General features: G+C 36.6%; 5 protein-coding genes and 1 non-coding gene across 13 annotated transcripts; 2 read left to right on the forward strand and 4 right to left on the reverse strand.

The window, feature by feature from the left end:
• Positions 1 to 10,388: 10,388 nt before the first annotated feature.
• On the reverse strand, positions 10,389 to 18,544 carry LOC150038218 (uncharacterized). Its single transcript, XM_090312475.1, has 3 exons — positions 14,294 to 18,544; positions 11,790 to 11,858; positions 10,389 to 10,460 (listed from the first exon to the last, which is right to left on the reverse strand). The coding sequence occupies exons 1-3, from the start codon at positions 17,993 to 17,995 to the stop codon at positions 10,389 to 10,391; spliced, it is 3,843 nt and encodes a 1,280-aa protein (XP_090168601.1). The 5' UTR covers positions 17,996 to 18,544.
• Positions 18,545 to 21,476: 2,932 nt separating this feature from the next.
• Positions 21,477 to 24,802, reverse strand: LOC120075748 (uncharacterized). The gene is made up of 2 exons (XM_039029396.2): positions 22,454 to 24,802; positions 21,477 to 22,075 (listed from the first exon to the last, which is right to left on the reverse strand). Exons 1-2 carry the CDS (start codon positions 24,345 to 24,347, stop codon positions 21,930 to 21,932), a joined length of 2,040 nt encoding a protein of 679 aa, XP_038885324.2. The 5' UTR covers positions 24,348 to 24,802; the 3' UTR covers positions 21,477 to 21,929.
• Positions 24,803 to 26,818: 2,016 nt separating this feature from the next.
• Positions 26,819 to 32,673, forward strand: LOC120067909 (tubulin gamma-2 chain). Of its 8 annotated transcripts, none has more exons than XR_016528554.1 (14): positions 26,819 to 27,189; positions 27,952 to 28,152; positions 28,326 to 28,437; positions 28,973 to 29,373; positions 29,664 to 29,717; positions 29,810 to 29,914; positions 30,013 to 30,087; positions 30,186 to 30,230; positions 30,367 to 30,495; positions 30,818 to 30,922; positions 31,003 to 31,084; positions 31,800 to 31,960; positions 32,068 to 32,120; positions 32,369 to 32,483. XR_016528554.1 is itself a non-coding variant. In XM_090312128.1 (13 exons), exons 1-11 carry the CDS (start codon positions 27,061 to 27,063, stop codon positions 31,069 to 31,071), a joined length of 1,425 nt encoding a protein of 474 aa, XP_090168254.1. In that variant the 5' UTR covers positions 26,819 to 27,060; the 3' UTR covers positions 31,072 to 31,084; positions 31,653 to 31,667; positions 31,800 to 31,933. The 8 variants fall into 8 exon arrangements, 5 of the variants coding, with proteins under 5 accessions (XP_090168254.1, XP_038875472.2, XP_090168255.1 ...); XR_005479051.2 differs by having other exon boundaries at positions 31,800 to 31,929; XR_005479052.2 differs by lacking the exon at positions 31,800 to 31,960 and having other exon boundaries at positions 32,369 to 32,673.
• Positions 32,674 to 34,608: 1,935 nt separating this feature from the next.
• Positions 34,609 to 35,330, forward strand: LOC120091602 (arabinogalactan protein 41-like). Its single transcript, XM_039049708.2, has 2 exons — positions 34,609 to 34,848; positions 35,006 to 35,330. Exons 1-2 carry the CDS (start codon positions 34,725 to 34,727, stop codon positions 35,113 to 35,115), a joined length of 234 nt encoding a protein of 77 aa, XP_038905636.2. The 5' UTR covers positions 34,609 to 34,724; the 3' UTR covers positions 35,116 to 35,330.
• Positions 35,331 to 35,992: 662 nt separating this feature from the next.
• Positions 35,993 to 40,299, reverse strand: LOC120091594 (mitochondrial carrier protein MTM1-like). Its single transcript, XM_039049696.2, has 11 exons — positions 39,994 to 40,299; positions 39,651 to 39,903; positions 39,374 to 39,448; positions 39,031 to 39,159; positions 38,641 to 38,700; positions 38,331 to 38,501; positions 38,123 to 38,219; positions 37,902 to 37,993; positions 37,639 to 37,788; positions 37,052 to 37,110; positions 35,993 to 36,463 (listed from the first exon to the last, which is right to left on the reverse strand). The coding sequence occupies exons 1-11, from the start codon at positions 40,125 to 40,127 to the stop codon at positions 36,319 to 36,321; spliced, it is 1,365 nt and encodes a 454-aa protein (XP_038905624.1). The 5' UTR covers positions 40,128 to 40,299; the 3' UTR covers positions 35,993 to 36,318.
• Positions 40,300 to 62,707: 22,408 nt separating this feature from the next.
• On the reverse strand, positions 62,708 to 62,814 carry LOC120070409 (small nucleolar RNA R71). Its single transcript, XR_005479901.1, has one exon. It is a non-coding gene; the product is annotated as a small nucleolar RNA R71 (small nucleolar RNA).
• Positions 62,815 to 120,367: the final 57,553 nt, after the last annotated feature.

Below are 120,367 nucleotides of genomic sequence, written 5' to 3' on the forward strand. Positions count from 1 at the left end.
TTGTGCTTTGAATGAAGTTGAGTATAATAGAGTGTCTATTTGCAAAACCACTAAAGAGATATGGGATAAATTAGAAATTATTCATGAAGGAACTAGTCAAGTAAAAGAAACAAAGATTGACATGTTAGTTCATCAATATGAAATGTTTAAATTTGATGAAAATGAAGCTATTTCCTATATGTTTATTAGATTTACTAACATTGTCAATGCTTTAGAAGAACTTGGGAAAAAGTACTCAAATCTTGATAAGATAAAGAAGCTATTGTGGTCTTTGCCTAAACAATGGGAGCCTAAAGTCACCGTCATTCAAGAGGCAAAGGATCTCAAATCTCTCTCCATTGATGAACTCATGGGCTCGTTGTTGACGCACGAGATAAAGATCAAGAAAAACATGGAGGATGAGAAGAAAAAGAAAGAAAAGAGTATAGCTTTAAAGACCATCTCTTTAGAAGTTGACTCCCAAGATGAAGATGACCTTGATGAAGATGATGTTGCCTATCTTTCACGTAAGTATAAGAACTTCATCAAGAGAAAGAAGCAATTCAATAAGCATCTCTCCAACCAAAAAGAGTCAAAAGGTGAAAAGAGCAAAAAGGATGAGGTGATATGCTATGAATGCAAGAAGCCGGGTCATATTAGAACCGATTGTCCTTTTCTCAAATCATCCAAGAAATCCAAGAAGAAAGCAATGAAAGCTACTTGGGATGATAGCGATGAAAGCGAAAGTGGGAGTGATAATGAAGAAGTGGCCAATTTTTGCTTCATGGCTCATAGTGACAAAGAGGATGAACAAAATGATAAGGTAACTCTAGAACCTCTTTCTTATAATGAATTGTTCGAAGCTTTTGAAAATATGCAAAATGATTTAGAAAAACTTAGTTCTAAGTATGTTGTGCTTAAAAAGAAATACAATGTTTTATCTAGTAAAAATAAGTCTTTACTTGAAGAAATTGCTTGCTTAAAAGAGAATAGCATGATGCTATGCATATTGATGAAATGAATATCTCTTGTGACAAGCATGCTTTTGATTGTGATGAGAAAAATTGTCTTGCTTGACAAAATTAAATTTCTTGAGCTTGATAGTTGTGAAAAAGATAATTTGATTAAATTACTCAAAGAAAAAGAATTTAGTGCTTTGCAAGAACTTGATAAGGCTAAAGAATCTATTAAAAAGTTGACAATAGGTGCTCAAAGATTAGACAAGATAATTGAAGTAGGCAAGCCTTTTGGTGATAAAAGAGGTTTAAGCTATATTGATGAATGTTCTACTCCTTCAAGTTCTAAAACTATCTTTGTTAAAGCATCTCATAATATGCCTAAGTTTAATATGCCTAAGGTTGTGTCTAAGCATGTTAAATCTAACTTTGTGCCTATATGTCATTATTGTGGTGTTGAAGGTCATATTAGACCTAAGTGTTTTAAATTGAAATATGCTCATACTACTTCTCCAAGAAGAAATTTTTCTCAAAGGGCAAAGTTTCACAATGCTCCAAGGAATAATTTCTCTAAGAAAAGTAGAGTGCATAAATTTGTTGTAAGAGATAAATCTTTGCATAATGTTGTTTATTTCTCATGTGGCAAGTTTGGACATACAACTTATTCTTGTTACTTGTCTAAATCCAATGCCTTAAATGTCTATGCAAAAATGAAATGGATTCCCAAGTTTGTCAATGCTAACCATCTAGGACCCAAACAAGTGTGGTACCAAAGAATCAAACTTGAACATTTGTGTTTGTAGGTTTGTTTGAAAGCATCTAAGAAAAACAAGTGGTATTTGGATAGTGGTTGCTCGAGGCACATGACAGGAGACCCATCCAAGTTTGTCTATCTCTCCTAAAGGTAGTATAGGTAATGAATCTTCTATTTTAATTGAAAATATACTTTTGGTTGATGGTTTGAAGCATGATTTACTTAGTATTAGTCAATTGTGTGATAAAGGCTTTAGAGTTGTGTTTGATAAAAAGAATTGCATCATTGAAAATGCTAGTGATAGAAATTTATATTTGTTGGAAATAGAGATGAAAATGTTTATACTATTGATTTGAATGATTGTCCTATTAATGATAAATGTTTATCGGCTTTGCATAATGATTCTTCGTTATGGCATAGAAAACTAGGACATGCTAGCATGCACTTAATTTCAAATATTTCCAAGAATTCTTTGGTTAGAGGTCTTTCCAAATTTAAATTTGAAAAAGACAAAGTTTGTGATGCTTGTCAAATGGGTAAGCAAACTAAGTCCTCTTTCAAATCTAAAAATGTAATCTCTACAACTAGACCCCTTCAACTATTACACATGGACTTATTTGGCCCTTCTAGAATTGCTAGTTTTGGAGGGAACTATTATGCCTTTGTGATAGTTAATGATTTTTCAAGATTTACTTGGGTTTTGATGCTAAAACATAAGGATGATGCTTTGAAAAACTTTTCTAGTTTTGCAAAAAGAGTTCAAAATGAAAAAGGTTTTTTGATTTCTAAAATTAGGAGTGATCATGGAGAAGAATTTGATAGCAATGCTTTTGAAATTTTTTGTGAAGAAAATGGTTTTTCTCATAATTTCTCCTCTCCAAGAACTCCTCAACAAAACGGTATAGTTGAAAGGAAAAATCGTACTTTGCAAGAATTTGCTAGATCAATGTTGCATGAGTGTGGTTTACTTACATACTTTTGGGCGGAAGCCGTTAACACTGCTTGTTATGTTTTAATAGAGTTTTAATTAGACCTTTTTTTGGATAAAACTCCTTATGAACTTTGGCATAACAAAATTTCAAATATTGGGTATTTCAAAGTTTTTGGTTGCAAATGTTTTATTTTGAATAACAAAGAAAAACTTGGAAATTTTGATTCTAAGACGGATGTTGGTATTTTCCTTGGCTATTCCTCTACTAGTAAAGCTTATAGAGTTTTCAATAAAAGAACTTTAGTAATTGAGGAATCTATGCATGTAGTATTTGATGAATCTTGCAATGTTATTTCTAATGAGCCTATTTATAGTGATGTTTTAGAAGGAAATTTTGGAGATTTACTTGTTAGTGACAAAGGCAAGGAAATTATTTCAAGTAAGCAAGAGGTGAGCTTAATCTAAAAGAACGAAGTTGGTTCTTCATCCATGCCTAAAGAATGGAGGTATGCTCCTTCCCATCCCAAAGAATTAATTCTTGGTGATCCCGAACAAGGTGTGAAAACTCGTTCCTCTCTTAATATGTTTAATAATCTTGCTTTTGTTTCTCAAATTGAACCAAAAAGTTTTAAAGATGCCGAAAATGATGAATTTTGGATTTTAGCTATGCAAGAATAATTAAATCAATTTGAAAGGAATAAAGTTTTGGAGTTAGTCCCTAGGCCCTCTCATGCTTCTATAATTGGAATTAAATGAGTCTTTAAAAATAAAATGGATGAAAATGGAAATATCATTAGAAATAAAGCTAGACTTGTAGCTCAAGGTTATTGTCAAAAGGAAGGAATAGATTATGAAGAAACTTTTGCACCCATTGCTATATTAGAAGCTATTAGAATGTTGCTTGCTTTTGCTTCATATAAGAATTTCATTTTGTATCAAATGGATGTGAAAAGCGCATTTTTAAATGGCTATATCATGGAGGAAGTTTATGTAGAACAACCTCTGGGGTTTGAAAGTTTTGATTTTCCTAATCATATCTATAAGTTGAAAAAGGCTCTTTATGACTTAAAACAAGCTCCAAGAGCTTGATATGATAGACTTAGTAATTTCTTGCTTGAGAATGGATTTAAAATGGGTAAAATTGATACTACTCTTTTTATTAAGACTAAAGAAAATGATATGCTTTTAGTACAAATATATGTGAATGATATTATTTTTTGTTCTACTAATCCATCTTTGTGTGAAGAATTTTCTAAGTGTATGCATAGTGAATTTGAGATGAGTATGATGGGAGAACTTAGCTTCTTCCTTGGACTCCAAATCAAACAACTCAAGGATGATATTTTCATAAGTCAAGAAAAATACACAAGGGATTTGCTCAAAAGGTTCAAATTCAATGAAGGTAAAATTGCAAAAACTCCTATGAGCACATCCACTAAGCTTGACAAGGATGAAAAAGGTAAGTGTGTGGATATAAAAACTTATAGAGATATGATTGAATCTTTACTTTATTTAACTGCTAGTAGACCCAATATTATGTTTAGGGTATTTCTTTGTGCTAGATTTCAATCTTGTCCTAAGAAATCACATTTACATGCCATTAAAAGAATTTTTAAATATTTGCTTGGTACTATTGATTTAGGCTTATGGTATCCTAGAAATATTGAATTTAATTTGGTAGGATATTCCGATGCGGATTTTGCGGGTAGTTTACTTGACCATAAGAGTACTAGTGGGACTTGTCAATTTCTTGATAGTTCCTTAGTTTCTTGGTTTAGTAAAAAAGCAAAATTTGGTTGCCTTATCCACTACCGAAGCAGAATATATTGCAGTTGCTAGATGTTGTGCTCAAATTCTTTGGATTAAACAAACTCTTTGTGATTTTGGATTAAAGTTTGATAATGTGCCTATATTTTGTGATAATACTAATGCTATTAATTTGACTAAAAATCCTATACATCATTCTAGGACTAAGCATATTGATATTAGGCATCACTTTATTAGAGAGCATGAGCAAAATGATAATATTACTCTTGAATTTGTAGGCTCTAATAATCAATTAGCGGATATTTTTACCAAGCTTTTGAATGAAGAAAAATTTTGCAAAAATAAGCTTGAGCTTGGTATTATTCGTTGTGATGCCTCTTGATTTTATAATTTTACTTGTTAAATCTTTTAGAAGGCATTTTGATAAGGGGAGATATGGAAAGCATGTGTTAATATTCTTAGGGGGAGTTGTGCTAAATTTATGTTCATGTTTTTAAGGGAAACATTTATGTAATTCTAAATTTTTCTTTATTATTCTTTTTTATGATTCCAAAGGGGCAAAAGTTTAAGAAAAATATGCTATAAATTTGTTATGATTTTGATTGTATTAATTAGAGGAAAATTTTGTTTTTTTGAGTGAATTTCAAGAATGATCTTTATGGTGATATGTTGAATTTTATTATGTGCTACATATGGTTTACATGTATTTCAAGCTATTTTTCTGGAATGGTTTGTCATCATAAAAAAAGGGAAAATTGTTGGCTTTTTGGTCCTTAATCTCAAATTAATTAATTTTAATTAATTAATTAATCAATGTTTTGATGATAACAAACTCAATTTTTAATTACTGAAAATCTTAGTCTAATTACTGAAATCTTAGTGTTTTAATATGTCCATAGCGTAGAGCTCGGAACAACGATTCCAACACCTCTTGAATTACTCAAATCAGAGCTAAAACGAAGACGATATGACCGAAACAAGCCTATAGAGAAAATACCGTGGTGGATGACGTGGCATAACCAGACCATTTGCATGTAGACATGTGGGGTTGAATGGTGGATCATTAAGAGATTAACGTATGAAGAACTTTTGATTTTTGGATTGATTTAAAATAAAAAATTTGAAATTAAAAAGAAATTTAAAAGGAAAATAAATTTAATATTATTTTATGTTTGTATCTAACGGCTAGTTTTTTACACATGGTATGTTTTTTATTTTTGGATTGACTTTAAAAAGAATGAATTTAAAAAGAAAATAAATTAAAAGAAAAATAAATTTAATATTATTTTATGTTTGTGTCTAACGGCTAGTTTTTTACACATTGTATGTTTTTTTATTTTTTGGATTAATTTTAAAAGAAAATGAATTTCAAAAGAAAATGAATTTAATATTATATTTTGTTTGTATCTAACAACTAGTTTAGTTTAAAATCTCCACCATTGATTTTTCTTTTCCAAAATCCAATGGTCCAAATTAATTGTGGTTTCTAAAATTTTTTCCATCCCTATATAAACCATCTTCCTCTCCAAATTTTAAACTAACAAATTTTACATTTCATAATCATCCAAAACTCAAAAGTTCCAACATTTGTAACGATTTGATCCTAAACCGTGGAAAGGATCAGGTTTGCTCTTGAACCCGTAAAAGGAGCAGTGGTGTAATGGTTGGGCTCTAATCTATGGAAAGAGTCGGAAAGATTTTATTCAAATTCCCAAGAGGCGCTTAGGGAGTGGAGTAGGTCAAGTTTGACCGAACCACTATAAAAATTACGGTGTCTTCTTCTCTAACTCTTTTCTTTTTATTTTTGCAATTAATTTAAACAATTTATTGTATGTTTTAGTTTGTTCTTATTTATTTGCTAAAATTTGATAGAATTAAATTGTCACATTTTTTGTCATCTTATTTGTTGCATAATTTGAATTTTTCTTATTATTTATAAAAAGTGTATTAATTAGTTTAATTGGGTTAATTTAGAAAAAAAAGTTTAATTAAACCCTATTCACCCCCCCTCTAGGGTTGCCATATCGATCCAACAATTTGATCCTAAACTGTGGAAAGAATTGGGTTTGTTCTTGCACCCAAAAAAAGAACGTTGTAGCGGTTCGACTCTAAGTTGTGGAAAGAGTCAAGTTCGTAGTGACATACCCAAGAGGAGCTTGGGAAGTGGATGTAGGCCGGTTGTGTCAAATTGTTAATTTCTCTATCCCTCTCCTACTTTGATTTTGCAATTAATTTTTTGTTATATTTTTTTTGCAATGTTTATTTAGGTTACTTGAATTGATCTTTACAAATCTCATACCAATCTTTTTATTAAAATCAAATTGGGTACCTAAAAGTGTTAATTTTAATTACTTGGCTATTTTGAGTTGAATTTATTTGCATGAATTTATTGTTTAAATTATTTGTTAGTGAAATGTTTGTTGGTTTGTTTAATTGGGCCCACATTATTAAAAAGTTTTAATTAGTTTGATTAAACCATATTCATCCCTTCTAGGTTGTAATACCGATCCTACACTCGCATGATCTTTCTTTGTTCCATATGTGGACACCTTCTACTTGCATGAAAATCTTAAGTGTCCCCACCATACAAGCCCAATGCATGGCTCTACCTGAGGTACCAACACTTTGCATGTTCTACTTTGCTCCTTAGGCATCCACCTTCTACATGGACTTAACCAAAACTTCACTCGATTAAGCCACGTACTGCACCTTATTGCCAGCTCAACCTTGTTCTCCAAGAAATGCTAATCCCAACACATGGTCTTCATCTAGACGCATGGTTCTCTCTATGTCACCAACTTAATTCCCCACTTGGCCACTTTGGACACATGGTTTCCATTCCATGCGTTCAACTTCCTCAAATTTCCTTATTTCTTTATTTTTGTCTCCTTCTCGTAGCATGATTTTTATACTTATTCCTCATAGCATGGTCCTCTTCTCATTCTCATAGCATAGCTTCTCATTCTCGTAGCATAGTTTCTAAGATGTCTTCTTCCCCTTCGCATGCGTTCATTTGTTCAATTAGGGTTGCTTGGAGGTCTTCTATGCGTCCAAAATACCCTCTACGCATCCAACACTTAGCAAAAACTTCCACTATGCGTCCAAGATTGTCTCTCTTGCCCTAGCATGCGTCTACAAGGTGCATCTAGTGTTTTTACTCAACTATGCTATAAACTGAACTTCTTTAACTATGCTATGAGTTTATGCTATAAAATTAACTTTCTCAAATATTGCTATGAGTTGAATCTCTCTTCTAACACTTAACCAAAATTCTCCATTCTTTACTATACTATAGCATAATTTACATACTTAGCCAAAATTATGACTTCAACCTACAATACTTCTAACTTTTGCCTTCTCACCTTTTCCTCCCAATACTTAACCAATATTCGTCTCCTTTTTCTCTTCTAGTCCAATGCATACTCAATTCCTAAGTTCAACCACATGCTCTTGACACTTAGAAATTCCTAAGTACTTACTTCTTTTAAATCATAGTTCGGACACTTAGCCAATTTTTATGAAAGCTTCAGGTTGTTACATGATAACTATTTTGAAGAGCAATCTCAAGCCTTAAAAGCAAACTTTTGTTAAGTTGGTTCAGAGTCTCATTCAAATAGGTAAATTAGATGATTCTTTATTAGTCATAGGCTTAATGTGTATAGTAGGATATAAACTAGAAGAAGACACTCTCAGTTATCTGTTGAATAAACTTTGTGATAACAAGTATCAGTTTGCTAAATCACAATTAGAGGAATCATAAATTTCAATTAGTAGGAGAATATCTATATATTTTAAGGAGGCCAGTGTAATATGTTATTTGAAATAGTAGTTGGTTATTTTATATATGCAATTATTCATTAAAGAAAGATCCAAGGTTATTTTATGGAACTCGAACTGTATGTGGTAGACATACAAGTAGATCATGTTCAAGTAATAACCTAAATGGTTTGTAGTATATGGATAAGGTTGGGTGCCTTATCCTATCTACAGATACGACCCACGTTGTAATTGTTATAAGAGTTGAAAGTGTTACCAACGGTTTGTTCCTAATCGTTCATATGGAGACATGTGAGTGGAGATATCCTATATAAAGAGTTTGTATAAGACCAGACTGCAGAATGATTAATCACTCTGTATAATATCATTAATTAAAGAGATTAATATTTCATAAGATGACCATAGCTGACTCGATTATAATCCTTAGTGAGTTATAAATTTCTGTCTATGAGGGCAATCTTTTGATCTGCATGGATGAGAATGGTCAGATTCACCGACTCAATGAGTTTACCATTTTGGGGATTTGTCTAAGTAAGGAGTTGAGAACATAACTTCACAAGATGGAATTCACTCTCCAGTCTTTAGGATAAGTAGATGAATTGCTCCTTTAAGAGCTTATTCCAGGTCTTGAACATTGAGGCCTCACTCTCTCACTGGCTCGATAGGGATTAGTTTATAACTGAACTATAAACTGTTTGTTCATTAAAGGGATCAGTGGTACTTAAGAAGTTAGATACTACGGGGATAAAATGGTAATTTGACCCAGTTGTAGCTACGAGTGATTTGTGAAGGGTCGACTTTGATTGGTTATATCCATGGACACATAAATATATCTACAATGTGAAGAATGCAGCTATGGGTCTTTAATGGAATGACCTACAATTAATGAACCAGTAATTAATGAATGTCAATTAATTTAATTAAAGAGGTTAATTGATTAATCTCGTATCATTAGAGCTTCAAATCTATAGATCCATAAGGTCAATTTGCTAGCTCACTAAGGATAAACACAAGAATCAATTAATTTTGGATTAATTTGAATTGTTCAAACTAAATAAGGGAATTAATTGTATAAGATAAAATTAGTATAATGTATATAGATACATTATAACATAAAGTTAATTTTGAATAAGATTCAAAATTATATTTTATAGTATGTGAGAGATAAGTATTTGAATAAGATTCAAATATTAATTATATGAATAAGATTCATATTAAAACTACATGTTATGAATGAGATTCATATTAAAACTATAGGTTAACTGAGAGGATATTATTTGAGTATGATTCAAATTAAATTAAATATATGATGTTTAATTTATTGATTAATTAGTTGCTAATTAATTATTATTTATTTATTTATATATTAAATTTTGATTTAATGTATATTATTTAAAATTAAAATAATAACTCCCATTGGGAGTTATTGTGAGTTGGTGGAGGGGAGTTTTAATTCCCTTTTCAAGCAACTCACTTTCACATAAAAGAAAAGGGGAAGATTTATTTTTTATTAATATTTTTTTTTTCCAACGCATAGGTCACAAACAAGCAATGAGAAGGTTTTCTCTGTGTTTTTTCATCTTCTTCCTCAAACCTCTCTCACACAAATCTCTCCCTACCAAATTAAGAAGTCCACATATTCTTAGTTTTATCTTGAGAATAGCAAGGAAACCAAGTGATAGTGTCCCCTGTTCGTAACTTGTTTGTTCCTGAGAGACGTTCTCCAGTTCGAGGGAGATCTTGCATTCGTGTTGTTCTGTTTCGAGGAGAGAAATTACAAGAAGAAAAATCTTCAAGGGTTAGTTATTCTCATCTTTTTTTCCTTAAAAGCATGTTGTAATTTATATTTATCTTGTTCCTATAATTTCTCTATTTTTTCGAGTTTTTCAAATTGAATTACATTGGTACGTGTGTTCACATGCTTCCACTCAACTTGTCACACCCTCTCCCAGATTACTCTCTTAACCTGGAAGAAGTTGTAACGGCAGTAGTTACTAACTTTAGTTAACATTTACTGCCTACTCTTAACCTAACTTCTGTGTTATGCACCTAATAACAATATATAAAATTTAAGCATACTGCAACCAACAGGTAAGGCCAAGACTTAATTCATAACCCATATACAAAATATACAACACCAAATCTTATGAGTCCCAACTCACATCATAGTCTCTAAATGCAGGAAAACATATCCACAAATATTTACAACCAAACACCTAATTGATTAGTTTCTAAAGTCCTTGACTTTAAGTGGCAGAGCAGCAGTAGAGTTACTTTCTAGGGAGATGACTGCTACCTGGGGATAGAAAAACAATTAAAATGGGGTGAGCTACTAGCCCAATGAGTGACTTAATAAAATAAGTTCTCATGCTTTAAACTTTATGTAAAATTTCATACTGAAATATAAAACTTTCCAAGCAACTTTCAAGTAAAGTTTTCGAACATAGCATATCTGCAAACATAGCTAATCTGATCCTTAGTTAAGAGCGAACCTTTGGCTCTGACCCTCAACGTCAAACCTTAGTCGAGAGAGAACCCTTTTGCTCGATCCCTCAACGTCATACTACCTACGTGCACATGGTTATAACTGAGTATCGTCATACCTTAGGTACTTTCACTAGGTTACCTTCTCTAAGTCCTTCAGTATCCCTCTTATAACAAATCAAGCCTAAACCTCTTACTGAAGCATATTTACTTAAATCATAAAGCATTTAGTTCCAACACCAAGGCTTTAAGCATAACATCATCGCATGCTTTAATCATTTGAAATCAAGTTAACTAAAACATGATGGGAAACTATCTTTAAAAGGAATAACATGCGTTATTCATCAAACTTTGCATGGAAAATACGCTTCACTTTAATATGGTTAATCATGCTTTCATAAAAGATAGGTTGCTTGAAACAACTTGTAAATGCTTAGCATGAGAATAAACTTAAAGGAAACATGGTTTCTAAAAACATTGTAAGTCAAACATCGTCACTCACAGCCTTAGGCTACTCCTTAAAGGTTGATATACTTCCTTCAATGATATCAATCTTGTGGACACAACAACATACGTTTAGCTACTAGCAATGGTCTCCCTTTGAGACTAATCCTTTAAATTAAGCTTGCTTTTAGCCTTCCCTAAAACATTACCAAACCAACGCATACCTTGCTATGTGTCCAACACTTAGTAATTTCTTTGAGGTTTTAGGTTTTTGTTATGTGGCCAACCCACTTGATCAACACATCCCACTATGCACCATCGCACGCTCTAAATGTTTCTTCCAGTCGCATATGATCGCATACCATCACCTATGCATCCAAGTCCTCAATGCAGGTCTTCTCAGCTGACATATAAGGTTTAACGCATAGTGGCACTCAGCCTTGCCTCTGCCCGCGCGCCTAGTTTGAGCTGCTTGCTTATTCAACCCAAACAACTGCCTACTTGTTCAAAGAATTTCATATTCGAATTTCTTTATCAATAACTCAAATTATAGAGCTTATCTCAAGAAACTTCCTTCTACAAACTTGTTCAAAAATGTCTCAGGAAGCTTACCTTAAAATTTTGACTTAAAATTCTTTGTGATTCATCCTGAAGTTTTAATCTTTCATCGATGGCCCGGATTCACCTGATAACTAACCTTTCGCCACTTTCCTCCCTCTCCGACCTTCTTCCGGCGAGACTTTCTTCTAGAAGCCAGACTCTGAAACTAGACTCACAGAGCTTTACAAAAACACCAAGATCACCCCATTTGCATGGAGGCAATCATTCAAAAGGGTCTCTTGAAGTTCCTTTTCCCTTTTATATTGCCAGCCAAACACTTGCATGAAATCCTATCATGCCACTTCCACCTTAAGTGTGCTTAACTCATAGGATTAGGACAGTTGGCCTCCATAATCAGTGATTAGTGCTAATTAGCTTCCCTTGCTCTTAACGCAAGTCTTGCCTTTATCTATCTTCCACGCTCCTCAACCCTCACGCATGCCAACTTCAATGCATGGCTTAGAGCAACACTTGGGCCTTGGCCTCTTGGCTTCAATCATCATCGCAACTCCAGCCCTTTCAACTTTGCAAGGCCTGACTAATGCAAGCCCTACTCATTGCATGCTAAGCTTGATCATCGCACACCCATCCATCGCCCAAGCCACTGCTTGCTTTAACGCTCGAGGCTTGTCTTGTCGCAGCCCCCATCGTTAACCTCTAAGGACTTGTCAATGCGCACTACACCTGAACGTACAGCCACTGTCTACACTTCCCTCGCCCGCGTGCGCTAAGTTCAGCGCCTAGCCTTGCGCCAACACCAAAGCCACCAACTTACCTTGTGTCTTTTGACAACATCCAGCACTTACTTGCCGCATGCCTACTAACCTCGCAAGCCACTTAGTTGTCACATGGCTTGTCTTGTCGCAGCCCCCATCGCATGTTAACCTCTAAGGCCTTGTCAACGCGCACTACACCTCAACATACAGCCACTGTCAATGCTTCCCTTGCCCACGTGCACTAAGTTCAGTGCCTAGCCTTGCGCCAACGCCAAAGCCACCAACTTACCATGTGTCTTCTTTTGACAACGCCCAGTGTCACAATCGCTCTTTCGTAAGCTTCTCTTAGCGATTGTGCGGCACTTGTTCCCGCTCACGAACAAGCCAGCCAACTCGAATACGGACTGCCGATGGCACACCGAGTGCCTCTTGCAACCTCCAATCCCGTTCGAGGGAAAATGGTTTTAGAAAACGGGTTTAGAGAAAAGGTTTTCGTAAGAAGATTTGAGAGTGTGTATAAAGAAAGAAAGATTGTAGTAGACTAGAAAGCAATAAGCAACAACAACGGCTTTATAGAGTACTACTCCGGGTATGAGGAAATGATGGTTAGTCTTATCCCCATATAGTGCATTCTGAACAAAAAGCCAACTGGCACCCTTGCATATGCAAAAGGGCGAGTGGTCACTTACAATGAAAATGCAAAGAAAGCAAGCTAACTAAACTAATACAATATAGGATACGAAAGTAAGCTAGAAGGGGGTTGGATTGGGCATGCGGCCATGGGCAACAGGCCCTGGACAAGCATGACCGTTACATTCTCCCCCACTTAATTGGTTGACGACCCCGTCAACCGACCTTGTTCAAAATCTGCGATGGCTGGAGCTGCACTCTTCAAGTCTTCGGCCCGCTCCCAACTGATCTCTTCGTCGGGGAGATCCTTCCATTTCACTAAGAACTCTGTCAATTCTCGTCTGGGTCTTCCGATACGGCGCGTACGTTTATCCAGGATTCGTGCAACTTCTTTCTCAGCAGAACTCTTCATTGTGACCGGTGGGCGCCTTAGCACGTTTCGCTGTTCGTCCTCGGGATCGGGATAATAGGGCTTCAGGATACTCACATGGATGACAGGATGAATCTTCATCCATGAGGGTAACTGAACCCTATATGAGGTTCTCCCGACCTTCTCAATTACCTCCACTGGACCTTCATATTTCCTTACTAGCCGTTGGTCTCTCTGGCCTCGGAAACGAAACTGTTCCGGTCGTAGCTTGATCAGGACCTTGTCCCCAGCTTGAAACTCAAGGGCCCTCCGCTTCTTATCAGCCCACTTCTTCATCCTCTTCGATGCTCTTTCTAGGTAGGCGCGAGCAATCTCAGAGGTTTTGCTCCACTCTTTAGTGAAGTTATGTGCCTGAGGACTTTTGCCTGCATAAGGGTGGTCCACCAAGTGTGGCATGAGTGGCTGTCTGCCGCACACCACTTCGAAGGGCGTTTTTCCGGTCGCAGAACTCTGTTGGCTATTGAAGCTGAACTGAGCCACATCTAACAATTGGACCCAGTTCTTCTGTCTAGCGTCGATAAAGTGACGCAAATATTCCTCGAGCATACTGTTGAAGCGTTCCGTCTGACCGTCAGTTTGGGGATGATAGCTAGAAGAGATATTCAGTGATGATCCCAATATTCTGAACAATTCTGTCCAGAATGTCCCAGTGAATCTTCCGTCCCGGTCGCTAACAATGCTCATGGGGACACCCCATAATTTCACAATGTGTTTGAAGAACAGCTGAGCAGTCATCACGGCTGTGCACATTTTCGGCGTTGGAACGAACGTGGCATATTTCGAGAACCGGTCGATGATAACAAGGATCGATTCAAACTCTCTTACCTTGGGCAAATGGGTGATGAAGTCGAGAGACACACTCTCCCACGGTCTAGAGGGCACAGGTAGGGGTTCTAGTAGACCCGCTAATTTTGCCCTTTCAACCTTATCTTGTTGGCAGACAAGGCAAGTCTTGGTAAATTGCATGACATCGTCTCGAAGACTTGGCCAATAGTAGCCTTGCTTCAGAAGGGCATAAGTCCTCTGCCAACCATTGTGTCCTGCCCACGGTGTGTCGTGACATTCCTTCATCAGCGACCTTCGTAACTCCCCGGATCTGGGGATGTAGAGGCGGTTGCCTTTGGTGTATAGTAGATCATCTTCCACCCAGAACTGGCGTGTCTTTCCTTCTCTGGCCAACTGTAAGATGGCCTGTGCTGCTGTGTCACTTGTCAAGTGAGTTTTGACAGTTTCTCGTACCGTTGCACTCAACGTACTTGCTTGTAGGTGGGCGAACATGCACAGGGCCGCATGTTCACTCTTTCGGCTAAGAGCATCAGCCGCTTGGTTGCTTTTCCCGGATCTATGTTCGAACTGGAAGTCGAACTCCGCTAGACACTCCTGCCACCGTGCCTGTTTCGACGACAACTTCGGTTGGTTGAAGAAGTGACAAATGGAGTTGTTGTCGGTCTTGACCACGAACTTGGCCCCCAAGAGATACTGTCTCCAGGCCCTCAAGCAGTGAACTACTGCTAACATCTCTTTCTCGGAGGCGGCATACCTCCGTTCGGCATCATTTAATTTTCTACTCTCATACGCGATGGGGTGTCCGTCTTGGAGGAGAACACCGCCCAACGCGAAGTCAGAAGCATCAGTCTCTACTTCAAATGGCTTGGTCACGTCGGCAATTCCGAGGACCGGCCCCTCAATCATCACTTTCTTCAGGCCCTCAAAAGCGGCCTGACATTCGGGAGTCCAGCTCCATTGGCTATCCTTCTTCAACAGTTCGGTTAACGGCCCTGTTCTTCTCGAGAATCCTTCTACGAACCGCCTATAGTAGTTGGCTAGTCCGAGGAAGGATCGTAATTCGGTCACGGATGATGGTACCCTCCAATCTCTAATTGCAGCCACCTTGCCCTCTTCCATACCAATCCGACCACACTCAATCACGTGGCCGAGGAAATTTATGCGCTCTTGGGCAAAGGAGCACTTCTCTCTCTTTACATACAACTGATTTCTCCTCAACTTTTCAAAGACTAGTTGGAGGTGATGTCGATGGTCCTCCAGCGAGGCACTATAGACCACAATGTCATCAAGATACACTACGACGAATTTGTCGAGGTATTCGTGAAACACTTGGTTCATTAGGGTACAGAACGTTGCTGGAGCATTAGTGAGGCCAAAGGGCATCACGAGGAATTCGAAGGCTCCGTATCTCGTGACACAAGTCGTCTTAGGTTCGTCTCCTTCAGCAATTCGAACCTGATAATATCCAGACCGTAGGTCCAGCTTCGAGAAATACTTAGCACCATGAAGCTGATCAAATAAGTCAGTGATGATAGGAAGGGGATATTTGTTGCGAACTGTGAGCTTATTCAAGGCCCGATAGTCGATGCACAACCGTAGGCTACCATCCTTCTTTTTCTGGAACAGTACTGGGGCTCCATAAGGAGCCTTCGCCGGTCTGATAAATCCTGCCTCTAACAACTCGTCTAACTGTTTCCGAAGCTCAGCCAATTCTGGCGGGGCCATCCGATATGCATTCTTGGCAGGCGGCTTTGCCCCTGGCAACAACTCAATCTCATGGTCAATCCCCCTTCGTGGGGGTAAGGACTTGGGCAAGCTTTTCGGCATGACGTCCCGATACTTTTCCAAGACAAATAGAACGTCTTGGGGGATCTCCTCTTCAGTGGACTCAACCGACTCTATCGGGATGGCCATGAACGTGGGTTCGTCGTGGGCCAGGCCCCTCTTCAACTGGAGGGCTGAGATCATTCTCACCCCATTTGGCTGCTTGATACTGGCTTGGACTACGGTGGGTGAAGATCCGGTAATGACCAAGCATTTGGCGAGGGGCATTGGTATGACTTTATGTTCAAGCAGAAATTCCATCCCCAGTACCACGTCGAAATCATCCATCTTGACAATTACGAAGTCAACGAAGCCCTTCCAGTCTCCTAACTTCACCGGAGTTCTCTTCGCTATCCCCGTAATTGGTAGGGCTGCGGAATTCACAGCTTTCATCTTCCCTGCATCTCTTTCCCAATTCAAGTTCAGGCGGCGAGCTTCCGTTTCAGCCATGAAGTTATGGGTAGCTCCAGAGTCAACCATAGTGGTTTTGGCCGATCTTTGGTTGACCCAAGCGTCTACATACATGAGACCTTTCTCTAGTGGCTCCGTCGCCTTTCCCATATTCTTCTGGAGTGCAGATAGGAATTTCAATGCCCCCATCCTGGGATTCTCAATTTCAACCGCTGGCTCGGTTACCGTCTCCTCCAGTACAGCCTGGTCTTCGGAGGTAGAGGCTAATGTGGCTTGAAAAGCATTGAACGCAGTTCGATTTGGACATTCGCCCGCCCTGTGTGGCCCTCTACATATGAAACAAGACAGGGGCCGATTGTAATTGTTATGCTGTTGTGGTGGCCCCCGCCAATTGTTTCCTGATCTCGATTGGGACGATTTACGGTCCCCCCCTGTGTTCTTGTCTCCTCCCCCAGGTCTGGGAGGACTGGAACGACTATTTCTGTTTCCCCCATTGGAGGAAGTTGATTGTTTCCTCACATCTTGTGAGTCAGTGCTAAGGTCGTATAGCCGTTCAGCTGCCGCGTAGGCAGAGGGGAGATCCTGTACTCTCTGTTCGTATAGTTTTGATTTCGCCCACGGTTTCAGCCCTTCCACAAAGCAAAAGACCTTGTCCTTTTCAGACATATCTCGTATGTCCAACATGAGTCCTGCAAACTGTTTTACATAGTCCCTGATGTTACCTGTTTGCTTTAGCTCTCGGAGTTTTCGTCGAGCCAAGATTTCGACGTTTTCAGGGAAGAACTGCGAACGAAGTTCTTGTTTCAATCTATCCCAAGTATCAATAGTGCAACGTCCTTCCTGTATGTCTGTAAACCGTGATCTCCACCACAGTTTCGCATCTTCAACTAGATGCATCGTTGCTATTGTGACTTTCGACTCTTCAGTCACTGTGTTCGTCGCCTTGAAGTATTGCTCAAGGTCGAAGATAAAATTTTCCAGGGCTTTCGCTTCTCGCACCCCACAGAAGGGTTTCGGTTCTGGGATTTTTATTCGGCTCACTGCCATTGCTCCCCCAGGTGGGGCTTGGTTCCCTACCGCTCGGATGGTGAGATTCACCCTAGCACTCACATCCGCTATCTCGGCTCTGACGACATCCAGGGCCGATCGAAAGTCTTCAGATAAATTGGTTACCATCTGAAGTATTGCTTTTTGGGAGCTGTCCAGCTCTTCCACACGCTCCTCTATGTGGGCAACAGAGCCCGAGGAGCTATCGCCTCGTTCAAAGCTGCCGGACCGTACTGTTTTGGCCTCGAGGGTCTCTACCCTCATCATCAATTCTCTGACGGGTAATCCGTCTAGGCGGCCTACCACCGCATCAATTCCATCGGCTTTCTCGGCAACTTCTTGTAGCCGAGTCTCAAGGAAACGAACATTATCTGGGACCTCTCTCAGGTAGAGCATTTGTTCTTCCATCTCTACCAATCTGTCCACATGGGACTTGTTCAGGTTCTTCGTCGCCGACATGATCACTGATCTTCCCTCTATAAGCCAACTTGGCTCTGATACCAACTGTCACAATCGCTCTTTCGTAAGCTTCTCTTAGCGATTGTGCGGCACTTGTTCCCGCTCACGAACAAGCCAGCCAACTCGAATACGGACTGCCGATGGCACACCGAGTGCCTCTTGCAACCTCCAATCCCGTTCGAGGGAAAATGGTTTTAGAAAACGGGTTTAGAGAAAAGGTTTTCGTAAGAAGATTTGAGAGTGTGTATAAAGAAAGAAAGATTGTAGTAGACTAGAAAGCAATAAGCAACAACAACGGCTTTATAGAGTACTACTCCGGGTATGAGGAAATGATGGTTAGTCTTATCCCCATATAGTGCATTCTGAACAAAAAGCCAACTGGCACCCTTGCATATGCAAAAGGGCGAGTGGTCACTTACAATGAAAATGCAAAGAAAGCAAGCTAACTAAACTAATACAATATAGGATACGAAAGTAAGCTAGAAGGGGGTTGGATTGGGCATGCGGCCATGGGCAACAGGCCCTGGACAAGCATGACCGTTACACCCAGCACTTACTTGTTGCATGCCTACTAACCTCGCAAGCCACTTGGTTGTCGCATGCCTTGTCCACGCATAGGGTTTCTTATGCTCAACATAACTCCCTTGGTGTGCACAACTCTAGCGCCTAGCTCCCCCTCACTCGGCCACACTTGGCTTCCTCAAGAGCTCACCTAACCTCAAAAGGTAAGGCCAACGCATACGAGCTCACCTCCATCGCCCATCACAAAGATAACGCATAGGTTACACTTTACCAACACTTAGCCAAAATTTTCTTTGCTAAAATCACTCTTCATCACCTGAGAGTCAAACTTGTAACTTAAACATTTTCCCCCTTTTTTTCTCCTTATTCTTCACCCATTTCCCTACAATTAAACATTAATCCAACTTATCATACAAATCTCATTAGTTCAAAGATCAATGACGATCACGGAGTATGAATGGAAATTTACAGAGTTATCCCAGTATGCTCTACCGATCATTGCAGAAAAGAATGAGAGATGTAGAAGATATGAGAACGATTTGAGGGAGGTAAAATGTAAACTCTGAACCCTAATTTCCCTACTTATATATGTTCATTAATGAGATTTGTATGATAAGTTGGATTAATATTTAATTTTAGGGAAATGGGTGAAGAATAAGGAGAAAAAAAGGAGGAAAATGTTTAAGTTACAAGTTTGACTCTCGGGTGATGAAGAGTGATTTTAGCAAAGAAAATTTTGGCTAAGTGTTGGTAAAGTGTAGCCTGTGCGTTAGCCTTATAATGGGCGATGGAGGTGAGCTCGTATGCGTTGGCCTTACCTTTTGAGGTTAGGTGAGCTCTTGAGGGAGCCAAGTATGGTCAAGTGAGGGGGAGCTAGGCATTGGAGTTGTGCACGCTAAGGGAGTTATGTTGAGCGCAAGCAACTCTATGTGTAGACAAGGCATGCGGCAACCAAGAGGCTTGCGAGGTTAATAGGTATGTGGCAAGTAAGTGTTGGGCGTTGTCAAAAGAAGACGCACGGTAGGTTGGTGGATTTGGTGTTGGCGCAAGGCTAGGCGCTAAACTTAGCGCACACGAGCGAGGGAAACGTTGACAGTGGTTATGCATTGAGGTGTAGCACGCGTTGACAAGGCCTTAGAGGTTAACATGCGATGAGGATTGCAACAAGACAAGCCTCGAGCGTTAAAGCAAGCAGTGGCTTGGGCAATGGCTATGTGTGCGATGATCAAGCTTGGCATGCGATGAGTAGGGCTTGCATTGGTCAAGCCTTGCAAAGATGGAAGGGTTGGGGTTGCGATGACGATTGAAGCCAAGAGGCCAAGGCACAAGTGTTGCTCTAAGCCATGCGTTGAAGTTGGCATGCGTGAGGATTGAGATGCATGGAAGCTAGCTAAAGGCAAGACTTGCGTTAAGAGCAAGGAAAGCTGATTAGCACTAATCACCGATTATGGAGGCCAACTGTCTTAATCCTGTGAGTTAAACACACTTAATGTGAAGGTGGCATGATAGGATTTCATGCAAGTGTTTGGCCAGCAATATAAAAGGAAAAAGGAAATTCAAGAGACCGCTTTGAACGATTTCCTCCATGAAAATGGGGTGATCTTGGTGTCATTAGAAACCTATGTGAGTCTAGTTTCAAAGGCCAGGCTGCTGGAAGAAATCTCGCCAGAAGAAGGCTGGAGAGGGAAAAAAGTGGTGAAAGGTTAGTTCTCAGGTGAATTCGGGCCATCGATGAAGGGTTAAAGATCCAGGATGAACGAAAAGTAATTTTAAGCCGAAATTTTAAGGTAACCTTCCTGAGACATTTTTGAACAAGTTTGTAGAAGAAAGTTTCTTGAGATAAGCTCTAGAATTTGAGTTATTGATAAAGTAAGCCGAATTTGGAATTCTTTGAACAAGCAGGCAGCTACTTGGGTTGAATAAGCAAGCAGCTCAACTGTCATCGATGTTTTTTAAGCCAGATCCGTCAAATGCTTTTTTGGACTGTAAATTTGCTCAATTTGTTGTTTGGGTTGGAAGGGACGTCCATCGGCAAATTGATGAATTATATTACTCATCTTTAAACTTTTGTTGTGGGTTGTGTTTCTCATTTACTTTCGAGGAACTCATTGTAGATGCAAGCGTGTTAGAGGGATCTTTTCTACTTGTAAAGTTGTTCTTGGATCAACCAAATAACCTCTCCGGTTCATCTTGTCAGCTGGGAAAAATGAACTTACAACTTGGAAGAAGATTGTGTTGGGTGGGAATGTGATCAAAGTCTCACATCGGTTAAATAAACAGATGGTCATAGGTTCATAAGGGAGTATAACTATCTCCAATGGTATGAGGCCTTTTAGGGTGGTTCCTCAGAGTCTATCAGTAAAAATCCTCAGTGGTCGAACAAAATATAGTCATATCTAGAGTATTCATTCGTGGTTGAGCCTTCAAACGGGTAGTGTGCTCGAGAGTAATACAAATAGATGACTAATCCGTGCTAGAGAATTTTTCAGTTACATTCTCTCTAATAAAAATTGTTCTCCTCTGCCCCGTGGCCATAGTGTTTAAAATCATGTGTTTTGTCAAAGCTATGTTATGTTGTTGGTGGAGAATTCTGCAGCTGAGTTATGCAGTGGTTCTTAGGTCCACGAGTCAATATTTCATACATGAAAAGTTGACATGAAAATAATTTTGCAGCTTATTTTTTAGATTTGCTCCATTTCATGGTCATGAGTAAGTTTGGGATATAGAATCTCCTTGTGATGTAACTGAGCTCCTACTCCGTTATAGCAAAATCGTGTTACATTTCATGCTGAGTTTAATTCTCATTCCAAATGTTAAAATCAGTATCAAAGCAATACACATCTGATATGAAGTCTGGTTCTAATAAAATTTTATAAGTTTCATACATTGTTTGTTTCCTGTTTCATGCATCCTTGACCCCTCCCCCTCCCCCTTCCAATTTCCAAAACCGTTTCTGTGGGCGAAAACAGCAGTTCATCATCTTCTATTGTGTTTTGCAGAACTCTCGCTTTTGGCAGGGCAAGCTGGGAATCTCTTCACAACTTACAGTGTTTTCTTTGCTTTCATTCAGGTATCCATTAGTTGCAGTTAGAATTTAAGATAGATAGCAAAACTTTGAAAGAAGTATATACCATTTGGCAGTGACTAAATCCTCTAGCAATCCCCCCCACTTTTTCTGATTGATTAACTGTTCTTTGCTAAAAACCGATTATCCCTAGTTACAAAATATGTTGGATCATTCTCATCTTCGAAACATAGCTCTATGTTTCCTTTTCCACCCACCCATCAAGGAAGAAACGGAACTTGTCTGTGAAGCCCATAGTTCATACAGGCCATCATCAGGGAACATTTATGAGCTATGCCTTTTTAATCACTGAGGTCGTCAGCTACATCGATACTTCTTCCTTGTTTTTTAGGGTAGCTCAGAATCTGAGGCATGGCCAGACAATCTTCTAACCTTTGGACTCATTGCCATAAGCTGGCTTTCGGAATTCATACGCATACTACGCCCACGAGGACTAATTTGCGGAGGCCTTGAAAATCGTCCTTTTGGTGTACCTTTGTAATGGAGTCACGATGAAGTTAGATTTAGAACATAAGAGCATTTTAACCATCTGTCACTACCAATTTCAGTTTTTATATATTCATATATACTAAAGTGATATTCTTCACAAATTACAAAACAGTTTGAGATAAAGGTACATGTTCATTGCCAGCCTAAATATTTGGTGCAGGTGAATTGAGAATATCAATTGAAGATTAAGAGGGTGTTACTTTCTCCATTCTTAAACAACTGCTTGTTGTTTGGTTGTATTTGTATGTTAATTCTAAGTGCAGTGTTCAATTAGTTCTAGCTTCAGTGTTCATAACTTTTGAACCCGAAATTACAACTGGCATTTCAAGAACATAGTAAACATGACCATTAACGAGAATTACCTGGTAGCTTGTTCAGTTTAATATCAGAATTGTTCTTAGTCAATGAAAGCCTCCTGGTCGTTCCTTCCCGCGAAACTGGTAGTTTTTTTTCAACCAGCGTTGGGAAAGGATCATCTACTGATGATGTTGTTTCATCCCCACATGCCGAGGCATCACTTCCTGATTCTGAGGTGTCTTTAATGTTGGCACCAGCTTTCTCTTTTTCAACGATCCTGTAAGCAAACATCTGAAATGGGATATCTGTAATTGCTGATGAGGCCTCATTTATTCCACAAGATGGCAACCTCCTCAACAAACCTGACTCAATGTCACAGTAATCTACCGTTGGCATAGCAGGATCGGTCTGGCTGTTGTAGTCAGGATTCATTGCAACAAATCGCTTTGTATATCGAAGAATCCTACAAATGGATGGAAAGCTCGGCCTTTGATTTGGGTCAGTATGCCAACATCTCTTTGTCAAGTTCGTTACGTATTTTGGCATACTATGAGGAAAAAGTGGCCTTTCTCCTGCTCTAATGTTTCGACTCATTTTGTCCCCTTGAAGATGGCTATCCTCAAAAGGGACTTTCCCAGTTAGAACTTCAAAACAAACCATGCCAAAACTATACACATCCGATTTCTCTGTATACTTGGAACTCTCAGCACTTCCTGATTGATCCTGTTCTTCTAAAACTTCTGGAGCATACCATATGAATGGGAGGGATTCATTCTGATTGGAAGAGTTCTTAAACTTGACGACAGGCAGGCCAAACCCTGAGACCTGGGCATGGACATAGCCGTCTGTAGAATAAGCTCTTGGCTTAACCAGAATGTTACAAGGATTTAGGTCCCCATGATAGATTTTCTTTGAGTGGAGATATTCCATTCCTCTTGCAATCTGAAGCATCAAATCTAGAGCTACAGGAAGGGGAAATGGCATTCTCTTACGAGGGCCACAAATCTCCTTTACATAGCTTGATAAATCTCTACTCATAAGTTCCATAATCAAGAAACACTCTTTCTTTTCCTCATCAGTAAACCCACAAAGAAATCTTGTGATGTTTGGATGAGAAAGACATAAGAGCATCGATATCTCTGGAGTTAAGGATTCAATTTCCCCAAAAAAGTGTCTCATAGCAAAACTTTCCCCTAACCAGAGAATCTCTTTGTATTGACTCCCACCCCCTAATCTTCTCCTTACCTGGTAATCCCTTGATCCTACTAGCATTGAACTTGGCAATAGCTTTCCATTCAAAGATTCTGGCCCATCTAAGTTTTTCAGAAGAAGATCCGTTAATCTTTGCTCATACTTGGATGAAGCTGTGAATTTCTTCTCCCGGATCTTATTGAGTAGAACCCATCTATCTTCATTCCAAACCGCGTCCATCCGATTACAGAAATCTTGAGTAATAAGGTATTGTTTCCCAAATTTCCACTTGAAAATCTTCAAATCCTTGTGCTCTCTCCTGTATTTGATGGAGTTGATTAATCTTTTCTTCAGCATATCATCGTGATCACTACCAGAATTCTCCCCAGCTGTTTCGATGGCTTCGACGACAACCGTAATGCTGTACAACAGATTATGAATATGGAGTTCAATACAATCTGTGTTCTGATATAGCATAATGGCTTTTGCCCACCAATCTTTTGTTTCCAAACACTGCCTGATATACCATTCTGCTTCTTTGAATACCCTGTTTAAGTCTCTTAATGGCTGATCCAAAACCTTCCATCTAGTATGCTTCTCTTCGAATCGAAGATTCTGTTTCATCTCCTCAGCTACTGAATCATACGCAAAGCTCAAAAAATCGAGCAACAAACAGCATTGCCTCTGATTCAAATGAACGCTATCTTTGAATAGCATGAGGGCTTTTACACTTCCCAATGCCTCTCCAAGCTGCCGAAATTGCTCCATTTCAGAACCCAAAATTTCATATACCGATTGAGATTTTTTCAGGAGTAATCGATCGTCTCGATCAATCTCAGATCAAGAGAGTGAGGGAATTGAACGATCAACATGACAGCAACGCGATCGATTAAAAACCAGGATTCTTCCGTAGGGCCTCAGAATTAGAACGGAATGAAGCAGAAAAAAAAAAACCACCTTGAAGTTTTAGCGGCGACCCATGAATCCAGTGAAGGAGGGGAAAGGATTTTCACGTGAGAGAAGGAAAATGGTGGGAAATTTTGTTGAAACGGAGTTGAGAAAGGAACAGAAATGGGTTATTGGAGGAGTGGCGGAAAATGAAGAAAGAAGAAATGGAGGAAAGTGGAAGATTGAGGTTGGAAAATGGGTTTAAGAAGTGAGAACCAAACACTTGTCCAGAAATGGTAATGTTGAAGAATGGTGGAGGATGGTCTGCAACGAAGAGTTTTCCCGCGAATTTCGATGGCCATAGTTTGGAATTTGCAGCAGCTCTTATAATAGTGCTTCTTAACTGTTTTCTTTCTTATTTAAGCTCCCTTTCTTCTTCCTTTCTCCTTTAATCATCCCCATAACTGGATTTCAAATTTTATGTGCATATATTGAAAACTAAAAAGGGTAAAAAAAAAATTGACGAATACTTACACATGAAGTTCAAAGTTGTACAACTTCTAAAATTTGGAAACTATTGATTGGAATCTTGAATGTTTAGGTATTGGTGGATAATTATCGAACCTCCCTATTTTATTTTTTATTTTTTATTTTTGAAATTCAAACCTATTTTCCATTTGTTTTTCCAAAATAATTTATATCTTTATTGAATTCTCAGTCAAATTTCAAAACTAAAAACGCATTTTTAAAAGCTTTTTTTTCCTTTAAAATTTGGTTTGGTTTTTTAAACCTACAAAATAATAAATTTGGATGTTGAAACTATGTCTATAGATTTAATTTTTAAAATCGAAAAATCCAAATCTAAATGGTTATCAAATGGGACCTTGATTTTTTATTTTTTAAAATTAAATTTATAAACACTATTTTCACCCATTATTTTTTAAAAAAGAAAACGTTATCTATTGTTTAGGAATGTTTTCAAAATTCAAGGAAATATCGAAAGATTTCTAAGACTACGCAAAGTAATTCATAAAAAAACTTGTTTGTGTTTTGAAATTTGAATAATAACTTAAATGTTTTCTTAGTTAGGATTCAACCAAGGTAAAAAATATGTGAGAAAATAAGTACAATTAAAAAAAAACAATAAAAAACTAACCGGGTTATCAATGGGCTTTTAGAATTAAACTTATGATTTAATCTATTTTAAAAAATAACTAAAATGTTAATTTTTGTAAGCAAGCTATGAATCATTGATATTTGACGTTGTGGACTAATTAGGTAATACAACTAAAGTCTCATTTAGTTTTTTGTTTCTAAAATTGTGTCTATAAATACTTCTCCTACCTCTAGTAACCATTTAAATCTTATTTGGTAACTATTTGATTGTTAGCTTTTTTGCTTTTAAAAATTAAGCCTATAGATGCTACTTACATCTCCAAATTTATTCATTTCTTATTTACTTTTTACCAATAATTTAAGAAACTAAGTCAAATTTTGAAAACTAAAAAAAAGTAGTTTTATTTTTTTTTTTTTTAATTTGGCTAAGAATTCAACTATTGTACTCAAGAAATGTACAATTTATTATAAGAAATACGGAGGAAACATACTTAATTTTCAAAAACCAAAAACAAAAAACGAAATGGTTATCAAACGAGCTTTAGTTTTTTCTTTTTTTTATTTTTGATACTTAAGCCTATAAACACTCATTCCATCTCTAAATTTCTTGATTTGTTATCTAACTCTTATTAATATATTTAAAAATCACACCAAATTTTGAAAACTATAAAAAAAAATAGTTTTTAAAAATTTGTTTTTTGTGTTAGATTTGGCTAATAATTCAATTTCATACTAAAGAAATATGAATATCATTGTAAAATTTGAGAGGAAATAAGCTTAAACCAAACCGAATCAAAATAAAATATTATACTTTTAAATGTCAATCATTCAATCTGATTACAAAACAAATATAAAGATGATTGAATTACAATTTTAGTCCTTAACCTAAGAAGAATGTTTGAATTAGTTTCTATTCTCATGGTTTAAATGCTAGAATTTAGTCCTATAGTATGAAAACCGAATCTTCATAAATAATATTTTTTTAAGAACTATTTATAAAAACTTTATAAAATAAAATTCTAAGTATAAACCATAGAACATTCTAACTTTGTCCGAATCATCACAGTAGTTAAATATTGGGTCATATTTCAGGCTTTCATGTAGGGCAGCCCAATACAGCTCAGGCTTTCATCAGGCCCAATTCACAGTTCAATTGGAAAAATAGGCCCAATTACTTGTACTAAGCCCAAGTTTACGTTGGCGTAAGTTAGCATCGGTCGCTCGCTGTCGGAGTCGGCGCGCGGTCAGAACACAAAGCCATAGCTTAGCTTCCTTCCACTCTCATTTTTACTTCAAATAGAAAACCAAAATTTCCATCAAATTCCATCATCAGTCCTTTCCTTTCCCTCTCTTTCTTCTTTCTATTCAAAAAGGGTTCCGCGCCATACCCAGATTCTTGTTTACAACATTCTCTCTTCCACCTACCTTCATTTCTCTCCTTTCCGTTCTTCTGGTTGGCCCTAATTTCCTAAGGAATATGCCGAGGGAGATCATCACTCTGCAAGTTGGACAATGTGGGAATCAGATCGGAATGGAGTTCTGGAAGCAGCTCTGCCTCGAGCATGGAATCAGCAAAGAGGGTATTCTTGAAGATTTTGCTACTCAGGTCCTTGCTTTGCTTCTCTTCTTCATACACTGTTGTATTTTCTTTTAATTTATTTATACGTGTAATGTATTATGCACGTACGAGCGTCAGTGTGTTCGGTTGCTTGGAAAATTGGAGGAGAGTTGAGGAAATGGACTGTGTAGGCTGTATGATGATATATAAACATATAACCGCATTTTTGGATTGTGTTCGTTGTAGTATTTTAGATGTTAAGTGAGGAATTGCCTTATAAGGGTTTTAACCAACAAGAATTGACGGTGATTGGGGAATTCGCTTGCAATTTTCTCCGGTTTCGACTGCGCTGACTTCTTTTGAGTGATCTTGTGGAAATGAGCTTACGCGAAGGGGTTATTGACAGCACTTGGTCAATGGGGCGTTAGTGGGAGAGATGTGCTTAGTCTTTGGCGCAATCCACTATTGTAACGTTATCATAAGTTCATAACTTTGGATCAGATTCTCTAGTCTTCATTTTAACTCCACCATTCAACATGAATGATTTTGCTCCATTTCTATCTGCACCTCAGTTTCTTCTCAGCAATGCTTTACTGTGCTCTACATTTATACAGTTTCCAGCTCTTATCATACGGCAGAGGTTTTATTAAGAGCCAAGAGATTATGGGTTACGTATATTAGTAGTAACTGGGCGAAAAATGAATCGAGCCACTCCTTTGATCTTAGACATGTATAGTATGTTGTATAGATAAGCTACAAATACATTTCACTGGAACTTGGAAGGACGTAAACATATTGTATATTATGCAGGGAGGTGACCGGAAAGATGTATTCTTCTATCAAGCTGATGATCAGCACTACATACCAAGAGCTTTGCTTATTGACCTGGAGCCCAGGGTCATCAATGGTATCCAGAACAGTGAATACCGAAATCTCTACAACCACGAGAACATCTTTGTTTCAGACCATGGAGGTGGTGCTGGAAATAACTGGGCCAGTGGATATCATCAGGTTTTCTTTTTTCCGATATCTTTTCCTTTTTAGTTTTGAAATTCTCAATAGTGAAACATGCTGATATTCCCTCTATGATCTAAAATATGTACACAACAAAGTTACATGCTATGCTTAGAATTCTATGCTGTCCATGTGGTATCTTTTTGACATTGATTTGAAGACACAATCAGGGAAAGGGTGTTGAAGAGGATATCATGGATATGATTGACAGAGAAGCAGATGGAAGTGACAGCCTTGAAGGTTTTGTTCTATGCCACTCAATTGCTGGAGGGACAGGATCAGGTATCTTCTGCACTTCCCTCTAACCTTTCCTGATTTCTTTATTATTAGTTTTATTTCTGTATTGGGAAAATGATAATGGGAAGGCATTGCAGTAAGGTAAGATTGAGACAGATTTTTATGTTCATTTTTCTTTCTAAATTTATCCAGATTTTCAATCTTCTATTAACATTTGATCCAGACAGTTTTGTGTACCGTGTGCAAATGTATTTTTAAGTTAAGAAACTGGCCAAGTTAATTCAGGATTTGCAGCAATGAAGAATCCTAATTTTGGTTTATGATAGTTCTTGATTCTTCAGAAATTGGATGATTGATAGTGATTGGTTCGCGGACAAATTTGGAGAAAAAAAGACAAGAAAAGAAAGAGGAGGCCTACTTCTCAATTTTAGGGATCTAATCATTTTATCTCTAGTGACAAAGTTGTGCAAATATGCATTCTGTCATAGTCAAAAGAGAATATATTAGAATAAGTAAAGATTAGCAGGAGTTCTGAGGACTAGAAATATGTAATTCAGTTTTATCACTTGATACAATGCAGGCATGGGTTCGTATCTCCTGGAGACTCTGAATGATCGCTACAGCAAAAAACTGGTTCAGACGTACAGTGTTTTTCCTAATCAGATGGAAACTAGTGATGTTGTAGTCCAGCCTTACAACTCACTTTTGACTTTAAAGCGACTAACACTCAATGCTGATTGTGTTGTTGTCCTTGATAATACTGCCTTAAATAGAATAGCTGTAGAACGCCTTCATCTATCAAATCCAACTTTTGCACAAACAAACTCCTTAGTATCTACTGTAATGTCAGCTAGCACAACCACTTTGAGATACCCGGGATATATGAACAATGACTTAGTTGGACTTCTGGCCTCCCTAATTCCAACACCAAGATGCCATTTTCTAATGACAGGATACACACCACTCACGGTTGAGCGCCAGGTATTTTTCTCAGTGCTTGCAACTTATTGATATTATACAGTTTCGTTATCCCCCAACTATACTTTTTTTAGCATCACCAGTGCAATTGTTACTTGTACAAATCCACAATTTGGTTAAAGTTGTGTCTTCTTTACGCAGATCTGTGTTTCACATCTTTTATTATCTCATTGTTGTAGATGTCAGTTTTTTTACGTAAACATTTTTATTTCTGATGATTTATCATTTGGCATGATTTGCTTGTAAGGAAGTTTCTAGCAATGGATAATCAAAGTTGTGGATCTTTTTTTCAGGCTAATGTGATCAGGAAAACAACTGTCCTTGATGTCATGAGAAGACTTCTGCAGGTAAGAGTTTTTGGTTGATTTTATTTTTAAGGGGGAAAAACCCCAATTTGTGCCTTTCATCTGACTTTATGACATTTTCTGCTCATTTACAGACAAAAAATATTATGGTCTCCTCATATGCTCGAACAAAAGAAGCTAGTCAAGCAAAATACATATCAATATTGAATATCATACAGGGAGAAGTGGACCCTACACAGGTACTGATGATTAAACCGCTTGAAATAGAAAAAGGAAAAACAATTGGTTTACTGCAAGTTTGCTATGGATGTATGTTGATGTTTTCATTATGCTACAGGTTCATGAAAGTTTACAGAGGATACGTGAAAGAAAGCTTGTGAATTTTATTGAGTGGGGCCCTGCCAGCATTCAGGTTTCTTTCAACAGTAAAATCAGTATATTTTGATATTCCAATTTCGTAGTTACTTTTCTGTGTAGATTCATAAGAACATATATGCTGGCTCGTTTTAGGTTGCACTCTCACGGAAATCACCATATGTCCAAACTGCCCATAGAGTAAGACACTACAGATCCCTTTTTAACTTCCTCTCAGTCTGTATTAATTTAATGTCTTGGCTTTTCTTTATTTCTAAATTTCAATCTCAGTCATCTGTTTTATTTCTAAATGCTCACTAGAAGAAATGATTTTCAGGTCAGTGGTCTTATGTTAGCTAGCCATACAAGCATCCGGCACCTTTTCAGCAAGTGTTTGAGCCAGTATGAGAAGTTGAGAAAGAAGCAAGCCTTTCTTGACAACTATCGGAAGTTCCCAATGTTCGCTGTAATATTTCTGTTCCCATATTTTCTGCTCTAATTGAAAATTTATTGTTTATTCATTCTAGTTGAACATCTTGTGTCAGGAGTAAATATTGTAACAAATTTTGGTTAATCTTGTATTAGTTAAGACGATTAATTGTTTATCCATTCTAGTTGACATCTCATGTCATGTATAAATATTACAACAAATTTTGGTTAATCATGTATTAGTTAAGACAAGCCGTGTTGTGTACACTACATGATTGGTCTAGTGGATTTGTGCTGTCCTCATGAATTGTTCAATCGGTCAAAGTCTAAAATCGAAACAAACAATTACCATTGGACAGGACAATGACCTCTCCGAGTTTGATGAATCAAGGGATATAATTGAAAGTTTGGTTGATGAATATAAGGCTTGTGAGTCGCCAGATTATATCAAATGGGGAATGGAGGTCAGTATACCTGTATATCTTCAAATTGCTTCATTTCCTACGAAGAATAAAACTCAATTATATATTCTTTTATGATGCAGGATCCCGACCAGATTCTTACAGGAGAGGGAAATGCATCGGGAACAGCAGACCCAAGTTTGGCCGTCTGACAAGACAAATAAGGTGCAATGGATTTATTTTTGGTTGCAACGGAGGATGCTTTGACTTCTAATTTTGTTCCATGCGTTTTTAACCCTAGTAGTCTGATATGTTCATTGGCATCCTCCGACCTAAGTATGGCCTTGACTGCAAAATATCTTTGAAGATACGTGCAAATTTATAAGGTGACAAATTGCCAGCTGGTCTTCTAGAATTTAAATATATGGAAGAAAATATCCTTTCGGTATCAATTTCTAGTTCTTTTTGTGGAGAAATATGATCAAGCTGGAAAAACATTATTTAATCATTAGAAAGAATATGCGTATATGGCACTAGTATAAATTAATATTTCATATGGAAATCCGCCCCTTTCCAATACCTAGCCCCAAATAAACATACACCCTTGCACATATATGCACGCATGCACACATAATCACAAAAAGACAACTAATTTTAGATTTTGTATTATGCTGTCGCTTAACTGTTACTCCTACCATATTCGCCTTTAGTCAGTGACAAGTCCATACATTTGTGATGGCGCTTTCCTTTATACTACCCTAGATGATTGACTGCTTGAATTTCCTAATTGCAGGTCATGATAATGGAGGTTGTACCCGTGTGATTTTTTTTCTTTTATTTTTATTAACTATACAATCTGAAAATACAGATTCTCTCTGTATTGGTTTGTTAACGTAGGGGTCAGACTCCCACTATTCTAATCGACACGCAATCCATTTAGGTCTTCCATTTGCGTCAATGAGGTGTCTTTTGTTTGTATGTTTTGGGACCGTTTGTGTGATGAAGAGTGAGGCTTGTGGCATTGGCATCATAGTTGAGAACAGCATTGTTCATCCTACCATCCACATGTGGTAGGCCTTTCTTACTTTAACATTGCATGTGGTGAGATTGTGTGCCATATTCTACAGACCCCATGCTTGATTGAGAATCTTGAACTTTTCCTTCAAGTTGTTAACAGTGGTTGAGGATTATTCCATTCTCACTTGCAGATTACTGGCATTCTGTTCCAACCTAAAACATTCAGTTATAGAATGATTGCCAGGTATTACCTATTCCCAATCCTCCATTGACTGATAATATTGCTTCATACAGTTCGCCGGTCTGGTTGTCAATTGATTATTTTGAATTTTGAAATTTGAAATGTGTTATTTTATGGAGAATCCATAAATGACAATACCGACAGATGTTGCCTGGCTTGTGGGGTTAAAGGGATTGTTTGGCTTTGGTTGTTTTGTTGTTTTCTTCAGTGTAATAGAAGCTTTCTTTATATAAAATCTATTCGAAATGCAGGGTTGGCTGGAGGAAAGAGCAGTCTACGTCCATGATTGAAACATATACTGATTTTTATGGACCATTATTTTCAAATTGCATATTGAATGAATGGGATGGTGGGAGTAATCTCTAACTGGTTTTTGAGATTGATGATTGAGTGGGTTTGTAGAGAGTGTTTGAACCTGATCGCTGATTATTAATGGAAGAATGATTTGTTATTTTCAAAAAAATTCATCTATTAAAATAAATTAATGTAAATTTTAAGTTAGATGATAAGTTGGGATAGCTAATAAAAGTGAAATTGCTACTCAAGATTCCTTTTTTATCCTATTCAAATGGATGGAATTCCAATCTCTAGTACAATAATCAAGAAGAGATGAGATTGACATCAGATCCCAACAATATTTCTCAATTTAAAAAAAAAAAAAAAAAAAGTGTAACATTAAGTAGAAAGATCTTTATCAATGTAAAAAGATTATTGCTTATCTTCCATATGAAGTAACAAAAGAACATTTCAAAATAGGAATAAATGCTATTTTAATCTTTATACTTTTGATTGGTTTATTTTAATTCTTAAGACTTTTAAAGGATTCATTTTGATTATTGTACTTTTACTACTCGGTATGGATAAAAATAGTTGATTTTTAAAAATAAAAAAGGATCTTTTATAATTATATGAATAAACTAAAATTGAAAGTATTTAAAAATTAAACCTTTGAAGTATAGGTATAATGCAACAAGAAAGCTTTATATAGCCGTTAATATTAGTTGGCAACTTGAAATTGTAAACGTTAAGGTTCGGGATGGGACCCACTTATGCACAGTTTTGATTAACTAATGAATGGGTGCCAACTAATTGGACAGACTGTCAGTTTGGGCCCATCACATGGCCTTCTAATCAAAATAATTCCAAAAATTCAATACAATTTTATATGGTTTAACCAAATAAATTAAAAGTCTAGTGCCTTTTTTCTTCTTTCCGTCAACCATTATTGAACTTTCGATCTTTAGAGACAGAATACGTGTTAATATTACTGAGTGAAGCTCATTTTATCTAAAAATCTAGTATTCATCATTTGAAATTAAAAGTTTAATTTTTAAATTTTAATTGTTGTACTAATAAAATTAAAATTAGAAATAAAATAAAATTGAATGCTCTCCACAACAATAGTAATTTTAGTAATTTAGGTAGAACTTTGAATTTTCTTTCCATTTAAATTGCAATATTCTTAACATGAAAATAAATTGGAGATCAATTTTGAAATTCTTTATCAAATAATTTTAAAAATCAAATTTATCATATTAAATTTGAATTGTACTTATGTAGTTTTATACGACAATAAAAGAACAAATCCCACCAATCTAACCTACACATAAAATTTGTCATAATCTTCAAGATTCAATTTTTTTCTACGATTGTTTTATTTTAGTACAAATATGGACTAGAGATTTGAACATCGAATTTTAAGCAAAGTTAATTTTTAAAAGTTTTTCTTTTAATTCAACATGTAGTGTTGCAATTACTCAAACTTTGACATCTAAAATAGTTATGCTCATGTTAACCAATAGAAAATTGAAAAGAAAAAAATTCTATAATTCGTAAAAGATTTAAATTCTATTTTGGTCCCTGAACTTTGAAACTTGTTTTATTTTGATCCTTAAACTTTTAAAAAAACGTCTATTCTAGTCCATAAACTTTTAAAAAAGTGCTTACTTTTGTCCATGCTATTAAAAATCTATTAATTCTTAAATAAAATGATGAAATAACTTGTATTTTTAGATGATTAGGCTGGTAAATAAGTTAGTCAAGCTAAAAAATCTAGATTTCAAATTTGAATTAGGTGGCAAAGCGTAGGATAACTTAAAAGTCATTTTATGTTAAGAATTTGACCATTAAATATTTTGGCATGTTAGTCATTGGTATTTTATTTCACCTTCATTTTGCTCGACACATGCTAGATGCAATTTCATAAAAAAAATCGATAAAATATTAATAAGAGACCAAAATAAATATTCTTTAAAAGTTCAATGATTAAAATAGTAATTTTTAAAAATTTAGAAATCAAAATAAAATTTAAACTATCGAAAAAATAATTAATTTGAGATAGAATTTAGAAAATAAATAAAGGAAATAGAAATTGTGGAGCCCGCTGATATTGGGATTGAGGAATAGGAAGGCAATTGGCACAGTGGGTTTTGCCGGTTTCTTCTCTATTGTCTCTCTCTATTTTTTTTTTATATATAAAACGAAAACGAAATCACCACATTATCCTCCGCCCCACTACTCTCCTTCTCTCTCCTTCAACATTTTTTGATTTTGATCGGAGCTTTCACAGAAATTTGTTCCTCTGGAGAGGGAGACCACCATCCATCAATGGAGTCCAATTCTACTTCTAGGGATTTCTCCGGCCTCTTCACCTTCTTCGCTCTCATCTTCTTCATTCTTTCGCCGCTCGTTGACGCCGCCCCTGCTCCCGCTCCCGCTCCCGCTAGCGACGGTATCTACATTTACGATTTCTCGTTCTTCGCATTCTCCTTCCTCTTCTTCTCTCTTCTTTGTTGATTGAAATCGAATAATCTAGGTCTTTCTTTCGAATTAGGGCACGGAATAGAATAGGTTTCTTAATTTTGTAATTTTGTGTGAAAAAACTACAGGGACCTCCATAGACCAGGGGATTGCGTACGTTCTGATGCTGGTGGCGTTGGTTCTCACGTATCTCATTCACCCTCTCGATGCTTCTTCCTACAGCTTTTTCCTCAATTGAATCCCTAGGATTGTAGCAATAATGTAACGCTGTTTGTGGATGTTTGAGAAGGAACGAGGCCCAACTTTCTTACTCTTTTTTGTGATAAATGTAGGCTTGAAAGGAATGTGCATATTGGGTTTCGTAGATTTTGATCAATTGCTCCATTTATTCATTGTTTATTCGATTACTTTTTCTTATCATAATTTATTCAATGGATGGATCCATTTTGCAAAGCTTTTCAAGTCTGCCGATCTGTTTGATTGACATTTACAGACAGAATTCGAAGCCACCATTCTTTCTTTTTTTTTTTTTTTTTTTTTTTTTCTAGTGAGATTTTGACCTCTACGTTGTGATTGAACTCTGTAAAGTGTTTAATTCAATGGCCAATGAACCTTCTGTGATGTAATGCAAAAAAACAATCAAAATAAGGAAGCAGAAAGAAAGCACGTTGAAATTCGAATAGGAAAATGGATCATCTTTTTCATGGATTTCACTATTATACCTACACCCATTCCAAGTTGTTTCGGTATTCATCTCCAGAATCCGATCAGATGCTTCAATCCTTCGTTCATATTCAGACCTACTTGGGTCGACAAGTCCAAGTAGGAAAAAATTGCCAACTGATCTCGATGAAGGGACTAAGAATATCGACACAACTTGCCTACCAAGCGATCAGTTGGTAATAGGACAGGGAGGTCTTGTTCCTTGATAACCCGTCACAATGACACATAATTTTTTGAGGAATTTAGGACATGCTTAAAATGACTTACTTTAAAAGCTCTTTATACGAAATTTAGAACATGCACTTACTTTAAAAGCTCTTTAAACACTTAGAAGATCGTTCTAAATAGACTCTTAATAAAACTATAAAAATTGAATCAGAACATATATACTATAGGGACAAAATAATTTATTTCTATTTATTTATTTATCCAAATTCTACTGAAAATCGATTTATCTACTTAAATTACAAGTATAAAGCATCTCCTCGATGTACATCTAAAATTGTGATTGAACAAAATGTTTGGTGAAAAAAATGGACAATATAAGATTGAGATCGGGGTTGATTTACTATGAGAGGGGGAAACCAAAAAAAAAAAAAAATCCGGTTTTTATTTCCTTAGAAGTTGCTGTCTAGCCATCCAAACGTCTTCGGCCTAATGAATCTGAGGAAAGGAGATTTCTTGAGAATTACATAGGGGCATACCAAGTGATTCCCCTCTATTCAATCATCGTTTCTTTTGGGTGTCTGTGATACAAAGCATACTTCATAACTTCGTAGAAGGAGACGACTATCCCGACAGAGGGACCAGCACGACCGACACGGGGACCAATTCCTGTAAACATGCCTCGGATTCTTCCATTCCTGTCCAAAGTAAACAGTTTCGGTCGATCAAATTTTGATCTGAAAAGCATAACGAAACTCATGGCAACAGAAGCATTGTATCATGTTTGTAACAAAATGGTTTTGTTTAACAAGAGTTAGGGGTGGAAACAGTTCGGTTTGGTGGCAAACCGAATCGAATCGAATTTTCTAATATGTAAACCAAACCAAACCGGTTTGGTTTGAAATTCGGTTTTGATATTTTCAAAAAATCTATGTTATATTTCTTTAATTAAAAAACATTTTGGTTCGGTTCGGTTTTAAATTCGTTGTATTCTTTAAATTAAAAACGGTTCGGTTTTAAATTCCGTTCTACTCTTTTTTAAAATATATATATTAGTTAAAACAGTGCGGTTTGGTTTCAAAATCGGTTTTCAAAATTGAAACCGAACCGAATTAATTCGGTTTCAAAATCTCTTCAAACCAGACAGAACCGCATTTTTCAGTTTCAATGACTTTTTGGTTTGGTTCGGTTCAGTACGTTTTTAGAAACGGTTTGGTTTCTACAGTTTGAATAGCCACCCCTAACAAGAGTAACCATAACTACTTGGTACTAAAATTTCTACTTGCCTCCAAATTTCTGCCAGAGTTGTTCTTGTAGTCATATTCAATGCCCTTTCAGGGTCTCTCTGCAAAATGCCAAAAGAAACACTAGATGACAACCAAATATGCAAATGCAGCTTTAATTCATGGGGTAGGGTGGAAAACTCCCTAAATTTTGATGAGAGAAGAAAATTTTCTACGATTTCTTAAACTAAGAATTAAGACATGGTTGTAATGTGGAGTCATAGAAATCCATATAGAGAGAAAAGGGTTGTAAGATATTCGAAGTCCGAAGATACAAGATAGCGGTTGTTCTCCAGCAAAAAAGGAAGGGGTTTCACATGAAACTTCAATTAATCATTCCTAGCCATTTCAGATACCAAAGTTCCACAAATCAACCAGATGCTGTGAAGGTTTTAATTATATACGTTAGATGGGTTTGAAACCAATGGGACTGACAGTGAACTTCAGCTCAATGGCAGCTGTAAAATCAACCTCTGATAAACTCAAGTGTAAAGGGAAGGCAAACCCACAATAAAAACTGTGGGGATTAGAAGCCTTGAATTAAAAAAACATAACTGTATGCTAAATGAAGCTTTAATAGAGACAGGAACCTCGATTTGCCTTCGAGTTTTAGCGACATCAAGTGGACATGTTGCAGCAGCTGCAAGACTTCCAGCAATAAAGCCAGCAGAGAAATTTGCACCAAGCACACTTGCTGCACTGGCTTCCTCACCAACTAGGCCTAGAATTTTCCTCCTCAACTGCAAAACAAGATGAACAGCAAAACAAATGAAAATCTTCAAACATACCAAAGTAAGGTATTGTCATAGCTAAAATGTGCTTTTCTCAAACAGCTTAGCAGAAATTTTCTCACAGGCTCAAGTGTTGCCCAACAGATAGCAGAGAATGGAACATCTCGAACAAGTTGAGCGCCAAGGCCAGTCCATAAGAGACGGTAGTTCTGTACTGTTGGAAAAGGAATCAATACCTTATTGAACCATACTAAACTTTTATGAAATTTAAGTACTTCAAATATCGGAATCATAAACTCTTCATCAAAGCATCATAAACAAACAGTATTGTGAAAGTACTTACAATCTTGAAGGCGATTACCCCTAATAGGGTTGACAACCTCAACCAACGTCTTCCATACTCCTGGAGGCTTAGTGCCAGTTTGTTTTTCTCTAAATGCCTAGGAGAGGAAAGGAAGACAAATATTTAAACTATGAGCTCGAGTTATGATGTAAGCCTTGTAGCACATGGTCATAAATAAACCCAAGATCAATATTGCATAGTTCTAAACCTGCATTCGAGTCCGCGCAAGTTCAACAGGGTAACATGATATAACAGCTAACGAGCGGGCAGTTGATCCTGCAACTAACGGAACATATGGAGTCAAATTCGGAGCATTCTTGGTGGTAAAATCTTCCATCAAATTGCGGAAGATATCATAACAAGGCATGTAGATCCCAACCTGGCAGGGATAGACAGGAGGAAGCAAAAAATCATTAACATTGTAATCCCTGAACAGAGATCTCAGCTAAAAAAAGTATCTAGGAGCAAACGTCAAGATGAGAAACATAGCCATCACCAACAAAAAAAAAAAGACTCACGGTTGGCACAGCCAGAGTTAAGCTTGCATATGTGCCTCGCCACAACCTCCCAAAACCTTCCTGCAAAAAGTTCAGTTCTTAGTGCTATTGATACTATTACTAACTGATCAACCCTCAACAACAAAATAACATGTCAAATACACTAAACAAGACACGCAGGGATCAGAATAAGTACAGCTAGAAGCAACTTGATCCCCATGGCGCCCATCTATCTATGAGCCATATTCGAGAATAGACGTGTGAAAGAAATTAACCAACTCACATAGGTTAATCAGAGCTCAATCTTTTCATTAAATACTTCATTCCACTAAAACTATGAAAGCAATATTGTATCTATGAAACTTATGGATGATCTTAATTAGTATCAGTCTCTCAAGTCTCTCAACTAACCTGACGAATAACCTTGTTGAATACATCAAATGTTCCTGTGTACCGGTTGCACTCTGGAGAACAATTAGGTTCGAGGCCAACAAGAGAACGTGAGCTCGATACTGATGAACATCTCAAATTAGGAATCACCTAAGGAACAACCAACAAAAGTTTATCGACATTTCACAACAATTACTATAAGAGACTCTTTCTTGTACGCATCCACACAGACAATATGCAATGTGAGACAACCGTTACCATAATCGTAATGGACCTAGCCTCTTCCAGCCCATTGTAAAATTATCCAAAAATTGCATAATCTGTCTCATATAAAACATATTGAAACCAATGCAGAAAAACACACCGTATTCGATTCTAAGCTTGTCATCCGACATGGCCCTTGATAAGGAACTCCAGCAGCTTGTGCTTGCAACCTTGTCTGAAGAGACATAATCAAAGCAAACAATCAACTCAAATGTACTCACAAATATGCAACAGTTTGAAGTAAGTAAAGTGATTAGTGATTGAAACTACTATGTCTTCTAAAAAGAATGAAAGAAACTAAGAAATGGCATCCCCATAGAGCCTAATTCTCCGATACTGAAAATCCCCATTGCAAAATTCATAGAAATGCAACATACTTTGGCAACGTCGAGGGGATTAACGAGAATGGCAGAAACAACGGCGGCTCCAGCGGCGGAAAGGGATCTTTCTCCAAAACTCAAATTGGCATCAGAGAGACGGTGAGGCTGCTCCGAGGAGCCTTCTTTGCCGCTTCTGAAGATGGAAGCCGATACAGAAGAAACATTTCCCTCAAACTCAACCCGGGTCGATGAGCAACTCGTCCAAGAGGGTAAATCCGGCTTCAAACCCACCATATCTTCCTCTCTGCAACTGGGGTTGAAGAACACGGAAGTAATTTCCGTTCCTCGCGATGTTAAAAATTGTGGGAAACGCAAATTTTCAAAGAAGAAAGCGTCTTACATATGACTTTTTGGCTGTTGGAGTCCCCAAATTAATGGGAAAGATGGGTCGACGAATTTGAATGAATGAGAAAGAAAATTGAGGCGGTTGTTGTATGTTGAATCGTTGATCAGAATGAAATCGAAGAGAAACATGAATTGGGTTCTCTAAAACGAATATGAAAACAGAGACATAATATATGATTTCATAATTTTGTGGGAAATTGTGCGTTGCCAAAGCAATTTCCACTGGGAACGAAGAGAGTTAACGCAAGAAGGGATTCGTGGCGTGGCGTGGACAGAAGGGCGCCAAGCAATTGGGTGGAGCAGTGGCAAGTCATACAAATTATTATTTTTATATGTTATATATTTTAATTGCAATCCAATGGAGTTGGGTTACATTTTCGAGTTGGATATTAAGTTGTTAAAGTTGTTTATAACAAACAAATAATATTAGCATAAATATTTTATATCTATATTGAATAGATAAACCCTAGAATCATTCATATGTCAATAATATATACATACCGGATTCCATTGAAAGATTGATGATGATTAAGTGGCGGCTATTGCCTTTCTCAACCAAACCAAAACTTCAAATGCCTAACTGGGATCTCTCAATGGGATTAAGAAAGATGAGACCATAGCCCTCTTTATATACTAGTTCAATTAGGGTTTCCATTAAACCTTAATTAACTAGTAGGCTTCTACCCATTAAATCCATAATCTAGGACTTTAATTAATTAGATCACATAATAGGCCCAATCCAATAAAATAACCCATAAATTATTAATCCACATACATACCTCATACTTTAATTAAACATATTATTATTTAAATATGTCTAACAATCTCCCACTTGGGCTATGTCTGTGTATATAATTAGATCAGATAAACCTTAGGCGTGTATAAACAGGTTATTTCAATAATAGAAATCCCCTTTAGTTCAATCTGGTACATCTCCTGTATTAGCATGGAATCAAGGCGGCTTTCGTCACTACCCTTGTAACTAAACCTTCCTTGATCACCAATTCCAATACATTCAATGACATAGATAAAGTATGGATGGATAGCATGGAAACTACATGCAAAGTGATCTAAATCATGTCTGTTTTCAACTGGTCCAAATTCCTTAATGAGATCATTCTAAAAAACTTTATGCTAAACTGCATACATGATGAACGAGTTCAAATAATAAAACATAAACCATCAACTTTATTCTATATAGAAAATAAACAAAATAAGGTCAAAGAACATCCTTAATAACAAACTCCCACTAAACCGTGGAATCAGAAAAGTGACTAATACCCATGTGAGCAACATGCTCATGAAAAACTTTAGGTGCTAAACCTTTAGTCAATGGATCTGCCACCATAGAGTTTGTTCCTATGTGTTCTATCAAAATTTGACCATTCTGAACTTTTTCTTTAACAACCAGAAACTTACGTCTACATGCTTTGACTTTGTGTTGCTTCTGTTGTTGTTGGAATACATCACTGCCGGCTTATTGTCACAAAATAATTTTAGTGGTCTTTCTATCCCAACTACTATCCACAGCCCAGTGACAAAATTTTGCAACCATATTCCATGATTGGATGCCTCATAACATGCTATAAACTTCGCAACCATGGTAGAAGAAGCCATAAGTGTTTGTTTAATACTTTTCCAGGATGCAGCTCCTCCAGCCAACATGAAGATATAGCCTGAAGTAGATCGCAAAGTGTCTTGACATCCAGCATAATCAAAATAAGAATACCCAATGATCTCCAAAACTTCTGATCTTCGATAAGTGAGCATATAATCTTTTGTTCTCTGTAAATACCTCATAACCCGTTTGGCTGCTTTCCAATGATTCATCCTCGGGTTACTCAAATATCTGCCTAACACTCCAACTATGAACGCAATATCTGGACGCGTGCATACTTGAGCATACATTAGATTTCCAATGGCTGATGCATAGGGAACCTTTTGCATCTCCTTAGTCTCAAGTGTGGTCTTGGGGCATTGACCTAAATGAATTTTTTAACTTTTGGCGATCGGGGTATCTCCCGGCGCACAATCTTTCATGCCAAATCTACTCAAGATGTTTTCAATGTAGTTCTTTTGTGACAATCTCAAAATATCTTGAGAACGATCTCGCAGTATTTCAATTCCAATACAAAAGAAGCATCACCAAGATCCTTCATCTCAAAAAAATTTTCGAGAAATCTCTTAGTGTCATGCAATAAACCTACATCATTACTAGCTATGAGTATGTCATCGACATATAACACCAGAAAGATTGATTTACTCCCACTAAACTTGTGATATACCCAATCTTCCATAATGTTCACCTCAAAACCAAATGAGGTTATCACTTCATGGAATTTGTGATACCATTGACGAGAGGCTTGCTTGAGACTGTAGATGGAATTCTTTAATTTGCACACCATAGACTTTGAATTACCAGATACAAAGTTTTCTGGTTGCACCATATAAATCGTCTCATCAATGTTCCATTGAAAAATGCAGTTTTTACATCCATCTGGTGTAGTTCTAAATCGAAGTGAGCTACAGTGCCATGATTACCCCAAAAGAGTCTTTCGATGAAACCGAAGAGAAAGTCTCTTTGTAATCAATGTCTTCCTTTTGAGTAAAACCCTTTGCAATAAGGCGAGCCTTATATCTTTCGATATTGCCATGTAAATCCCTTTTGGTTTTAAATATCCATTTACAACCTATGGGTTTCACTCCTGATGGAAGTTCGACAAGTTCCTAAACGTCATTGTCTTTCATGGATTTTATTTCCTCTTCCATAGCACTTATCCACTTTTTAAAGTTAGAACTTTGTAAAGCTTGTTGGAAGTTGATTGGATCATCTTCCATTACGCCTACATCATCCTGATGTTCTTGAAGAAACACAATATAATCATCTGGAATTGCTTTTCTTCTCTCTAGTAGATCTTCTTAATGGCACTTCTTGAGGTTGTTGAGTTTGAACTTCAGGTTCAACAACGGGGACTTCAATGTTGTCTTGTCCTATAATTGGTTCAATAATGAAGTCGAGAATTGAAGCCTGAACATCATTTATAATCACATGAGGAAAAGAAACCAATTCCTCTTCAAAGACAACTTTCCTTATGTTATCTTCCCTCCCTTCAAACTCAACATCCTCAAGGAATCTAGTTTTCTGTCTCAAACAATGATCTAGAAGTGGGATCATAAAACTTGAAACCCCGAGAATGCTCAGAATACCCAACAAAATAGCAGTTAATAATTCTTGAGTCTAATTTTCTTTCATTAGGCCTATAAGGCCTAGCCTCAACTGGACAACCCCAAATGTGAAGATGCCTAATACTAGGCTTCTTTCCTGTCCACAGCTCATAAAGGGTTTTAACTACTGCTTTACTAGGTACCCTATTAAGGATATATGTTGTAGTCTTTAGTGCCTCACCCCAGAGGGATTCTGGTAGCGAAGAATGACTAATCATACTTCTTACCATATTCTTAAGTGTTCTATTTCGTCTCTCCGCTACACCATTCATGCTGGGTTTGCCAGGCATAGTGTATTGCGGGACGATTCCACATTCATCTAGGTATTTGGCAAAGGGCCCTGGATGTTGTTCACCTGATCCATCATATCTACCGTAATATTCACCACCACGATCAGATTTGACAACCTTAATTTTCTTTCCAAGTTGAAGTTCAAGGATTGAGACTTCAACTTTGAAAGACTTGAAAACGTCCAAGGATTGAGACTTCTCATGAATTAAATATAGGTACCCATATCTTGAATAGTCGTCTATGAACATAATAAAATATTATTGTCCATTCCAAGAGGCCATAGGGAATGGACCACAAATGTCTGTATGTATTAGTTCTAAGACATCTAAGCATTTGTTGGCACCTAATTTTCTTATGTTTGTTTGTTTTCCCTTAATACATTCTACACAAACGTTGAAGTTACTTAAATCAAGGGAATCAAGCATTCCATCTGACACAAGTCTCTGAAATCTCTGTTTAGAGATGTGACCTAAATGCTTGTGCCATAACATAGCAGAATTCTCATTTAATTTATGCTCTGTACCACATGAATTAGATAATAGGATCTTGTTAAATGAAGTAAAAGAATCAAGCATATATAGATTATCAATTAAAGAACTGATACCAATAAGCTTAGAATCTTAAAAAAGACTAACTTTATTATTTCCAAAAGAACAAGAAAAACCAAAATTTTCCAAACTGGAAATAGAAACTAAATTCCCTCTAAATGAGGGTACAAAAAAAGTCTCATTCAGATCCAAATAACAACTAGTTTTTAAAAGTAATCTAAAATTTCCAATAACTTCAACTGGAACTGCTTTGCCATCGCCCACATAGATGAATCTTTCAGCATCACTTGGCGGCCGGCTCCACAGGCAACCCTGCATTGATATACTTATGTGAGTAGTAGCACCAGAATCTACCCACCAAGTATTTGTAGGTACAGAAGCTAAATTAACTTCAGAACAAACCAAAGTAAGAAGTTTACCCTTCTTTACACGCCACTTGGCGTACTTGGGACAATCTTTCTTGAAGTGATCTTTCCTTTTGCAGAAAAAACAAGGATTTTTAGTAGCTTGTTTCTGTTTTTATTCTGCTGAGATGTCCCTTCTGCAATATCCACAAATTTTCTTTTCTTCTTATCACGAGAGCATGTTGCCAAATGAGCACTTTCTGTCCTTTCTCTCTTAATCCTATCTTCTTCTTGCACACATTGTGAGATAAGCTCATTAATACTCTATTTATCCTTTTGAGTATTATAGCTTATCTTAAACTGAGTGAATTGTGCAGGAAGAGAGATAAGTACCAGATGCACGAGTAAATTTCCATTTATCTCGATATCAAGTTCCTTTAATTTACCTGCGAGATTGGACATTTCCATAATGTACTCCCTTATGTTTCCATTGCCCTTATCCCTCATAGAAGTTAAAGAAGTCAAAAGACTACTTGCTTCCCCTTTTTTATTTTTAGCAAAATATTTCTCAATTTGAGCAAGGAACTTATTGGCATTTTCACTTTCCGTGATAGAGCCCCGAAAAGACTCTGGAATGGAGTGCCTAATGATCATCAGATACATGCGATTTGACCGCTCCCACTTCTTTATATTAGCCGTATTTGGTTGCTCCTCAATAGAAGTAGGTTTATCGGTCTTTAATGCAAGGTCCAAATCCATACACCCGAGAAGTATCTCTAGGCTTTCCTTCTAAATCGGGATTGAACCTAGATTTCCAGATATTTGAGTAAGACCAAGTGAAACAATAAATAATAAAACATATGCTCACAATTAAAATATAACAAAATAATTTCACATATGTGGTGTGCCCCTTTAACAAGATACCTAACAAACATTGATGTCCAGCCTTTGGGCAAAAACACCAACTGTAAATGGTACTTAATCAAAGTACTAACAATTAACTCTGTCAAAAAATAGCCTCTCTGGACCGACTATTTTTCACATGAGCAATCCTTATAATTGCCACATACTCATTACCACATACATATCCACAATTTGGCCAAATAATTATCTTCTTTTGGGCCGATAATTATCCGCATAAATTCATGAATATGCACATCTTATATTTTAGAATTAAATTAATCTAGATAACAGAGGCTACTTTGGTAACATATTATTTTGACCAACTCAATCTAAAATATGAGACACAATAATATGATAATATTATTGTACAAAAATGAGAGAGGAAGAACACCAAATAGTCTTTACCAATATTCACTTAATAATTGCATACACATAATACAACTAATGCACAAAACATGTGAATATCACTAAATATCATCAATCAAATTTAAACCATAGCATGATCAATGAATCTTGAATCCACAACATGATTATTCAAATCTTGACTTAAATCACTAATAAAACTTTAAATTCAAATTCAAAAACCTTATTAATTTAAAAGCTAGATTTAAATTCACTAAATTATCAATAATCAAGATCAAGAATCACCGGAAAAATCAAACAGGAAACACCGACCAAAATTTCACAAAATTATTCTCTTTCTCTACCGCAAATTTTAATCTCCAAACAGCAGTCAACACAGTATTCGTTTGCGGATTCCGTTGACATAATTAAATGATAAAGACTTATAAAAAAAAATGGTCGTTTCTGCACTATGCGTTTTTTTTTTTTTTAATTGAAACCCACTAAACCAAAGAACACATGTACTTTATTTTATTATTATTTTTTCTTTATAGCCAATGAATCTTGATTACTTTTTTGAGAAAATCTACTAAATTCATTGAATACTCCAACAATAACCCTTCGATTGCACATAAGTCACAATCTTCGGATTCCATTATCAAATTCATAAAATTGTTATGGCACAATGAGGGATTCAATTTTTTTTTCCTTTTTTTTAGAACTTTATTCTTTAATTCTTTAACCAAAATCAAAATTGAATCACAATCCCAATGGAACACAAATATAAACCAACAATGTAACATGAAAAACATGCTCTAATACCACTTGTTAGCATAAATACTTTATATCTATATTGAATAGATAAACCCTAGAATCATTCATGTCAAATTGTCAAGAATATATACATACCGGATTCCATTGAAAGATTGATGATGACTAAGTGGCGGCTATTGTCTTCCTCAACCAAAACTCCAAATGCCCTAACTGGGATCTCTCTTGGAATTAAGAAAGACTGAGTGCTTATTGCTTTGGTATATTGAAGACCATAGCCCTAAGGTTTTTAATTAGGGTCCCCATTAAACCTTAATTAACTAGGAATAGGCTTCTATCCATTAAGTCCATACTCAATTAGGAATCTAGGACCTTAATTAATTAGATCACGACCCAATCCAATAAAATAATCCAATGTGATAAATTATTAATCCACATATATAGCTCATACTTTAATTAAACATATTATTATATAAATATGTCTAACAAATAATTCTAACACAAAATCTTTTTTTTTCATCTAACCTAAGTACAATCAAATCATATCATCATAGAATAACACAAAATACAAGCTTTATTTCTAATAACAGAGAATCAAAACTATAGGTCAATAGTTCGGCACCAAAGACAAGAGTGAGTGATATACATGAATGAGATGGAAGGAGGAAGTGTCAACATAAATGAGATGAGATAGAAAGAAGAGAGCGGACGCAGTTTCAGTTTAATTGTTCAAGTGATTGTATTATTTGAACACTCATATTTATTAACAATAAATCTTTTCTTGGATGAGATATAATTTCAAAACCTAAACTTTGACATATTGCAATAATTTTTTTTAATAAAATTTTAAGTTTGTTGATTTGAACCTTATACTTGTAAATCTTGTAATTTTTACGCTTAATCAATTTTGGTCGAATTCATTCACTAATTTTAATGGAAGTCAAGTTAAACCATTCTATTTAAAACTTACTAATTCAAAAATAAAATAAAATAAAATAAAAAATCTAAAAGTTAATAAAGCTCGATCAATGTACACGATCAAACATGAAACAAATTTGGTAAAGTACACACATTTCAACAAATAACCAAATTTCAACTTTTGTGTAATTTCTCCCTAAAATTCCATCACTTTCAAGTACTATAGAGTAATTATATCCATTAATTATTCGTCTTTATCATTTTTTTAGCACAACAATTGTAATATGAGAGATTGGACCTTTGATCTCAATGACAAAAGGTCAAACCAATTATTATCGAATTAAGCTCATTTTAACATTGACGTAAAAAAAATATATATATATTAAAGATTGTGAAACTTTGTAGAATCAAACAGACATAAATAGGAAGAATATGCATTACTTTGCCAACCAATTTGAGTTTTATTATTATTATTATATTTTTTTTAGATCAAATTTGAGTGTAAAATAGAATAAAATGTAAATTCTATATTTTTGGGTGCTTGTTTTTGTGACAAATGTCAATGCAGTAACATTGGGCTGTTAGTGATAAATGGGCTCGGCCCAATCTTTCCATTTTTTAAGTCGGCCCACTAAAGCCCAAAAACTCGTGGCATTTTAGTCCAACTCGTAAAAGGAGAGATCAATCAACAAAATTTACGTATATTTGTATGATTGTAATTTTTTTAAATTTTTTTTAACCTGGGTGATTTAGTTCCAAACTTAACCTCAACTCTCACTAACCATTTTTAGTTGATAACTAATTTCTTTCATCGGTGTTAGCTAAAAAGTAGTTACTTATATATATAAAATTTGTAACATTATACGCCAACCTTTAGATGGTAAAATTTATTCTTTTATTAATAAACACAATTTTTTTAGTCTAAATTTGAATAAGGACTTCATTTTTTTAATCACAACTTAGAAAAACGTTTTTATTTTTTAACTTGAACTTAACTCACCATTTAAATCAGAAATAACTGTATTTCAAAATTACACATTTATATGTAAGCATAATTCAATTAATCAAAACATACCTCACCGATCAATGGGTCAAAAATCAAATTCTCGTCCTAAAAAAAGGAGATGGTTTGATTCTCCGATCTACATCGGTGTATGTGTATACATACATGCATGTAATTGATTTGTTGATGTATTGGGGATGGTATTATTATTATAGACCAAGAGTTCCTGAACGGGATTTGCTGTTCCACGTGGAAATTATAATGGCGTGTATGGTACTCACGAGTGTGGTATGGTCCATCTGATTACTCCCTTAGTTGTTTGTCAGACTTGAGACTTTTTTCTGTCTGTCAAATGGGCCTAATGGGCCTTGTTTTTGGTTTTTATTATTTCTTTTAAAAAAATTTAAATATCCCTATTTTTCACATCCTAACATTCACATTTATCTAATCCTACTGATAACTCACCCAGGTATATATATATATATATATATATAATCTTATAAAAATGAAAATTCAATCAAATTTGTTGGAAATAATTTAATTATTTCTAGAATCCTTGTATTTTGTTCTCCATGTCACGAGTAAATCATTTGGGCTAGACTGTAATGATTGGGACATTGAATAGTATGATAAATTTTAGGATTTGATTTTGAAAAATGACAAGACCGATAAATAATAAGATTTATGTTAATTCACATGACATGCACACGACTACGAATTTTTAAATCCTTTGTAGGTTTTATTATTGATGAAACTACAATTATATGAAAAGTGTGGAAACTAAAAATAACCACGTTGCTCAAAATAACCATCATTTATTATTTATTTAGATTCTATTTAACGAATTAATCTCACTTGAATTAAATATCTAGATTTTTCTACCAAATTTATATTTTAAATATCTATATATTGTCGAATTTCATTTATCTAATTAAATTTTAAATTATTCAAATGTTTGAATTGTTTTTCATTATTTTATACATATTCTTAATAAATTAACCAATATTTTTTCATATTTTTTAAGGTTTAAATTGTATATGTTATTAGAGTCAATTGTATATATTTCATATTTAGTCACTATTTTAGCTGATGTTTTGATAATACTTGATTTGTCCTTAGTTGATTCGTATATTTGAAATATTAAATACAATGTAAGTGTAGAGTTTTATTAATGAACAATATATAAATACAGTGTAAGTGGAGAGTTTGATTAATAGTCGGGATATAAATACAATATAATTAGAGAGCTTGATTAATAAACAAATTAATCATATTATTATCTAATCGATCCAATTTCAAAACTAAAAATGGGTGTCGTTTCGTAATTTTGCCTTCTTTTGGAATTTGAATTTATTTTTAATATTCAAATTAGATTTTGATAACTAATTCACAAATTCATTTAAAATAAACTAATTTTTTCTTTATTTTTCTCCCCTTGATTCAAATTAGTCATCTGTTTTGATTTGATTTGATTTAACAACTTTAAAAAAATATTCAGAGTTAATCAATTTTTAATTTGTTTATCACCATTTTGATTTTAATTTATAATATATCTTTAGATTTTACATTATTTTATTATTTTTTTTATTATTTTAAATTCATATTAAATTTTTTTATCCTTATTAGGATTTTACTAAATATTTTATATATATTTTCATCTAACAAATTATATATTTCATTTAAATTTGATCATTTTTTGTATTTTTTTAATCGACTTTTATTCATCATCATCTTATTATATTATCATACTATTAATCTTTATTTTTTAAAAATAAATAAGTATTTACTTTTGCAATCTTGCTATTTTTTCTATGACTTTACAATGAGTTAGACTTTGTTGTTTTTGACATTTAAATAGATAAGTATTCATTTAAAATTTATCATTTCTTGTTGTTTTTGCAGATTTTGTGGTTGATGATGTTATAAATACCATGTAATTGTTGAAGCTTAAATGAAAATAGAGTGATAAGTACACTGTAATTCTAAATAAACGAGGAAGATAATTTTTCTCTCCTAAATTATATTTGAATTTATATTTTATTATCAAATTAGATTTTATCTAACTACTTATCGAATTAATCACAATAAACAAAAACTGCATGGTTTCTCTCTCCAATTTATATTTGAATTGATCTTTTATTATCAAATTTGATTTTTTCTACTAACTTTCAATTTGTTTAAATGTCGGTTACAAATTCAATTGTATATAAATATTTTTTCATTATTTTATACAATTTGTTACCAAATTAATTTGATATTTTTCTTTCTTTTTTTTTCTTCATATTTTCAATGTTTTTAATTTTTCATATAGAATCACGTAAAAATAGTTTGTTGTACTTAAAAAGAAACTTATAAATGAGAATTAAATTTTATATATATAGTTTAGTTTATTATTAATATTAATATTAATATCTTTATTATTATTATTATCATCGTCGTCATCATCATCAAATAACAAAAAATTATAAATCTCATCTTCATTTTCTTCACTTAACTCTCTCCCAAATCTTTTTTTCTCCTTTTCAATCTCATGTTTGCAATCATTGGTTCAACAACTCTTTATTGAATTCCATCATCTTGGCTAACTTTTGACGACCACCCTCGTCAGGTCGCCAACCTTTTTTCGCTTGCACACATGTTTCTTGCTTTTGTTTCCTCTTTGAATATCGCTTTCAACAATGACATTATGAGATTGATAGTGTTTAAAGCTAGCTCTCAGGAACCTATAAGCAAAATGGTCACATAGAATGAAGATGACGAAACTCCTTACAACTGGTTTGATGTCAAATGCAATCACATTCCCGATAGTCTCGTCCTAAAGTTGTAATTCTTTCAAATACTCGCTTGTTAACAACAACTTCACTGGTCAAGCAACTTTGCTCTTTCTCACCTTGGAGAAAGTCTATCATTGTAGACATCCATAAGTTTTTATTGACGTTCACTGCTTGGTTGTCATCTTCCCTCGCATACACGTATTCTATAGGCAGCGTTAGACCATTTTGAGTAAGTTTTAATTTTTGCTTATGGAATGTTTAAATATTGTGAATTTGTGGTTCTAAAATGTTTAGGTAGGGTGTATTTGTGGAATTCGAGTTGTTTTTGAAGTAGTGTATCTTTACATTCTCGTTTGTAATTAATTTTATTGTTTTAGGGTAGTTTTGTCATTTACTAATTAGTATTTTCTATTATATAAATTCTTTTTACTATTTTTATAATTTTAAAATTCTTTTGTCATTTTTCTAAATGAAACTTTAAATTTTGGTATTTCTATTGGCAATCACTTTCAACGTATTCAGGTGTTTATGGCCCACCAATACAACGTACAAAGGAAATTATTGAAAAGATGGGCCCAGCCCATTTTAGCAGTTCAAATAGAGGCCCAAATCCCTCCTCTGTTGTTTATCCACTATCCCACGTGATCTCTCTCACAATTTTGTCACAACTGGTTCTGGTCGGTAAAATTCTGCAACGAAAAAAATAAAAAAGAATACATCGTAATATGTTTTTCTTTTTAAAATACTATTTTGGTTAATTTATCTCTTAAATATTTATTTTTGTCCTTCAATTACAAATTTATGATTACATTTTAACAAATTTAATGAATGAAGTGTGCATACCAAAATTTAATGGAAAGAAACTAGATTAAAATGAAAAATGAATGAACTAAAATAATCATTATTTTAGAAGTATAAGGACAAAAATAAACGTAAGATATAAGAATCGAAACCTTTTGTACAATTTGAAGAGAATAAGACAAGACTATTTGTGTTCTATAAGCATGTAATTTTACTTTCTTTTTTTTTTTTTAGTACAGCATATAATTCTACTATGTAGCTATTAATATAGACTATTTATTATTATTATTATCATTTAATTTGAACTATAAAAACATAATTTTATTGTGTAACTTTACATATAGTTCTTTTTTCCCATCTTTTTAAATTTTATTTTAATGGAATTTTGTACTAAAGTATTTGAATCATGAATTTTTTTTTAATCGTTGTATTGAAACGATAGATTCAGACCTATGACATTTTGGTCAGTAGTATGTGTCTAAACCAGTTGAGTTATACTTAAGTTGGCTAGTAATTTCTATTTTTTTTTTGTTTAGTTAAAAAATATGTGAAATGAGAAATTCGATCCATTGATATTTTGATCCAAACTATATATAATCAAACTAGTTAAAATATATTCAAGTTGTTTAGGATAGTAAAAAACTATACCATTATGTTTTGCTTCCTTCTCTAATCTAAAGGAGAAGAATAATCATGAAAGAATGCTTTAAACAAACATAATAATAGTTACATCATTACATGTTTCTTGGATACTCCACATTTTTTTCTCTCTCCAAGAAAATAGTCTAAGATAATGAGAAAAATAAAATAAACTAAACACAAAATGAAAAAGGAAAGGGAGAAAATTAATTGGGTTGAAACATGATGAGTTAGAGTAATCCAAATGAAGCAATTATATGTACGGAACTACATGCACAGTTTTGCATTTGAATTTTATTTTTTTTCTTAATTTGATGTATATATGAAGTAATTTTTAATTTGATGATATGGGACCAAGTTTGCATTTCAAATAACTTCCTTGAATGGGACACTTGTGATTTAGGATTTTTAACTTGTATAAGATTTTAGATCTAATTTCTATTTAGTCATTGGTTTCAAAATTGTTATTGCTGTAGTTGGTAGATAATATTTTATTTTATGTTGAATTCTTTGGGGGCGTTTGGGGCAAGGGTTATCATCAAAATATACTAACCACATCTTGCTAAAGTAAAAACTATTTCAAAACCTCCAATTAGCTACAGTCAACGCTATTTCAAAACCCTCATTTGCTACAATATTTACTATTTACTACAATTTTTTTACTATTTTACATTCATCATTTTTTTTTTATTTGCTACAGAAGGTGAGATCATTGTTGCGGTAACAGTTTTAGGGGAGCCTAATTTTGCAGACTCATTGAAGAGCGTATTGATGTTAGGGGGAGCCTAACTATCTCATTAGTAATTCAGTTATGTGTAAGCCAACTTTATGTAATTTTAGTTGATGTGCATGTTTTAGAACTAAATTACATACTAGTGAATTTCCTTTCACCTAGGCACAGGGCCTCCCAGACGTAGATGTGATTACACTGAATCGGGTTAGCAAATTTATGTGTTTTCTGTCTTTCTCTTACCTCTCCCAGTTGTCGTTATTTCTGTTTGTGACATATTTCTTGGCTTACGACATCATTATGATTCATCCTTCTTTATTTCAATTGGTATCAGAGCAAGTTGATTGTCTTTATTAAGTCCTCAATAGAGTCGATCAAAGAAGGTGGATCTACATTTTGACCGCTAGTCCTAACTACTTCTATTGGAAGACTCGTATGATTTTTTTTCTTAAATATATAGATAACAAATCATGGAAGGCGGTTCTCAATGGGTGGACACACCTAACTATGATAGATAAAAATGGTGGTGTTACTCTAAAACCTGAGAATGACTGAACTGAAGAAGATCTAGCCTCGATAGGAAACTCACGAGCAAGCTATTTTTAACGGTGTTGATCAGAATATTTTCAGGTTAATTAACACATGTGTTACTGCCAAATAAGCATGAGAGATTCTTGCCATGGCTCATGAGGGAACGTCGAAAATAAAGCTATCAAGGTTGCAACTTTTGACAACGAAATTTGAATATCTAAAAATGCGTGATGATGTGTTTGAGTTTAGTGTTTGTCTTCTTAATATTGTAAATGAATCCTTTGCTCTTGGTAAAAAAATGTCTGAAGAGAAACTAGTTTGTAAAGTTCTTCACGCTCTCCCCAAAAGGTTTGATATGAAGGTTATTGCTATCAAAGAAGCGCAAGATATCAATACAATGAAAATTGATGAGTTGTTTGGATCTCTACGAACATTTGAAATGACTTTAGGTGACAAAACATAAAATAAGTTCAAGAGAATTGTACTCAAATCCTTTACAGATGATGACAGCTCAGCATGTAAGCCCAAATATTTTGATGAGAATCTTGCAGAATCCATATCTTTTATGGCAAAGTAGTTTAATAAGGCTCTTAGATGTTGGGACAAGTATACCTCCTCTCAAGGTCATTATGCTCTCCCACATGTCAAAGACATGAGTAACACCATCATTAATAATGTTCTAAGGCCTGGTAATTAGATGAACATGCAAAATAAAAATGATAAAGGAGGTAGTAGTGGTCAAGGTTCTCGTGAAAGAAGCTTTAAATGTTTAGAGTGTGAAGGGTTTGGATACTTTCAAGCAGAATGCCCCTAATTTTCTCAGAAGACAAAAAAAAGGGATTCTCAGCTACCTTATATGATGAGGAAACCGACTCAAGCAGTGAGTCAGACTAAGAAGTTTGTGCTCTTGTAGGGAGTCTTTCCATTGATTTTCCTGAAGATTGTGTCATTACTAATTCTGATGATCCTAATTTAAGGCCTTTATTGGTCTCATCTTCCTCCACTCAAGGCAAATTGTTATATGAGGAAGTCTATCAAATGTGGATTAAAGACTCTAAAGTCTTAACTATCCAAAAGGAAAGAAATGAGAAACTTGATGATAACTGTCACCTACTTAGTACCATTTCTAATCTAAAGAAAGAGCTGCAAATCACCAAGGGAGACCTTGACAATATGACAAAGTCAGTTTGAATGCTCAACTCTGGCATAGATAATCTGAAAAAAATTCTTTCCTCTAGGAAAAATATTACTAACAAACAAGACATTGGTTTCAGAAAGATTGAAAAGTAGATCTTTAAAGGAGAATATTTGTAGGAAAAATATTACTAACAAACAAGACATTCTATTACTATCTCTTTAAAATATTTGTTCTAGCCAAGGATACTATGATGTCTGGTCCTTTGGATAAATCAACCAAGAGACCCCCGTGTGCTCACGACTAGTCTATTAAAAAATGGTGTCACCATTGTGGGAAGGAAGGCCATATCCAACCTTTTTGTTACAAATTATTGAGATGTCAGAGTTACTCACCTTAAGGCCATATCCAACCTTTTTGTTACAATAAACAAAGCTCCATGTTTATTGTATGAAAACTTAAGCATGTATATGAGATATATAAATGGATCATGTCTTAAGTGATAACCTAAAAAGGTCTATAGTATAAAGATTAAGGAGGGATACCTGATTCTGGTGACACTACAGATACAACCCACTTTGTAGAGGTTTACAAGTATTGTGAACTACTACAAATCCTGACCATTCATGTGGAGACATGCGAGTAGGGGTGTCTTATACAAAGAGTTTATATAAGATCGAACCGCGAGATGATTCATCTCTTTATATAATGCCATTGATACTTGAGACTTACATCCCACCTAAACAACCATAGGTGACATGTCTTTAATCCTGAGCGTTTTGGGAACTCATGTCTTTGAGGATGGTCCTTTGATTAGTATGGGTGAGAGTGGCCAGATTGCCAACTCAACAAGCCTACCTTTTTGGGGATTTGTCTGATTGAGGAGTTGAAAACTTTGTTACACAAGATGAAATTCACTCATTCCCCGAAGCAGGGGTAAGTAGATAGATTGCTCCCTTAATAGCTGATTCCAGGTCTTGAACATAATGGTCACAACTTCTCTTTGGAAGAGAAGACTCAGTCATAGTAGGACTATGACTTATGTTCATTAGAGGGATCGGTGGTACTTAAGGAGTTAGATGTAACTATAGGGGCATAACGGTAAATTGGTCCAACTGTATTTATGAGCGATCTGTGAAGGTTTATCGCACTGTTGATTGGTTGATATGGACAAAAAATATATCTATAGTAAGGAGAGTGCAACTGTCGGTCTTTAGTGGAGTGCTCAACAGTTAACGGATGGTGGATCTTGTGACTAAAGTGTTTAGTCAATTATTCACGTACCTTTAGAGCTTCAAGCTACAGGTCCATAAGGTCCCCTTGGTAGCTTAATGGATTCAAGTTGAGAATCAGTTCTTGGGGTTGATTTGAAATGTTCAAATTGACAAGAGAAAATTCAATTATATATGATATAATTGGTGTGATGTATGAGATACATCAAGTGGAGAATTAATGTAAATATGATTTACATTAAGTACTATAAAATAGAAAAATAACTATGGTAAGTAGTTATCATATATATTTATAATAATATTAAAACTATAGGTTATAAATATAATATGGTAAGTAGTTATCATATATATTTATAATAATATTAATTATTTGATAATTATCTATTTTTCTCTAATAACCAATTGACTGAGAGGTCATTGGTGGTTTTATAGTAACCATGAAATAAAAAGAAAACTGTTTTCCTATTTTTGGTAGTTGCTACTTTCAGAAAGAAACTCATGGAAAATGCTATCAAGTAAACTTGTTTCACTAAACGATAGCTCACAGAGAGACTAAACGATTATGGAATGTCACTATACGATAGTTTACTTAGTTAGTCATGGTTAAACGATTGCAGGGCATTGTCTATACGATAGTCTGCCATCTTCTACATGATTGAGCATTCGTCTATACGATATACTATGTTTATCTCTACTTGCTCAATCGTCTACACGATTGTTGTTCCTCTAGCCTCTTCCTCTAACAAAGTTCATACAGAGCCTACATCTCTTGGATTCTCACACCGAAAATACCAAGGTAACCAGTATGTAATTCAAAGTGTTTAAGTTTGTTGAGTCGTTTGTGATGAAGTTTTAAAGCATGGAAATGCGGTTCTCAGCGAGAAAGAAGACCGAGGGTTGGTCATATCGTGTAGCCTAAGGTAAACGATCGTGTAGAAATGGTCTGTGCGATTGTGTAGACTTTACTAAATGAGGGTAAACTGTTTGCTCTATCATGTAGTGTTGGCTACCCGATCGCGTGGACATTGGAGGTAAACGATCGAGTGGGAGCATTTGATGCTTATCGTTTAATAAAAGGCACCATACTAAACGATCGTGTAGTTAGCATGCTTCATCGCATAGTCACTGACTACACGATCACGCGGTATACAATACTTTAACGCTCCTCAGTGATCGTTTAGACGATTATGCTTCACCACATAGTTGTCATTTAGATGATTGTTTAAGGCTTATGTTGCTTGTTGTGCGCTGCATGATCGCGTGCCTCATGCTTCATCGCATAGTAAAGGTACACGATCGTTGCTAAATGATCATTTAGCTCAAGAAGCGTTAGTAAACAATTGAGTAAAACGTTTACTCTTTCGTGTAGGCGATCACAAGAAGTTTGGTACACGATCAGTGGAGACACGTTTCTTCGCCCGGACAATTCAAGACCCGATTCGCTTGTTTGAACTGGAAACTCTTTGCTATTTGTAATAGTTAGCTTTGGTTTTGAGGATTTGAGGCTAATTGTCTTGGTTCATCAACTTTTGCTTAATATACATGATGTATGTGGTTTATATGGAATAGTATATGACATATAGATTTAAAACCCATCTTAGGTTGTGCAATTATTCATGCATAATATATTATAAGTGGTATAATATGACATGATAAAATTACAAGAACGCATGTGCATACATCATGAAATATAAGAGTTATATTTATGCATGCAATAAGCATATTCATGCATCATCTTTATATTATAAGCGTTATAGTATAAGGGTGAATGAAAGCATGTTTGCTTGGTTCATTCCTTGGTTGTATAAGTGTTATATAAAAGTAGCAGTGAGTGAACAATGCATGGAGCATGACACTTAGGCTAATTTGTAAGCGTTATGAATGTCTTGTATGTGTTTGCTTTGCATTGTGCATGGTTTTGGTTGTTTATGTTATAAGCGTTATAATGGAAATTAGAACTAAAATCAATAAGAAAGAGTTGCATGCGAACTTAGGCGAACTCATGTTTTAAAATTGGATTGAAATAGACCTAAAATCAATAGGATTAAATTGATTGGCATAAAAGATTAAAATTGTATTAAATCTATCTATAAGGGACCTTTTGTCTAAGGCGAGCTCTATCTAGGCTGGGGTACTTAAGTTGACAGAATTGGAAAGGAGAATTAGATAGATTTTTTGCAAGCATGCGACAGTCGATCAAAGACTCCGTTAAAGAGTATAATGGAAGATGATCAAAAGTTGTTCAACTATCCAAGGTAAAAGTTACTCTTGGACAAACCTAAAAAGTCACTTATTTAAAATCCTTAGCCGTGTTTTTTCTAAGTAAATTAAACCCTAGGTTATAAAATACTCAGTGGGAGGAAGAGATATATATGATATGTCAATGATTCCACTCACATTTCTCCCTGAATGTTCACGCCATGAGATTCATGTTTGGCCTCGTGGTGGCCTGGGAGCATCCCCCTTCGGATGGTGTTTGCATGAGTCAATATCAAGGTGGACGGAGAGAGTGTTTATAGTAAGTGGGTGAAGGGTGTGTGTTAACACGTCCTGCGGTCTCCTTCATTGGTTCACACCGTGAGATCATTCTTGCACTCCCTCGTGGCACCCTGGGAGCGTCCCCCTTCGGATGAGTTTTGTGCAGTTGGTCAATATCAAGGTGAACTCTAGAAATGGATAGGGTCACTTTAGTTTTTGTCCCAATCGGATTTTTCCCCTTAGATTGGTTGCTTGGGGTGAAACTTGATAATTGGTAGAAATACAAGTTATTAAAGCTCAAATTATTAAAAACAATGGGAGAAAACGATGTGGAAATAGGCAATATTATGATTGAATGTGGAAAACTAAAAGAAATTGCGATCGCTAATGCTCATAGTATAAAAGCAGTTAATTTGCGTTATTTTGTGCAGGTACAATGCGATGGTGCGTCGAAAATAGCGAACCAAGGATACAATGCGATGGTGCACTTGAGTTTGCGATCGCAAGAAGTACCTTAAAAGCGATCGCATAAAGACCTTACATAAAGGCAACAACATAATAAATAAGTTGATAACGGTCAATTCCGAAATACAATTGACGATCGTTAAAGACAATACCGTTGCAAATGCATTGAACTTTCGGTGACTTTCAGATGGCGCAACAGAGTATGGAAATTAATGCTGCCCATCTTTGCAATCATTAGTGAAAAAAGCTGCTTGATAACGGGTAGAAATACACGTTATTATAGCTCAAATAAGTAAAACAATGAGAGAATGTGATGGTAAAAATAAGCAATATCATGTCCAAAAGCGCCCGAGAAAATTGCGATCGCATGCGCCCATCGCATAAGAGCAGTTAATTTACTTATTTTGTGCAGGAAATATGCATTGGCGCAAATAAAATTGCGATCCAAGGAATTGGGCGTCTGCGCGCTTGAAAGATTGTGGTCGCAAAGTCATGCGATCGTGAGAAGTTGCTAAAAAAGATGGCCGCATAAAGACTGCGCATCAAGGTGACGACACAATAAATCACGATGGGACGAAAAGCTGATGACGGTTGAATTCGAATTTAGTTTGATAAGCCGTTAGAGCCACATTGTAGCAAGTACACTCGACTTTCGGTGACCACTAATCGGCGCATCAGAGTAGGAGATTTAATGAACGCCCATCATTGTAATTGTTAGAGAGAAAGGCTGTTTGATCTTAAGCTCTATAAATACCGAAGGTCACCATTGTAACGAGGGTTAACAAGATATATCATAGAGAATAAGTTAGAGAGCCATTAGTCTGTTTACGTACATACTCATACTTAGATTTAGAGGACGGAGACGAGCTAAGAGACGAAGAAGTCGAGAGATCATTACCGGATAGATCGAGAGACTGTCGAAAAGCGCTATAAAGAAAGAGAGGGCCAACACTTGCGAGAGCAAGAATATTCATCTGGACAGTTTTGGAGTGAAAAAAACAGGGCAAAAGGCCTCGAGAAGAAAGACATTGCTTACCGGGCTTCTTATCTCTAAATTCCATTGTTATTTTGTATTCAACACTTTGTTTATAGAAAATGAAATTCTCATTTCAATCTATGTTCAATCTCTCCACATTTCACATGAGTAGCTAAATTTTTGAATGGGTCGAGAAGTACTTAGCTAGCATGATCTAAGATTTACATTTTATGCGATCATCTTGTCTTATGTATGCATCATTCACCCTTTAGATATACTTGAAAGAGTAGTCTAAAGATAAAATCTAGACTTGAGAGAGTCAGATTAGAATCTAGGCTTGAGAGAGTCAGATTAAAACCGCATAAGCAAGAAATAGAAACTTAGACATAAGTTCTATCGCTATTTACACATCGCATGCACCCTAGAAATAGGATATCATAGTATACGGTCACCTTGTATATGTGTGCATCATTCATCATCGCATAGACAAGAATAGAGGCTTAGACATAAGTTCTATTGACATTTTCGTGTACATCACATGCGTACTAGAAATAGGAATTATGGCATTTTCATTGAGAGATGACGTGCTGTTGTTTGTGTGTAGCATGATCGCATAACTTGTACGTAATTTTAGGAAGTGTTAGCTAAACCCCTTCTCAACCCATTCATCACATACTCATTATAACTCTCGATTTCATCAACTCTTCATTCGAACTTCGCCGCATAGGAAATTTTCTTAACCAAAACACCACCCAACTTATTTGTTTTCACCACTGCAAGAGAATCCAAGTAATTGTCGCATATTTACTCAGTAGTCCCTGTGTTCGACCCTGGACTAACCAGGAAACTTAGTGAGGCTTATACTTGGGTCTTATTAGGAAAACTTGCATGTTCACCGCATAATATATCACCGCAAACTCACACCATAATCACATCACAATTCACAACAGATCACTGCTTCACCTTGAAATCTATAAATACGCAATGCTACCAAACCAGAAGGAGATATAGAGTGTGAGGAGGAGAGGCGAAGCCGAGGGAAGGGAATCCTTGAAAATAAATTAATGTTTGGAGAGGTCGAGAGACTGCCGGAAAATAGCACGAAGGAGAGACACCCAACCCTTGCGAGAGCAAGATTCTACAAATTGGAACAGAGTTGAAGTGATAAAGAGTAGTGTAAAAAGCCACGGGAAGAAAGACATTGCTTACCTGGCTTAATATTTCTCACTTCATTTATTGTTTTGTACTCAACATCTTATTTACAAAAATGGAAACTTTATGTTGATTTATGTTCAGTCTCTCCACACCATGCATGAGTAACTAAATTTATGAATGGGTTGAAAAGTACTTAGCTAGCATGACTTAAGCTATGTACTTCATGCGATCATCTTGTCTTATGTATGTGTCATTCATCATTTGGAGTACTTGAGAGAGTAGTCTATAGATAGAATCTAGACTTGAGAGAGTCGGATTAGACCGCATAAACAAGAGTAGAGACTTAGAAATAAGTTCTATCTGCTACATTCCATACACATCGCATGCATTATAGAAATAGGAAATGTGGCATTATGTATTGAGAAATGTAGTGCTTAATATTTGTGTATAGCATGATTGCATGACTTGTACAAGATCTTAAGAAATGTTAGCTAAATCTCTTCTCAACCCCTTCATCGCATACTTTTACAGCACCACCCTTTCATCGCTCTGCGTTTAATTCCATCGCATTAGAAAATCTAAATTAAATCACCATCTACTTCTTTATTGCCACCGCAATAGAATCAGAGAGTCCGTCCCATATTTATTTAGTAATCCCTGTGTTTGATCCTGGACTTACCAGGACCCTAAGAAGGCTTATACTTGGGCTTTGTTAGGAAAACTTGTATGATCATCGCATCCACATATCATCACATGATAAACCAACACATCAAGTTTTTGACATTGTTGCCGGGGATTACAGTATAGATTGCGCTAACATCAAACCTCTTTGATCTTTGCAGATTTCGAACTTTGTTGTATTGCCATTCCATCTGTGAAGGAAGAAGCAAGCATCGCATGAGCGAAGGACATACTCCTAAGCTAAAAAACGACCCAGAGATTGAAAGAACCTTTCGCAAAAGACAGAGAAACAAACGTAACGACAAGGAAGAGTTCACAGAATGGTTGAACAACATAAAGAACGAGTAGCAAATGAAAACAACATGATGACAAATCCTATCCTACTGGAAAATGATCGCAATAGACCCATTTGGGACTATGCATCACCAAACTTGTATGATTTCTCCCCAGGAATCATGAGACCAACATTGAATGGATTAAGGTTTGAGATGAATCCAGTAATGTTACAAATGATACAAATGGTAAGGCAGTTCGGAGGATAGCGTGGTAAAGATCCACAAGCCCATTTACGAAACTTCATTGAAATTTGCAACACTTTTATGTTCCCTAATATTTCCCCAGAAGAGGTTTGACTCACGTTATTTCCATTTTCACTGTGTGATAAAGCAAGAAAATGGGCTTACTCTCTCGAACCAGGAGAGATAACGTCATGGAAGCAAGTTGTAGAGAAGTTTATGAAGAAGTATTTCCCTCCCACAGAGGATGCTAGAAGGAGGAAATTGATCACCAATTTTGAACAAGAAGAAGATGAATCGCTCAGTGACACATGGGCAAGATTCAAGAGACTAGTACGCGACTGCCCACACAATGGATTGTCGGATTGCCTCCAAATGGAGATTTTCTATCATGGACTTAATTCTGCATCGCAGACAGCTGCCAATGTGGCAGTAACAGGAGGTCTGCTGGAGAAAACATATGATGAAGCGAAGAACATTCTTGATCGCATCTAAAAAAACCACGAAGATTGGCAAGAAAGCAATCAAAGAACAAAACTCAGAGAAGATAATGCGAGTAATGGTGCCATCGCATCATTGCAAAATCAGATGAATGCGATGATAAATTTGTTGCAAGGCATCACAATAAACAATTCAGGAACTTGAAATGGGCAAATCAACGCGATAGAGCAAACAAGCACCAGCTGTGCTGTATGTGAAGAATCACATTCTTTTGAGGAATGTCCACAACATCCTCAATCAATCTACTTTGTCAAAAACAATCCTTTTTCAAACACTTACAACCTGGGATGGCAAAATCACCCTAATTTTTCTTGGGAGTACAACCAACAGCAAGGTAATCAGCCTATGGCTTAGAGAGAAGGACCGCCAGGATTTTTCCATAGAACTAATGGACAACAGCAGCAGCTACTAGTAGCTCTCAAACACCATCTTCATCATCCTTGGAAAACTTGTTGAAACAATACATCGAAATGAATGAAACGGTCCTTCAAAACCAAACTACATCCATTCGCAATTTGGAAATTCAAATAGGACAAATTGTGGGAGAGCTAAAGAACAGACCTCAAGGGACATTGCCTAGCTCAACTGAGCTTCCACGCAATTCGGGGAATACAAGGAGAGAACATTGCCAAGCAGTCACCCTAAGAAGTGGAAAAGTGGTGATAGAAGTCAAAGGAGCAACCTGTGATTGAATCAAAGAAACCTCTATTGCAAACTGAGTTAAAGAAGTCCGAGACTATGGAACCAGAAGATGCGTTAAAGAAGTCCGAGACTATGGAACCAGAAGATGCGATCACCTCTAAAAGCCTCCAGGCCATGAAACATTGAAAGTACAACTACTGCCACTTCCTCAAAGACTGAAAAAGAAACAAATTAATGAAAGTCAGTATCATCGCTTCTTGGAAATATTGAAACAATTGCACATCAATATTCCATTCATAGAAGCAATAGAGTAGATGCCGGTGTATGCCAAATTTTTTAAGGACATTGTCTCAAAGAAGAGAGGCACGAGAAGATTCGTAACGGTGGCATTGACATAAGAATCCAATACTAGAATCCCACTAAAGATACTGGTACGTAGAATTTGATGTTGTTGAAATAAGCATGTGGACAAATATGGATAATGATGAATGTGAATCATGCAAGCTCATGTTGCCATAAACTTGTTGACTTGGGATGAAAATGGAATGTGGATGCTGTGATATGCTTATTCATACTTTATGCGATACTACTTAATGGACTGCTTGTAGTATGCTATGCGTTGTCACAAGTTTCCTTGTGCTGAAACCAAGTATAATTCCAACGCATGTTTCTCGGAGTGATCCGAGGTCGAACATAGGGATTGCTTAGTTAATGCGTTACGTTCATGATATATGCGACCGGGGGTTTTTCAATTAATAAAAGTTGTGTTTATACAGGTATTTAAAGTTGAGGTAAAGTAAATTATGTGGTAAAGTAAAGTTGCGGTAATAAAATAAAGTGCGATAAAAGTAAACCTAAGCTATTATGATATAAGATACAGGATACTGATACATGATACTGAGTTTGAGACTGACTGTGAAGATTATACAAAGGGGTCGTGTTATGCAGTGGCAAGTCTTTATGTATGAAATAGAAATAGAAAAGATAAGTAGTATAAACATCACGAGTTATTAATTTTGTTAAAGACATAACTACGGTTCCACTTTCCCTTGGTATACACCTCTCGGTGATCAGCCGTGTTCCCATATCTCTGTAGTGAAACAGGGATGAACGTAATGAACACAAGGTTGCTTCCATCACTGGAAGTACTTCGCACTTTAGTTAACGCATTCTTCCAACCTTCTCTCGACAGGAGGAATAGCATCTTCACTTCTGCTCTCACAGGTGAAGATGCCGTCTAGCATGCTTTAGCTAAATATGTTTATTTCCTTAACACAAATTAATTTACTTGTTAGATTCATGCTAATTATCAAGGGATTAAGAAAACATCGTGGAGAAAACGAATTACGGATGAACGAAAATAGATAGAAAAATGGAGATGGAAATGATCATGACATTCAATACTAAGATTTAACATTTGATATATGGTGTGAATGATAGACTAAGAAGATGAATACAATTGATGATAAAGAGATACAAACAAATACAGAAGCATGCCAACATCTTGACAGAGATCTGGACGGTGGATTTGCTTGCCGGCATATGGAATGGATGAAGAGAAGAGCTTCCCTCTCAAGCTTGCTCGTCCGGTAGCAGTGACCTTGGTACAGAGCTTCAACGGCAGGGATTGAAAGAATTTGCCCTGAGACTCACCTCTTGGCCTTGTCTCTTAAATCTTCCTTGATCTTCTCCGATCAGGCTCTTCACACCAATCTCTCTCTCAATATACAAATATTAAAATATGCCTGTATCAAATATATTTTCCAATAGAATTTCAGATGCTATTTATAGGCTCAGCTTTGACTCTCTGCAGTGTGGACCCCACTTTATTGTTATGGCAATTCCAGAAATGGTGGAGTGAATATTCCTTCTGTTACGCGATCAATCCCGTCAGAAATGCAGAATGGTCAGCTGTACACATGTCTGGATCCTTTGCAATTGGGTTGCTCTTTTGCATCTTCGATCGTTTGCCCGCATGCGGTGTTATTTTTTATTACTGCATGTGAATGAGATTGCGTTGATCGCTTAGCTCTTGATCGATTGTTGCATGCGCTGTCATTGCATTGATTGTCTATTCATTTCTGAATGATGCGCGCAATGTGACGTAGATGCGTTTTTCAGATTATCTTGAGCCATGAATACATGCGATGCCTTAATTTTCTGCAAAACAGACTTGAAATATTCTTTTCTACCATCGCAATGGTGTCAGTGGGTGTATTGACAATAATTTATAATTCTCGCATTTCTTAGCTAATTTCTCTACAATTGACGCAACTTTCCTTTCTTTTGGCCGCAATATCTAAATAAAGCAGTATAAATAACTTGTATTTCTACAAGTTATCGTACCCCCAAATTTAGATATATACTTGTCCTCAAGCATATCTTCTACTAAGGCAATAATGCTCAATTCCTATCCTACATTTTGCGTCGATTGGATGCTCCGAATGCTCCACCTAGGCACATTACTTAACATTGTAATTTCTTTCTATCCTTAAAAATTCATAACAAAGCCCTACTTTATTCTTCTATACTACAAATTTCTGCTAAAAAATGCTTTCCTAGTTTTAAAAAGAATGTTTACCTCTTCTTGTCAAAACAACTTGATGTGTCTGGATGCGGTGGTCAAACTTTGCATCATTTATTAGAGACTGTTGATCATGGTTACACTCTTCATTTTGGTTTGTTCCCACGGGTGTCATGCGAACATCCAAATACGTTGTGTGCCAATCTCAACTTTAACTCATGGATTTTAGAGGAGTTGTCTCTTGTTTTTTTTTATTTTTCTTTCTCATTTTTCTCTTTTCATATTGCGTTATTCTTGGAAACCCACCTTCATTTTGGCTTGCTCCCATGGGTATCATGCGAACATCCAACTACGAGCAAATTTAGAGATGCGCAACATCCTCATTGCGTTGTTTGGACAAAATAGACAAACACTTAGACAAAATTTCAAAACGAAGGTTTGAGCAAAATTTTGAAGGATAAAAGGTAAAATAGTGCTATAGCCACGAATTAACTGAGTGTTGGTTAGAAAATACAAAGTGTGGGAAATGTTACTAAGTGTATGCATATTATACATCATGGTAGCGCAATGAATAACACAAAATAAAAGATCAAGAACATCGAAATAATTGACAAAGGATGATAAAGCAGAGGCTATCGCATACTTGAAAGAATTGTTACTTAGTTGTATTAAAAATTAACTAAGTATACAAGGAATTACAATTAACGCAATAAAAGAATTTTATCATGTACAAAGAATCAAAGAATCAACTTCTTTACAAAGAAAACCTAATGAATGAAGTTGTCTTTTGTATTTGATTCAGATGGGTGCACGATTAAAAATTAACACCACGCTTCCATTAACGCTAATACATTTTTGCTAAGGACGGGCAACAACGCATGTATCATCGCAACACACCCCTTAACTCAACACATTTCTGGAGGACGGGCATTGGTATTTCTACCAACGCATCACTACCTCAACATAGTGCGTTTTCGTTAAGGATGGGCTAATAATACATACGAGCGCAATACACCCTTCAACACAATGCATTTGGGTATAATGGACACAAAGTGTATCTGTTATCATGAAATGCACCCATCATCACGTCGCATACTAAATTTTATTTTTCCTTTTTTTTAATTCATCCTAACGCAAGTCAAAAAGACTTTGCGGTGCTCATTGTTTTATTCAGTCATTCACAAAAATTTTAAGAACAACGCTACTAATGCCTACAAACTAACGAAATTAAACATGACATGGAAATACAAAATTGAATTAAATCAAAGGTAAACACGTAAAGCAGTAAAGACTAATTCTAATAAGCAGTAAATAACGCAAGGCATAAAGCAATGAAGGAAAGCAATAAAGAAAGAAATTAAACATAGATTTTAGAAATGCGGATTGAAAGACAATTTTCTCATGATTACCGCAATCCACACCTCTGCAGGCGGTCAAGCTTGCCTGCGCAATGCCATCAAGGACATTGTTCACCTCATTGCCTCATCCCACCATGTGTATGAGAAGAGATACAATCTAATTCCTTCAGGAGTCTCACCAGTTATGGAGAATATGTTGCACATTTCTCAAACCTTGCATTCTCCACAACTGTAGGTCTTGAAATTCTGACGCTTAATCTGGTTCTGATGTGCTCCTACGCGAAAAATACACCTGATCTCTGGGTCAGCTTAGAATTTTTGGATCACTCCAATACTCATAAACGGTCAGACTTCTTTCCGCGATAAACAACCAGTACAAAGAGATCTGTCCTACAAAATATCACAAACATACTCAACAATAACCGTTAGCAATCCTCGGCAATGATGCCATAAACTTGGTACCCAGAATTTGATGTTGTTGAGATAAGCATGTGGACAAATATGGATAACGATGAATGTGAATCATGCAAGCTCATGTTGCCATAAACTTGTTGACTTGGGATGGAAATGGAATGTGAATGCTATGATATGCTTATTCATACTTTATGCGATATTACTTCTAGATGTATGCGTTATTAATGGACTGCTTGTAGTATGCTATGCGTTGTCACAAGTTTTCTTGCGCTGAAACCAAGTATAATTCCAACGCAAGTTTCTCGAAGTGATCCGAGGTCGAACACAGGGATTTCTTAGTTAATGCGTTACGTTCGTGGTATATGCGACCGAGGGTTTTTTAATTAATAAAAGTTGTGTTTATACAGGTATTTAAAGTTGCGGCAAAGTAAAGTTGCGGTAATAAAATAAAGTGCGATTAAAGTAAACCTAAGCTATTATGATACAAAATACAAGATACAGATACATGATACTGAGTTTGAGACTAACTGTGAAGATTATACAAAGGGTCGTGTTATGAGGTGGCAAGTCTTTATGTATGAAACAGAAATAGAAAAGATAAGTAGTATAAACATTGCAAGTTATTAATTGCATTAAAGACATAATTACGGTTCCACTTTCCCTTGGCATATACCTCTCGGTGATCGGCCGTGTTCCTACATTTCTGTGGTGAAACAGGGATAAACGTAATGAACGCAAGGTTGCTTCCATCTCTGGAAGTACTTCTCGCTTTAGTTAACGCATTCTTCCAACTTTCTCTCGATAGGAGGAATGACATCTTCACTTTTGCTCTCACAGGTGAAGATGCCGTTTAGCATGCTTTAGCTAAATATGTTTATTTCCTTAACATAGATTAATTTACTTGTTAGATTCATGCTAATTATCAAGGGATTAAGAAAACATCGTGGAGAAAGAAAATTACGGATGAACGGAAATAGATAGAAAGATAGAGATGGAAATGATCATGACATTCAATACTAAGATTTAGCGTCTAATACATAGTATGAATGATAGACTAAGAAGATGAATACAATTGATGATAAGGAGATAGAAACAAATACAGAAGCATGCCAATGTCTTGACACAGATCTAGACGGTGGATTTGCTTGCCAGTGTATGGAATTGATGAAGAGAAGAGCTTCCTTCTCAGGCTTGCTCGTCCGGTAGAAGTGACCTTAGTACATAGCTTCAACGGCGGGGATTGAAAGGATTTACCCTGAGACTCACCTCTTGGCCTTGTCTTTTAAATCTTCCCGGATCTTCTCTGATCATGCTCTTCAGACCAGTCTCTCTCTCAATATACAAATATCAAAATATGCTCGTATCAAGTATATTTTCCAATAGAATTTCAGAGGCTATTTATAGGCTCAGCTTTGACTCTCTGCAGTGTGGACCCCACTTTATTGTTATGGCAATTCCGAAAATGGTGGAGTGAATATTCCTTCTGTTACGTGGTCAATCCCATCAGAAAATGCACAACGGTTAGCTGTACACGTGTCTGGATCCTCCGCAATTGCGTTGCTCTTTTGCATCTTCGATCGTTTGCCTGCATGCAATGGTATTTTTTATTACCGCATGCGATTGAGATTGCGTTGATCGCTTAGCTCTTGATCGATTGTCGCATGCATTGTCATTGCGCTGATTGTCTATCCATTTCTGAATGATGGGCACAATGCGACGTAGATGCGTTGTTTAGATTATCTTGAGCCATGAACGCACGCGGTGTCTTGATTTTCTGCAAAATAGACTTGAAATATTCTTTTATACCATCGCAATGGTGTCAGTGGGTGTATTGACGACAATGTATAATTCTCACATTTCTTAGCTAATTTCTCTACAATTGATGCAACTTTCCTTTCTTTTGGCCACAATATCTAAATAAACCAGTATAAATAACTTGTATTTCTATAAGTTATCAGATGCACGACCCAGGCAGTTTCACAATACCCTGCTCAATAGAAGGAATCTATATTGGTCAAGCATTATGCGATCTTGGGGCAATCATAAACTTAATGCCCCTTTCAATCTTCAGATTGAATGTAGGAAAACTAACACCCACAACGGTGACTCTCCAACTCGCAGATAGGTCCTTGGTGCACCCTAAAGAAAAATTAAAGGATGTCTTGGTAACAATAGGCAAATTCATTCTACCTGCAGACTTCATTATCCTAGTTTATGAGGTGGATAAAGATGTTCCAATCATATTTGGACGACCATTCTTGTCTACTGGTCGTGCTCAAATAGATGTACACAAGGGAGAAATCGCAATGAGCATCAACGGAAAGAAGCTCAGGTTTAATATTATCAAGGCAATGAAGTTCCCAAATGAGGAAAGCTTAACAGATTCCGATGATGAACACACCTGCATTGAAGATTGGGTGTCCGAGGAAGAAAATGAAGAAAGAGAGGATGCGATAACATCCATAGAGACTTGCCATGTAATAACAGAGATATTGAATAATGAAGAAATGCTGAATTTGGATGAAGAAAGAAAAGCACAGAAGCCCTCTTTAGAGCAACCACCTATACTGGAACTAAAAACTCTACCAACCCACTTGAAGTATGTATTTCTTGGCCAGAATGAAACCTTACCAGTCATCATATCCTCCGCGTTACCTGAAGAAAAAGAAACTGCACTGCTCAGTGTTCTAAAGAAATATATTAGAGCAATCGGATGGATGCTCGCAGACATCAGAGGTATTAGCCCAACGTATTGCATGCATCGAATTTGGCTTGAAGAAAACCAGAAAGGATCGATAGAACCTCAACACAAACTAAACCCTGCGATGAAAGAGGTTGTTAAAAAAGAAATCATTAAATGGTTAAATGTCGACATTATCTACCTCATCGTAGATAGCACGTGGGTCAGCCCCGGGCAATGTGTTCCCAAAAAGGGTGGGATGATAGTAGTCCCTAACGCAAACAACGAATTGATCCCCATGAGAACCCTCACGGGTTGGCGGATTTGTATGGACTACAAGAAACTCAACACGGAAACATAAAAATATCATTTCCCCTTCCCTTTCATTGATCAAATGCTCGACCGATTAGCAGCGAATGACTATTTCTGCTTCCTTGATGGGTACATAGGCTATAACCAAATTATGATTGCACCAGAGGATCAAGAAAAGACCATGTTCACATGTCCATATGGAATGCTCACCTTTCGTCGTATGCCTTTTGGACTATGCAATGCGCCCAGTACGTTTCAAAGGTGTATGATGGCAATCTTCTCTGAGTACCTTGAAGACTCAGTTGAAATATTTATGGATGATTTCCCAGTCTATGGGCAAACATATGAAATCTGTCTGCAACACTTGGAGAGAATACTAAAAAGATGTGAAGAAACTAATCTGGTGTTGAATTGGGATAAGTGCCATTTCATGGTCAAAGAAGGAATTGTGCTTGAGCACAAGGTTTCAAAGAATGGGCTAAAGGTGGATAAAGCAAAAATTGAAGCTATAGAAAAAATTCCACCTCCAACAAATGTGAAAGGTTTGAGGAGTTTCTTAGGAACGCGGGGTTTTATAGAAGGTTTATGAAGGACTTCTCCAAAATCGCTCGACCGTTGAATGCGTTGTTGGAAGCTGATAGACCTTTTGATTTTGATCCACACTGCCTCAGCGCATTCAAAACACTAATAGATGCTTTAACTACAATGCCAATTCTGATCGCACCCGATTGGGCAAAGCCATTCGAGCTAATGTGCGATGCCAGCAGATATGTGATGGGGGTAGTCTTGGCACAAAAAGCAAAGACAATGTTACACCCCATCGCATATGCTAGCAAAACATTAAACTCTACGTAGGCGAATTACACCACCACCGAAAAGGAATTTTTAGCGGTAATTTTTGCGATTGAAAAGTTCAGACCTTACTTGTTGGAATCAAAAGTTATAGTCCACATAGACCACTTGGCGATAAGATATTTGATGACCAAAAAAGATATGAAGCCTAGATTAATCCAATGGGTTCTCTTACTCCAAGAATTTAAATGGAAATAATTGACCGAAAGGGAACAAAGAACATGGTCGCTGACCATTTATCGTGGTTAGAGAATCCTGAAGTGGATCACATCCAGTCGAAGGTGAACGCCTCATTTCCTGATCAGCAGTTGCTTAAGATTGAAGAACTACCTTGGTATGCAGATATTGTCAACTTCTTGGTCTGCAAACAATTTTCTGAAAACTACATATCCCATCAAAAGAAGAAGCTCATTCATGAATGCAAATTTTACTACTGGGACGATCCAAATCTCTACAAAAGGGGACAAGACCAGATATTGAGACTCTGTGTTCTAGAGACTGCTTTCCAGCCCATACTGTTTCAATGTCATGAATCATCCTATGGAGGGCATTTCGTTGGACAACACACAGCGGTAAAAGTTTTGCAATGTGGGTATTACTGGCCCACTCTATTTAAGGATTCACGAGAATACTCCATGAAATACGATAACTGCCAACGCACTGGAAGCATTTCAGGAAAAAAATGCGATGCCAATGAACATCATATTGGAGGTGGAGCTATTCGACGTCGGGGTATAGATTTCATGGGACCATTTCCGTCGTCAAATGGTCATAAATACATTCTATTGGCCGTCGACTATGTTTCCAAATGGATTGAAGCTGTTTCATGCGTTGCAAACAATGCAGCAACAGTCTCTAAGTTCTTACAGAGAAACATCTTCACTCGTTTTGGCACCCCACATGCCATAAAAAGTGACAGAGGGACCCATTTTGTGAATCACATTGTTAACAAACTGTTGAGCAAATATAATATCCATCATAAGATTGCCACCGCATATCACCCCCAAACAAACAGACAAGTAGAGGTTTCTAATAGGAAAATTAAGTAAATCTTAGAGAAGGTGGTGAACCCGTCACGGAAGGATTGGGCTATGAAACTGGACGATGGTTTATGGGCATATCGAACTGCTTATAAGACACCCATAGGCATTTCACTTTATGCATTGGTGTTTGGAAATACTTGTCATCTATCGTTGGAACTGGAATATAAGGCGATGTGGGAAGTTAAAAAACTTAACTTTGATCTTAAGGCTGCAGGAAAGGAGAGAAAACTTCAGCTACTAGAGCTGGACGAATGAAGATTACAGGCGTGATCCAGAAAACCTCCATTGACTTGGCTAAGCCAGAATAAAGAAGAAACACTCAGTTCCTGCGATGATAAGCGGCATACATTCATCAGGGACGAAGTATATCCTTTTTTAGTATCTTTTTTGTTTTTCTTTCAAGAATCTATTCTACTCTTTGCATGGTTACTACTCTTTATGATTGTCAACTCTTTCTTTCATACTTTTAATCTTTTTGATTTCATCATACTATTCACAATAAATGATTGCGATGGAGCAATACGATGGGCTTAAAACACGCGACTGGTTCAATCAACCATCGCAATTATAGAATCAACCCATCATAGAAAAGGATACAATCAAAATGATGTGGGCGAAAGATTAAATTTGGGGGTTGTGTCCTTCCTTGCCTCATCTTATTTCATTTTTGTACTTCTCACTTTCAATTTAATATTTCTGAATTCTACTATCACGTTCTCTTTCGTTTGACTCAATCCTGAATTTTTGATTGCTTTATTTGGTCGCCGCATCACCCCCTTGCCCATTATGACTTCAATGATTAAATTTATGCTTCTTTTCTTACCGCATGAACTAGCGTCAGATTAATTCCGACCAATTCACAAAATATTTCTAAAATTTAGTGGTCTACCAGCTTTTCTTCAAAACTATTTTTACAAAATTTTCTGGGTACATCGCATGAATTATTTTGTCTTCAGCAATGAGGACATTGCTGCGTGTTAAATTGGGGGGGGGGGGGTGGGGGGAGGGGGGGAGAGGGTGTTATTTTTAGCCTTGTTAACTTCATTTCATTTCAATTTTTTTTAAAAAAAAGAAGAATTATATAACGTTGAGATCGGATCCTACTTGTAGTTGGATGTCTGCATGACACCCATGGGGGCAAGCCAAAATGAAGGTGGGAATCGTGATCAACGCAAAAGCTAAGTGATCATAACTCCGCTGCCAAATAAAGATATGGGAATGAGTTTTGACTGAAAAGAGCACCTTGTTCGTAGTTGGATGTCCGCATGACACCCGTGGGGGCAAGCCAAAACGAAGATGGGAATCCTGATCAACGCAGAAGCTAAATGATCACAACTCCGCTACCAAATAAAGAGATGGACATAAGTTTTGATTGAAAAGAGCACCTTTCTCATAGTTGGATGTTCGTATGATGCCCGTGGGGGTAAGCCAAAATGAAGGTTGGGTACTCGGATCAGCGCAAGATCATAAAACGAATATCTGAATCATGCGAAGGCCAAAAATCACTTGAACACCATGGTTTGGTAAAGTTTGAAATAAATCACGCGATGTCTTGGGGAGAGGGTGTTATTTTCAGCCTTGTTAACTTCATTTCATTTCAATTTTTTTTAAAAAAGAAGAATTATATAACGTTGAGATCGGATCCTGCTTATAGTTGGATGTCCGCATGACACCCATGGGGGCAAGCCAAAACGAAGGTGGGAATTGTGATCAACGCAAAAGCTAAGGGATCATAACTCCGCTGCCAAATAAAGAGATGGGAATGAGTTTTGACTGAAAAGAGCACCTTGTTCGTAGTTGGATGTCCGCATGACACCCGTGGGGGCAAGCCAAAACGAAGATGGGAATCGTGATCAACACAGAAGCTAAATGATCGCAACTCCGCTACCAAATAAAGAGATGGACATGAGTTTTGATTGAAAAGAGCGCCTTTCTCATAGTTGGATGTCCGTATGACGCCGGGGGGTAAGCCAAAACGAAGGTTGGGTACTCGGATCAGCGCAAGATCATAAAACGAATATCTGAATCATGCGAAGGCCAAAAATCACTTGAACACCACGGTTTGGTAAAGTTTGAAATAAATCACGCGATGTCTTGGAAATGAGAAGATTTTTTTTGAAGATTAAGGCCGCGGTCCTTAAAGGTTAGAAATGTTTTAGGAAGAAATTAGGATAGAAATTAATAAGGTATCGGTTAAATAATTTGAATAAGGCACCATGAGAAGCCTAGGCAGGGTGAAGGCGATTAAAATTTTGAAGAAATCTTTAGTTTATGCTTGAGGATAAACATTGTTTTAAATTTGGGGGTGTGATAATTGGTAGAAATACAAGTTATTAAAGCTCAAATTATTAAAAACAATGAGAGAAAACGATGTGGAAATAGGCAATATTATGATTGAATGTGCTAAACTAAAAGAAATTGCGATCGCTAATGCTCATCGCATAAAAGCAGTTAATTTGTATTATTCTGTGCAGGTACAATGCGATGGCGCGTCAGAAATAACGATCCAAGGATACAATGCGATAGTGCACTTGAGTTTACGATCGCAAGAAGTACCTTAAAAGCGATCGCATAAAGACCTTACATAAAGGCGACAACATAATAAATCATGATGGGACGTAAAGCTAATAACGGTCAATTCTGAAATACAGTTGACGACCGTTAAAAACCATACCATTGCAAATGCATTGAACTTCTGGTGACTTTCAGATGACGCAACAGAGTATGAAAATTAATGTTGCCCATCTTTGCAATCATTAGTGAGAAGAGCTACTTCACCTTGAAATCTATAAATACCCAATGCTACCAAACCAGAAGAAGATATAGAGAGTGAGGAGGCGAGGCGAAGCCGAGGGAAGGGAATCCTTGAAAATAAATTAATTTTCGAAGAGGTTGAAAGATTGCCGGAAAACAGCACGAAAGAGAGACACCCAACCCTTGTGAGAGCAAGATTCTACAAATCGAAACAGAGTTGAAGTGATAAAGAGCAGTGTAAAAAGCCATGGAAAGCAAGACATTGCTTACCTGACATGATATTTCTCACTCCATTTATTGTTTTGTACTCAACACCTTATTTGCAAAAATGGAAACTTCATTTCGATTTATGTTCAGTCTCTCCACACCATGCATGAGTAACTAAATTTGTGAATGGGTTGAGAAGTACTTAGCTAACATGACTTAAGCTATGCACTTCATGCGATCATCTTGTCTTATGTATGCGTCATTCATCATTTGGAGTACTTGAGAGAGTAGTCTAAAGATAGAATCTAGGCTTGAGAGAGTCGAATTAGATCGCATAAGCAAGAGTAGAGACTTAGAAATAAGTTCTATCTGCTACATTCTATACACATCGCATGCATCCTAAAAATAGGAAATGTGGCATTATGCATTGAGAAATGTAGTGCTTAATATTTGTGTATAGCATGATCGCATGACTTGTACAAGATCTTAAGAAATGTTAGCTAAATCTCTTCTCAACCCCTTCATCGCATACTTGTTACACCACCACCCTTTCATCGCTCCGCATTTAATTTCATCGCATTAGAAAATCTAAATTAAATCACCATCTACTCCTTTATCATTACCGCAATAGAATCAGAGAATTCGTCGCATATCTATTTAGTAATCCCTGTGTTCGACCCTGAACTTACTAGGACCCTAAGAAGGCTTATACTTGGGCTTTGTTAGGAAAACTTGTATGATCATCGCATCCACATATCATCGCATGATAAACCAACGCATCAGTACTCTAGGGCCTAAAATGATGGGTCACACTTATGGGAAATTGTTAAGTATGTTAATGATTTCTTGACCAAATCAATGATGACTAGTCGTTATAGGAGCAAGAGTTGTTTTGGTATTAATGGATGGTTGAGAATGTCTCAATTCAAATGAGGGACAAATTGCCCACCCTTCGGCGGCTTTTGTCCTAAACCTTTGAAGCATCATTGCGAAACTAGATGTCACATGGGGTTCATGTTAGTTTTGCTAAATCATATTGGATGTTGTATATTTTTCAACGAGTATTTGCTTAAAACCCAACATAGGTCAATGTGTTTGTGTTTTCAGCAACATGTTTGATTTTCCGTTAAATGCTTCTAGTTTGACCGATTTCATACAGTAGAAAGAGTCCGTTAAAACGTATTTCGTGGTAAACAACCTCGAGTTTTCATGGTTGAGGAGTGTCCTCAAGTCCCGACCCTTGATGCACCGTGAAGTGTTTGTAATGCATATGAGGTGTGGATGAAGGTTAATTCATTGGCCCAACTTCACATATTGGCCAGTGTACCTGATGCTTTGGTCAAAAGGGTTGAGAACATGGTCATTGCACGTGAGATCATGGACTCGTTGCAAGAATTGTTTGAATGTCAGTTCTTAGAGCACAAAGGGATGGATGACAAAACCAAGTGTCAGTTCCCAAGTTAAACTCCAGGAAGAGAAAGTAATTGTTGCTGACTCTGTTAAAGTTCATCGACGAGAAGTGTTCTCTGAAATGGAACTTGGAGCTTATTTAGGTTCTGATACTGACCCCACTACTCTCCAAAAGAGGAGGAATTCTAAAGATAGTAAATATGATTTATTGGTCTTGGAGACGTGTTTGGTAGAGAATGATGATTCTGCCTAGATCCTTGATTCGGGTGCTACTAACCACGTCAGTTCTTCCTACCAAGTATTTAGTTCCTGGCAAAGTTGCCACAGGGAGAGATGACTCTTTGAGTCGATACTGGTGAGGTTGTTTCAGCTGTTGCTGTGGGCAGGTTGAAGTTATTTTTGGACAAGAAACGTTATTTGTTACTGGATAATGTTTTTGTAGTTCCTCATATCAAGAGGAACTTAATCTCAGTTTCTCGTCTCATTGAACAAGGCTATACCGTTTCCTTTTCTAAGAGTAAAATGTTTATTTTCAAAAATAGAATGGAGATTGGTTTTGGTTAAATGGAAAATAACTTATATGTAGTAAGGCCGTTAGTCATAAAAATCTTGTTTAATACTGAAATGTTCAGTACAACGACAACAGTTAAAATACCAAAGGTTTCTCCTAAAGAAAACACCCATCTTTGGCATCTAAGGTTAGGTCACATCAACCTTAACAGGATTGAACAGTTTGTGAAATATAGACTTCTAAAGAGTTTAGAAGAAAACTCCTTGCCGGTATGTGAATCATGCCTTGAAGGCAAGATGACCAAACGACCTTTTACTAGAAAAGGTTACAGAGCCAAGGAAACCTTGGAGCTTATACATTTAGACCTCTGTGGTCCGATGAGTGTTAGAGCTCGAGGTGGGTATGAATATTTCATCTCTTTCATAGATGATTATTCATGGTACGGGTATCTCTACCTAATGCAACGTAAGTCTGAAGCCCTTGACAAGTTCAAGGAGTATAAGACTGAAATTGAACACTTGTTAGGTAAGAAGATAAAAACACTACGATCTGATCGTGGTGGAGAGTATATGGACCTCAAATTACAGAACTATATGATAGAACATGGAATTACATCCCAACTCTCGGCCCAGGTACACCTCAGCAGAATGGTGTAACAGAAAGGAGAAACAGAACCTTGTTGGACATGGTTTGGTCTATGATGAGTTATGCTCATCTTCCAGGCTCGTTTTAGGGTTTTACAGTGGAGACTGCATGTTACATTTTGAACAACATTCCCTCGAAAAGTGTTTCTAAAACACATTTTAAGCTGTGGAGAGGCTGTAAAGGTAGTTTATGCCATTTCAGGATATGAGGGTGTCCGGCCCATGTGCTTGTGGCTAACCCGAAGAAGTTGGAATCGCGTTCGAAAGTCTGCCTCTTTGTAAGCTACCCCAGGGAAACGAGGGGTGAATACTTCTATGATCCGAGGGAGAACAAAGTGTTTGTTTCAACAAATGCTATCTTCTTGGAAGAAGACCACATCAGGGATTATAAACCACGAAGTAAGCTTGTTTTTCATGAGACTTCTAGTGAGACTACTGAGGGTTCAATAAGAGTTGTTGAACAGACCGATCAATCAACAAGAGTTGTTGATATCGGTTCATCTACTCAACCATCTTAAGAGTTGAGACTTCTCGACGTAGTGGGAGGGTTATGAACCCACTGGAATGCTACATGGGTTTGACTGAAGCCCAAAACATCATTTCTGATGATGGGGTCGAAGATCCATTGTCTTTTAAGCAAGTAATAGAGGATGTTGACAGGGATGAGTGGATTAAAGCCATGAACCAGGAAATAGAGTCTATGTACTTCAATAATATCTGGGAACTTGTGGATCAGCCTGATGGGGTAAAACCTATAGGGTGTAAATGGATCTACAAGCGAAAATGAGGTGTAGATGGAAAAGTGCAAACCTTTAAGGCTAGACTCGTAGCAAAGGGTTATACCCAGGTTGAGGGAGTGGGCTATGAGGAAATTTTCTCACCTGTTGTCATGCTCAAGTCTATCAGGATACTTCTGTCCATAGCCACATTTTATGATTATGAGATATAGCAAATGGATGTAAGACTGCCTTTCTTAATGGTAATCTTAAGGAGACCATCTATATGGCTCAATAGAGGGGTTCATCGTTCCAGATCAAGAGCAAAGAGTTTGCAAGCTTAATAGGTCCATTTATGGGCTGAAACAAGCGTCTAGATCGTGGAACATTAGATTTGACAGTGCAGTCAAATCGTTTGGCTTTGATTAGAACGTTGATGAGTCTTGTGTTTACAAGAAGATCATCAACAACTTAGTAGCTTTCTTGGTACTGTATGTGGATGATATCCTACTCATTGGGAATGATGTAGAGTTTCTAACAGACATTAAAAAGTGGTTAGCCACCCAATTCTACGAAAGATTTGGGTGAGGCACAGTATGTTCTAGGGATCTAGATTATTCAGGATCGTAAGAACAAGAGGTTAACCTTGTCTCAGGCATCATACATCGATCAAATGTTGATCAGGTACAGGATGCAGGATTCCAAGAAGGGTTTATTATCCTTTAGGCATGAAATCGTTTTGTTTAAGGATCAATGTCTTAAGACACTTCAAGAGGTTGAAGAGATTAGACAGATTCCCTATGTTTCAGCTATTGGAAGCTTAATGTATGCAATGTTGTGTACCAGACCTTGTCAGTTGTTATTAGTCCAATCCGGGATTAGATCACTGAACGACGGTCAAAACAATCCCCAAGTATCTTCGGAGAATGAGGGACTACATGCTCGTGTATGGAGATAAGGATTTGATCCTTACAGGAAACATAGATGTTCGCTTGCTATCGTGAGATGCTTTAGAAGTGTATAAAGTAAAACAGATTGGAAGAATAAAGTCTAAGTGCTGCGTTCTGCCTTGATGCATTTAAATGAATGCAATGCGTTAGGGCATTAGTATTATGCACAGAAGGCACACAACTCCTTATAATAACGTTCAAGTTTTCCTAGATTAAACCCAAGTATAAATCTAATCTAGGTTCTTGGCAAGTCTAAGGTCGATCACAGGGATTCAGTTTCACTAACACAGATTATGCGTTGTACTTGCAGTAGGGGGTTTTTCCTAAATTAATGTGAAATATGTATTATTTACACTAACATGCTATGCCTGTGCAAGAAAATACAAAAGAGTTAAGTGGAAAATGAAGGATCATGTGAAAATGGAATTTAAGTAGGTGGACGCACCGGTTAAAGATAATTGCACACAACTGATGTAATGTGGATGAGATGGGATGGGTTGCTTCTTTATGTTCATGCGTTAGACATCATTCAATACTTTTCAATGCGAATAACATACAAGCCTATCTCTAGGGTGCATGCGTCTAACTTAGAATGCAAGAAACACCAGCAAGTCTATCTCTAGCTGTACTAGACGTTCTACTTAATGCGACTTAGCTATTCTTTCGAACAACTAAGTAAAGAAGCTTTCACCAAGTTGTCAAGTTGGTTTAGGCATTGGAACAGAATTATGCATGAAGTACTAATGCTTTCAACAGAAGATAAACAATAGCAAAAGTGATGATCAAATATATGAATTTTATAAAGGATCAATGAGTCTTTACAAAGAACTATATTCAATCAAAATGAAATGAAAATGATATTAAGAGAGAAACTGAGTCAAGCCAAAGAATACAATCTCTTGTAGTTCTTTGGCTCAATCTTGTTGTGTACAATCACTTTAAAGAGTCAAGGATAGAGTATCTTTCTCAAGAATAACTTTCTCCATTCCTTGCCGGCGGTGGTGGTGGTACTCGGCTCCTTCGATCGTCTTACACCTCGGCACAACTTGTATAAACTAAAACTATGTCTACAAATTTACAGAGAGTATGGAGCTTTTAATTGTCTGAACTCTTAATTTTGGAGGGTCTTCAAGTATTTATAGGCATTGGTCTTGTCCACTTGGAGGATGGGCTGCATTTAAGTCCATGCCTTGGTCAGCATTAAACTTCATGTCCTGGTTGGTCGCCTGACCTTTGGAAGCTTTTCAGACGCCGCCTGCAGCTGGAAGCTTTTCAGACGCCACCTATTGCAGCTGCCCATGCTTGCAAGTGGTGATGTGACACAATCAGCCTAGAGCAATGAATCTTCTATGCGTTGAATTCCCTCTAACGCATGGCTCATGTGTTAGCGCGTTTCCTGCGACACTTGTCTAATGCGTTATTGTCAGTTCTTGCGTTGAAATCCTGCAAAGTAGTGCGTTAGCACCGCGGTTTTTAGTGATAAACTTCTTTTACATGAAATTGCTATTGTTTAAGTAAATCCATGCGTCTCTACTAAAAATGAGGAGAGTTTATCATTAAAAACCATAATTGTTCTAACTTAAGAGCAAAGTTAACTTGTATTTTTACAAGTTATCAATATACTTTGACTTTCAGATTAATAGAGATTCTCGTAAATCGACATTAGGTCAGTGTTCACTCTGAATGGAGGGGCTATAGTATGGCGAAGCATCAAGCAAGGATGCATTGTAGACTCCACTATGGAAGCCGAATACGTAATCACTTGTGAAGTAGCTAAAGAGGCTGTTTGGCTGAGGAAATTTCTTACAGATCTGGAAGTTGTTCCAAATATGACTTTGCCGATAACTCTTTATTGTTATAATGGTGGGATTGTGGAAAATTCGAAGGAACCTCAGAGTCATCGTAGAGGCAAGCATATAGAACAGAAATATCACTTGATCAGGGAGATTGTGCATCGCAGTGTTATGATAGTCACGAACATCGCGTTGGAGCACAACGTGGTTGATCCTTTACAAAGGCCTTCACGGCTAAAGTGTTCGAGGGTCATCTGGAGAGTTTGGGTCTACGGGACATGCAACATCTTGTCTAGGACAAGTTGAAGATGATACTGGGGTATAGAGTATGTCCTAGTTTATTGTATATTGTACTTGTATTTTTCATGTATTGTACATTAGTCTCCCGAGGCATTAAAACAAGTGGAAGATTGTTGGGATTGGTGTCCTAATTCTCCAAGAGTTTCGTAGTTTGTAAACATTGTACACATTATTATGAATAAAATAAGAGTTATTTTATTTGGCATTTACTCATATCCAATAAACAAAACTCCATGGTTATTTGTATGAAACTTAAGCATGTATATGAGATATACAAGTGGCTCATGCCTTAAGTGATAATCTAAAAAGGTCTGTAGTATAAGGATTAAGGAGGGATACCTGATCCTAGTGACACTACGGATACGACCCGCTTTGTAGACGTTCACAAATGTTATGAACTACTACAGATGGTAGATCTTGACCATTCATGTGGAGACATGCGAGGGGGGGTGTCCTATACAAAGAGTTTGTATAAGACCGAACCACGAGATGATTCGTCTCTTTATATAAGGCCGTTGATACTTGAGACTTGCATCTCACCTAAACGACCATAGGTGACATGACCTTAATCCTGAGTATTTTGGGAACTCCTACCTTTGAGGGTGGTCCTTTGATTAGTATGAGTGAGAATGGCTAGATTGCCAACTTAACAAGCCTACCTGTTTAGGAATTTGTCTGATTGGGGAGCTGGAAACTCAATTACACAAGATGAAATTCACTCCTTCCCCAAAGCAGGGGTAAGTAGATAGATTACTCCCTTAAGGACTGATTCTAGGTCTTGAACATAGTGGCCATAGCTTTTCTTTGGAAGAGAGAACTCAGTCATAATAGAACTATGACTTATGTTCATTAGAGAGATCAATGGTACTTAAGGAGTTAGATGTAACTACAGGGGCATAATGGTAAATTGGCCCAGCTATATTGACGAGCGATTTGTGAAGAGTTATCGCACAGTTGATTGGTTGATATGGACAAAAAATATATCTGTAGTAAGGAGAGTGCAGCTGTCGGTCTTTAGTGGAGTGCCCGACAGTTAACAGATGGTGGATCCCGTGACTAAAGAGTTTAGCCAATTATTCATGTACCATTGGAGCTTCAAGCTACAAGTCCATAAGGCCCCCTTAGTAGCTCAATGGATTCAAGTTGAGAATCAGTTCTTGGGGTTGATTTGAAATGTTCAAATTGACAAGAGGAAATTCAATTATATAAGATATAATTGGTGTGATGTATGAGATATATCAAGTGGAGTATTAATGTAAATATGATTTACATTAAGTACCATAAAATAGAAAAAGAACTATGGTTTATATCTTTCATGAGATGAATTATTAAAACTATAGGTTATTGATGATATGCAAAAATGCATGTCATCTTAGGCCTTTTATTTAGAATTATGAGGGCTGTTAAGCAGAATATGCGACAATTATGTTAGGAATTCATGAGAAAATGAGTTTGCGTCATTCAGCATGAAGAATCTCGGCTAACCCATTATTATGCGTTATTATGCATTCAATTGTCTATTTTGGTAGCTAACGCAGGAAGTGGACACAAAGGCGAATGCGTATGATCAACGTATGGGTGTTGTGGTGATTGACCACATGCGTCCATCGCATAGGGGTTGCGATCGTCAAGCGATTGCGGTCATCATGTAGAGTTGCAGTAATCAAGCGAATGCGGTCATTGCACGATTTCGACTACACGATAACGCATAATAGAGGGATCAACGCAAGGTTGGTGGAATGAACGCATCAACGCATATCTCGGGAAAATCAAAAGATGATAATGACATTTCATCTACCACACCGTTAGCAGCAGAGATTCAGAAAAGGACTAACGCATCGCGAATGTTAGAATCAGAGCAATCCATTAATGCTATCGACGATCAAGCTCTATAAATAGAAGCCGTTGAGCAGAAATTCAAATCATCCAAGTTTCGGCCTTCGAGCGGATCCTTGTGATCCAGAAAAATGCGTTAGAAGAAAGCTTGAGAGTTCTTCATCTCCTTCATCCATTCCAAGTTCGACCGGAGCCTTCACCGGAGTTAGATCTCGAGAGAGTCAGCTCCACCGCCCATCCATGGCACCACCGACAACCTTGACATACATCCGTTGGAAGCAAGACATTGCTTCCAGCAGGTCTTTTCATTTTCTCTTCTTTTTTTATATTGTATTGTATTACATTTTGGATTAAGAAATTAATACATTATGTGTTCAATGCATTTCTATGTTTCCTTCGATTCCACCTCAATCTTTCTTTTCTTAGCATACTTAACTTTCATTGCATCACTTAGTGAGATTTCTAGAGTATCGCATACTTAGTCATGTGGATTAGAGATACATGTAGCAAACCACCGGGAGGTGTGCATTGCGTGAGTGTGTGAGAAAATCTTATTTGCTTAGTGTGAAGCTGTAGTAACACCTATCTATAGGCGGACGCAACGCTTGTCTATGAGTAAAGTCAGCAACAACTAACTGCCCGGGAGGGTAAGTGGTTGGTCACATCAAGCAATGTAAGCTATTGTTCACTAAAGATAGGAATAATCTTGCATCAACCAGGCTTTTGCGGTTACCTTGTCTTATGTATGTGCCCATCACACCTTTAGAGCTACTCGAGAGAGAGTCTAAAGAAGGAACCTAAGACTTGAGAGAGCTAGGTTAGAATCGGTGCTCGAGAGAGCTAGATTAGGTTTGCATAAGCAAGAATTGAGACTTAGGAATAAGCTCCATTTTCTATTACACAACATATGCACCATACGGAGAAGACAATGGCTGCGTCCAAGAAGTAGGATACAATGGCAGTATGCGATCATCTCGACCCTTTTGCATACACATCGCATACGTCCTAGATTTAGGCTAAAATGTGTGTAGCATGATCGCATAGCTTGCATTGGCTGAGGTTGCCCTTGCGGTCACTTTTAAGGGTTGCGATGAAGACATCCTCACATTTTATCTATTTTCCATGCATTTACTTCACGTCATCAGTTGCCGTGTCTCTACCTCTCATTCATACTTCTCATTGCGTTGTCTGTTAATTAGGAGTAGGAGTAGTGTAGCTTGTGCGACCAAGTTGCAACCAATATTGAAGTGTAGGTGATGCGCCGAAAGCTAGTATTGACCCTAAGATAGAAGGGCAATCAGTCGCATGAGCTGAAGGTAATTCTAAGAACATGAAGGGCGCATGCACCCAACAATTGTCGGAAGTTCCAATGGTCAAGGCATCTTGACCTAAGCAGTTGAGAGTAATCTCCTGCATGGGAGACTCCTTGCGGTGACAACACTCCAATTCCTCCAGGGACGTCTTCTACTCTATCTTTACCTTGCTTCTTAGTTTAGTTTATTTTTATTTTTATTGTTATTTTGGGATATGCAGCTGCTTCCTTGGTTATGGTGCGTTTTGTTGGGAATGCGACCAAAGTCCTACAATGGTTAGATAAGAGGAGGATCATGGGTATATAAGTGAGGATGACTATCTCCATTGGTATGAGGTCCTTTGGGGTGAAACAAAAAACAAAGCCATGAGGGTTTATGCCCAAAGTGGACAATATCATACCATTGTGGAGATAGTTTGAGGGTTGTTGTCCCTATCAAGTGGTATCAGAGCCATGCTCCTGAATTAATCATGCTCGGTAGAATCCTCGGTGCCGAACAAAGATGTATAGTGGAGCCTTGGAATTAGTCATGGTGTGATCAGTGGTTGAACTCTATTGGATAGGTGGTATGCTCGGGTGAAAAGGAGTTAGCCTAGATATGAGTTAGACAGATGGATGACTGTTTAAGGGGAGGCTTGGTGGTCCTTTGTTCAAGGAGAGGATTGTTGGGAATGCGACCAAAGTCCCACATTTGGTTAGATAAGAGGAGAATCATGGGTATATAAGTGAAGATGGCTATCTCCATTGGTATGAGGCCTTTTGGGGTGAAACCAAAAACAAAGCCATGAGGGTTTATGCCCAAAGTGGACAATATCATACCATTGTGAAGATAGTTTGAGGGTTGTTGTCCCTATCAAGACAAGTGGTATCAGAGCTCTAGTTGATCAAAAAAGGGTGTGTGGTAGTATGCTGGCTTATTCATTCTTTGTTCAAGATTTTTGTTGGTGATTTTGGCTTATGAAGGAAAAAGATTAAGGCTATTCTGGTACAACAAAAGGTAGACAAAATCTTAGACGAAGATAACCTTCCACCAACAATTACAGAAGCTGAAAAAAGGGATATGGATGTGATGGCCTATTCGACAATAATTTTGTATCTGTCAGATGGAGTGCTTAGGCTAGTAGATGAGGCCACTACTACAATGGAGCTGTGGAAGAAACTGGAAAGTCTTTATTTTGACTAAGTCCTTGCCAAATAAATTATATCTAAAGGAGAAATTATTTGGATATAAGATGGACTCAAGTACAAGCTTAGAAGATAACCTAGATGAATTCTAGAAGATTATAGTTGATCTCAATAACATCGGTGAGAAGATGTCGGATGAAAATCAAGTAATTATTCTTCTGAATTCTTTGCCAGGATCGTATCGAGAAGTGAAGACAACTATTAAATATGGACGGGATTCATTGTCCATAGATATAGTATTGGATGCCTTGAGAACGAGAAATCTTGAGATTCAAAAGGAATGCAAGGATGAAGAGTTACTCATGGCCAGAGGCAGAAGTGAGAAAAAAATGAAAAAGGAAAAGAGTCGAGATCTAGGTTGAAATCAAAAGGGAAAAGCAAAAAGTGTTTCCTATGTCATAAAGAAAGTCATTTTAGAAAAAATTGCCCTTTGAATAAGAGCAAGGAAGCATCAGGTAGTAAGCATGTAGGGGATTCTAGTGCAGCAAATGTTACTGATGGATATGATTCAGCAGAGGTATTGATGGTGTCCAGCAGGGACATTCAGAATGCTTGGATCATGGATTCAGGGTGCACGTTTCACATGACTCCTAATCGGGATTTCTTGATTGACTTTTAGGAAAATGATGGGGGGTCAGTTTTGCTTGGTGATAATGGCGCTTGTGATGTAAAAGGAATTGGGTCAGTTCAAATTGCAACACATGATGGTATGATCAGAATTCTTACGAATGTAAGGTATGTTCCAGAACTCAAATGAAATCTAATTTCTCTGGGCGAATTAGATAGAGCAGGTTATTCCTATAAATCTGAGAATGAAGTTCTGAAGGTTATCAAGGGTTATTTGGTTAAGCTGAAGAGGACCTTGAGGAATGACCTTTATGTGTTGGAGGGTACTGTAGTTTCAGGTAGTGCTGCTGTTACATCTGGGAAAGAAACAAATAATTCTATGTTATGGCATAACAGATTAGCTCATGTCAGTGAAAGAGGTCTTCAAGCTCTTCCAGAAAAAGGTTTTCTTGGAGAAGTTAAAGACATTGAACTCCCATTTTGTGAACATTGCATAATGGAAAAGTCTACCAGAGTGAAGTTTAGGAAAGGGAAGCATTCTACCAAAGGAATTTTAGATTATGTTCATTCAGATTTATGGGGTCCTACAAAGGTTCCTTCTATGGGCGGTTCGAGATACTTTATGTCAATCATTGATGACTTTTCAAGAAAGGTGTGGATATATCCACTGAAACAGAAGGATAAAGCTTTTGAGAAATTTCTTGAATGGAAAACGCAGGTTGAGAACCAGACAGGCAGGAAGGTAAAGTATCTGAGGACAAACAATGGTTTGGAATTTATGAATCACAAATTTGATAAATTTTGCAAATCTGAGAGAATTACGAGGCATTTCACTGTTACGTACACTCCACGGCAGAATGGTTTAGCTGAGAGGTTCAACAAAATAATTATGTCTCTTGTCAAATGCTTCATTACCCTTGAAGTTTTGGGGGAAAGCTACCCAAACAGCCTGTTATCTTATTAATTGAAGTTCGTCTTCTGCTTTAGGCCTAAAGACTCCTTAGGAGATATGGACAGGAAAAGCTCTAAGCTTGGATCATCTCAAAGTGTTTGGATGTTCAGCTTATGCTCATGTTAAGGAAGGGAAGCTGAATAAGAGGGCACTGAAATGTATGTTTATTGGCTATCCTCAGGGTATTAAAGGATATAAACTTTGGTGCTTGGAAGAGGGCAGAAATAAATGCATTATCAGCAGAGATGTGACCTTTAATGAAACAGAGATGCCATTTCATGTCAAAGAGCAGTAGAAACAGCAGACAATTGATCAGGTTGAGACAGAGGTTAGAATTGATTCTAAATAATGACCATCAGTTAGTTCAGGTGATTCCAGTGATCAATCATCCAGTTCTGATGGACAGCCTCAACTGCAGAGGACTTTGATTGATGAGGGAGCTTTTGGTGAAGAAAGCTTAAGTAGCAGTAACCTACAGAACTATCAGCTTACACGTGACAGGCTTCAGCTGGTGAGGTAGGCTCCTATGAGGTATGGTTATGCTGATTTAGTTGCTTATGCTCTTACTTGTGCAATTGACAGTATTGAAGTCTTTTGAGGAGGCTATTGTATCTGATTCGAAGGAACAATGGAAGGATGCTATGGAAGCAGAGTTGTTCTTGTTGCAGAAGAATCAGACATGGTCATTGGTTCCAAAGCCGCCTAATCAGAAACTCATTCAGCCAAAGTGGATTTATAAAATCAAGCCAGGTACAGGAGGTAACAGCAAGCCTAGGTATAAGGCTAGACTGGTAGCCAAGGCTCCACTTAAAAGGAGGGAGTTGACTTTCATGAGATTTTCTCTCCGGTGATGAGGCATTCGTCCATTCGATTAATTTTATCTATTGTTGTTCACTTTGATATGTTTGTTGAATAGATAGACGTCACCATAGCTTTCCTTCATGGTGAATTGGAGGAATTGATCTACATGAGTCAACCTAAGGGCTATGAGGAGAAAGGAAATGAATACATGGTTTGTCGTCTTCACAGGTCCATTTATGGACTGAAGCAATCGCCGAGACAGTGATATATTAGGTTTGACACCTTTATTCTGAAGTAGGGGTTTCACAGGAGCTCTTATGATGCCTGCATGTACTGGAAACTATTTCAGAAAGGTACATATACTTATCTACTTCTGTATGTAGATGATATAATTTTGGTGTCTAAGGATTATTATGAAATCTGTGATCTCAAGAAACGATTGAGTAGTGAATTTGAGATGAAAGATTTAGGTGAACTGAAAAGGATGCTAGGCATGGATGTGAAAAGAGATAGAGAGAAAGGTTTGTTAACCATTTCGCAGGAGAGTTATGTGCATAAACTGCTTGAGAAGTATAATATGTCTGGTTGTAAGGCAGTTTCAACACCTTTAGCATCTCATTTTAGGCTTTCTTCGTCTCAGTGTCCTGTTACTGAACAAGAAAGGTTAGAGATGGCTAATATTCCCTATTATAATGCTGTTGGAAGTATTATGTATTTGATGATTTGTACTAGGCCTGACTTGGGATATGCTATGAATATGATAAGTAGGTTTATCTCAAATCCTGGGAAGGAGCATTGGAATGTAGTGAAATGGGTTCTTCGATATTTGAAAGGTAGTGCCAGTGTATCATTGTGTTTTAGCATGGATTGTGATAAATCAGCACTGTTGGAGGCTTTACAGATGCAGATTATGCTGCAGACTTGACAAAAGAAGGTCTTTACCAGATCACAATTTTCGTTTGTTTGGTAATATGGTCAGTGGGAAGGTTGCTCTACAGTCAGTTGTTGCCTTGTCTACTACTGAGTCAGAGTATATTTTCTGTGGGTGAAGCTATGAAAGAGGCAGTGTGGTTGAAAAGGATAGTTGGTGAGTTGTTGTCGTAGGAGTTCATTCCTATCGTTCGTTGTGATAGCCAGGGTGCTATTCATCTTGTGAAGAATCCCTCTCATCACAAACGGTCTAAGCATAGCGATGTCAAATTTCATTTTATCAGAGCAGTTGTGGCCTAGAAAGATGTTGAATTGGTCAAGGTTCATACTGTTGAGAATTTATCAGATATGTTAACCAAGGTTCTTCCAGCTCATAGGTTTAAATACCTATTAGATGGGCTGAATATTAAATCTGAATGATAGAAAGATTGGAGAATCAGCCTGACACTTAAATATTCTTGTTATGAGGGAGATTTGTAGAAAATAACAAGGTATTTAAGTGAGTTTTATTGGGTTTTTGGAAAAATTAAAGGCCCAATGGCATTATCGTAATTTTATGAGTAGTGGCAATTTTGCAATTATCCCTATCTTCTCCAAAATAGGGCTGAAATTCGTGTACCCCTTTTTGACATAGGGGGCAGCCACTGAAGTGAGAAGAAAAGGGAGCCGCCTGGGTGTTGAAGCCGCCACAACCGACTGAGAAGAAAAGAGAGTCGCTTGGGAGCAAAGGGAGAAGCAGCCGTCGAAGAAGAAAAACAGGACATGCTCAGCGAGAGACGGAAGCCACTAGTATCAAAGCCATCCGCGGCGTGAGCGTGGGCGTTGGTTTCCGTCAACGCCGGTTCGAGCTTGGTCGGATTCGCCAATCTGAGCAACAACGTGGGCTTGCATCAGTCGAGGCTGCGGTTCGCCGTGGTAGTTGCGTCCGACAGTGGTTGGTTCAGGACCCTTGTCAATGAGAGATACGCACGGATCTGCGCGTGGTTCGCCAGTTAGAGGCAGGTAGCACACTGTTTTGGGATGTTTTGCACCGGGTTATTCTCAGTTTTCAGAGGCGATGTTGTGTGTGGATCTCTCGGTATTAGTGGATACTAAAATTACAGATTGGTGATTTCGTTGATTATCTGTAATTTGTAAAATTCCTTTATTGCTCATTAATAAAATTAATTCAAGTTGGTTCTCAAAGTAAATGTGGACCAAACTGGTCGAACCACTATATATCTTGGTGTTCTTTACTATTTTCGATTTATTTCTGCTGATTGTTTGCGTTCTATTTGACCATCTAAGTTAGGTTCAGAAACTCTCACACGTTTGTTCCTTGTAGGTGCAACAATAAGTCTCCTCGGTGTGCAGTACAACGGAAGAATTCCCTCCATCCTTTAATGCATGGCTTCGATCGCATGGATTCCAACACATAACCGCATGCGTTATTTTGCCTAAGGTCATTTTCTTGTTATCTTTTATGCATTATCCTTTTGAAATTCTCATTGTCTGATTGCGTTCCTTTGCAATGCATCTATGATGGTAATTATAATTCACCGCATCTGCTAATTAAGCATCGCAAGGCTCATCTTACTTTTATTAGCTTCTTCAAATTTTGAAAGTCTTAAGTCTTATTTTGTGCAAACCTTTGTTCAAACGTTTGTTACCGCATTCCTGTTGATTTTGTCTTTAAGTTTGGGGCTGGCAATCTCTAAGTTTGGGGGTGGCAACAATCTCGGAGAATTGTGTTCATTACATTGCGATCATTTCTATAAAAAAAAAAAAAGGCACTTACCCGTAGTTGGATGTCCGCATGACACACGTGGGGGCAACCCAAAATGAAGGTAACTCGCTAGGATCAACGCATAAGCGCAACTCCTTTATCCGGCGCAAGCCAAATCAAGCAAGACAAAAGTTGAGTTGAATATGGAACGCAACCGAAGTTGGATGCCCGCATGACACACGTGGGGGTAAGCCAAAATGAAGAGCATAACCAGATTCAGCGTCGTATTCGAATAAGTAATCGCAAAGTTTTGAATTATTTTGAACGAACGCATTCTCAAAAGCTAAACGCAAAGTTGCGGTGAATGAATAAAAAGTTTTTGAGCAAAGGCTTTCCGGATCTAAACTTAGAAAAGATCTTTTTGAAGAAGCAGCTGAAGTAGAGGAGAACATTGCGACGACGGTTAGAGGCACGGATAAATTATATTCTGAGAAGCTGGTCACCGCAAAGGAAAGCCAGAAGGTGAGTTAGAATTTCTTGAGTATAACGCATGCTTGAGAACAAGCATGATTCTAAGTTTGGGTGTAACGACCTGACCATTTACATTCAAAACATTTCAACCATTGAGGAAAATAAATTTCATTAAAATAATAAAGACAGTTTTCCAAAATAAATAACAAATAAGTAAAACCTTTGTTCGGGGCCCTAAAATAATGAAGGAAAAAAAAAGTAATTTAAGCAAATAAAATTTTGACCAACATTGAGTTTCAAATCAAAACTTTTAAATAGCTTGAAAACGTAAAGTGAGCGGAAGCGATTTACATGTCCCATATGGCACGATCACAGGTCCCTCTTGTCACCCACTGATTCATTCCTATCATTACCTGAAAAACATAAATTAGGAAAGGTTGAGTATAAAATACTCAGTAAGTGATCCCATTACTGGGATCAGACTATGCATCCACGAACAAAGAAAAATAGCCCGTGGCTCATACAGCTACATCGATTTTTTATGATGAAAGGAAAACCAAAAGACGTACTATCTTGCCTTGAAATGCATGTCTAGTGGCCCGTAAGCACACCGTCAAACATGATAATAACATGAACATGAACCCATCGACTCACGCATGTCTAACGGCCTGTAGGCACACCGTCAAACATGATAATAACATGAACGTAAACCTGTCGGTTAACGCATGTCTAGCGGCCCGTTGGCACACTGTCAAACATAAAACTAGACCCATAGGTCTTTTGAAATAAAACATGCGTCAAGGCGAGACAATAAACCGCTCTACTAGTCTATTCATGCATCACATACATAATATCAATACTGATTATAAATTTGAACATGCTCATAATACTTATAACTGTCATGCAACAAGTAAAACATAAGGTCAAACAAAATCATGCTTCAGAGTCCACCAAATAACTTGATAGGTCTAATCTAGGTCGCCTGGCACGAAGACACCGGTAATAGTATCACTTATCTCAACTTGGTAAAAAAACGCAAACAAAAGTCCATACAAATAATTTCTTAAAATCTTTGGAGAACTTAAATCAACCCAAAGTTGTGGCTTGGTCCAAGAAAAATTCCAAAACTTGATTCAATTAGCCAATCTGATCAAGAATTAAATCCAAAATCAATAACTTAATTTTTTCACTATTACTCTCAATCCAAAAGAACAACCAACACACAACTTACCCAAAACTTACTGATCTTTACCAATTTTCTGTAAAACGAAAAAATGGTCTCTAGCTTGATGGTCAATGCCCCAAAACTTCCAAATCTTGAATCTAAGTTTCACACCAAAGAGAGAGGTTACTAATTTAACCCAAAATTAAATGGGTGAATTTCACCTCCCAAATTATAAGGAAAATAAATCTTACCCAAGGTTTTTCTCAAGATTCCGGCAGGGCAGTGGCGGTAGATGGCGCGTCGGCTCATGGATACTATCGGTAGGCAGAGGGTGTTGCTGTTGGACGGTATAAATTGTTTAGGCTAGCGGCGGGTAGTGAGGGTCTTACATGAGGAGGGTTTGCGAGAGTGGGAGAGAAGGGGAATTTCTAGTTTTACAGATTTTATTCAGCAGCAATTACGAACAAACCACAGTTTCAAACATCGATCAAACCATTCAAAATGAAACTTCATATGTCTCGAATAGATTGACCAAATTTGAGCACGATCTAACGGTTCAAACTCCGGCAATCGATAATTTTGTGGAAGCTATCGCTGAAAAACTAGATTGCTTTCTCTCCAATTTTTTTACCTCTTTTCACTCTCATTTGATTTTGAAAAAAAAATCTCAATTATTTTATTTTTTTTTCCAATTTCGAAAATATAAATAAAATATTTTATCACAATATCTCCAAAATCTCCAAAGATTTTATTAAATTTATAAATCAATTAACTTTTCAAATTGTCTTAATTTAAGCTTCAAAAACCAAAATTAAAGGGTATCAAATCCATCAATTTGATACAAATTAAATCCTTCCAAATATTTAAATCAATTAAACCACATGAAATTAATTATCTCTTTAATTTTTTTTTTAAGTTGGCCCTAAAATCCAAAATCAAAGGGAAGCAAAATTCAATATTTTCAAGATAATCAGTTCGAATATCTAATCAATTAAATTCAATTTAACCAATAAAAGTTTTTCAATTATTTCAATTTAACCTCAATTTTCCAAATGAAAGGGAAATTTAAACTCAATAATTTTAGATAATTAATTTAAAATTTTCTGAAATTCGGGATGTTACATTCTTCCCTCCTTAAGAAACTTTCGCCCTCGAAAGTTCATGTCCTTAAAGGCTCGTGATACTTAGTTCTTATCTCATCCTCATGTTTCCAAATTGCTTCTTCAGACTGATAATACTGCCAAAAAACTTTTAATTAGTGCTAATCCACGTTTCAGAAAGTCTTCATTTCCTACCATGAATTGTATGACTTATCTGAGACAATATCATGTTACTTTTTAATCTTAAAACAAACACATATCACCATTTAGACCCTCCTATACACGAGTATGAAAATCTCACTTAAATGAAGCTCTTGAAGTCCCCATATACTGTAGAGCATTTGTCATTCCAAAATACATCACCATAACCTCATAATAGTTGTAATCATTACTTGATGCCGGTTTCTAAGATAAAGACCTTCATGATTGCGTACATCTATATTGAGAATGTTCACACTCCATAGAGTGGGTCACCTCACTGTCCATGCAACAGAAAACATATCTCTCATGACATCTCAAGTCAGGATTCAGAATTCGGATTCGGTACCTAGTTTCCCTGACAATCCCCTGCAACCGAGATACGCTATCATATTCAATCCGTAATAGTTGACACAAAGTCGCATGAATCATCTTTCTTTCCTAAAAAACAAAGCTGATGTATTCTAAGGCAAAACATTAAGACACATATGAAACACTTTGCTAAATGGTTCTTGTATCAGTGACTTAGGCTATTCCAACTCTACTAGAGTCCTTCTATGAGGAGCCTTAAGGATAGGAGTTACTCTCAACTCAAGTTCATCTCTAGTGCTAGAGGTCATTCTGGAAGGTCAAATTTACTCAACTTTAATACTCATATAGCTTGTTTCTTACTTGGACCTAGATTACTTTCACCTTCAAATAAAATCGATGGATTCATTAATTCCTTGTTCTAGATATTCGTGTCCACAATCAAAACCTCTAAACCTTGCTAATACCTTTCAACGTCTTTCCCCTCTTTAACGAGGCCTCACCCCTTCCATTTCCATAGTTTCTAGCAACTATTGCTACTAAAGATCATTTCATAAAACGTTATTTCCTCCGACTCCACTATAATTTGAAGAAGATTGCTAAGCACTCTTCCAACGCGTGATAGTTTAGCTTAATCAAATTCTCATGCTAAAACTATGTTCCATGACCAATAGCTTAGGCAAGATATCCATTCAACTAACAAATACTAAGATCCATAGTTCCAAATAGTAACGAGATTGTTCATACCAACTCTAAAGGTTCGTAAACACATATTTCCTATCTTGGAAACCAAACCAAACCTTTGTTCTTACTCTCAAGACATTAATTCCCGTCACCTTCTCAAAACAACATATATATATATATATATATATATTTCTCAAATACTTTCATTTTCCCTCACCCTTATCTTTTCCAAGACCAATAAATCCAAGATGCTCTTTTCCACTTTCCTAGTAAAATATATCTATATCAAAACATGTGACTGTTCGAATCCCTTTCTACAGTCTACAATCTAACAACCTAAGCAAGCTATATCTTGTTTCAAATAATGTTTACTGCAGTCCAAAGTTCCAAATGGTAATAAGAGATTCCTCCTTTACACTAAAACCAACACCTTGTATCCACCCATATCATGTCTTAAAATCCAAACTTTTCTTAACTATTTGAGAATCTTGAACACATTAATTTCCATTTATCTCCCCAAATGAATAAAACCTTTCCTTAAATACTATTATTTTTCTTCATATTTATTCTTGCTTAACCCAACAACTTGAAGGTGCACTTTTCACTTCAAGAGGGAAACATAATCCCTAAACCAAGACATGTGATCCTTTATAACCTTTTCCAGAAATCTAAAATTTCATTCCAAACTTGGAACTTTAGTAGGGTATCCCCACAAGATAACATTGTTTTTAAACTTTAAAACGTTTATCCTTCCTCTTGGTATGGTTAATTAAACTTGAACCTTTTCATTGCGACAAACACATAGTTCAAACCTAAGCACCTTAAGAATTTTTCAATCCAATAACACGTTTTTTTCCCATCCAAAGGCAACTATAATTTCAACCATCTTGGCATTCCTCGACCAATTCATCTTACCTAGGTCTTGTAAAGAGTTCCTCATACTATCGCTTTATCCTCCATCTAGTAATTCTTCTTCCTTTTAGGCATGTTACATAAAGAACCAAAACACCATACATTACTCGCTCCACCAACTTCAATATCATGAAAGTGATCATGACCTATTAATCCTTTCAAAAATTTTCTTGGAACATTTTGACTTTATATCTAATAATCCTTAATAGAATCTATAGTCTCTTCTTCACCTCTTTCTTATCTTATAAAGAAACTTTAATCTCGTAACTAAGAATGTGTGGCTTGTGATAAAGTTTCTTGTAGCACCACTAGTCTTATTCTTGTAATGCAAAACTTAACATTATTCCTCAGTGAATTTCCATTTCACCTACCTTATTCTATAGCTTAACCAAATACATCCATTTCTTTCTTTCATATCATAAGTGCATAACACTTCATAGTTCTATCAGGTTTCAATATCCCTGGACAGAAACATATGTCTGTTTCTAACAGTTCTTCATGAATTAAACTAATGCTAAATGGTCTTATATGATCATTCTTTCTTTCCATAACACCAAAACAAAATAGCCATCTCATATTAACTTCTTTCAGGTCATTAAACTAGCAATAACAATCAGTCAATACATAAAGCTTAGACATGAAGGTTTTTAAACACATCTTCCATAAAACATTTAATGAAAGAACATACCTGGCGAGGACGAAGGATCCGTGAATAGCCATAAGGGACACAAAATCAAGACTTACATCGTAAGTCAGTCTACAGAACCTAAAAGTTAGGCTCTGATACCAACTGTAACGACCTGACCTTTTGAGTACTCTGAAAAGGGTCGTTACTTATAACTATACATTTACATTCAAAACATTTCGACCATTGAGGAAAATAAATTTCATTAAAATAATAACGACGGTTTTCCAAAATAAATAATAAATAAGTAGAACCTTTGTTCGGGGCCCCTAAAATAATGAAGGAAAAAAAAAGTAACTTAAGCAAATAAATTTTGACCAACATTGAATTTCAAATAAAAAATTTTAAATAGCTTGAAACGTAAACTGAGCGGAAGCGATTTACATGTCCCATATGGCACGATCACAGGTCCCTCTCATCACCCACCAATCTATTCCTATCATTACCTGAAAAACATAAATTAGGAAAGGTTGAGTATAAAATACTCAGTAAGTGATCCCATTATCGGGATCAGGCTATGCATCCACGAGCAAAGAAAAATAACCCGTGGCTCATACAGCTACATCGATTTTTTATGATGAAAGGAAAACCAAAAGACGTACTATCTTGCCTTGAAACGCATGTCTAGCGGCCCGTAGGCACACCGTCAAACATGATAATAACATGAACGTGTACCCATCGACTCACGCATGTCTAGCGGCCCGTAGGCATACCGTTAAACATGATAATAACATGAACGTAAACCTGTCGGTTCACGTATGTCTAGTGGCCCGTAGGCACACCGTCAAACATGAAACTAGACCCGTAGATCTTCTAAAATAAAACATGCATCAAGGCGAGACAATAAACCGCTCTACTGGTCTATTCATGCATCACATACATAATATCAGTATTGATTATAAATTCGAACATGTTCATAATACTTATAACTGTCGTGCAACAAGTAAAACATAAGGTCAAACAAAATCATGCTCCAGAGTCCACCAACTTGATAGGTCTAATCTAGGTCGGCTGGCACGAAGGCACTGGTAATAGTATCACTTACCTCAACTTGGTAAAAAACGCAAAACAAAAGTCCACGTAAATAATTTCTTAAAACCTTTGGAGAACTTGAATCAATCCAAAGTTATGGCTTGGTCCAAGACAAATTCCAAAACTTGATTCAATTAGCCAATTTGATCAAGAATTAAATCCAAAATCAATAGCTTAATTTTTTCACTTTTACTTTCAATCCAAAAGAACAGCCAACCAACAACTTACCAAAAACTTACCGATCTTTACCAATTTTCTGCAAAATGAAAAAAATGGTCTCTAGCTTGATGATCAATGCCTCAAAACTTCCAAATCTTGAATCTAAGTTTCACACCAAAGAGAGAGGTTACTAATTTAACCCAAAATCAAATGGGTGAATTTCACCTCCCAAATTATAAGGAAAATAAATCTTACCCAAGGTTTTTCTCAAGATTTCGGAAAAGATCGGGCAGTGGCGGTAGATGGCGCGTCGGCTCGTGGATACTATTGATAGGCAGCGGCTATTGCTGTTGGATGACATAAATTGTTTAGGCTAGTGGCTGGTAGCGAGGGTCTTACATGAGGAGGGTTTGCGAGAGTGGGAGAGAAGTGGAATTTCTAGTTTTACAGATTTTATTCAGCAGATATTACGTACAAATCACAGAAAAAAAACAACGATCCAACCGTTCAAAATGAACTTCATATGCCTCAAACAGACTGACCAAATTTGAGCACGATCTAACGGTTCAAACTCTGGAAATCGATAATTTTGTGGAAGTTGTCGCTGAAAAACCGAATTGTTTTCTCCCCAATTTTTGACCTCTTTTCACTCTCATTTGATTTCGAAAAAAAATCTCAATTCTTTTATTTTTTTTCCAATTTTGAAAAGATAAATACTCTGACAAGGGTCGTTACTTATAACTATACATTTACATTCAAAACATTTCGACCATTGAGGAAAATAAATTTCATTAAAATAATAAAGACAATTTTCCAAAATAAATAACAAATAAGTAAAACCTTTGTTCGGGGCCTCTAAAATAATGAAGGAAAAAAAAAGTAACTTAAGCAAATAAAATTCTGACCAACATTGAATTTCAAATCAAAACTTTTAAATAGCTTAAAACGCAAGGTTGGTGAATGAACGCATCAACGCATATCTTGGAAAAATCAAAAGATGATGTTGACATTTCACCTACCACGCCATTAGCAGCAGAGATTCAGAAAAGGACTGACGCGCCACGAATGTCAGAATCAAAGCAGTCCATTAATGCTGCCGGCGATCAAGCTCTATAAATAGAAGCCGTTGAGCAGAAATTCAAATCATCCAAGCTTCAACCTTCGGGCGGATCCTTGTGATCCAGACGAACGCGTTAGAAGAAAGCTTGAGAGTTCTTCATCTCCTTCATCCATTCCGAGTGACGACTGGAGCCTTCACCGAAGTTAGATCTTGAGAGATTCAACTCCACCACCCATCCATTGCACCACCGGCAACCTTGACATATATCCACTGGAAGCAAGACATTGCTTCCAGCTGGTCTTTTCATTTTCTCTTTTTTTATTATATTGTATTGTATTACATTTTTGATTAAGGAATTACTACATTATGTGTTCAATGCATTTTTATGTTTCCTTCGATTCCACCTCCATCTTTCTTTTCTTAGCATCCTTAACTTTCATTGCATCACTTAGTGAGATTGCTAGAGTATCGCATACTTAGTCAGGTGGATTAGAGATATGAAACATGTAGCAAACCACCGGGAGGTGTGCGTTGCGTAGGTGTGTGAGAAAACCTTATTTGCTTAGTGTGAAACTGTAGCAATGCCTGTCTGTAGGCAGACGCAATGCTTGTCTATGAATAAAGTCAGCAACAACTAACTGCCCGAGAGGGTAAGTGGTTGGTCACATTAAACAATGTAAGCTATTGTTCACTAGAGATAGGAATAATCTTGCGTCAACCAGGCTTTTACGGTTACCTTGTCTTATGTATGCGTCCATCACACCTTTAGAGCTACTCGAGATAGAGTCTAAAAAAAGAACCTAAGACTTGAGAGAGCTAGGTTAGAATTGATGCTCGAGTGAGCTAGATTAGGTTTGTATAAGCAAGAATTGAGACTTAGAAATAAGCTATGTTTGCTATTACACAACGTATGCACTCTACAGAGAGAACAATGGTTACGTCCAAGAAATAGGATACGGTGGCGGCATGCGATCATCTCGACCCTATTTCATACGTCCTAGATTTAGGCTCAAGTGTGTGTAGCATGATCGCATAGCTTGCATTGGCTGAGGTTGCCCTTACGGTCACTCTTAAGGGTTGTGATGAAGACATCCTCACATTTTATCTATGTTTCATGCATTTACTTCACGTCATCAGTTGCCGTGTCTCTACCTCTCATTCATACTTCTCATTGCGTTGTCTGTTAGTTAGGAGTAGGAGTAGTGTAGCTTAGAACCCTCCCATCATTCTTTTATTCAACCGCCTCATACACATTACCGCATATGTCTAGTTACAAGTCCCTGAGTTCGACCTCGGATCACCCGAGAAACTTGCGTTCACATTATACTTGGCATGAGTGCAAGAAAACTTGTGACAGGAATGCATGGTCATCGCATACATTCATTAATGCATAGTTCATTCCAACGCATGACCACGGACGCATGATAATCAACGCATACCTTAAAACATGCATTGCATATTGCTTTCACCTAATTTTAGTCATCAAGTCCTTGACAACTTGGTAATTAATTTTTCGTCATCAGTTATAAATATAATATGGTAAGTTGGTTATCATATATATTTATAATAATATTAATTATTTGATAATTATCTCTTTTCTCTAATAACCAATTGAGAGGGAGGTTATTGGTGGTTTTATGGTAACCGTGAGATAAAAGAAAAAATGTTTTCCTAGTTTTGGTAGTTGCTACTTTTGGAAAGAAACTCACAGATAATGCTATCAAGTAAAATTGTTTCACTAAACGATAGCTCACAGAGAGACTAAACGATCATGGAGTATCACTATACGATAGTCCACTCAACTAGTCGTAGTTAAACGATCACAAGGCATTGTCTATACAATAGGCTGCCATCTTCTACACAATTGAGCATTCGTCTATACAATAGACTGTGTTATCTCCTACTTGCTCAATCGTCTACACGATTGTTGTTCCTCCAGTCTCTTCCTCTAACCAAGTTCATACAAAGCCCACATCTTTTGGATTCTCACACCGAGAATACCAAGGTAACCATTATGGTGGTGTCCTTACTCAACTTGATTGATATTGAGGTTCTGGAGGTCGTTCGTTGGGTTTGTGTTGTTCGTGTGGTGGTTACTGTAGATCATATTGTTGTACCGGTCGTTGTGTTCGAGGGCTGAAGTGTTATTCTTGGACACTTGGAGACTAATCGAGGGAGTTTGAAGAATGAGTCTTCAAAGTTATATATATATTTCTCAATTATCTTGTCAGCATGCTGTAATTTCTAGTTGTTGCATGACATGTTAGTTTCCGTTTATTGACTGTAATTGTTAGTGTTCAATTTCGAGTGGAATTTGGAACGATCCTTCTGCTGCTCATAGAAATCATCATGTTTGATTTCCTTCAGATCTGTCGCCATTATGAGAAGGAAGGCCATATCCAACCTTTTTGTTATAAATTATTGAGACGTCAGAGTTACTCACCTTGGTGGAACCGTTTCTGGATCCTTTCTTCAGGGAGGCAACATTAAAAGGCTAAATTGGTGTGGCGAGTTAAATGAAGTCCGGATTCCTATGATGCAAAATTTTATGTTGTTTTTACTTCTCTTCAAGCCTCATCTAAAGAAAATTGGTACTTCGATAATGGGTGCTCAAGACCTATGACAGGTGAAAGATCATTTATTAAGAATATTCAACCTTGTGGGTCTGGTCATGTTACTTTTGGGGATGGAGTAACCGATAAAGTCCTAGGAAAAGGCCAGTTTTCCTACCCAGGTTATCCCTCTTTAGAAAACGCATTCCTTGTTGAAGGATTGACTGCAGACTTAATAAGCATAAGTTAACTCTGTGATCAGGGTCTTTCTGTAAATTTCTCTAAAGATCAATGTCTTGTTGTATCTATAGATGACAAGACCATTATGATACGCATTCGTTCATTTGATAATCGCCACCTCTAGTCTTCTAATGTTGGTACCGATGTCTGCCACATGGTGAGAAGCAATGATGCTGATATTTAGCACGAGCGATTAGGGCTTGTTAGTCTCTGTTATATCAGAAAGGCTATTATTGGCGAAGTTGGTTTAGGGATACTTTCCTTGTCTAGAGATGGTGATGTTATTGAAGGGAACCGATGAAGATCCCTGGAATGGGATCGATCCCAATTTTTGTTTTCACAAAATTTTGAATTACAGAACAGAAACAAAAATTATGCATTTACACACGAAATTTATAGCATGCTATGGGAGGGAGAAGAATTGGGAAGAAATTTCAACTTACCCTTGAAGAACGCCTTCTTCGCATAATTCCCTCGATCTGGATCACGAACCCTTCGTTCTCCAAACGAAGACACCATCACAAAAAGGAACCTCCTATTTTCTCTTTAGGGAATGAGAATTTCGCAGGAGGTGTGGGCTCTACTACTTTTTGGTAGAGGGAAAGAGATTAAAAAGAAGGAGAGATTTTTCTTCTCTGTAATTTTCTTAGAAGAGAGAAAACCGAATGTGAGACCAACTCTCACCTAATCCCTCAACCCTATCATGTGAAAGAGAGGAAAAGTAGGGAGGGAGTTAAATAACTCCCTCATTTAATTGAATTCAAAAATTAAATTAAATAATTTATAAATATATATAAATATAATAACCAACTTATTATATATATATATATATATATATAACTATATGTTATATCAAATATAACATATAACCTATAGTTTTTATATTGTATCAAATACAATATAACCTATAGTTTTATTTTCTCTCAACATTACATGACATTTAATATAAATCATATTTATACTAAACTCAAATATATGAATCTCATCCATATAACTAATATTTGAATCATATTCAAATATTTAATTCCTCTCAAAATACTTTATATTATAATGTATCAAATACATTATTTTAACTATATCATATATAATTAACTCCCTCAATTAATTTGAACAATTCAAATTAATCCAAAACTTAATTCTCAATAAATCCCTGTTGAGCTACAAAGGGGACCTTATGGACCTATAGATTGAAGCTCAAACGGTACTTGGATAATTAATTAAAATCTTTAATTAAATTAGCCAACTTACATTAACTGTCAGTCACTCCACTAAAGATCGACAGCTGCACTCTTAGCACAATAAATATATTTCTTTATCAATTGGATATAACTAGTCAACAGTGCGATGACCCTTAACAAATTGCTCGTAAGTACAACTGGACCAAAATTACCGTTTTCCCCTTTAGTTACATCTAACTCCTTAAGTATCACTGATCCCTTTAATGAACAATAAGTCATAGTCCAACTATGAGCGAGTCCTTCTTGGACCAAGAGAGGGCGTGGCCACATTTTTCAAGCTTCGGAATCAGTCCTTAAGGGAGTAATTTATCTACTTACCTCGACATTAGGGAATGAGTGAATTTCGACTTGTGTAGCTATGTTCCCAGCTCCCCAATCAAATGAATCTCTAAAATAGTAAGCATATTGAGTTGACAATCTGGCCACTCTCATCCATACATATCAAAGGACTTCCTTCATAGGCAGGAGTTCACAACTCACTCAGGATTCAGGTAATGTCACTTATGGTCATCCTGGTAAAATGTAAGTATCTACCATTAACAGTGTTATATAATAAGACTAATCATTTTGTGGTTTGGTCTTATACAAACTCTTTGTATAGGATACCTCCGCTCATATATCTTTACATGAATGATCAAGATCAAATCATTTGTAGTACTTTACAACACTTATAACATCTACAAAGTGAGTCGATCCATAGTGTCACCAGGATAAGGTACCCATCCTTATCCATCTACTACAGACCGTTTAGGTTATTATTTGAACAAGATCCACTTGTCTATCTCTACATACTTGTTTAAATTACATAAAATAACCTAGGATCTTAGTTTATTGGGTTGAGTGTATACTCATAAAATAACAATTATTTTATTAATAACAATTTGTTTATACAAGGTTTACAAACTACGAGAATACAAGAGATTTAGGACACCAATCCTAACAGTTATTTGTGGTGACTGCCAAGCTGGAAGACAAGTTAAACATACTCATAAGAAAGTTCCATCTTGTTCTACCAAGCGAGTTCTTAAGCTTCTTCACATGGATCTAATGGGACCCATGCAGGTCAAAAACTTGGGAGGTAAACTATATGCTTTTGTTTGTGTTGATGATTTTCCCGTTTTACCTGTGTACGGTTTATACATGATAAATCCAACATTTTTCAAGTCTGTCAGATTCTTTGTCGTCAACCTCAACGAGAGAAAGGGTTACAAATTGTAAGAACCCGTTCCGATCATGGAAAAGAGTTTGAGAATTCCCAGTTTGAGATTTTTTACAATACTAAAGGTATTCAACATGTATTTTCTTCCTCCATAACTCCTCAGCAAAATGGAATTGTTGAAAGAAAGAATAGAACTCTGCAAGAGATGGCCAAAATTATGTTACATGCAAAGAACTTGCCTTACACTTTTGGGCTGAAGTCTTAAATATAACATGTCATATTCACAATCGCATCTCTCTTCGTCCTGGCACCATGAGCACGAATTATGAAATCTAGAAAGGGTGCAACCAAATGTCAAGTATTTCCATGTTTTTGGAAGTGTGTTATATTCTTGCTGACAGAGACTCGAGAAAAAAATGGGATTCAAAGTCTAATGAAGGCATCTTTCTAGGCTACTCCTTAAACAGTCATGTGTATTGAGTGTTCAATAAATGCAATTGGAGTGTGATGAAATCTATAAATGTAATTATTGATAATATGCAGAATTCAGAGGGTTCTAAGGACAAAGATGAAGATCAATGTGATGTGATGCATGATATCACTGTTGTAAGTGACATTATGTCCCTCAAGATTCCTTATGATGACCTCAATGGAAACAACGATCCAATTATGTCTGACAATGAAGTCATTCCTATTTCCAGTTGCATAAAAAAAAATCATCTTCTAAGTAATGTTATTAGAGACCTTGATACTGGTGTTAGTACTCGCAAAAAGGAGAAAGTTAATTACATCAAAATGATAAGGAATGTGTGTTTTACATCTCCCATTGAGCCCAAAAATGCTAATTAGGCTCTGAAAGATGAATTCTGAATGAATGCCATGCCAGAAGAGTTAAATCAGTTTCAACGAAATGAAATATGGGAATTGGTTCCACGTTCAAAGCACGTCAATGTTATTGGGACTAAATGGATCTTAAAAAATAAATGAGATGAACATGGAGCTGTCACACGCAATAAAACTAGGCTGGTTGCTTAAGGTTACACTCAGGTGGAAGGTGTGGATTTCGATGAGACTTTTGCTTTTGTAGCCCATCTTGAGGCAATCCGTCTCCTTCTTGGAGTCTCATGTCTGCTTAAATTTAAATTATTCCAAATGAATGTTAAAAATGCATCTCTAAACGGTATGCTAAATGAAGAAGTCTATATGGAACAACCCAAGGGTTTTACTGATCCATTGTGTCCGCAACATGTGTACAAACTTTATAAGGCTCTATATGGTCTCAAGCAAGCTCTAAGGGCCTAGAATGAGAGATTAGCCGAGTTTCTATTACAGAAAGGGTACACCCGTGGCGCATCTGATAAAACTTTGTTCACAAAAAGGTTAGGAGGAGATTTGTTTTATCGCTAAGATATACGTTGATGAAATTGTATTTGGGGAGTATCCCCAGTTCCTTGTAAATCAGTTTGTTGATAAGATGAAATCAGAATTTGAAATGAGCATGGTGGGAGAGTTGTCTTACTTCCTTAGACTTCAAGTTAAATAGCTACCATATGGCATATTTATCTCTCACGAAAGTATGTGAAGCAAAATGATCTCAACAGCTAGTTTTCAATTCTACAACAATCTCTTAACTGAAATAGCTTTACTTGTAATATAAATACATCTAGATTCAAACAAACCAATAACTTCATTTTTGTAAAAAGAAATCTGAAAGAAAAGAATCTTATCTTCTTGTAAAAGCCTTCAATAAAAGTGTATTCTTCCCTTCCCGTGGATGTAGACTCTTTTGGCTGAACCACGTATATCTCTGTGTTAAGCTCGTCAGCAAAACAGAAGAAAGTATTTCGATTCTTTTATTTGTTGATGAGGCGACACCTGGGTTTGAATTGGGGAAAAAGGGATTTGCAGTCCCCCGCCTTACCGCTCGGCCATGCAGCCAAAACGATCCAAAATATTGATTCCTCCTTCATATTCTTCATCTGCATGCATAAAATCGTTAATAAAAACTTGCTAAATCACCACTACAATCTGAAGGAAGTTGAGAGAGTTCTGAGCTCATGTGAGAGAAAGAGAAGAAGAAAATTTTTACCAAATTATTTTTCCACAAATTCATTTCCTTCATCTTCAGACTTGTGATAGTGGGTTTCTCCACGTGGTGACCTTGCAACTCAAAGACGTGGACAATTCTCTGCCTTTCATTACACCTACCAACTTTCTTGAATCAAATTCTTATCAACTTGGGCTTGGAATTTAAACATCAAGCCTAACAAAACTGGTAACAGAGCAAAAGACAATTAAAGATTTTAGTTCTTGGAGAATCAAGATTCAAGATTCAGAGTAATAATGGCATTAGCAAGATTTGAAGTTGAGAAATTCGATGGAAAGGGTGATTTTGGCTTGTGGAAAACCAAAATCAAAGCTATTCTTGGCCAACAGAAGACTCACAAAGCCCTTCTTGATGCATCTACTCTACTAAACACAGTCACAACTCAAGAGAAAGAAGATTGGGAGCTGGCAGCCTAAGGTACTTTAGTTCTAAATCTAAGTGATAATGTTTTAAGGCAAGTCCTTGATCAAGAGACAGCTTATAGAATTTGGACTAAGTTGAAAGACTTGTATGTCACTAAGTATCTTCCAAATAAGATGTATTTTAGGGAGAGGTTTTCACCTTCAAAATGGATATATCAAGATCCCTTTCAGACAACCTTGATGAATTCAAAAAGATCCTGGCTGAGTTCAAAAACCTTGGAGAGAAAATTGGAGATGAAAATGAGGCCTATGTGCTTCTAAACTCTTTACCAGATTCCTATAGGGAGACTAAGAATGCATTGAAGTATGGAAGGGACATTATAACGACGGATGCAATTATCTTAGCCTTAAGAACTAGAGAACATGAGCAACAGACTGTAAAGAAGGAACAAGTGGTGAAGGGTTGTTTGTGAAGGGAAATTTTAAACCAAGTCAAGCTAAGGGAGGAAAACAACAACACACTGATGAAAATAACTCTAAACAGAAAATCAAGTGCAAATACTGCAAAAAGAAATGCCACCTGATCAGAGATTGTTTCATTATCAAAAGGAAGAATCAGGAAAAAGAGAAAGAAGCTAAAGGCATGCAGCCTGAGGCTTCAGTTATAGAAGGCTCCTTTATCTACTCTGATGCTTTAGACTCAACACAAAACAAGGCCAATCATGTAAACCCCCTAGGAAAATATGATTGGGTCTTGGATTCTGGATGCACCTACCATATGACCCCTATGAGGCCCTGGTTCAACACCTACAAAGAAATTAATGGAGAAATGGTTTACATGAGAAACAATCAAGGTTGAAAAATAGAAGGAATTGGCTTAGTGTCTCTAAAACTCAAGGATGGGACAATGAAACTTCTCAGAAATGTTAGACATGTACCACTTTTTAAGAGAAATCTAATTTCTTTGGGTATGCTTAATGACGTTAGGTGTGAATACAGAGAAAAGGTCGAAACTCTTGAGGTTCTAAAAGCTTCCAAGGTGATCCTTGTTGAGGAGAAGGTTAATGACCTGTTTATGGTTAAAGGAGTAGAGATGATGACAGGGGCATATGTTGCTACTTCTAATGAACTAACAAAAGCTAATATATGGCACAAGAGATTATCTCATATTAGTGCTAAAGGGCTAGAAGTGCTAGCTAAACAGGGTATTCTACCCAAGGGAATTTCAGACAAGTTGACATTTTGTGAACATTGTGTTTTGAGAAAAGCAACCAAGCACAGTTTTACGAAGGACAACATCTACAAAGGCTATTTTTTACTACATTCACTCAGAGCTATGGGGGCCACCTCCAACACCTAGCCTAAGTGGCTCAAGGTACTTACTTTTTTTCATTGATGACTTCTCAAGGAAAAGTTAGGTTTTCTTCCTTAAATCTAAAGACCAATTTTTTGATAAATTTAAATAATGGAAACTCATGATTGAGAAACAAACTTCTAAGGAAATTAAGTACCTAAGGACAGATAATGGGCTGAATTTTGTAGTGAAGAATTTCATAAGTTTTGTAAAGAAATAGGAATTAGTAAGCATAGAACAGTCAGATATACACCTCAACAAAATGGTGATAGAAAGGCTAAACAAAACTATTATGGAAAAGACCAGATGCCTTCTATCAGATGCCATTCTCAGTGAAAACTACTGGACTGAGGTTGCAACTTACACAGTTTATACCTCAATAGGTGCCCTCACACATCCCTAAACTTCTTAACATCTGAAGAAAAATGGTCCAAACATCCTTCTAATTTAGATAGCCTAAGGGTATTTGGACGTGTTGGATACATACATCAAAATCAGGGCAAACTTAAGTCTAGAGCTGTAAAATGTATGTTTGTGGGGTTCACAGAAGGAGTAAAGGGTTTCAAGATGTGGAATCTTAGTGAGAAAAGATTTGTTGTCAGCAAGGATGTTACCTTTAGAGAAAAGGAAATGTTTATGCAAAGGGAGAAGTCTACAGTTGAAGCTCTTAAGAGCCCTACCACTAGAATTGAGGTGGAGACACCTATGGAGTCATCCACTAGTGTTAATTCTCTAAATGATTTAGAAGAAGAAGAGGAAACCACAGGAGAGCTACTTGAACATGTTGAAGCTTAACCTGATTCGAGTCAATACTCATTAGCAAGGGACAAACAGAGAAGGGCGATTGTTCCTCCAGCTAGGTATACTGATATAAACTATATGAACCTAGTTTTAAATGCTACAAGAGTTCCTAGTGACCAAGAACCAACTAATTTTGATGAGGTAGTGAGCTGCCTTAAAGCTACAAGTTGGATTGAAGCAATATGTGAGGAAATGACATCACTAAATGTGAATAACACTTGGACCTTAGCTCCTCTTCCTAAAGGATGCAAACCTATAGCATCCAAGTGGATCTATAAATTAAAGGAGGGTACTACTAATGAAGAGAAACCTAGATATAAGGCAAGACTAGTGGCGAAGGGATTCACACAAAAAGGGTATTGATTATTTTGAGATTTTTTCACCAGTTGTAAAACATACCTCAATTAGAATTTTGTTGTCATTGGTTGCTCAATATAACCTGGAATTAGATCGACTAGATATAAAGACTGCTTTCCTTCATGGACACCTAAATGAGACTGTATACATGCTACAGCCTAAAGGGTTTGAAGAAAAGAGGAAAGATGACCTTTATTATCTTCTAAAAAAAGTCCATCTATGGACTTAAACAGTCTCCCAGATGCCGGTACAGAAGGTTTAATGACTACATTAAGAGTATTGGTTTTCAGAAGAGCACCTATGACATATGTACCTATGTTAACTCAACCACCTATAAGAACAAGGTATATCTACTTCTTTATATGGATGATATGTTGCTTGTTAAAAGTTTTAAAGAAGATCTAGCTCATGTCAAAGATCTCCTAAAGAGAGAATTTTACATGAAAGATATGGGTTAGTCTAAGAATATCCTAAGGATTAAAATTAAAAGGGACAGAAGTTCCTCTACTCTTATCATTAGCCAAGCCAACTATTATGAGAAAATTATCAGAAGATTCAACTTAACCAATGCTAAACCAGTGACTCTACCTATTGCTCATCATTTTAAACTATCATCGGGTAACTTTCCTACATAAACTGACTTGGAAAACCTAAAGTAAATGCAGACAGTTCCTTATAGCCAGGAGTAGGTAGCTTGATGTACCTTATGATCTCTATAAGACTAGACCTCTCCTACTATGCAAGCCTAGTGAGTAGATACATGTCTAACCCCGGAAGAAGATTGGAAAGCCATTAAATGGATACTCAGGTATCTAATTTGGTCTAAACAATCCAAATTGATCTATCAAAGTATACAAGAGATAGACCTAGAGCTATATGGGTATGTTAACTCAGACTTTGCAGGAACTAGACAAAAAAAGATCTCTTACATGCTATCTTTTCTTATATGGACCTAATCTACTAAGCTGGAAGGCAAACTTACAGTCTATTACAACCCTATCAACTATAGAGACAGTGTACAAGAAGCAATAAAAGAGGCATTATGGTTAAAGGGCTTGATGGCAGACTTTGGTATATCACAAATAGTAGTTAAAATATATTGTGATAACCAAAGCACAATCCATCTTTCCAAAAAAAACCACAGTACCATTCTAGAACAAAACATATCAACATTAAATTTCATTTTATAAGAGACAAAATCGAACAAGGCGAAATAGAAGTAGTAAAGGTCCATACCTCTGAAAATGCAGCTGATATGCTTACCAAGCCCATTATGAAGCTCAAGCTTGCAAAATGTCACGAGCAGATTGGCTTCTTGTTACCTGAAAAAGGTTAGAAAATTGTCAGATCTGGAAGAGTGAAGGCTACAAGGTTGAGATCAAGGTGGAGAAGTGAAGCAAAATGATCTTAATAGCTAGTTTTTAATTCTACAACAGTCTCTCAACTGAAATATAACAGCTCTACTTGTAATATAAATACACCTACATTCAAACAGATCAATAACTTCATTTTTGTAAAAAGAAATCTGAAAGAAAAGAGTCTCATCTTCTTAAAAAAGCCTTCAATAAAAGTGTGTTCTTCCCTTCCCGTGGATGTAGGCTCTTTTGGCCGAACCACATATATCTCTGTGTTAAGCTCTTCTTACCTCTTCATATTCTTCGTCTGCATGCATAAAATTGTTAGTAAAAACTTGCTAAATCACCATTACAATCTGAAGAAAGTTGAGAGAGTTCTGAGCTCGTGTAGAGAGAGAGAAGAAGAAAATATTTACCAAATTATTTTCCTATAGATTCATTTCTTTCATCTTCAAACTTGTGAAAGTGGGTTTCTCCATGTGGTGACCTTGCAACTCAAGGACATGGACAATTCTCTGCATTTTATTACACCTACCAACTTTCTTGGATCAGATTCTTATCAACTTGGGCCTGGAATTTAAACATCAAGCCTAACAGTATGCTAGAAACATACTTCAGAAGTTTGGTCTGGATAAGGCGGAAGCGTACTTCAGTTCTTACTCATGCCAAGCTCTTCCAAGACCATGATGCTGCTGATGTGGATGAGAGTCTGTACAGAAGTATGATTGGAAGTCTTCTCTATTTAACTGTTAGTCGTCCTAATATTACCTATGTAGTTGGAGTTTGTGCTAGGTATCAAGGGAATCCTAAGACAAGTCATTTGACTAATGTTAAATGAATCCTCAAGTATATCAATGGGACTGTTGATTATGGTCTCTTTTATTCCTCATATTCGAATGGAGTTCTTGTTGGATATTACGATGCTGACTGGGATGGTAATTCAGAAGACAGAAAGAGTACCTCTGGTGGATTTTTTTTTTTTTTTGGGAAACAATCTTATATCTTGGTAAGAAACAAAACTGTGTTTTGTTGTGTACTACCGAAGCTGAGTATATAGCTGCTGGGAGCAGTTGCACCCAACTCCTATGGATGACACAAATGCTTTAGGAGTATAATTTTTCTAGGAAGTCATGATCTTGTTTTGTGACAATGAGTACTATCAACATTTCCAAAAAGCCTGTTCAACATAACAAGACTAAGTAGATTGATATCAGACATCATTTCATCAGAGAACAGATTGAGTCAAAGACTATATCTCTTAAACAAGTGAGTACTGATGCGTGGGAAAGGGAGAGAGGAAAAATAAACATGCATGCATCTTATGATATGCGTTGATCTCCATGCGTCGATGGTCATGCATTGGACAAGGAAATATTCAATATGTGTTTAAGCATGTATGCGATAACCATAAGTTCCTGCCACAAGTTTTCTTGTTTTCTCGCCAAGTATAACAAGAACGTAAGTTTCTCGGGATGATCCGAGGTCGAACACAGGGACTTGTACCTCAATGTTTGTGACGTAATGCGTTTGAGGCAATGAATAAAAGTAAAAAGATAAAAGTAAAGGATTATGCGTTAATCCTTCCTAACTAAACAAATTGAGCAATGGAAGTTTAACTATGAGAATTGGTAGAGATGCGTAACTGTTAACGCGTAATAATATGCATGAAGAAATAGAATTGTGGAGGGGATAAATTCACTATGGCATTAAGTTTGGTCGCAAGGGTAATCCCAACTCGCCACACTAACGCATCGTACACCTCTCGGTGGTCACCCTCATGCTTATATCTCTAAACGCATGGTTGCATTGAGCATAAGATTATTTCTATCTCTAGGTACATTGCTTACTTTGCTTTAATGTGTTCCACTATTCACCCTCTCAGGCTGTTAGTTGTGGCTAATCAGCTCATAGACAAGCATTGCTACAGCCTCACACCAAGCGAAGAGGATTAACTCACTATACTCGCACAACACACACCTCTCGGTGGGTTGCTACATGCGTCCTATCTCTAGGCTACACGATTGAGTATGCGATCGCCTTTGATAACTAAACGATGAAGGTAAGCGATGACAAAGATGAACAAGATGAACAAGATGGTATTGAAGGAACTAAAGAAATGCATTGATTACAAAATGTATTAATGTCTTAAGCCAAAATGTAATACAATACAGAGATAAGAGGAAAGATGGAGGGCTAGATGTAGGCAATCTCTTGCTTCCATCAGATGTCCGTCAAGGCTGCCGGTGGTGCCATGGATGGGTGGTGGAGTAGTCTCTCTCAAGCTCTAGCTCTGGTTGTCACTCGGAATGGGCTGTGGAGGTGAAGAATCCTCAAAGAGTGTCTGCTCATGCTCTCATCTGTGATCACAAGGATCCGCCTTAAGGCAGAAGCTTAGATGCCTTGAATTTAGGTTATAAGGCTCTATTTATAGAGCTCAATCGCCAACAACATTGATGGTCCCGCTCTGAATCACTGCCACTTTTGGCATGGTAGGTGAAATGTCAACATCATCTTATCCTTTTTTATACTCCCGAGGTATGCGTTCATGCTTGTTTCTCCCGAAGTACCAACACATTCCACCCACCTTGCGATCAACCTTCTATTGTGGTTATTACTCTGTCGCCGTAACATCCATGCGATGAACGCATGCGATCAACTTTGCAATGGTCAAGGATTCAACGCATGCGATCGATTCTTGCGATAGCTACGAAAATAGACATTTTGATGCAGAATAATGCATAATATTGGGTTAGCAGAGATTTTCAATGTTGATCGAAGCAAGCTCACTTTTCACATAAATTCTTAGTATTATCATCGCATATTCTGCTTGTTAGCCCTCATAACACAAAATAAAAGGCTCTAATAGCTTGTATTTCTACCCGCTATCAAGTACTAATAAACAAATTGCGAACACCTTCACTAAATCATTAGATGGTACTCGTTTTGAATCCTTGAGAGTTACGCTTGGGGTGTGTAAAGTTGGTTCATAGCAATTAAGTTTTTGATAAGGGAGGTGATTATTGTTGGAATTTCACTCGGTTACCAGGGTTTCGTACTTTTCCGATCACGATCTCTGTGACTATTGTATTCTTATTCTCCTTCAAGTCGTGCAGTTATCTATGGTTAGCACTCGAAGCAGTGCTCACACTTCTGGTAAGAGAATGGTTAGATTAAAGGAGAAAGCTAATTGGAAACGAGGTGTTAATCCTAATGTTTCTCCGACTAGGGTTGACAATCCAGATGCTAATGTTGATGAGTCTTTATCCAAGCATCATCACGTGGATCCTTTATCTTCTGTTTGTCCTTCCCCAAATATGACTAAGGAGTCCGATGATGTTTCTGGTGCTCCATCTAGTTTGCATGAAGGTGGTTCCTGTGCTATGAAGCTTATCTCTGTTCATCCACTTACTATGGTTTTGGTTGATGGTTCGACTGTTAAGAATGTTGACTCAAATGCTTCCAAGGTAAGTTCTGACTCTTCTTCTTTGAATGTTACTATTCCTCCTCTGCCTGCTCTGGGTGTCTCTGTGGGGTCAGTTTCTCTGCTCGTGGTTGATGTACCTACCTTGTCAAACATTCCTTTGATATCCCTCATCTCCGGTGATTTAAATGCATGTCGGGAAGAGTCGTTGCTCACTGTGGATTTTATTGATGTCTAGACTGATTTAAGTCCTGCTACTGACATTGGTAGAAGTCAAATGTTCAAGGAGTCTTCATTTCAAGGTTCGCTACCTTAAGGTCTCTTGTCTATCTTTCTGGGGTTTTTAAAGGAATGGCTGAGGCAATTGTTAAACATTCTCTTGAGCCTGAGAATATCCGTGAAAAATTTATCTATGTTTGATGGAAAAAGGTTCAAATGATGTTCAAGATGCAACCAACATATTACTTAACCTGAGGGAGTCTGTTGATGTTCCTTCTGCAAATGTTTCACTGAAGTCTCTTGTCTTAGGTCCCTCTATCTCGGAAGATAATTAGGGTGTGGTTTCATCCTCTTTTGTGGAGTCTGATGTGGGTGGCTCTGGATTTGGTTCTAGTTCCTCTAGTAAGACTGTCTCTGGTTTTTCTCATGACAAATTTCCCATTGCTCAATTGGTGAAGAAGAAAAATGGGACTTCTACATTAGCTTCTGCTGAGTATGGCCCATCTACTCACAGCCTATCCAAAGGATCTTCTCCTGTGCGTCAAAGGGGTGGTATTGTTTCTGATTATTCTGTTGAGCTTTCCGAGTCAAGTAGTGAAGATGATGAGGTTGTTGTCTGAAACAAGCCTCAAACCAGAATTGGCTGACGAAAGATTCCTCCAAATGTCCCTGCTATTCCAATTGACGGTATATCTTTTCACAGTAAGGATAATGTTTAGCGTTGGAAGTATGTGGTGCAATTTCGTATTACGGATGAGAAAACTCTCTCTGATCAGATCAAATCTCGTTTGGAAATTATGCATCTTCTTCAACATGCTGGTCTTCTTAAGACTATTTTGGACCTTGGTCTTTTTATCCTCAATTATTGAGATAGTTTATTGTGAACTTGCCCTCTAAGTTTGATCATCCTAGCAGTCCTAATTATCAAAAGGTCCACATTCGTGGTCTACATCTTAGCAATCCTATTTCTCCTGCCTCTATTAATGCATATCTTGGGCGTGAAGAGTTTCCGGCTTTAGGTGCTATTCATCCTTCCACTGAGGAGCTCGTTACAGCATTAACTAGGGGCACTCGTTCTCAGTGGCCTGAGTCAGGTCAGTTATCTACTTTTACGCTTAGTGTCAAATATGCTATTTTGTTTCGCATTGGCATTGCAAACTGATATCCTTCTACACACGACTTTAGTTTCTCTCCTTCTCTAGCCAGTCTTTTATATCAAATTGGTACTATGTCTACTTTCAACTTTTGAGTTTTTATGCATAATCAACTTTTAAGGAATGTTGATTCATTTGCCATCAAGCTTTCGAGACTTCTCTTTGGTATTCTTTTATCTCAATGCCTAACAATTCTTGGCCTCAATAATGCACCTGGACCGACTCCTAAGCTCCTGAATCTCAACTACAAAATCTTTCAGAACACTCATGTTTCTGACATTGTGCACAACATTCGACCTCCCAAGGCCTCTAACATTCCTCTCCCAGAGGATCTCCAAGTACCTGAAGGCGGTCTGTTGCTTCCCACTGAGCTAAGCACCCGCATTCTACAGATTGTGTCTGTTGAGTTTCGTTCTTTGACCACGGTTATTCATGATTTGACTGATCGTCGTGCTAAAATTGATGTCTTGGTTCATCTCTTCAGTTTGTCTCGATTGGTTGGTTTGTTGGTGTTGGTTTTTTTTGATGTTTTAAGCTGGTTTTGTGGTTGTGGATTTGCTGAGTTTTTTTTGTTTTGGTGCCTTGGTTGGACTGAGTTATTTTTGTTATTACCCGAACTGTAATGTGTGCTCTCATAATGAAGTGTTTGGTTTCTTCTCATTTCTACTCAATTTGTTGGTTGTCTGCCATAAAAGAAAATCTTATGCCAAAGGGAGAGTTTGTTATTGCTGTGGTTAGTAGCTAATATTTTCTTTTATGTTGGATTCTTTGTCTCTATCTTTAGTAAGATCTTTTTCTAATCGATGGTGATTTGCTAGAAGATTTTTTCCTTCTTTGTTGCAACTCGTTATGAACTGTCGACCTTTTGAATGAGATATATTTATTTGGCTTTTGGGGGGTTTTAGGTTACCCGTCTAAATCCTTTTGATTTAAAGCATTCTTATTCAAAAAGTTTGGTGAAGAAAGTGTGGGCTTGTATGTGAATTATCTTTGTGAAATTAATCAGACGGTCTCAGAAGCAAGTTCTGAAAAAGCAGTCATTGGTAGAGTTGTTAAAAACATTAGGTGAGTGGTTATTCATCTAAAGGTGAAGAGAAGGTGAGATCATTGCTGCAACAACAGTTTTAGGGGGAGCCTAATTCTGCAGACTCGTTGAAGAGTGTATAAACGTTAGGGGGAGCCTAACTAGCTCACTAGTAATTCAGTTATGTGTAAGCTAACTTTATGTAATTTTAGTTGATGTGCACATTGTAGAACTAAATTACATACTAGTGAATTTCCTTTGACCTAGGCATAGAGCGTTCTAAATGTAGGTGATTACACCGAACTGGGATAACAAATTTATGTGTTTTCTATCTTTCTCTTATCTCTCCCAGTTGTCCTTATTTATGTTCGTGACATCTTTCCTGGCTTATGACATCACTATGATTCATCCTTCTCTATTTAAAAAATGTTAAACTTTTAGTTCTTAAATTTTGAGTTTGATTTCAATTAAGTCTCTAGATTTCAAAATGTTACAATTTTATCCTTGAAATTTGATTTTTGTTTCAATTTTGTTCCTAACTTTCAAGATTTATGCTTTCAAGTTTGATTTTTTTAATTAAAAATTCATTTTCCATCTTTAGCTTTAATATCCATTAATTAATTTTTTTAAAAAATAAAAGAACTTTAATTAAGTTTCACTTCAAAGATTGAAGTATTTAGTGAAAAATTGAGGTTAAGAATATAAATCTTGATTGAAATCTATGAATCAAATTGTAGCAAAACTCAAATCTCAAAGGTAAAATTGTTACACTTCAAAAAATCGAACTCAAAACTTAAATATTAAAAGTGTAACATTTGAAACTAATGAACCAAATGAAAATTAGACCCAAAATCTAGGGATCAAAAATTGTTTTTGTCTTCTTTTTTTTTGTGTTTTGTTTTGTTTTTTTTTTTAATTTATAGAATAGGAATAGTTATTACCCTTTGATGTTATTGAGTTAATGTTGGGAGTGATTTGTGAGAAGGGTGTAAAAGGTGTTTGGGTAGGACAGAAGAATCATCCCCCACCATAAGACCCAGACAAGAATCAGTGCTGTGCTGTGTAGATGACACCAAGGAATGGTTTTATCTGCTCCTTTTTTGCAACCAAGATATTGCAACTTTTCCCTTCCTCTCTTTTCACTTTGTTTTCACTTTCCTTCATATATTTCAATTGATTTTCTTTTCCAACTTGGAGCAATGGAAGAAACTACCAAGTTTGAAGTTTCCATGGGGATAAGGGTTAAATATTCTTTCTTTACATGTTTGGGTTCAAAACTGCCCATTTGTTGCTTTTGATTCTTCCAAATTTTTTATATAATTAAAATATTGGAAATGACAGAGTGTCTAAATTGTTTAAACACTTTCGAAATAGAAGCAATTTTAAAATAGCAATTTGATCCAAAATATTAGTAGATATAGCACAATGCAAAAGAATTTGCAAATATATCAAAATTTGATTCAGATCTCCCTAAAGGAATCTAGAATCTATCATTAAGAGTCTATCAACGATATAGTTTATCACCGATAAATTTTTCTATATTTGCAATTATTTAAAAATATTTTTATATATTTAATTACTAGTCTTAAAACTGCTATCAACCGTGATCACCCTTCCAAATATAATAAAAATCCCTACATAGTAATCACCCTTCCAAATATAATAAAAATCTCTATATAGTACAAAACTCGCAACTCTAAAATGCTATGATTGGGATGACATAAATGCATGTCTTTATCTCTCCCAGCAACCATTATAGGCACTCTCTACATACAAGGTAATGTATGTTGCACATAAAAAATGAGAAGCCAAGATAGCTTAATCAGTGCTCTTGCGCTATTGAGTTAGATGTTAATTTCTTCTGTTTTTAAATCTATTCCTACTGCTAGGGGTTGAATCTCCAAAGACATCAAGGATGTTCTTCATTAAACTCACCTGAAGATTCGAAAGTACAATACTTCTAGTGGATGTTACTCAAAGACGACAGTTTATTTTAATTAGTTAATTGAAGTAATACTTGGAAACTATATTTTGAGTCGGATGTTTATTATTATTATTATTATTATTATTATTATTATTATTATTATTATGTTTTTGAAGCAAGCAAAATAGGAGAAAGAAAATAAAGCAATCAACAAGCCTTAGACTCTCTCAAGAATGATAGTTATAACCAACGCTAGAAAGATATCTTTCCAAATAAAAAAAAAAATCAGAAAAAGATGTCAAAGTTGTTAAGTTATGGACAACAATGTAAGCAATAAATATTCACCGACATAATAAGAGAATGAGCTTCGTCAACAAAGTAGACACACTTCCAAAGAAAAGTCCGAATCTAAACTATTAAGAAGGTTCACAACTTCAAGTGAATCTAACTCCACGATCACTGGAGAATTATGACCCTTCCAAAGCCTAGAATCCAACTCTTTTAGGCCTACACTAGCGATTTTGGCTTCAAGCACTTTTAACAGGTCACCTGTGATGAATAAAACTGCAGGCATGGGTAATGGGACCAACGCCAACTTCACTCTATATTTAGCCTAATTCCCTAGGATCCCATGCCTGAAATGGTTTCCTTTAACTCTAAAAATAGCACTACTATCTCCAAAAACTAAGTACACAAGCATTAACTTAAGCAACCCTTATGGAGTACCCACTCGTTCTTTCAAATTATTCCCTCAAACACTAAGATCAAAGATGAGCTTTGGACCTTTCTTAGCTAGGAACATATATATATATAGGTGTCTATAAGCCTTCAAACCAACTTTTTATTTTCTATATGTTGGATGATTGAATTAAATGTGACAATACACATTTATTTAATTTGTCTCTCTAGCTAGCAAGCTTACATTTTTATTATTGGAGAATCAAAATATAAGTTCAAGACATTTATTCTAAAATATAGCGACATAAATTTGATCAAACAAAGAATAACAAATGAGATGAATAGAACCACTCTTCAAACATTAACCATTCGCTAGTGAAACAAATAGTTACTATTCATTGACAAATTCTATATTATGAAGTTTTTTTTTCTGAAAAAAAAAAAGAAATGAAATTGAATTAAGTGGAAAATGAAATGTAAAAGAAAGAGTTCATTTTAAATTGTACCTATTCTATGTATAGATCACTCAATTGTCTGACTATAATTTTCTATGGTGTAGTTAGTCAGATGGACTCTAAAAGAAATGGAAAAGGAAGGGTGGTGAAGGAGGGGTGTTGGTCCACAAGAAACCTCGTACCAGTTGTCTGCAGTTAGAGGGCTAAATTATTTTCCAACATTATAACATTTATTTCAAAAGCTAACTATGACAGATGTGCATTGCCTCTTCAATTATTCTTCATATGCCTATCCTCTCTCTCTCCCCCCTTTTCCTTTTTCAACTTTCCAAATGAAGATATAAACAATCCCTCTCTTTCAATAATTTCTCCTTAATTACATACACAATCTTATCTAACCTATCCCCCACTATAAACAGTTCCATAATTAAGGATTTCCTATTAATTAAATTTGGTTTGATTATTGGTCCTTTTTTTTTCTTTTTTCTTTTGATGGAGTATTTACTTAGTCTCTATAATTTAGATTCCGTTGGATAACCATTTGATTTTTTATTTTTCTTTTTAAAAATTAAGCTTATTTCATCCACATTTCTTACAATAATTTGTATATTTCTTAAATACAATAGTTAAATTCTTAGCCAAATTCCAAAAACAAAGACAACTTTTTGAAAGCTATTTTTTTTAGTTCTCAAAATTTGATTTGGTTTTTTAGACCATTGATAAAAAGTAGATAACAAAAGAAGAAATTTGGAGGTAGAACTAACGTCTATAAAATGGTTACCAAACGGAGCCTTAGATCTATACATTTTTTTGAAGTATCAAATTGCTTTGAACCATT

The sequence above is a fragment of the Benincasa hispida genome, chromosome 1, assembly GCF_027475165.1.
Source record: "Benincasa hispida cultivar pf3 chromosome 1, pf3_genome.v1.1, whole genome shotgun sequence".
NCBI lineage: Eukaryota > Viridiplantae > Streptophyta > Magnoliopsida > Cucurbitales > Cucurbitaceae > Benincasa > Benincasa hispida.

Excerpts from the sequence above, each read along its gene's own strand:
- LOC120067909 (XM_090312129.1), top strand. The coding sequence starts at position 27,061 with ATGCCGAGGGAGATCATCACTCTGCAAGTTGGACAATGTGGGAATCAG. Across the intron at positions 29,915-30,012 it reads GAGAAGTGGACCCTACACAG|GTTCATGAAAGTTTACAGAG; the intron begins GTACTGATGATT and ends ATTATGCTACAG. Across the intron at positions 30,088-30,185 it reads GGGGCCCTGCCAGCATTCAG|GTTGCACTCTCACGGAAATC; the intron begins GTTTCTTTCAAC and ends GGCTCGTTTTAG.
- LOC120091594 (XM_039049696.2), bottom strand. The coding sequence starts at position 40,127 with ATGTTTCTCTTCGATTTCATTCTGATCAACGATTCAACATACAACAAC. Across the intron at positions 38,502-38,640 it reads TAACTCTGGCTGTGCCAACC|GTTGGGATCTACATGCCTTG; the intron begins GTGAGTCTTTTT and ends TATCCCTGCCAG. Across the intron at positions 37,789-37,901 it reads GTTGGGCAACACTTGAGCCT|TTGAGGAGGAAAATTCTAGG; the intron begins GTGAGAAAATTT and ends CTTGTTTTGCAG.
- LOC150038218 (XM_090312475.1), bottom strand. The coding sequence starts at position 17,995 with ATGTCGGCGACGAAGAACCTGAACAAGTCCCATGTGGACAGATTGGTA. Across the intron at positions 11,859-14,293 it reads TCATCACCCATTTGCCCAAG|TTTCAGAGTCTGGCTTCTAG; the intron begins GTAAGAGAGTTT and ends CTGTGAGTCTAG. Across the intron at positions 10,461-11,789 it reads AGGGAGGAAAGTGGCGAAAG|GTAGCAGTCATCTCCCTAGA; the intron begins GTTAGTTATCAG and ends TTCTATCCCCAG.
- LOC120091602 (XM_039049708.2), top strand. The coding sequence starts at position 34,725 with ATGGAGTCCAATTCTACTTCTAGGGATTTCTCCGGCCTCTTCACCTTC. Across the intron at positions 34,849-35,005 it reads TCCCGCTCCCGCTAGCGACG|GGACCTCCATAGACCAGGGG; the intron begins GTATCTACATTT and ends AAAAAACTACAG.
- LOC120075748 (XM_039029396.2), bottom strand. The coding sequence starts at position 24,347 with ATGGAGCAATTTCGGCAGCTTGGAGAGGCATTGGGAAGTGTAAAAGCC. Across the intron at positions 22,076-22,453 it reads TAAACTGAACAAGCTACCAG|GTACACCAAAAGGACGATTT; the intron begins GTAATTCTCGTT and ends TCCATTACAAAG.